At 36.5% G+C, this 120,642-nt stretch overlaps 3 protein-coding genes across 5 annotated transcripts; 1 reads left to right on the top strand and 2 right to left on the bottom strand.

The window, feature by feature from the left end:
* Positions 1-2,168: 2,168 nt before the first annotated feature.
* On the bottom strand, positions 2,169-67,465 carry LOC121412001 (acyl-CoA-binding domain-containing protein 5A-like). The gene is made up of 15 exons (XM_041604915.1): positions 67,303-67,465; positions 66,242-66,622; positions 62,585-62,718; positions 36,722-36,728; positions 31,675-31,679; positions 20,353-20,474; positions 12,682-12,754; positions 12,055-12,102; positions 10,740-10,926; positions 9,596-9,820; positions 8,426-8,565; positions 7,337-7,466; positions 6,255-6,407; positions 5,518-5,780; positions 2,169-4,606 (listed from the first exon to the last, which is right to left on the bottom strand). Exons 1-15 carry the CDS (start codon positions 67,463-67,465, stop codon positions 4,391-4,393), a joined length of 2,247 nt encoding a protein of 748 aa, XP_041460849.1. The 3' UTR covers positions 2,169-4,390.
* Positions 67,466-70,663: 3,198 nt separating this feature from the next.
* On the top strand, positions 70,664-84,001 carry LOC121410719 (macrophage mannose receptor 1-like). Its single transcript, XM_041602976.1, has 11 exons — positions 70,664-70,986; positions 76,025-76,201; positions 76,695-76,864; positions 78,395-78,491; positions 79,307-79,551; positions 79,994-80,162; positions 80,472-80,765; positions 81,602-81,772; positions 82,405-82,446; positions 83,020-83,106; positions 83,798-84,001. The coding sequence occupies exons 1-11, from the start codon at positions 70,935-70,937 to the stop codon at positions 83,968-83,970; spliced, it is 1,677 nt and encodes a 558-aa protein (XP_041458910.1). The 5' UTR covers positions 70,664-70,934; the 3' UTR covers positions 83,971-84,001.
* A 5,685-nt stretch (positions 84,002-89,686) lies between these two features.
* LOC121410718 (synaptojanin-1-like) lies at positions 89,687-105,912 on the bottom strand. 3 transcript variants are annotated; one of them, XM_041602972.1, is made up of 10 exons: positions 105,802-105,912; positions 102,858-103,100; positions 101,266-101,298; positions 100,473-100,643; positions 99,653-99,751; positions 95,975-96,132; positions 95,241-95,355; positions 93,976-93,990; positions 92,104-92,230; positions 89,687-91,141 (listed from the first exon to the last, which is right to left on the bottom strand). In XM_041602972.1, exons 1-10 carry the CDS (start codon positions 105,902-105,904, stop codon positions 90,448-90,450), a joined length of 1,758 nt encoding a protein of 585 aa, XP_041458906.1. In that variant the 5' UTR covers positions 105,905-105,912; the 3' UTR covers positions 89,687-90,447. The 3 variants fall into 3 exon arrangements, with proteins under 3 accessions (XP_041458906.1, XP_041458907.1, XP_041458908.1); XM_041602973.1 differs by lacking the exon at positions 105,802-105,912 and adding an exon at positions 103,892-104,024; XM_041602974.1 differs by lacking the exon at positions 99,653-99,751.
* Positions 105,913-120,642: the final 14,730 nt, after the last annotated feature.

The raw sequence follows: 120,642 nt of genomic DNA, 5'->3' as shown, positions 1-120,642 counted from the left end.
GGTACACTTATACTTGCAATATAAAAAAAAAATGCTGAATTTTTAAAGTATCCAAGTAAATTCGAAATGATCATCTTGATTCTTAATGTTTTCAATTTAACTATCAACAATGTACATACACACAATCAATTTACCTGCAGGGGATTATCCTTTGTTCATGGATGTGAGGGGGTGCATATTTTGATGCGTCTCCCCCCCCCCCCACATACAGAAGATAATCCTCTACTCTGACACCCCATGACTTGTTTGAATGTGCATGTACTGAATGGCTGAATGATTATTAGAATGGCAAACAGGTTCTAATACATTGTGTCCTTGCGACAGCACAGCTCAATCCCCTTTCAAATATTCTTTAGCAAATCATATCTGACACTTAATTCTCCTCCAAAAATTAAAAATCAAGAGTAAATGCTGCAAGAACCAACAATGTATCACCATTATAATGTATAGATACCAGTAGTTGAATAACGTGTTGATATTTAGTGCAAGGGGAAGAAAGACAAACCATAAAAAATATATCTAATAAGCAAATTTACTTTCATGATACACAAAAGGCATATAATAAAATTTGAATTCTTTTCAACATTTACATATTTGCATATATGTACAATTATAACATCATGTTAAAATAACAAATTCAATTTGTAATGATGCATGTAATAGCGATATGTATGAACAAATTGTATTTGTGACCATTGACAAAATACACACATTAATACATAATTCCATTTCCCCAAACACCAAATTACCTAACCTCAAATAACTTAACTTAAAATCAGAGTAACGTACTAGTAATTGAATCTGTTGTATAACAACAAATATTTAAGAACAAATAACATGTCAAAGGCATAGTGAGCTTTGATCAAGGGGATGAGGGAGAATATTTTATGCCATGAATTTCATAAACTGACATACAGTATGTTTAAAGGACAAGTCTACCCCAACAAAAACTTGATTTGAATAAAAAGAGAAAAATTCAACAAGCATAACACTGAAAATTTCATCAAAATCGGATGTAAAATAAGAAAGTTATGGCATTTTAAAGTTTCGCTTATTTTCAACAAAATAGTTATATGAACCAGCCAGTTACATCCAAATGAGAGAGTTGATGACATCACTCACTCACTATTTCTTTTGTATTTTATTATATGAAATATGAAATATTTTGTTATTTTCTCGTCATTGTCATGTGAAATGAAGTTTCATTCCTCCCTGAACACATGGAATTCTATTATTTTAACATTTTGTGCTTCAGGCAAGGAGGTCCTAATCGTCAAATTCGTAAAAATTGAAATATTGTATAATTCAAACAATAAAAAACAAAAGAAATAGTGAGTGACATCATCGACTCTCTCATTTGGATGTAACTGGCTCGTTCATATAACTATTTTGTTGAAAATAAGCGAAACTTTGAAATGTCATAACTTTCTTATTTTACATCCGATTTCGATGAAATTTTCAGCATTGTGCTTGTCTGATTTTTCTCTATTGATTCAAATCAACATTTTTCTGAGGTGGACTTGACCTATAAGTTCAACTAATTCTCTATCAAATCTATTAAAATCTCTTGAAGATAATGTAAATGTGATATTTGTGCAAATGTCAATTTGGAAAGTGGGGAATTCCATCAGATAATCAACCTTGTGCATTATACCATACATGTAGCTTTTCTTCAGGTTTACTTCAATTATTTAATCACTCCAGTCAACATCATTAGAGAGAAATGCACCTTTTCATATAAACTAAACAGCAGAGATAAATTGGAACAAGTCTTTTGGGATTGAACATGATTAGAGAATTTCAAAGGGGCCCATTTCGAATGATAAGTACAGTTATAGCCAATTTGACGAAGTATTCTACCGTGGTGACTGGGCTGCTCAGCTACCTTAATGTATTGAGGAGTTAATGGCAAAAAGAAGCTGCTGTATTGAGGAGCTGTTGTATTGAGGAGTTATCATAATTGCAAGTCTTTATGTAACAAGTCCTAGGTCTAGATTCATTCTGCATAGAATAGTATTGAACAGTATGAGGGAGGGGACTGATAATTTTTTTTTAATTCAGTGAATACCAATCTGACAAGACCCTTGGAAAAGTAAAAAATATCACAAAACTTGTTCACATTCATCTACATGTATACTCTAAATAGAAGATTTGGACAAGGATTTGCATTTAGATTGTCAAAATATATTGTTTTTTAGCAATAATATCTACATAGTGAGATTTGGCAAACTTTATAAGAGGAATGTATCATAAGATCCAAAATAAATAAATCCAGAACCTTATGTAATATAATAATGGTAAAATTCTAAAATTGATATACTTCACAAATTTAAAGTAATGGTAATTTAGCCGCACCCCCCCCCCCCAAATTATAAAAAGGATACAAGGTACCACAAAACATGTAATTCAAACAATAAAATGATAGGCAAATATGCACGCACAATTACCCCCCCCCCCTGAATTCATTCATAGGATATAAGGCATGAACTGAAGAGAGAAAAAAAAACATGTGAGACAAATAAATTCATGTAAATTCTATGATAGCAGAATTTTATTAATTCTGCTCTTATCATAATAGTACTGATGTGATTTAACTAGTGGCTCTGGCAGTCTCATCTGCATTACACAATTCAATAAAGCAGCCATGCTGACTTTGAAAACAGCTAAACTGAATAATTATTCACAAAAATCACCAATCCTATTCCACCCGAATTTGCCCCCTCCCCCCCCCAAAAAAAAAAAAAATGCAAGACTTTGAAGCATAGTTTTTGTAATTTTCAGAAAATTCGTACAAAACATTAAGGGGCCCCATGATTCCCCCCAATCCTTTTCGGGTTAAGGAATTGTAAGAACTGATGAAGCAACATACTATTTCAGTTATTAGCATAGGGACTCTGGTATTCATTGGGTAATTAATATGTTAGCAGTTTCATTAAAATTATTTACCTTGTGAGCTGGGAGATACACCAACATTTACAGATTTTTTAGGTGTTTTTTGAAAGTTTCAGAAGTAAAACTCAGAGGATGAGTGGTCAAATGATCTCCCCCCTCCCAGATTATTTGAACCTACAGTCAGAATTTCATACTTGCTTACAATTTCAGGTTAAATGACAAAAGACATTATGAACTATATTAAGTATTAAAATCAACTTTAAAAAAGACCTCAAATATTGCACAATTTTACACATGGTGGTGTAATTACTTGAAAGCATATTGTTATCTCAAATTAAATTGGCTAAATGAAAATATAAAAGAAAATTCAATTTCTTCATCATGCTTGATAAAAGACAAAATAAATTATCAAAATCAAGTCAATACTAACAGCATTTTCAGAAAATTGTTGGTTATTACAATTTCTTATAATTATTGCAGTTCTGAGAGTAATAAAAATATTAATGGTATAAGTATGTACAAACTTGATTTGTGAGTAAAAATCATATCGTCTGTTGAATGAATGCTAGGTCTTACTTTAGATGATCTAATTCATTGGCAGCTATAGAAGTGTTTACTAAACATATTTAAAGTGGGGTGGTTTCATAAAGCTGTTTGTAAAGATATGCATGACATTACAAACTACATTTACATGTTCTTGTGTGCTGAATTATATTCTCAATTATTTCTATGCAATCAGCTAATGTTCAAATATGGTACTTTGAGTACAAAGTTAATATTTTTCATAATTTGATAAGGATCATAAGACATTGATTCTAAAACCAGGAATACATAGGGTATCTCTTAGAACACGTTAAAGTCATTTGTAAGGTCATGTGTAAATCACAAACATCTTTATGTTATGAAGAAACCAATGTGTGATCTGTAACATGACACAAATAGACTCTACTTTAACCCTTAACATGCCTAAGTAGCATAATCATGTGACCTGATAAACAGCCAGCAGCCCTGGTGTCCTATCATTCATGATACACTTGACCAAACCCTTTTCTGGCCAGAATCAGCCACATCTAGCTTTGCAGCTCATCATGAGCACAATGATTTCATTACAACAGCACCTTTATTGTGTTAATTAATGAAAATATGTATTCAATTCACTGCAGGAACAGCAAGAATAAGAGGCAGACTTATGAATGAGCCACATTGCACCTCAAAGGTTATAACGCAATTCAAACTATGTGTACAATAAAATGATTGAATTCCAATGAGTTCATTCATCACAAGCCATGTGCCTTTCTATGGAATTTTTAGCTTCGCATCCATATAGCCCTAGTACCAGAAAATACCTTTCCAAAGTTTTCACATTTGACCCATGCAATTAAGCAGTATCAGGTGAGCAGGTGGCATGAATTGCAATCACATGATACAAATAAACCACAAATGTTGAAATCCCTCAGGCATGTTAAAAGTTAAAAGCGTAGTTGTTCCGTTGGACTCCTCATCGAGGTGGTGGACGAGCTCTCCGATGCCTTGCAAGGAACCTTAGGATCCATTGTACAATGAAAGGCCAGACTAGAAGGATGAAGACTGTTCTCATAGGAAGGGTAGGGAAAGGCCACCAGGAAGGTGTGGTTCGTTGGGGTGGAGTCCTGATGGGTGTACCATCCTTGGCTAGGAGATTCCCCTCTCTCATGTATGCTTGCTGAGTCTCAAGCTAAAGAGGTAAGACAAATCAATCAATTGTATTGCTGAAAAAATGATCATGTAGTGGAAACTCATTGAGAGATCATGAACCTCATCTTATAAAAGATGTGACTCAGAGCAATCTATGGAAAACCAGCTGTGCCATAATTTGTCATTTACATTGAAAAATCTTGCTCCTAGTGACAGGTCCATACATGGGTCATTTTGACATGTCAGAATGATCCATCTTCTTCACAAATGGACAGTGCATATACCTTGCATATGATTACATATTGTGTTACTGACTTCCTTTGTGGACCAACCATGATGTCACTGTCTTTCCATTTTTGAAATCACTTCAAATCAGTCAAAAGTTATTAAAACAAGTTATAATAATCCAAGATATGACATAAACCATATTGTCAACTAGAAATATACCTGTACATGTAATAAATATACATGGCAAGTTTTTTTTTAAGAGAGCTAATCAGTGAATTATGTTGGGGGGGGGGGTAGAGTATAGTTGAAGAGAGTTTTTGGATACATGTATAAAGTATGAGGAATCTATACCAGAGCTATAAAATATCATGGAATCACTGCTAGGTTGATAGTTTGTGCCACTTTAGAAAAGAGTTTTAGTCTGGTGAATATGAAACAGGACAACATTAAAAGACATATACAAAAAACCACACATAAGTGTTAAAAAGATACAACTCAAGTGTTGTTGTGAAAGAAAGATATCAAAAGAACCTGTGTCTGGAAAAGTCTAGACTCAGAAGCAAACCTAAAAAAAAAACATTATGGGCAATTCCCCCCCCCCCAAAAAAAAATGAATTAATGAGATATTAGACAATCATATCAAATTTCTAATGACGTAAGTCAAGGGTGAAGGTTGCCTTTATTGTAGATATCCACCATTTAGATTTATGTGTGTATACATACCTGATGCCTTGATATAGCAATGGTCTCCAGTGTGTTAAGTCTGACTAGAACACTATTCATATCCCTCTGTAGTCTCTCTAAAGATATTGTAATCTGCTCCACCATGCCATCTGGTAAGGGTGATCTAAGGGGGCTACTCTCACCCCCTGGTGTTCCCCTATCACCTCCCCCATCCCTCCTCTCTTTCCTTCTACTACTCCCATCAGGAGAGTCTTGTGATCCAGAGGGTCTGAAGCTATGGAAACTATCTGATGATTGGTAACCTGAAAACACAATGACAGGAGGGGGTCAGAGCTACATAAAATTGACTGCCTTCCAATTTTCTTTCATCTGATTTTTCTTCAATAACTGTAAAAACTCTATTGCTTTATTTATTTCTTTGTTTATCTAGTGAAGCAGAGAAAAGAAGAGTTGCAGTATAAACCAGAATGTAATTTATTATACATAGACAGAAAATAAAATCAACAATTTCATATATTCATTATGTTTTCTCCTAGAATTTCAAATTGAAATGTTTTGAAGAATTTTATATATATATATATATATATATATATACATGTATATATATATATATATATATATATATTATCATGAATCTTTATATATGCTTTTCACCCTATTGGATTATACAACCATATTCAGTAATTTTCTTTCTCATCACCATTATATTACTAATCCAGACTTTATATTCAAGCCATATTCTATGAATAAATCATACAATTATGCACCACTTTTACCTTTATGGGATTGATTTGTTGCAATGTCTTGAACTTGTTGACCATTTGACCCCTTGGTGACCTCTCCACCACCTCGCATGGAAGGTGTAGACACGGTAGGAGCTGAAGTAGAACTTGAAGTATACCTAGGCTGGATGATGGCATCAACATTGTCTGAAAAAGAAAAATACAAGTCAGACAGAGTGCATTACAAACGTAATAATAGAAACAAGGTTTAACATGATTTCAAATTAGGCAGCCTGCAGTAATATCAAGGCAAACACACAACTTCTCTTAACAAAGAAAAATCTGTGATCAAAAGCCTATCATAACCTTTCCTGTATCATATTTTGATCCTGGAACAAATCATGATTCAAGTGGGTAAACTACAACTCTTCTTGGTTCCAAAAGTGACACATTGAAAGTAAATATTTCAGTGACTGTATGGGTAATTGGTGCCCTCCAAAGTACCATGTTATTATGCCACACATCAGTAGTGAGAAATCCTATGATGAAATTTTCACTGGAAATGCACAATTTTGAGCAACAGCTTCAGCTTGAACTGTAAATGTTACTTGTTTGGTACAGACCCCATCTGAGTTTCTGTGCAAGAGCAGAGTTTATTATGGCTGGATATTACCAGATGAAGAGCTGGTGGATGTTTCATTCAACTGTTTGAAAGGTAATAGCGACTTTAAGAACGGCTGGTAAACCTTTCTTACACACTAAATAATCACCAATGATTAATGGTGAATATAATTTACCACAAGAAAGGAACACCAGTCACTCTTAACTTACAAACAGCTTTATGAAACCAGTCACTCTTAACTTACAAACAGCTTTATGAAACAGCCCCCGAGGGTTGGGAACATTGTTCACTGACATCTGTGTCTCTGAATTGAAAAAAAAAGCCCTTTAAAACCATGAATTCCTCTCACAAACCATTTATCTTTTCCTGGTCATACCTTTGTACGTTTGATTTTATGACCAATATACTTTCAATATTTTAAGGAAGTGAAGTCCTAAAAAGAACCATAAATGTTGAACTATGCGTACGAATAGTAATGGCTACAAGACTATGTGCCACAGAATAGAATTCTTACTATGGACTTCTGCCTTGGTAACTACTGCATGATCTCCATTAAATGGGGTTGATGTGAGTTGTTTTCTTTCTTCTTCTTCCTCAATAACAGATGGCAGAGATTCAGTCATTGGTGTGTGAGCTACACTTATCTGTATTGAAACAAAATGTTGTTATCAAATTTAAACATGATAAAAGAATAAAACCCTCTAAGACTAAATACACACAATATAACCATTTTTAGAAATTATCTCAATGAATGAATTACGGTTCCCATTTCCACAAATCATTGAGCAATCGATAGACAGAGAATGGAATCACTCTGCCACCTTTGCATGAGAATGGTCTTAGTAAATTATTATATGAATTGAAATATGAAACTTTCCTTGGAGAAAGTTGTCGTTTTGTTGCTTCTCATTATAACCCAATTCACTGAAAACACTAACTTCTCAACAACTAATAGTTGCATGAAAAAAAGCAGATTATCTTCTTCTCCGCCTCATATATCAACATTATGCATAAAACCAATAAGTCACAAAACTAGGTTATTTATTTTATTAGTCAAAATCATTTTGAGCTTCTAAATTCACAAAAATGAGTAAATCTACCCCTGCTACATGTCAAAATTTGAAACCATTCATGTATAATGATTTCTAACCCAAAACCAAGATACAAACATTCTGTAAAGACATTTTCCCCCAGACTGTTGGGAGTTTCAATGGATCTTGCTCAGTATGCAAAATCTCATGCTAAACATAAATCTTTGGATATTGTTTTCTCTTTAGTGTGAGAATCTCTCTATCTCTCTATTTTTTTTTACAATGAATGGAGATGTTTTATGGGTTCCAGTGTATCAAGTTTTCTATTTCATATAATAAAGAAAATCTTTAAATTCAGTTTGGTTGACGTATGAATGGTTGGCAACATGGCTGATGGTATGCTTTAGTGGACCTTTGGCTTAACCAGGAATTTGTTGCATAAAACTTACTATTTTGGTCAATATAACTTTGTGGTATAGGATGGACTACATTTACTACCAGAGTGACAAAGTTACCATAATATCAAGATTGAAGTAACAAGGACTAATGGAAGAGTTCTATGCTGTTCTTACCCTACTAATGATTGGTTCATCAACAGAATCACAGAACTCATCTCCATCAGATTCACTCTCACTGGTTGAGGGTAGGTGATCTGTGGATGCTTCAAGCTGACTCTTAGATACCAAGATAGGATGACTGAGCTCTGCAGAATCTAAAGAGTTCAATATATTGACTTAATAAAAGGTTATCAATTGATGGATGAAGAGAGGAGAGGAGCACTCAAATTATAACCTGACAGGGATGTGCCTCACTGAAGAGAGAAAAACAGGGTCTAGGGAACAACATTTTAATTCAAATGTTATTATTTCTAACCTCTTAGTTTATCTGTAATAATTGGCTTTAGTTAATTCCTACCTGAAATGCTGCATTATCAGTGCATATACCGCCACAGCACCCCCACTGCCACCTACTGTTGCAGGTGTTGCGGTGCTTTGGAGGGTCTCTGACTAGCTAGTAAGCTAGATCCCATGAATGACAGGCAGATGACCTGTGCAAAATACCACTGCCTCCTCACTCTCTTGGATATGATAAGGGAGGGGGGGTCTTCCTGAGCATGGCTGATGAGCAGCTTCTGAACAAAAATAAGCAGGGGTTTTGTTTTTGGAGTACAGCTGAGCAGCTTCTTTTTCAGAAACTGCTCAGCCAGGCCCTGAAAGACCCCCCCCCCCTTATCTAGAGAACTGAAATCAAGGTCTGAAAAAAGGGTTTGTCAAATTATACAAGAATTCCCCCCCCCCCCCCATCCCCCAACAAAGACACATGGACGGACCAAGTTAAACAGAATATAGGAATAACAAAATATCTAACATTACTAATTGATTTGACTGATTATGTGATAGAAAGTATGAATGGTGTTCATCTGCAGCTTCTAGTTGGCTGCAAGAGATCAGGATAGGATGAATCACTTCCCTAAAATCAGCATGCGAACAATAAAATTTCTATCTAACTGCACTCCACAAGTCTCTTTCCCATTTCAAACAAATTTACCTGTAAATTAATCATCTTCATAAACTAATAAAGTTTGCTACTTTGAAACATCATGCAGCAAACAATAACCTGCTAAATAAAGAAAATATCAACTGATCAAAGGACATCTTGTTCAACCTCTTCATAAAGTTTGCACCTGGTGGAACCATGCAACCATTATTAATGTCTAAATCAAAACAGGCTTTTATACTTACTCTCTCCTAAGTGTGAAGTTACAATTCTTTCATATCTGCTTTCCTCCTCATTGACCTTTCCCTCCTCCATATGACCATTGACCTTCGGATCGGTATCAGAGCTTTCAGGTGACCCTGACTTGTCCTTTGACCTCTCGTTAGGTTCAAGGTCACCTTCCAAGAAACCATTGGTGTAATCCGAGACATCACTCACATCTCCATTTTGAAGGCCTTTGGCTTGGTCACCTTTTTAATGAAAAAAAAATATGACCATGACTTACTATATACACAATGGGTACCAGAGCTCATCTTTTCCCTCTCTTTGTGTATGGGAGGGGTTTGGTTGTGATAAAATGTTAGCAGGCTCATGTTATCACTGATTTACAAGGTTAAATGTAGGCCAACATGTCATATTTTGACTTACATTCAACTAAAATAAATGTCAAAAATTGACTTTGAAATTTATGAAACAGCAACAAGAGGAACCAAACCAGGGGCTCACAAAATGATTAACTATTGTAACTTTGCCATTATGGCATCTGCCATATTAACAGGGCTCTTCAGCCAATCACAATCAAGCTTGCATGGCATAATGGCAAAATTTACTATAATTGCAGGTCTTTATGAAATGGGCCACAGATATCAAATAATTAAAGACAATTAAAAGATATTAAAATTCAAGATGAGGTGTCTTATCTTAAAATCTGCGATAGGCTTTACATCAAAACATCTCTAGTCTAAGCACAGTATATGTAACAGATTATATTTTTATTGCAGACACTGGGCAAACAATTGTGAACATTTTTAGTATCATTGTTAATTGGATCAGATAACACAAGGCATTCATTTAATTTGATGTATTCATATTCCGTTCATTGAATTTCACATTTTCTAAATCAATATCAGGTATATTTGTGATGTATATTTTTTATTGCTGCATGGAAGACCAAGCTTCATTAAATGGGCAATCCACAAGAATTGTTAATAGATCTATGGAAATAATTAACCAATTACTATTTAAATATTGGAAGATCACCAACAGTTAGAAATTAATGTAGGCCAAATAAAGGTAAAAAAAATCAAGAAAAGTCCTTACTAAACAAATATAGTTTCTATATCTTACAGACAAGTTTCAATGAATTCCAAAGCAGTGAGATTGCCTTACCACTCTTATCAACTTTAGTCTCTTTCATCTTGACCCCTCCATTAATATGACCATTGACCTTTGTGACCTGTGGAGAAGATGACACTGAGACCTCCTCCAATTCTTCCTCATGAACAAGTTCAAAGAACGGTCCCATGACCTTGAGAAAGGTCACCACATCTTCTGTCTGTGGCATGGTCTCTATTATCTAAGTAAATGAATCACAAAAAAATGTTTTATGTTTTAAGTCAATGTTATATCAATTATCCTTGTAAAAGCAGAAAAACAAATAAATTGGACAGAGAAAGTTGATTGTTTCCACATTCATATTGAATAACAATTTCAAAAAATTTATAATACACATACATGCATGTATCAAACCTCTTTTAATCGTTTAATTGCTTTTGTACAAGGAATACCAAACACTTTTAGATGCAAAAAAAAAGATTAATCATGCAATAACAAGATCCAACATATTAGATGCACACATTTTAAATTAGAAAATAACTTGGCTACATGCACACGGAATGTTCAGCAAGAAACAATCAAAGAAGGAATTCTATACAAGAGGAAAATTTCACATGTCACTAGTTTATGGTTAGAAAATCAGGAGCAAGCTTGAAAACCACAGATGGGCAATTCCATAAAATGATCAACCTTTTCATACGTCTGACCCCCAATTTTTCTCAAGTCTTACTTTACTTTATACACTGATCAAGTCATGGTCCTTCAAGAACATTGCAGACTGTCAAAAGAACCAGAAATCAGAGAAAGAAAATGTCATGAAGGTCCCCACATATAGGGGTTGGACATAGATATTTTGTGGAATTGCCCAGATGCTACCTCTACAAGCACTTACATGTAATCATAACTCATATCCCTTCTAGATGTAGATTTTTGTCAAAGCTCTAGAATTCTGTATCATCTCTAGTTTAATCATACACAGAAGTTCTTTTCATGGACAAAAATTTCGGAAGATTTAAGAAACTGTCTCAAATTACTTGGGATACATTAATTGTAAGAAATCAGTGCATGTTTCAAGTCATCCCCACAATGATCAGAAATCTAATTCTAAATTGCTGTGAATCAGATGCACTACACACAAAAAGCATGTATGAAGTTGCATACAAAGATTTGGCCCAAAAAATTTTAGGCGAGTTTTTTTTTTTTGGGGGGGGTCATAACAAAGTCAGGGCAATTTAAGAAACAATTCTTTGCAGTGGCCCTTTTCACTTTAATACTTTACCTAAATAACTCCCAAAAAAGATGACTAAGTTACCCCCCCCCCCCCCCGAAAAACAGTTCATATCACTATTTCAAAGAAAACTGGACTCACTTTGTACATGTGAGGAATATCCCGAGCTTTAGAATTATCCAAGATAGTCTAAAGTAAAAGCAGAAAACAAACATGCAATATCTAAAATAAGTCAAGATAAATGACATAATGCAAACTTCATAGCACAATTTGAATTAAAAATATCACTTTTTCTTCTAAAAAAAACCCTGTGACAAATGATATTTTCTTTTCACATCATTACTCTATAGGCCTTTTGATGCGATATGATTTTCAGGTTAATCGAGCTTTGACTGCATGTGCAGTACATATAGAATCATCAGTAATTTGAGATCCTTCCAGTAAGAATGTTAGCTCTAACCTCATTTTTCCAAATTTCCGAGTAATCATGTGTTATGAATGAATTTGAGCATTTTTGATAGGCACCCTACCCAATACACAGTGAATAATTTTCTATAAATACATAGCTTCTACACATGGATGCTTACAAGTGATGCTAGATTTCATACCATCAAAGCAAATACCCATATACAGACTCTACAGCTGAAAAGCAGTAAGATTACAAAAAAAAGATGAAAGGGGAAACACCTGTATATAAAACAAAATATTACAGACTAGAACAAAAGCAAAATGCCACAATATAATGATGAAAGTACAGTTGGCTCTTACCTGTAATAGTTCTTCAACATACAACCTCTTTGCCTCATCACTTCCCATTTCACCTAAAACAGACCATGCTTGCCTGAGAGATGAAAGAGAGAAAGAGAAAGAAAGATGACAGGGGTAATAAGGAGTCAGAGAGAAGAGGGAAGAAAGAAGAGAAAGAGAAAACAATATGAGTAAGAATGAGAGAGAGCAAAATTAAGAAAATGAACAAATTATAATGCAATTATCAACTTTCTTGTTCATTTTGTAACTTGATTATATTCTAAAATCAATTTCAATATTTTGCATACACCAAATACATGTACCTAGAATACCACATATTGTGTCCTGCATAGATATTTAAAGATTATATTTTTATGTACACTACATACACATTGTTTCCATAAGGGGGTGGGGAGTATCCCTCTGAACAAATATTCTTAGGTCATTCCATGTGCAAAAAGGGGGGAATGAGGGAAGAAGTGTTATAGAAAAAAGAGGAAGACAGTGAAAGAAAAGTATCCACCATCTCTCAAAAAACATATGTATGATTTGCCCCCTCCCCCATCAAATTAAATGAATTAATAATTGGACAATAACAAATAACACAAAAATAAACAATTAAACAATTAATAAAATAACTAGACAATCTTTTTATCTAAATTAAAACAATATTAATGAAAGGTTGATATTATGTTTTTATTCATGGCATTCTCTTTTTATAAAAGCACATTTGAACCATAAATACAAGAGCCAGGGTATAATCTGACATAGCTTAAACTTCTTTGTACTTTACCTCTTCTTCTACTCCAGGTAAATATTTGATGTTGAACACAAATATTAACAGAATACCAGCAGATATCTTAACCCGTTCGCGACGGCATAGTAGAATAGGTTCTAACACCCCAAACGAGATTAATCAGCCGGCCATGTCAAGTTCGAACAGCTCCATTGTTCCGTGCGTGCGAGCTGTATCGTTGATTACAAAAGCGTGTGTGCGATCCACGATGATGAATTGATCGATCGATAGTTTTCGCGCATGCGTAGTTCATTTCCTGTTTTGGCTGCACGGAGTTCAGAGCTCACCTGTCGCTCCAGTGCTATAATTATTCCGTACAGAGTGACTTCTTTGAGAATGTATTGTTGGTGATGTGGGTTTTGAAGTTCTTCTTGGACTTCTTCTTTTTCGATATTACTATATCATAATATTCTCATAATGTTACTATTATCATAATATTCTCCCTTCCTTTCTTCTTCCTTTTCTTCTTTTTCGATCTTCTTATTATCATCAAAATTATTATTCTCATTTCTTTTCTTCTCATATTCTTTTTTTTCGATATTCTTCTTATCTTATCATCCTCATTTCCTTTCTTCTTTTGTTCGATCTCTGTCTCATCTTTTTGTTCTTATACTTCCTATTTATAGATCCCCCCCCCCCCCTTCTCCCTTGATATAGTCTTGCTTTGTTTCCTCTTGCAAATGAAATCCTCCTTGTTTTTCTTCCTTTTTTATAATGCTCCCTTTTCATTTTCTCTTCCTCCTTCTTCTTCTTCACTGATAACTGTGTAATCCTACACCTCCATCTCCTAAGTTTTCTCTTTCTTTTTCCCTTCTATTTATTCTTGTTATGAATTTGCTTGTGCTTCTTTTTCGCCTTTTTTTCTTCGTCGTCTTATTTTCTCTTTATACCTATTCTCATTCTTTTACTCCCGTCGTCCTATTTTGCTTAATTTTGTTCTCTCTGTTTTTCTCTTCATGCAAAATGAAAAAAAATGAAGAATATGATATTTCCTTTTAAAAGTATGCCCCCCCAAAACATGAATCTTCAAAATATCGTTATATGCATACAAGTAATACTTTCTGAACAAGAAATCATAATCTTCTCGATTAAAATTTGCAAGGTGGTATACGACAATTATTATGAAGATTATTTATCATTTATCATCCAATTACTTAAGTTAGCCTACCCCATCCCCCATGATCACCATTATCTTCTCCCTTCATCTTTTTTTCTGTTTCGTCTGCTTTTTTATTTTATCTTTTTCTTTGTCTTATCATTATTATATTCATAATCTTAACCATTGTTGTTATTATTATCAATATTATTATTTTTTTATTATCCGATTGTTATATTTTCTTTTATTATTTGTTATTATCATTGTTAGTGTTGATAGTAATGTTTATAATTGCTGATGTGGTTTACGGTACACCATGTGGAGTGTTATAGAAGCAGTGGATAGAAGAAGAGAAGGAAGTGGATAGGCGAGAAAGTGGAGATTTGAGAATAGAGTATTCTTTCTTGAGAATAGTCCTGAAAAGGACTGTAAACCAGAAGGAATGTTGAGTGAGAACAGCTTGAGTAGTAGAGCTGATGAGGAGATGCTGGCTTGCGTCGGCGAGTAGAGATGATGAGTAGTAGAGAGACTAATGAGAGACTAATGAGTAGTAGAGAGACTAGAGTCTCTCTACTACTCATCATCTCTACTCGCCGACGCAAGCCAGCATCTCCTCATCAGCTCTACTACTCAAGCTGTTCTCACTCAACATTCCTTCTGGTTTACAGTCCTTTTCAGGACTATTCTCAAGAAAGAATACTCTATTCTCAAATCTCCACTTTCTCGCCTATCCACTTCCTTCTCTTCTATCCACTGCTTCTATAACACTCCACATGGTGTACCGTAAACCACATCAGCAATTGTACATGCCACCATGCAAACCTTCAAACAACATATGTTTATAATTGTTATCATTGATATTATGTAAACATTTGAATATTTTACATGTAAAGAATAAAAAAAATTAGTTTAATTCGATTGAAAAATATTATTGTTATTGTCATGAATGCCATCCCCTCTACTCTCTCTAATCCCCTTACCTCTAGTCAACCTCTACTTATATTCTCTCTCTCCTCTATTTTCCCTTTACTTTTTTCCCTTCTATTCAATCAGTAGCTTACGCAGGGGGAGAGGGTTCAATTTCATACGAGGCGCTTTTAATCGAAAAAAATGTACTACAACACTGCGCAGACAAGTGGGTTATGCTCTCTCTCTCTTCTTCATCTCCCGTTCCGTGCCCCCCGGCCCTCTCTCTACTTTTTTCCCTTCTGAGTATATTCTCGTCATCACAGAAATATGTCCAAACCCGGCCCTCCAAGCCAAACCCATACTAAAAAATAGAACCTACATTAGGATAGGTGCCCGGCATATTCGGCCCATAATCAATTTCAAATGATTTCTAGATTTTATACGTCGTCGAGAAATGTTCAACAAAAACCTCCAAATTATTTCCTTAATTCAAAATCCAACGGAGACGTTGCCATGTATTTGTGTAAAAAAATGAATATTATGTATCAAATGATTCTAGTAATTAAAATTGTATTAAAAACAAGACATTCTGCCTTTCTTTCATTATCCAAGAATATACAATAAGTCCCTGCAAACCGTTTTATTTATTGTGAACTTACTCAATTCTCAGTTTATTTCACTAGTTTAGAACGTGTGTGGTTATTTTCTTGACATTTATGTGCAAAGGATTTAATGATCAACAAATGATTAGTAATTCATGGAAAATGCAAGAAAAAATAACTTAAGTATATGTTGGTCAATTTAAAATGGAAAAAAATGAGTGTGACCAGAAAGACATTTTCGGTTTTGCTGGTATTCTAGTTGTCAGAGATCGGCGGTGAACCAAGGAATTCTTGGTGGAGGGGACTATAAATGCGCTACTTTTTCTTTACTTTTTTCTGACAAGCAAAGGGGGGGGGGAGAAATAGAGGTCAGCAATGAAATCGCAACCCAAGTTACACCATTACTATTTTATACCCTTTTTTTTATTCTAGTGCATATAAATTATATTCCATCACTTAACCCCCCCCCCCATTTGTTTCGCCACACTCACTGTCAAATTTTCGGACAATATATGATTTGATTAACATTTTAGGAACTTTCCGTTCGGAAATTATTATTTCCTGCGTTCAGTTTGTTTTAATATCCAATTTCGTCAAGATGAAAAAGGACTCTGAAAATAATAACCTTCATTGCCAAAGTATAATTCTAAAATGTCGTAAGTGTATATAATTTCTCACCCGTACATTCACCTTTACAGAATTTCGATGTATTAAAATAATTCTTATGTTTTATTTCTCCACTTCCTTTTTCCTTGTAGCCAACAATTCATAAGAGCTCCGATGAAAATACAAATATAACGAGTTAATTAGAGAACTGTAAGAGGAAGAGCGTGCTTCAAAAGAGATACATAGAAAGGCCATTCTCGCCTGCCTAAATATCATATTCCAGCTCATATTAAGTGATATATATTATCTCTAATTAATTAATTAATTGTCTTTATTAATCAATTCATGTACTGATTGCTTTATCTCATATTTATCTTTATCAAAGTTGAACGTCTGTTATATTCTATGGAGTACGGCCAAAAATGAAAAAAATAACTGAATGGACGTATATGGAATCACAATATGCTTTATGCCGTTTTTCTCGCACCCTTCTAACAAGCAATTAAAAAAAATTAAACGAGCCGCATGATGATAATGATTAATAATTCATATAATATCCACTAAACATTGTGATCAAGGCGCTCTACTTATTCATTACCCGGCTTACATCATTTGTTCCGTGAAAAGCATTATAGGCCTGTTTGCAGACATAAACATAAATATTTTATTTTAATATATTCTGCTTTTCATTCCCTCTATCTTCTAGAATAATATATCCATGGAATGCATATTTACTCCATGCTCTGGATTCCTATAGCATCAAATTTTTTTTATATGCAGGTCAAACCAAACCACGATAACATACTCAATCAGAATAAAATCAATTGGGAAACCTTAGATTTTTTTCGAAAATTCATATGAGATTACTGATATGGATAAAACATGCTTCATATACTTTGTACATCGTAAATAACACATATTAGTCTTCATTAGCATGATTATGCCTATGTCACGGCGTTTATCACTCTTTGGTGTTAAACCAAACTGACAAAGTGTGAATTCATCCGTACATCCTTCCCTTTCAAGTCACTCTTTTACATTGTTAGTAAGTGGCAACTTTATCGACCTTCGCTGGATGCCCTTTTGTGATTTTCAAAGGAAAGGGGCCATGCCTCCATCAATTACCACATCCGTATCGTTAGAACAAAATAGAGTGTACGTACGATCCGAGGTATTCTCAATAGCCAGCTGTATACACTTTTTGTTTAGGATTATAGAAATCGATATCAACTTAAAGTCGTGTACTCTCTTCTAGTTTGATCTAGCTTGATCAGTTCATGAAGTTGAATATTATGACAGCCATTTTCAAGAGGCAAAATAATGCACCTAAATGAAAGAAGAAAACAAAAATCGATGTGTTATAAACTGAAACCATGATTTTTCTTCTTCCTATATTTTATCAACGGCGCCATTTTTTTTAAAAAAAGAAGTGCACACCTAGTTAGCAGTAATGCATATAGCATTTTCATTTCTTTGAAAAGCAGGATAAAAAGAGCATTGTAGATTAAATGCCTTGCTCACGGCATAGGTGCCGCGGCCGGGATCGAACCCCGGACTTTTTGATACCTCACAAGCAATCTTATAAAGTATCGATCGTTTTCGATCTATCGTTGATCATATCAGCGCACGCACGCAGCTCTGCGTGCGTTTTTGGTTGCATTTTGCTGCTCCCATTGTTTTCCCTCACTTTTATTGATTACGGTATATACGTGGTTCTGCGAAACTGAAAATCGTTGAAATCAAGCTTCCATCGTGGCAATGCCCACTGTACGCCAATATTGGACTCTCTTCGAAGCATAACTCGTTTTATAATGCTTTATAAACTATAGAAACAAAAGGTAAAAACGTATGACTTTCTGGAATGTGTAGTTTAATTAATGGACATTGTAATTATAACACAGAAAAGGCAGAAACATAGTATGAAATTGTATTTTTAAAGCCTGCAAATGGATGCGAGTAATAGCCTTTGCGGAACCGACTATATACGGCTCCCGTACATGAATAAGTTTTAGGGAACCGTATATATCCGGCTCCCGTTGGCAACGGGTTAAGAATATCTTGTACTTTGTCCATTACAGTAATTCCAATTGGCGTTCATACTGTGTAAACATTTAGATTCTTGCCGAAATCAGCAAAACACCATTTTGTAGCCTTTGATTCTTAAATGTGAAATAATTTCGAAAAATTTATTTATTTATTTAATAACTTCTGCAAAACAAATCAATTCATAAAATAATTCCTGAGTGAGTACTTTATAAGATGAACAAAAATGCTGCTCTTCAAGTCACATGAGTCATTTTCAAAGTTTTTGAAGTCAATTCATTTTGGGGTACATGTTAAGATACTTTGATTATTTATCATTCACTGTTGCACCTATCCCAACAATAAATGTACTTTGGTTTTCCATGGATAAATGAACATACTTTAGGTAAATGTTCAGATGTAAGTCATACTGAATTCAAAATCACTAAATCAATTCATATTATAAAGAAAAAGGGATTTAAAACAGATGTTGTCAACTGCTGTAAAATTTCAAGTTTGTTTTCAATGCCGAGGTTGAGTGAGCTTATTCAATGTAGTTAATGACAAGAAATGCTAAAATTTACTCTTAAAATATCTCCTGTAATCTTTTAAAAGTAAAAACTCACTGGTCATTCATCTATGACTTGATGAAAAAGGGGTTTAAAACAGATGTTGTCAACTGCTGTAAAATTTCAAGTTTGTTTTCAATGCCGAGGTTGAGTGAGCTTATTCAATGTAGTTAATGACAAGAAATGCTAAAATTTACTCTTAAAATATCTCCTGTAATCTTTTAAAAGTAAAAACTCACTGGTCACTCATCTATGACTTGATGAATAGATTTTTGCGAAAAAATAATTCAGCCAAATTATTTTGCAAAGTCTTAATCATGTGTTGTGTTTACAGGGGTACTCCAGGCAGTAAATTTGAAGTATTATTCATACAGCAAAACACTAAAAAAATTATCAAAATTCAAAACTGAGTATTGAATTTCAAGGTTAGCAATGTTTTGTGAAAATAGTCTATTGCACACAATCATGAATACTCATTAGATAGGCTGATGATGCCATGACTCCACTTTCCTTTTTCTTATGTTATTACATGAAATCATATTCATTTCATATTTTTATACATTGTGTGTATGTCTCCTTTGTAACGAAATTATGTTATGCATTTAATCAGTTGTCACTCCAATTCTTTTTCATTCTTGGTGGAAAAAATTGATTACATGTACATGTAATTTCATATGATAAAATACAAAACAATAAGTGGGGATACGACATAATTTACTTGCTCATTGTATACTCTTTACTTTTAATTGGAAAAACTTTAACATTATCCTGGAGAATTCCCTTTCTATTCGTTGCTTTCTTATGCAATTTTGTATAATTGTATCTATGCATGTGATATATCTATGATTTATTACAAATGTTTATGTGAGCAAAACAATTTCCCATGTGGACAATAGATTGAAGTTGAATTGAATTAAATGAAGACATGCATATACATGTAACTCTTTTAACAAAATAATGTAAAGTTTTGAAAAGTCATAGATTTGTTATCCCTTGTCCAATATCAGTGTTCTGTTTGTCTGTTCAAATCATATCAATTTCAGCCAGGTCTACCCTATGTGGACTTGGTCAAGTCTTACACCATGTACTTACCACTTCTGTGTCTGTACAACGTTCCAAAATGCTGGCTTGGCCTGATGGCATGGACCCTCAGTAGCTTGTTTATAGAGTCCATAGAAACGTTTCATCAGCTCGTAAGAGGGCTGAAATGGACCTGATGGAAGAGAGAATGAATACACTTTGGCCCGAATTCACAAAGGTGGTTTCTAAAACCCATGGTTGAATCCATGGTTTATGCAGATTTCCTGTATAAATTACGCTTAATTTAGCGCGTACATAAAACATGTCCAATGCTGATGCGCGCTTTTGTCACAGTGAGCCAAACTGACGATTGTTACCATGGTTAGATACGCCATTTTATTCAGGAGTCCACTGTGTGAAAAGTGAACTTATTATTAAAACGATGGACTCATAAATAAAAAAATTTAAACACGTGGTAAAATAAGTATAAATTATTAAGGAAATCTGCATAAACCATGGATTCAACTGTGGGTTTTCAAAACCACCTTTGTGAATTCGGACCTTTGAGTTTAGCAACAGCTACATGCAGTCATATCTTTTGTCTTTCCGTTAATGCCCACAATCATTATATTGATTATTGTGGCATATGAACGCCAAGATAGACATGACCTGAATTTTGCCGGGACCGGCAGGTGCAATACACCGGGTGAACACCATACTCTTTGACGAATAGTGTATTGGTTTTGACGTGCATAGGTTGTGACACTCCTACACACGGGACCAACATTTGCATCCTATATATACATGTACGCAATAATAATAATCTTCGATTTACATAGCACATATATAGATCTGTCAATAATGACCCTCAAGTTGGATATCATAAATAAAAACTAACCCCACGATAGTTAGGCAAACACTAGCTTCATAAGGTGAGTCTTAAATTTGATGTGGAAGAGTTCTGGTGAATTGCAAGTCTCCATTTTTGATGGGAGTGAATTTCATAAACAAGGGCCTGTAACCGAAAAAAGATCGGTCATCCCAGAACCTCTTCACTCAAACTGGTTTACATTTCCTGAACTAGTCTATGGAAAGCCAGCAAAATCAACATATACAATGCATGTTTGTTCAAATCTTTTTTTAGATATGATGTATATTCATAAATTCATTGACTTCTTACCAATTTGGTGTGTTCTCTTTTGCTTACAGAGGAAATTTTGCAAAATTCCTGTTGAAAATATTATGACAATACTAGATTTCCATAGATACAATTGATTGGATCAATCATAACTCTTTGTAAGACACAGAGCCCTGGTCTACATGATCTCTTCCCCTCCAGGAGATATGATGGGTACACTGGTGTCTGGTTTGTTCTAGTTTTAAGGTCAAGTCCACCTCAGAAAAATGTTGATTTGAATCAATAGAGAAAAATCAGACAAACACAATGCTGAAGATTTCATCAAAATCGGATGTAAAATAAGAAAGTTATGACATTTCAAAGTTTCGCTTATTTTTAACAAAATAGTTATATGAACGAGCCAGTTACATCCAAATGAGAGAGTCGATGATGTCACTCACTCACTATTTCTTTTGTTTTTTATTGTTTGAAGTATACAATATTTCAATTTTTACGAATTTGATGATTAGGACCTCCTTGCCTGAAGCACAAAATGTTAAAATAATGGAATTCCATGTGTTTAGGGAGGAATGAAACTTCATTTCACATGACAATGACAAGAAAATCAAAATATTTCATATTTCATATAATAAAATACAAAAGAAATAGTGAGTGAGTGATGTCATCAACTCTCTCATTTGGATGTAACTGGCTCGTTCATATAACTGTTTTTGTGAAATAAAGCGAAACTTTAAAATGTCATAACTTCTAAGTTTACATCCGATTTTGATGAAATTTTTAGTGTTATGCTTGTTGAATTTTTCTCTTTTTATTCAAATCAAGTTTTTGTTGGGGTGGACTTGTCCTTTAAAGACAAAGGATAGACCTCTGTATTTAAGTCTTGAGGCAGCCAGTGTATTGCCTTGAGAACTGGATTGATATGATCCGACAGCTTTGACGTGAGGTAAATACCTTCCCAATCATCCAGCAGGGTCTTATAGGGCTGGGGGCTATCGGATTAGTTTCTCGAGACAGAAGTTGATTTTGAAGACAGCATCCATATCTTAATTTGACCATTGATTTTCTGCAATAAATGTTTTATAGAGTTTTACATTGTTTATCATGATTATTGCAAATTTTAAATTCTCCTGGGCCTGGCTTGGGCTTGGCAAAACGCGTACAATTTTTTTTTTAGAAATTCAAAAGCCATAGAGTAAAGTGACTGAGCTTGTCGTGATGTATGCATTATCTAAAGTGAATTTTACGGATTTTATGTTTAGGCCTAACTGTAACTTGTCAACCATAAAATCTTCTAGATCTAGACTCAAGGAATTTACCCTGTACAGACTAAAAACATCCTAACCTAGCCCAAACTGACCTTAGTTGGACCAAACAGAGCCTTGCAGCTTGCATGGGCAAACCCTTGATTATGGTCTAGACTATAGGTCTAACGTTAGTCGTCCTATAGTTGACAAGTGAAATCCGTCTGTTGAGTTTATCATTATTAATATTTTTTTTGCTTCTTGCCTATCTCCTACCAAAAAACAAGTCTAAGTGGATTCTACTAGTGCTAGATCTACTTAGATAAGTTAGATATCCAGTGTGGAACATTGACAAACAGATCAAGACTGTTCAAAGCTCTTTGTCTAGTTAGATCTAGTTCAAAGTTAGATGTAGACTTCACTTATTAATGATTGGATGTAGATCTAGATTGAGAAGTTTTGGGAAAATACTGAAAAGAAATGAAAACAAATAATGTTATCATTTCTTTTCAGCATTTTCCCAAAACCTATAAATCTAGATCTACATCCAATCAGCATCCAATCATTAATAATCTACATCTACCTTAGATCTTGAGCAGTATGAGATCTCAGTTTACGTGAATCAATTTTTTTCATACCCATTGGCATTGCTACCGGTTCTTTATTTATATATTTAAAAAAAAATCAATGAGTCAAGGCCTATGGGTTGCGCATAAATGATGGTCGACCGGGTTGGTCGTCGTGTTCCGCCTAGCACAACAAGTACCAGTGCTATACTAGGTTGAGAGCTAAGGCTAAGCAGACGACGTAACATACGTAGCTTAAGCAATAGAGTGATGATGGGTTTAGCGAAGAGCTCAGAGAAAACAAGGTGGTCATATTCAATCCCGAAATGCTTTGCGAGTGGTCACAAAATTGTCTCGGTGCAAATCACCTAATACAGCCGTCTGGTAAAATCGCTGATAACAACAATCACCAATTTGGTAATGATTTTAGCTTCTAAAACTTATATTTGTAAAGTTTTAAATATCAATGTATATTTTTAAATGTATGTACATTATATTCCCCAACATAAGTTTTAATGTTATTTTCTACATCGTTGTAGTCATATCCTTTCATATTGTTTTCGTGATCGCTACTAATTTGTTGATGTATTTGATCGGCGTTTGATTTCGTTGGCATGGATAATTACCGGTAAATGAGCGCGCAGCTCAGCTGCATGCGCGTATTGAGTTGACCTTCCTTAGAGCAACACGCTTGTGTGTTGCTGACCTCTACGTTCGTTGGTCATAACGCAAAGGCCATTGCAACAAGCTGATTTGAATAAATGGAGAAGATCAAATGAGCAATATATTAAATGATTCATAAAAATTAGATGTTTAGACTTTGCTCATTTTTAGATTTTCATAATTCAGTTTGTACTGAACATAGGCTGCTTAACCAAATGAGATTTGATGATGTCACATGCTAATTTTCCTCACTTGAACAACCTACATGCTAATTACCATCAAAATAAAATTATGAAAATGGCATCAAGTTCCCCTTTGTTCTTATGAATCAATCAGAAGAAATATGCAAATGACGTCATCAACATGAACATATTCCATCATCACTTTGCAAGGGTAACACTTGTACCTGGCCCTACTAACATGCCTTGAGGCATGAATTTGCTTTCTATGTCAGGTTCACCTTTTTGTTGTGAAATGGTTGATGAGAAACAGCCATCCTTATCAATCCATCCAAGTGAATGCTCAGTGTGCCTTCCAGCGCGCTGGGCAGCCAACAAAACATACAAAAAAAGTGAGAGAGATGAAGAAAAATTACATAATTCCTAGAAAGATGAAAGGTTTCATTCAGAGGAAATATATTAGGTAATATTCACATGTTGACTCAAAGAATGCTCATTAATTTTCAACGATGGAACTTTCATTTCCTGCTCCCAGTTGCAAAGGGGTGTGGGTATTCATTAAACTCCCACGCAAAGGCTTACATAACCATCTTAATTGGCAATAAGTTTATAAAACTGGAAGAAATTTGAAATGTTTGCTTCATTTGTTCTTAATTCTTCATGAGAGAAGGAACAAAAAATTCAACAAAGCCATTCAACTGCAGGAAAGGACACATGACAACTATTGCATGAATTCCATTTTCCAGATGTACATCTAATAGAATCAGGATGTATCTCTTATTTTATGTCTTATTCTTGTTTGGAAGAACACACTGTTGGCAATGTTTAACTCTCTGTGACTGTGAGCAGAAAGGATATGTGGTCAATGTGGAATGCACTGAGAGCAATCTTGAAGAAGTTCCAATAAACCTCCCTTGCAATGTCGGCCGGCTTGACTTAAGTAGAAACTTCATCACCACATTGAAAAGAGGGTCATTTCCCTGCCATGGAGAAATGGTTTCACTTCTTCTTTCCAACAACCACCTAAGCTACATTGAAAAAAATGTTTTCGATGATGTTCCAAGACTTGTATTTGTGGTGCTAGATTCCAATTTTCTTCAGATTATTCCATATCTTGGTTCACTGCCTCTCATTCATCAAATATCTGTCAACCGCAATTACTTTGCAGAATGGCAACACTGGACTGTTAGTCCTGGATCAGAAGTTCACATTCCAATACTTGAAATGGAATACAATAGACTCAACAAACTACCGCAAATTCAATTCATAACATCAGAGTTATCTCTTAAAGGAAATTATATCTCTGACTTATCAACAACAATGCTTTTATATCCTAAAGCTATATCATCCCTTGATATATCATTCAATAACATTGAATACCTGGACAAACTACAAACAATGATGAACCTCAAGACACTTTTCCTGGAATACAACCACGTACGAAGCATCGGTGAATTTGTCTTCACTAAGCTACCGTCTCTTGAAACAATCAACCTTCGAGGAAATGTCATCATGGATGCCTCTCCTCTCAGGAATATGCCTCATATCGAGTACATCTCATTACAAGAAAACAACTTGCATTTTGTAGCTAAGCCAGCATTCACCAACATTCCAAATATAAATACAATTGATTTAAGAGACAATGAAATTATTCATTTCATATACGATTCTTACTGCCTGACATCATTAAGTCTCCTTCTTAACCATAACAGCTTGCTAGCAATGGACATCTATCATGAAACAAATCATTCTAAAGTAAAATTTCTTAATGTATATAGTAATAAACTGGTAACTGTCCCCATCCTTCATTTTCCTCTGCTGAAATCACTTTATGCTGGATCTAATAGGATTACAAATTTACAATTTGATGCCAATGGTCATCAAAACTTAAGATATGTAAACCTGTGTGGGAATCAAATAAGAAACATTACAAACTTTACAAATTTGACTGGACTAAATTGGCTACTGCTCTGTAACAACTATTTGACATTGTGGGATGATAGATATCTAACAGGCTCATCTCAACTTGTTACTCTCAACCTCAGCAATAATAGGTTGTCCATCTTATCTAGCTTCACTGCTTTGCTAAGACTACAAAAACTAGATTTGTCTGGCAACATACTTCACACCATAGATAATTCAACCTTTGCCTCTACACCAATTCTTACTACTCTGAACCTTACCAAAAATGAAATTTCTGACCTTGCATTTCTTGCTTCTTTGTTTTCACTCTCTAAGCTCTATATTAGTCACAACAGACTAACTGCAATCAATCCACAAGACTTTTCAAATCTAAGAAATCTAAGGACTTTGGATTTATCATTTAATTTCATAGTAGAAATACATTTCACAATGCTGAACTTGCGCTCTCTTCAAAGTCTCCGCATCAGTCATAATCAAATGACCCGCTTTAACTTAGATTATCTACTTGAGCAAAGGGCACTTGTTTATATTGATGTTGAAGACAACATGATAACAGACATATTTTCTGCAGTGCCCAAACAAGTCCATATGAACATTAACAATAATGGCATTGGAATTTCAAATTCAAGCTTAATATCTGGAAGCAATATTTTGGCATGCAACAACAACTTGAAAGATTTCAAGCAGATTAACATTTCACCTGCATTAATGGGGCTTTACTTGAGCAGAAATCAGATTGCCTCAATACCCAATTTTACTTTCAATTCTGCATCTTCACTCCTTTATCTTGATTTAGATGATAACCACATAACTAATATTGCTCCTTTAGCCTTTGCTGGATTACAAAATATCCAAAGACTGAAACTAGAGAGAAATCATCTTGTATACCTTCCGTCTGGGGTATTTTCACATTTAGAAAAGCTCAAATTTCTCAGACTTGGGGAAAATCCTTTGAGATTAACTATGAATCAGGCATTTTCAGGAATACAGGGTCTCCAGGGTGTAGGTCTTTATGGCATACCATTTTCAAATATATCTATACAGATATTGCAAGATTTTAAAATGGTGGAATATTTAGACCTTCATGAAAATTTTGCCTTTCAAGGATTCTTCCTTAGTAACATGACTCCAACTCCCATTTTTGAATTTCCTAATCTCATAACAATCAATCTCTCCTCAAATGAACTTGGGATACATTGTCCAGTGCTGTCTATGAAAAATCTGGAAGCCCTTAACTTGTCCAATAATTCATTCACTTTAGTCCCAAAGCATTGCCTGCCACAAAATAGTAAGGCATACACGCTGTACTTTTCTAAGAATAAAATAACCAGTATCACTAGAGATTCATTTGACAAGCATCAACAGTTCTGGTTTCTGGATCTTGGGTACAACAGAATCGTTTTCTTTGAATTGGGTGCCTTACAACATCAGACATTCCTCACTGATATCAATCTTGAGGGTAACAAACTTGTCAACCTTGATCATGGGTCCCTAGTATTCTCTTTGAAAGCAGTAATGGTGAATTTACAAAATAACCCTTGGTCATGTGATTGCAACCTTGTCATAGCAGTTCATGAATTTCATCAAAAATCATACTTGTATAAACCAGTAGTATGTGAAAAACCTTCACTTAATGTCAATTCTAATTTGCTTGACTTGGTAGCTTCTGATACCTTTGCCTGTAAGCTGCAACTGTGCACTAGTCCCAATCAAACTTTGCTCTCATTTGTTGGTGAAACATTGATCGAGCTTCCTTGCCCAATTGTCACATCCAACTTAATTCATTGGTCAGTGACCTTTCATGGGCGGCAACCACGCTCTATTGAAGACACCTTTCAAGAAGGGGTATCTATTCTTCCCAATCATGCTCTTCTCATTACTGACATTACTAAAGATATGAATGGTCTTTACATCTGCTGGAGTGAGAATGAATTTGGGCTAACAAAATTTACTGTCAATATGCTTGTAGAGGAAAACAGAGGAAGAGAAGCAAGTTCGAACCTATCAGTAATGTTGGCCAGACAATGGAAAGACACATTACCATGTGGAAACAAAACTCTTGCTTTTAACACTTGTAACATCATTAGTACATGTACATCATATAATGTATTGTTTTCATTAATGTTGGCAATCCAGTCACTGAGTTTTTCACAAAGCATAATTTAATATGGCAGGGTGTAATTGACTTCATTAGTGCTACAAATTTGATATGATGCAAAGACATCTGTGAACATGTAACTGCCACAATGCAACTTCTTGTTTGTAGAGATTGTCTTGTTTAGATTATTGGGAGATACCCTTTCTCTAGCATCCACCATGTAAACCTTGATTCTTTTTTTTTACAAATGTAAAAATCTTAGAAAAAAAACAATTAGACTGGTTTTATTTTATCTTTGAAACTCTTCATTTAATTTTATTAAACAAATACTGGAATTAGGCATGTATGTTAAAAAGAGTTTTTTTCTAGATCGGTGTTCTAATAGGTCACTTGTTAATTATTGTACCCCAGGGCCGTTTCATAAAGCTGTTTGTAATGAGCGACTTTTAAGAACGACTGGTGATCCTTTCTTAAGTACTAAACCATCGCCAATACCTTCTACCACAAGAAAGGATCACCAGTTATTCTTAAACTCGCTCTAAACGTACGAACAGCTTTATGAAACGGCGCCCTGTACTTGTTTTAAATCATATCCTTCTTATGAATATTCATGAGTATTATAGATAAACGACTGGTCAATTCGTGATCATGTGACAAAGTATAATTTCAATAGGAAAAACATCACTGAAAATAGCTCTGTATAGTTTTCTTCCAGCTTCGTATATTTTTCGATATACGTTCAGGAGAACTGCGCATGCTCATCCTCGATACATATACATGTATGTTCTCTCAATGTTGAACTGCGCATGCTCCCTGACTTAACCGGATCATCGATCCAGATATCTCGTTCAAATTATTTACGGACAATCTGAAAAGTCAGTGTAGAATTGGGTCTAGATTATCATGCACAAAATATAATTGCATGACGACCTTTTATACAGGACACCTAAATTGATGGTAAATTAGCATAATAAGGTGAATCAAAGTCCAATACAAGAGTCTTAAAAATAAATTAGCCTGCATGCTTACAAAATTATCTTGAAACCGCTTTAATGCAACTGCAGCGATGCGTACCTCTCATTAACTGCAGTCGGGTATAAGCTGTGCGCAGCCTACCCATGGACTGACTAGCATTAGTTTGACAGGCCTATGACTAGTTTAATAGGACTATGTCCGATAAAGTAAGAATTGGTAAGTAAGAAGGACAAGGTCTACAAGTTAAAGAGGAATCCAGCCTTAGTCATAGAATGTGGTGTTGGAAAGGAGAACTAGGTCTACAGGTTAAAGGGGAATCCAGCCTTGGTCATAAAATGCGGTGTTGGAAAGGATAAAAATAAATAAAAGACAATGGTGAAAGTTGAAATAATTGGACAAGCGATAAGAAAGTCATGGCTGCTTTAAAATTGAGATCCCTAAGACTATGTAGATTTCAAATTGGCAACTTGGTAAGTAAATTATGACAAGGGGCAAGGACAACTTTCCCCATAGACCATGTACTTAATTATTATTTTTGGTTTTCTCCTCAGTACCCATTCCCCTGCGGGAGTAACTTGGGTAGTATATTGTTTGATATCCTCATGAAAGAAAAACATAATTTGAAGTAAAACTTTTGGAAAAAATTACATTTTAGCAATTTAATACATTAAAGTACATGAAAGAAAAGTCCTTGCCTTACCTCGCTATGACATCACATATGCGGCCAATTTGAAGTTTCCATAGGGGAGGTGATTACCAATATTTACGACTTTTTAAAATTCATATCTTTCTTAATGTTTGTCCGATACTGCTCAAACTTCCACCTATCAACATGTCTGATGTTTTTTTCTCTAAAAACAAGATTTAAATTAGGTTGGATTCTCCTTGAAACAAATGTATCAGGCATTTCATTTGAAAGCATGGTACATGTAGGAATTATTGATCCTCGGTTGGACTGGCAATGTAGCCTGATATATTTGTATATCTTTAGAGTTTGGACAGCAATGTCTAATAAACCCTCTCAGGCACTGAATTTAGAGTTTCTTTCAGAATCATACATTGATTGTCTGTCAATAATTGTATGTATTGAAAAAATAAATAACAAATATCCCTAGAATCACTTTATATTCTTTTAATATATGCCATCATGCATTTATGGACAACAAATCTATTTTAAACTCTTATGTCAATATGTGATAACTCTGCTCCTCTAAAAAGGATTAACAAGTGGAATGCCTCTGGCCGTCTCACCTGCATCACGCGGTTTAATATAGCAGCAGTGCTGACTTTGAATACTTCTCTAACTCGCATAAGATGTTCAGTGATACATGGTTACTCTTATGTCCACTTTTTATGAACTAGACCAATAAACTTACAGAGATATGATGGTTATTCAACAAAAAGCCCCAACATGGCCAAAGTTCATTGACCTTACATGACCTTTGACCTTGATCAAGTAACCTGAAACTCAAACAGGATGTTCAGTGATATTTGATTACTCCCATGTACAAGTTTCATGAATCAGATCCATAAACTTTCAAAGTTATGATGGTAATTCAACAGAAACACCCAATTCGGCCAAAGTTCATTGACCTTTGACCTTGGTCATGTGACCTGAAACGTGCACAGGATGTTCAATGATACTTGATTACTCTAATGTCCAAGTTTAATGAACTAGACCAATAAACTTTCAAAGTTATGATGGTAATTCAACAGATACCCCCGATTCGGCCAAAGTTCATTGACCCTAAATGACCTTTGACCTTAATCATGAGACCTGAAACTTGCACAAAATGTTCAGTGATGCTTGAATGCTATTATATCCAAGTGTCATGAATCAGATCCATAAACTTTCAAAGTTATGATGGGAATTCAACAGATATCTCCAATTTGGCCAAAGTTCATTGACCCTAAATGACCTTTGACCTTGGTCATGTGACGTGAAACTCATGCAGGATGTTCAGTGATACTTGAATAACCTTATGTCCAAGTTTCATGAACTAGGTCCATATATTTTCTAAGTTATGATGACATTTCAAAAACTTAACCTCAGGTTAAGATTTCGATGTTGATTCCTCCAACATGGTCTAAGTTCATTGACCCTAAATGACCGTTGACCTTGGTCATGTGACATGAAACTTTAATAGGATGTTCAGTAATACTTGATTAACCTTATGGCCAAGTTTCATTAACTAGGTCCATATACTTTCTAAGTTATGACGTCATTTCAAAAACTTAACCTCAGGTTAAGATTTGATGTTGACGCCACCGCCGCCGTTGGAAAAGCGGCGCCTATAGTCTCACTCTGCTTCGCAGGTGAGACAACAAGCAGTCTCTTATTCCATGGATTGCTGCTTACATTTTGAAAATGTATGTACACGTATATATGGGGGGGGGACGTTTCATTAAGCTTGTCGTACAAGAGCAAATTTAAGAATTACAGGTGACATTTTCTTAAGCGCTAAGTAACATTTAATCATTTACCACAAGAAAGGATCACCAGTCATTTTTAAACTCCAGGCTAAAAATAAATACAGTAAACTTCACAGTCAATCGCTGCAAATTTCATCAAAATCTGTTAACAAATAACAAAATTTTAAAGTTTAGCAGTATTTTGTGAAAGTTATGATATGCACATTATCATGAATATTCATTATGTGTGCTGATGATGTCACATCCCCACTTTACTTTATTAATTATACTTTAAATCATAAATAATTAATTTTTTCATATATGTGTGAATGACGTGTCAAGTAATATCTAATGCAATAAATCAGTTGCCAATCTGAACATTTTAGTTCTTGGAGGAAAAAATTGAATAAACATAATTTCATGCAATAAAATACAAAGTCTGCTCACTGAACTATCAATGAAGATATGCATAGAATTGTTTTACCAAAATAATGGAAATTCTTTAGGTTACTACTACTGAATTTGACACACTTATTTCCTTATATCTCAACCATTAGTGATTTCAATTTGACTGTTCAATTTTTTCAATTCAATTCTTTTATTTCATTTCCATTCAAAACATAATACAAAGTAATATAAAACAATACAAATCAAATACAATTTTACAGAAGGGCATTCTTACTTCGTAAAAAAAACCAGTATAATACAGAGCATAAATGAATATGGAAATGAGGGGGATCCACTAAAAAGCAAAGCTTGTGAAATTGTGGATCCCCCTTGGAAAAGAAGAAATTATAGTTGACTTACTATATGCGTACATGCATGTATTACAGGAAAGAAAAAGAGAAAAAGAAATCATATTGACGGAAACATAAAAACTGAACAAATGCAAAGCTTTTCACACAAAGAGGTCTTCGTTGTAAAGGATATGTTGCGCAAGACAGGAAAAAAAACAGAGAGAGGGGATGACAAGACGTAGAAGACAAGACAAAACAAGAGACAGGACAGTACAAGACAACTAGTTTTTAAAAAGGAGTATAACTAAGAATGGGAAAGGGCTGACCATGAACCAGCTTGATCTGGTGAAATAACAAAGGATATGACTGGACAATATAGATGAAAAAAGATAAAATAAAAGTGAAAAATGTAAGGATTATAATCAAGATAATGAAGTGTTAGTTCCGTTGCGAAGAATTATAGGAATTAAGCAGGATACGTTTGAGTTTACGTTTGAATGAATTCAAGGAGACACTGTCTTTAACATTATTAGCGAGTGAGTTCCAGAATTTAGGACCGTTGAATAGGAATGTATTTTTGGCCAATAAAGTTCTGTAAAGTGGGATGTGAAGTTCGTCAGAGTGTCTCGTGGGGTAGTTATGATAAAATTGATTTTTAGGGAACATGGCATCAAAAATATGGGGAAGTGCATTATTATTATAACTATACATGAAGTGCCCTAACTGTAGTAAATACAGGTCTTTGACTTTCAACAGTTTACTTTCTAGAAAAAGTGGGTCCGTAAACCCCGTAAACCCCCCCTCATGTAAACTGTAAACCCCTCCTCATGCTTACATCATAAGGACTTGAATGCAACCCCCCCCCCTCGAAATGTGCTACCATCCGGATTAATTTAGCTGAGAATTTACTGTATTATCTTACCATTAACATGTGTGAGAAATTTCAAGTTTTGCCATGTCCTCATTCTTGCCACTTCTCTCATACCGTCATTCATCCTTTATCCTTTTCCTTTGTATAGCCGAATGTATGTTTGGATGAATTCTAGATTTATGACCATTACTTTGTAAAACGTACCGGAATCTATCTGGCTTGTATAATTCATGATTAATCAATTCATTACTCAAATTTTGTAGTGTGCATTCAATACTCATACTCCTAATATTTTTTTTTTCAAAGTGCGCATTTCATTCACGTCTCTGTTATTTAAATGTCTAGATGCTTATGTTTGTTTATTTTTGCATGATCATGTTTATGTTCACATAAATATTGTATGTTATTGTCACCTTGTATCTTGTTCGTTAAGAACTGATAACCTGGGTCTTATGTTTATTGCCTTTGTTTATAGGATTTATATCATTGATCAATAAAGAGGTGATTTTTTTAAGTCCTTTTCTGGGAATGGGGGATTGGGGGTTGGGTGAGTAAGACAAAATTCTTGTGAATGTGCAATGTTTTGTTGAATTTTAGTGATAGGGGAGGGGGATAAGTGTGGTCAGACTACGCCTCATGAATATTTATGGAAAACCATAGAGCATAATATCCAACACTTCGGTCAGCTCAACTTGTGTGGCGTACAATGCCCTATTATGAGTTTGCTCTGTTCTGTTGACGGAGGTTAGAATCTCACCTCGAACAATGTTTTCAAAATAAGTTTTTGAAAATAAGAATTGAGGTAAGATTCAGAAAGAATACAAGTTCAAGATTTGTAGTCTAATTCAAAGCCTCAAAAACACATATCCCTTATCGTATGTTAATGAATCTCCCAAATTGACAGTCTTAACCATATTTTCTGGCCGAAATGATTAGTCTTAATTCAGGCCATTTACATTTTGTTTGAGCAGGGCAAGTAGGCCTACCCACTATACACTGTACCTCAGGTTTGGGTCCGTGTAGGCTCCACTACACTTCACTACCACTACACCTACCTGAACCTTCAGGTAGCAAAACTCGCTCTCACACTCCCGAATGACAAACTGTGTCGCTTCCTGTTATTAAACACAACACATGTCAAAAAAGACCTTATGGGCATTTTCACGGTAACTGATGTTACACAACACAAGTTTTAATACACACTTTCATTTGTTGTTTTAGAGATAATCATACACACAATGAAAAGTGTGTAAAATTGTGCGTGTATGCTTAATCTATCATTACTCAACTTACATGTACATTCCTTGCAGTCTCATCTTGTATCTGTCTCAAAATCAGTGATTTAAAGCCAGCTGCCAATTCCTCACACGTATCAATTCACTGCTGATTCCAAAACAATGCAAATTGTGCATATGCAGGGGTCGATGGTCAAGCTGCATGAATATTCCAGAGTATTTCTTTAAATCGAGATACGAAACGATCCTAATGTATAAATACTCATGAATATTCATAATCTTTAGCTGCGATCCCTGCGCGCATGCGCAATTTACATTTGCGATGTTTTGGATTCTGTAGTGAATGAGTGTGAGGAATTGGCATCTGGTTTTAAATCACCAATTTTGGGACTGATACAAAAAAGGGAAAGGGGTGAGACAACACGGAATGTCATGAATGTAAGTTGTGTTATGATACAAAATGAGGTTATTAATATACCATGGTGAAGTCCCTTTTTTGTGCTGTAAGCTTATAAACATCAAATAGGCCTCCGGGGTTAGTTCGAACAAAATTGAAGGGGCTAGTTGGAACATTCCAACTTACCCCAAACATAATTATTAATGAAAACATTGGATAGGAGAAAAAAATACCAAAGTATTTCACACTCTTTTGAACATGTATTCTTTTCTTGATATTTTTGTCATTTTTTTAAAGAATTCTTGTCTAAAAATAAAATCCATAGCATAGAAATGTCGGAAATGAAGTTGTATCCCATGTACATGATTTAGGGCTAGATCTTTTAGAGAGAAAGTAGAAATCTCGGGGGCGAAAGTTTCAGGTTTTGGCTGCCTACACGCACATGAATAGAATAGAAGCCCTGGCTTTGTATGAGAGTAAGTTACGTCAATAAATGATTTTTACTCTCTAGAAGCCTCCTGGCTACCCATGTACATGACTTTGGGCGAAAAACAAAAAAATAAAATTGGTGATTTAGGTCTAGATTCAAAACGGGCAACCATCTCCGCTACAGAGAGGCATAAAAAGGAAAACCAAGCGTTATGGGAGTGACCTACGTGGGTAGATGAATTTACACCCCAGACGCCTCCAGTCTAGAGTAGCCAGGCGGCTTCTAGAGAGTAAAAATCATTTACTAACTTAAGCTTACTCTCATACGAAGCCAGGTCTTCCTGGTCATTGACCCACACGACGGAAGCCAAAACCTGAAACTTTCACCCCCGAGATATCTACTTTCCTTCTAAAAGATCTAGCCCTAAATCATGTACATGACATAAAACTTCATGTCCGACATTTCTACACTCTAGAGTCAAAAGGGGCCTAAGCTTTCGATCCTAGCAGAATCTTCGTCGGAGGCAAAATGGTCATTTTGCCTCCGACGAAGATTCTGCTAGGATCGAAAGCTTAGGCCCCTTTTGACTCTAATTTACTCCATTGGCTCTCCTTTTTTTTTTTTTTAGATAAGCAGTTTTCAGCAGCTTCTTTTTGCCATTTCTACACTCTGTAACGTTGGCGAAGAACAATAGGAAGCAAGATGGCGGCGTAAACATCGAGCAAGTCTTTTCCGTCTTTTCACAATATTTTTCTCATTTTTTTTTGATGAATTCTTGTTAAAAAAATAACGAGAGTGTAGAAATGTCAGACATGAAGTTTTATGCCATGTACATGATTTAGGGCTAGATCTTTTAGAAGGAAAGTAGAAATCTCAGGGGTGAAAGTTTCAGGTTTTGGCTTCCGACGTGTGGGTCAATGACCAGGAAGACCTAGCTTCGTATGAGAGTAAGCTCACGTTAGTACCGTAAATGATTTTTACTCTCTAGAAGCCTCCTGGCTAGGCTAGAGTAACCTACGTAGGTAGTAGACCAAAAGCTTCGGTCTCTGTTATGTTGGTTGTTCAGCTGAACTCCGTTGGCTTCACTCACCAAATACAGAGACCGAAGTTCTAGCGCGATCTGTACAGGGGACTCAATGGCCATATGTTTATGTACTTAAGATCGGATAAAACGGGGAAGAGAATTTTCGCGACAGCCGAGGTATTAAAAAGTCACTGTTTTTTCCTTTTAACTTGATTTTTCTCCGGTTTTCAGCAATTAATGCCAAGAGGGAATATTAATTTGCATTTTGGATCCATTAATTTTAAAAATTTTTAGTCATTAAAGACAAAATTTGAAGAGCCCCGACGGGGGGATTTTAAATTGCAAGTCCCCTAATGGTGGCTGCACGATAGCGAGCCGTCTGTGTACGAGGTAGTGCTGTTGTCGATAGGCCTCATATCGACATTGATGTCGACATATGAAGGATTTTCAATGTTTCCGACATGTCGACATGCACGCACCCACATCGACATGCAAACATAAAATAAAAAGGGGTCTAGCCTAAAGTCACGAGTATAAAGCTTAGCTGAAAAGTTGGAAGCTTTTAACCACAGTAAGTGGCGCGATTAAAAGGTTTATTCAGCTATAAAGCGGCTCATTAAATGAAAAAAGAATACCTGCGAGCTGCACGGCAGCAGAAATACGTCAGTGCCTGAGTGTGGGCCGGCCTGCCCGATCGAGCTGCCCCTCGACGATCGCTCTAGATCTAGCTAGCGTATAGCGAGGGTAGCATAGTAGCATTCACCGTACCCATCCATATGTACCTATCGCTCACTCATGGTTTCAAATCGTCTCGTGTGTGAAGGATTCATATGCACCTGGTGCACGCGAATCTTTCACACCATTTTTACTAAAATAACTATGACTTTACATCATAGCTATGATTTCTACTTTTTCTATAACACTTACCGAACCATATGGATCGTTTGTTGAATTCTCTTTGCTGTTTTTTTTAATAAAATAAGAGCATTTTTCGTGATCTTCACGTAGATGCCTCTTGATCAGCGTTGATATCAACTTTTGCCTAAAGAGGGCGCGCGATATTATTCACCAAGCCGGTAGGCACTTAAGAACCAAGTTTGAAAGGATACTCGTAAAATTATGTCACTCTCGCCGATGAATATTCATTAGATCGTGGTCGTGCGTGTTCAATACACTCTGAGTGCATGCATGCAGAGAGTTTGTATTGAACACGCACGACCACGATCTAATGAATATTTATCGCGAGAGTGACATAATTTTACGAGTGTCCTTTCAAACTTGGTTCTTAAGTGCCTACCGTACCTTTGTACCTACCTTTGTTTACGGTGTTGCAAGCTAGCTGCATTCTAGGCGATCAGCATTATTTTCTTGCTCGTTCAATCCACTTTCATCATCATCTTGTCAAAAGATGGCGTACTTTACCAAGAAGTATATACATGAGATGCAACCTGTTGATTTTTGGTACAATTTCCTATTTATACGCACTGACGACTTGAATTGAGAATGTTCGATACGAAAAATTGCTTTTCGATTGTTGTTTGCGTACTTTCCACCGCAGTATTAAGGACGGATCGAACGGAGTATCCTGGTTGAGACTTGGAGGTAAGCGATAAAAACAGTTTTATAAATAATTTCCAATTCATTTTTTAAACAGTTTTAAACCATTAAAAAAGAAATCATTAGTGGAGAAATACTGAAACGTTTGGCGTTTTTCATTCCCTCACATTCGTGTGATGAATGAAAATGTCAAAGTCCACTATGAAACCACATGCGTTGTGCGAGGTTAGTATTACTAACCTCGCATGTTGTGTGAGTGCCTATCGCTATTCACCGTGCTTGATAATACGTTGCTCCTCAATGCATTACTTTTCACATAAACGTTTTTGTCAAAGTTGTGACCGCCGCAATTGAGCGCTTATTTCAAATCACAAAGTCACAGAAAACTTCCCTTCCTTCGTTTGGAGATCGTTACACGGATCGCTGCGGAAGTGATACTGAAATTATCTGTCGATTTTCATTATTTTTTACTGTCAATTTGAGGAGCTTGCGTTTGCAGCACATGTGTACCAGCGTATAATACGCAATGATGTAATTGGTGATTCTCAAATTGGCTCCGAGTGTTATTGCGCAATGCTTTTGGGACCGGATCGTGGTACAAAACTTGATTCTCCAGAAAAAGATGTGGATTAAATTGGTGATTTTGAAAGTGAATTCACTCTAGCTTAGTGAAAATATGTTTTCCCGAACTGAGCCTGTATTATATAGATCTAGATCTAGTGTGGGGATATCACTCGTGTCAAGGTGAATACGTTTGATTGAGAGTGCTATGTTCCACAATCGAATGATTTTTTTTTTGTTAGGGAGCCTAGGCTAAATTACGGTCCCTTTTTCATGTCGACATTGTCGATGTCAGGATTAATTTTTAAGCGACATGGATTTTTGTTCCCGACAACAGCAGAAGTACGAGGAGAAATAAAAAAAAAAATAAAATGTTAAAAAACTCCTCGAAACAGACGGCTGCCAGCTGTCTACGTAGGTAGATGAATTTACTCCCCAGTCCCAGACACTCTAGGCGACACCGCAATACTTACCCGTGTTAAGAAACTGGGACTCCACTCACGCGCATTTGGGCCGCCCTAGCTTAGAACTAAGCTTTCTTTCCGTAAAAAAAAATTATTCTAATGATTAAATAAATATTAATTAATACATGAATACTGTTAAATCGGTACTCACCGGTTCTCTTCTTGAATTTTCTGCCAATTTCCCACGCTGCTGGCTACAATTCCGCGTTAAATTTTGTCGCCATAGAGAGCTGTTCATGCAACTTTATTTATAAATGGAGCGCCCTTTACGAGAGTTGTTAATGCCGCGGAGAAATTGTTAGGCATTTTGGCCTGTGTTCAAGGCGTAGCTGTTCTATTTTTTTATAAAATTATGTGTGAGATCGAAATCTCAGCGAGTAAACACTCTTCCATATGGAAGAGTGTATACTCGCTGTGATATGATCCCGATAGGGAGGCACAACACCCCCACCCACATGGGCGCAAACCCCAGGGCCGGGGGACATGTCCCCTCACCCAAAATAGTAGGGGGCACATTATGAAGTGTCCCCCTACTATTTTTGGTCATTTCGTTCAAAATCGAAATGTATTTTGGAAGAGACGATCTTACTTTTGGCATGCCCACTTTTTTTTGCTTGTTTGCTTGTCAAATTTCTTTTGGTCAAGATGACCTTCTTTAGAGGGTGATAAACCTTCTTTTTTTGTTTGTTTTTTGCTTGTCAAATTTTCCAGCCCCTGGTCCCCCTACCTTTGGGGAGAGATTTCCGCCCTTGCAAGTAGACATACTCTTGATATTGTTTGCGAATCTGCACGGGCGTCGATCGAGGGCTGGGGATGAGGAAAAGCGGTGAGACTAGAAAAAAAATAGAACTTAGAAGGGAAAAGGCGACAGAAAAAAAGTGAACGAAAGAAAAATTAATGGAAAATAAAAGGGAAGAGAAAATAGGGAGAAATGTGATGGGTAAAATAAATTATGGGAAAAGAGGACAGAAAAAAAGTGAACGAAAGAAAAATTAATGGAAAATAAGAGGAGAAAATAGGGAGAAATGTGATGGGTAAACAAAATTATGGGGAAAAATTCTGGACGCACTATTCATGTTTTATCATGAAAAGGATAAGTTATTTATCCGCGAGCAGACACTTTTTGATATTGTGATCTGAAACTGGATAATGATTTAAATAGAGAACAATCTGCGTATCTGAATTAACGTGTGTTTTAGATTTCGACCTAGAATTTGGGTATTCTAAGTAACTTTCTTATCATGAAAATCAATAAAGAGAGCGCAAAGCGCGAGCTAAAAATATATGATATAACAAAGGGTGAATTTAAGCTCTGTAATGCAAACACTTTGTGGGAAAATTGTGAATTGTGATGGATCACAGTTAAAAAAGAGCTGATGCATTTTATTTTTATTACTTTGAGTTTTTACATAGGACCGGAACATGCTATGAGGGCATTATGTCATAATATGAAAATGATGACCATCTTCCTATTTCTCTCGCATGGGAGCGCGAAATGTGTTAATATTATGGCCTGAAAACTGGACATTTAAAGCACTTTGTAATTATGCATAAGAGGCATTATATATCTATCAATGCGAGCAGAAATCGCGAGTCGAATTTTTTGATAAACTGTCATCAAATTAGTTTGATTTAGAATTAATATTGGGATATACATAACCGACTAATCCAAATGCTATAGCGTGCGGCGCTAGCTGATACGTTTTAACAATCTGACCTGAATAGGGAACTTTTTGAGAACTTTATGGAATACAGGAAAATAATACGTACCTGAAAATTCAAATTTTGCGAGCGCGCAGCGCAAGCAGAAAATGATAATGTTCAGACGATAACACAGACATTTTTACAGAGCACTTTTTAAAAATCAATTTGTAAATGAAACAAAATAATGAAAGTTCAATTTCCCAGCTGAAATATGTTTTGTATAATGACTTCAAAGTTTGATTTTTCAAGCTCCATATTGAGCAAGATATGCAAATACCCTAAAAGACAATAAGGCGCGAAGCGCGAGCGAAAATTTTTTATCCTAACAAATAGATTTAAAAAAAAATTATTTTCAGAGTCTTCCCCTAATGTTATTTCATTTAATCATGTTCCTCCTCTTATGTTTGCCTTTCTTCTTTTTTCCTCTCTTTTCCCTTCCTTTTCTTTTTTCCTTTCTTTTTTTCTTTCTTTTTTTGCTCCGCCAATAGGGGGCCCGGGCCCCTCGGCCCCCCAGGATCCTCCTATGTTAGCGGTTGTAGGTATAAATCGCGCTCTAACGCTCTAAAACTGTGTTCTTTATCAAAAAGCTGTCTTTCATATTCATTTTGTTCGCAAAAGAATATAAAGTTAATTTCAATCATTGTATATAGTTATCCTGTTTATGATAAAAATACTTAGAAATTGGGTTGGGTTAGGTTAGGGTTATCAAATTATCAGGGCAGAAAATATATATTTTTTTCTCATTTTGCGCGTCGAGCTGGCACTATTTGATCTGTGAGATTATGTTTTTGATGACATTCATTGTATTCACAGCAATAATTATTAAACATTGCGCACGCGCCGTGCGCCGCATGAATTATGTAGATCAGGTGAATAACTTACCGCTACACACGAGCAGTTGCTCTATATATTCTATGTAATATAATATATAGAGCAACTGCCCATTTTTAATGGTCCATAATATACCCACTTTCTTCTTTTTTGGAACGAGTATGAATTTATCTACTGATATACTGAATGTACAATAAAAGTCATTATCATGTATTTCTTGGCATTTCATTTACTTTTTTTACCATAATTATTTCACACAGCTGCTCGCATAGGCCTACGCCGTCACAAATAACAAAACAAAATCTCACTTTTTTTCTTTTTTGGTGGGGGATGGATTTTCCATACGCATACGTACAATTTTTCAAATTATTTTTTTCTGCTATTTTCATAATAAACTTTAAATGATTTCGCCTTTGCACTATTATTTTTTTAAAGACAAAATTACATCATCATCATATCATCGTCACCAACTTCATTCTCATCTTTATCACCACTACCACCATCATTATTATCATCATCATCATCACCGCCACCATCACCACCACTATCATCTTCACCAAGATAATTTTCATCATCATTATCATCATTGCCATCATCATCTTTTTTTCTTATTTTTTCTCCTTCCTGCTTTTATTCCTTCCTATTTTCCTCTTTTTAGAGGGCACACCACCACGCCCCCTTACTGGATATCCGCCTCTAACGTTTGTTGTTGTATATAAGTTGGCGGATGCCTCATGAAATGAAATAATATAAAATAAGGAAAGGGAAACTAATTAGAAAAAGGACTGAGGAGAAGAAAAAAGAAAGCCAAACAAACAAGAAAAAACAATATCAAAATTTTGTTGTAAAGTCTTCTACGTCAGTTTAATAATTATGTTTTCAATGAAATGAGAACATAAAAAATGAAACAAGTAAGATGGGCTATACATCGTAGCAAAGAAATAGAGGGAAGCTCCGAGACAATAAAAAGGGTGAGAAAAAGAAAAGACTTTGAAATACTCACAACACGAGCATAATAAAAAAATATGGAATAAGCAAGGACAAGTAGCTGAGGGACACCCCCCCTCTCTCTCTAGTTATTTATGTATCAAACTCGCATACACAAGAATTTCTTACTAATCAAAATATTGCGAGCAAAAAGCACGAGCTGACATTTTTTTAAATATTCAAAACTGATAGACACATTTTAAACAATTCATGAATCATAATAATTATACAACTAGCTTACCAATCGAATCATTCGATTGCGACAAATGATCTGAGAATTAATGCTTTTAGGAATTCATTAAATTAAAGCAAAGTATCTTAACATTAAAATAATTAAGGCGGGCGCAAGGTATCAGCTAATACACCGATAATTTTTTTTTGGACATTTGAAGTATTTTCGGTAATCATGAAAAAGATTGATATTTCATGAAAGCTCAAATCCCGAAGAGCGGAATATTTTTATTAATTGACTTTTTAAAAAAATGTTCTAAGCCCCATTTAATATTTGATTATAAGTCGATGCATTAAAAGCTGAAAAAATAAAGTATTTTGTGTTCCTCTATCATAATTGTCTTTCTCTTTAACCCTGGTTCTTTTTTTTCTGGGGGAAGCATTTTGGTTAAAAAAAGAGAGAAAAAAGATAATTGCTGGTTTGTGGACGCCCGGTGTGGACGGTGGTAGGGACACCCCCCCCCCCCCCGTAGTTACGCCAATATGGGACCAAATGATCCTAAATGTCCGAGGCGAAACTTGTGCAATCAAACGTTATTTCTGAATAAATTAAAGCTTGCGCTGTTCAACTTCAATCTCTTTCATATAAATTTGCGATGAACGCTGCGTTATGAAATATATAATTATCAACATCTGGCGAAAAGAATAACCGACCGATCACCTGACGAGAACGCGTATACGTGATCTGCATATCAGGTCCGATCGCGAGTCAGAAGTGAAGGACAACTGCCAAGAAAATCAGGAAAAAGTCGTCAAAATGTAAGTTCCCCTTCATTTCTTTCAATTTTTTGTTACTTATTCTTGCATAAATATCTCATTAAAGCTCGAGGATAGTTTTGGTGAAGGATCATAAAATCCAGTTGTATGGGTCGTGGCTATTGAATAACAAGAACTGATCATAATGCAATATGAGAGTGGCAAAATTTCTACTTCAAAATGTCTAAATTTTAAATAAACTCAGAAAATGAAGTCATTATCCTCGGCTGAATTTCACCGACATCTTACTCAATCTACCTATTCGCAATGTTCAAAAAGGTCACTTTTCACAGCGCCCACTTTCGTCCATGACTGAGCATTTGTTTTTCACGTGACCGATATCTACTTTACTGGAAAACAAAATTCTTCCGCGCATCGTCTGCTATCGCTAGGCTACACGGAGTGCATGCAATGCTTTAGTATCCAAATTTCACCGCGAGTGAGCGCGGGAGCATGGCCGGAGAAACGCCGAGCAGCCACTGTCGTAAAGTCGGTTTGTATTGAGCCAGAGGAATTGGAGGGATATCTGTTGTAGATTTACCTTCGCTATGCTAATGCCATCACTCAGACTTACATATATATATATATGTATTTATATATATATAGTGTACTTTGATATCCATAAAATAGTATCGTTGAGGTCCCTGAGAATATTTTGTAGAGATTATAAGACGACTACAATTTCTGCAATGGTTGGTCGAACAACCAAAACACAGGACACCGGATGCGATGCACAAATCGCAGCATCGCCTGACGATGTGTACGGCGGGCCGGCCGCTGACATTCACATCACACTCATTCACGCGAACACTTCTGACCGCATGTAATACGTGCCGCTGAAATCTGCATTCTCTTTCTTATCACATGTGACACACAGCCGCCTCTCGACCAAATTACTTTTTCGAGACTCTGTAAGCAGCTCTGCCATCACACATTTTTCTTCAAAGAACAATTTACATGACCGGCATCGTCATGTGATTGTAATCTCAATAAAATTCAACAAATTTCTCCTTTCTATTGCCTTATGCTTATTGCTGACAGCTCCCCGGGCAGTTCCCCCCCCCCTAAATTTGAGGTGGGGGAGCCGGAGGGGACGGTGCTCCCTAAAATTTTTGTTGATAACCTTTTTTTGCTTGTCAATTTTCTTTCATGCGTCCCTCCTAAATTCACGTGGGCCCCCCTGAAACGTTTTGTGTCCCCCCTAAAATTTAGGTTGATGAACTTTTTTTTTGCTTGTCAAAAATTTTTGGTGATCCACTCCTAAAACTTAGGTTGACAACCATTTTTTTTTTTGGGGGGGGCTGTCAATTTTTTTACCTGTGCCCATCCCAAAATTTCAGCTGGACCTCCCCTAAATTGTTTGGCTTCCGCCGCCAAGGTGTATTTCCATCTAAATATGTAAAGCATTTTAAAGAAACAACATTTCAACTAATGTAAAGAAAAAATGCACATTTTCGAAATGGCAATTATTGGGTCCTTGATCCGTAAACAACAAGAGACATCCTTTTTTTTATCATTATCTTATAAAGTGCTTTGCAGATTTTCGCCTGTATCTTTTGCTGATAAATCTATATGATCTTGGCCCAGGGCCGGCGCTAAGACTCAAACGTAATATTTTCACCTGCAGCCTACCCCCCCCCCCCCCGACCAGCAAATCGATACTTTTCTTTTGGGAGGGGGGTGCAAAGTTCCAATGCATATCTAACTGTATCACAATCCTGATCGTAAAGAATTCCATTACGAAAATATGTAAAGGTCACGATGGAGAAATAGGCTTTATGTATTACATATATACATCTCTTCTATTTTAGCATCTGACGTGGCGTACCTAGGATTTTCCAAGGAGGGGGGGGGGGGGCAATTTGACAAGTAAAAAATAAAAAAAAACGTCTTCAACTAAAATTAAAGGATTTCGTACAGGAAGAAAATTTGACAAGGATATAAAATCCAAGTACAAGTGCGAGCTCTAAGCGCGAGCTTGTTTGTTTTTTTCAGACTGGGGTGGCGGAATTACTGGGAGAGTGGAGCACTTGCCACCCTTTCCACTGAAAAAAAACATATAATTTTTTCAAATTGAAATGTGCCTTACAAAATTAATGCCCCGTTTGAAGTAAAACAAAATACATTTTAGGCTAGAAAATGACAAATTCTGGGCTGGCGCTTCGCGCTCGCACCGATTTTTGTTCGTGCAAGAATCATCCTGTTCATGGTTACATTTCGTGATAATTATTGATATTCTGATGTGAAACTGGATAATTTAAGTGCAGGCTATCGCGCATGTTTAAGATTTAGACCTAGAATTTGAACATTTGAATACATTTGTTTAATGGAACATTATGGAATACAAGTATACAATATGAACTTGGCAAATCAAAGAATGTGACCACGCAGCGTTAGCTTAAAATGCTGATATGTATAGACCATAAAATTGATATTTTACAGAGCACTTAAATTTGTAAATGAAAAAAATGAAAGCTCGTTGTCCGAGCTAAAATATGTTTTGTATATTGACTTGCTCCATATCAGCCTATTGAGCAAGATATTAATCTATTCGAACAGGCAATTCTTGCGCCAAGCGCAAGTAAAACTTTTATATGGTAACATGAAAGATTTGCAAGTCTCCTCACATAATTACATTCACTCGTCTTCCTCCTCTTATTTTCCTCTTCTGTCTTTCTTCTTTTCCCTTTTTGTTTTTCTTTCTCCCTTTTTTTGCTCTGTCAATTTTTTTCAGGGGGGGGGGGCACGTGCCCCCAGGCCCCCTCCCCGTAGCTACACCACTTCGGGTCAGCGGTCACTTCGCCCCTGGATTCGCCAATGCCCAATTTTGAATTATCCTGCATGTCTTCATTACAGAACATTTTCAGTTTATTTAATCCCATTCAATATCAAATCTATCAATAATTGTCAATATACATGAACCTCTATGAAGGGGCTAGTTTTAGCGGCTTGTATTTCCGCTCAGAGTTTTAGAAAGATGCAAATTGGTCGCATCCCCTGCCATTATTTTGGACAGCGTAGGAGAACCCCTTTTCTTATCAATCATGGCAATGATTCTGGTGAATTAAGTTACCAAAGAACGATCGGTCAGAATAATTTATGTAATTATTCGTATAGGTTTTTTAGCTTATAGAATAGGAAGGAGAAAACAATATCATTTTGGATATTGAAACAAGGGGTAGATATAAGTTTTTTACAAAAGAGGGGATGCAGGTGGCAATTTTCGTAGATTTAGCTATATCGTGCGGGACTCTCTGGAGAAGCATGTATACTCAAGAAACTGGCCTTGGTAAAAAAAAAAACCCGGGAATAGATAAAAAAACAAATAAATAAATGAATGAATGAAAAAAATAAATGTAAGCCTATGTCTTCTATGAGCAACTGTAAAAATATACGGGGTGCGTCTCTGCCTGGATCCGCCAAAGATGATATGCCATGAGTGTCGATCGGTGGGGGGGGGATGGAGATGGGGAAATATACCCCAAAAGAATTCAGGTGGGGATGGCTTGTAAAATCGCACCCCCCCCCATTATATTGAGGGCATCGAAAAAACAGTATATCTCCAGAAAAAAAAATCGATCTTATAAAAATACATGAAATCAATAAAAAAATGTTAACACAGAAATACACAAAAGAAAGAAAAACAAAATTTGTTTTCCAATTCAGTTATACTTTTTTTCTGAAGTTGACAAGTCTGTTTTGAAATAGTTACACATTTATCTGTAATGATAAGTGAACTTGCCGATATCTTAGGGTAATTTCATGAGCCATGGATAAATGCAAATGTTTAGGCCCTCTCTCCATTCGATGGTGCAAAAGTAAAATTGTATTAACAACAAAAGCATTTTATATATGTTATCTGAATTCATAGGCGAATCTATAGGGGCGAGGGGAACGATTCCCCCGCTCCTATTTGCGGAGCAAAAGAAGAAAACGGGGAAAAGTTAAAGAGAGGAGAAAAGAAAAGGAAAATAAAAGAAGGAAGACGAGTGAATAGATAAGACGATGGGAAGACTTGGCAAAAAATCTTTCATGCCACTATTTTCGATCGCGCGAAGCGCTCGTATTGCTTGTTCGATGACCCATATCTTGCTTAATAGGATGATATAGAACTAAAAATATCAAGTACTGAAGTCAATATACAGAACATATCTCAGCTCGGACATCGAGCTTGAGCTTTCAATATTGCTATATAGTGCTTGAAATAGTGCTTAAATTACCCCTTGTTCAGACCGGAAGAAGAACAAATATTTTCAGCTCACGTTTCGCACTAATGATTGAGATCGGTTAAATATTAAAATTTTTCTGCCCGCGGTTCGCGCTGGCATTATATATGTAGGAAGAAACCAAATTGCCCAGATTTCATGACTTACAAAGCATGAATTGAGAGTTCTATTTTTAAGTCAGAATTTCATCTTTTTCCGCTGCGCGAAGCGCGCTCGCATTTATCGTTTAGCTTTATATCCTGTCCTTTTCATGATTACAACAAGTTGTTAGAATTCCATTGTGCCAAAACGTCAACAAATTTCAGATGTATACCTATCCTGTTCATGATGAAAAAAAAATCAAACGCTCAGTGCTCTTTCTCACTTCATAAAAGATGACGTATGGAATATATAGGCGAGTGTAAAGTCAGAGATCTTATCATTATGAGCTACGTTTCGTTGACAAACCAAAATTACACTTTTATGTCGGTAATTTATTTTGATTATTTTTTCCTCGCTCTTTGCTTGGTCCGTATAAGAGGTTTAGGAGTAGCGATTTTGTAAGTCGTGTAGTTGAACAAAGTAATATTCAAAAAGAAAGTGTTTTTATAATGACCTATATAGTAAAAAGTATTATTTTTACATTATTTAAAATTTTGTTGCAATTTATCGATTGCAACACAACTTTTTGCTATTCTCTCATGAAAGCAGTCAGATGGACAATTCTGATAATATATTTCTCCCTTTTATAATGAGAGGTTGAAATTGCTTTTTATTATGTGAATGGTTTGTAAAAAACAACAACGAATTTATACTGCAATGAAGTCTTGAAGTCATCCTTGTTGACAACGCGATCCAGTTATTCCCTTTCCTTCAGTTCTTTCTTTCTTTATATATTTATCTATTAATCTCTATTTTCTTTCATTGCATTCTTTCTTTCTATCTCAATTTCCCCTCGTGCAGTTGTGACTTGAATGGAGCGGTCTTCCCTGCTTTGTACAAGGCCCATTCCGTTTTTTTTTTTTCAATTTACTCGCTCGCGGATTCGCCGCGGCTGCATGTGCTGGTCTATTTTCAGTTGGTATAATGCCAATTCGTCTAATTATGAACTGGTCTACTGGGGTCTACCATCATCAGTTCGTCCACTCACTGTTTTGTCTAATAACCAGTCAGGTCAAATACCCATCTAAAGTCCATATACCCCCGTATTTAGTCTAATAATTGGACTAAAGTGTGAATTGGTAGAAATGAATAAAAATAAAATGGGTATTAGACCAACTGGTTATGAAATGAATGATAAAATGGGTATGATAGACCAAAATTGTTTATGACACGATTTGGTCACTGTGATAGACGAAGATGAAATGACGATCGAAGTGGATTTGGCAACACGAATTGGCACTTTACCGCTGTGCTTTACGGTGGGTACAAAAACAATGATTAAAAGAGGCGAGCGTGACCCCCCCCCCGAAAAAAGCCCCGCACAAATGAAATAAAAGAGGAAAACCCAAAACACGAGGCCTATATTCGGGTCGCTCTTTGTAGAAAATGTAAATTCCTAAACATCATCCCTCACATTTGGAGATCATGCATATAAAAGATAACACTTTTGCGAAATAAAAGTCGTGTCATTTTTCTATCGCCAGTTATGAAACATGTCTATGTCTAATAATTGCATATCGTCATACATGTACATCGAATCCCCGGGACCCACAGTGTTTTTACTCATATAGTTAGTAGCTTATGTTAATTCCAGGACGTATGTGAAAATCATCCATCAAAATATGGAAAATATACTAAACTCAAATGACACTATTATACAGAACTTTATCGAGTTACTTTCCATTTCCACATTTGAAGCTTGGTACTATATAACCTCGATTGAATTATTTCTGCAGAGGACACGTATACATGCATGTAGTGTAGGAACATAACCGTGCATATAATGCATACATAAACCCACATACATGTGTATATATATATGGACTTTCCAGTAGACCGACGCATAATGCAAGCATTGAACTCGCATGACCTCGTCTGGACGAGCAGTATATGACCTTATTACGTAAAGTTCATCTGCTCTCGAATCAACACAATTCCCATGCATAGTACACCCATAGAGCTGTTACACATAAAAACAACTTCATGTAGTTTATGATTTTAGACACAATCCACCCAGTGATGGTTTGTTTCTAATTGTTTTAGCGAGTAAACACTCCCGTAAAAACATATCCAAATATAAATTGCCCCCGTCTTTTGGCAATTGGAGATCAGTTATTCAAATACACTCATTGTAGCATATCGTGGTTCCACTTTTTTTAAATGGGATGATGAGGGTTTGTTTATCGTTGGGGTTTAGTCGTCGATTGGCAATGAATCTAACTTCCAAGGAATAGGAAATCAAGGTGCATTAGCTATAAGACTAAGTTCAGTGAGGTACGTATCGTTCAAGTATTTTCTTTTGTTCTTCTCTGCCGTTTGGTGTCACGTTATGCATCGGAATTATCATCGAATAAATAGTGCGTATACAGAACGGGCTTAGCAAACCTGAGTGACTATAGACTGGACAACTCCTCTTTTCAGCGGACTACATTTTGTTCCCGCGTACGTAGCTCAAGCGGTGGTGCGTGTATACTGCAGAGCGCTAGCGTATAGCTGGAGGCCGAGGCAGTGCATGCAAAATAATGCATGGATTTCGGTGATAGAGGGAGGCAGCTCGCAACCTGCTTGCGGGAGATCGCGCGTCAGCTCGATAATTCTGGGATACCCGACAGGGTTAAATTACAAGGGAAATTGCAAAATTAACTATGTAAAACACCATTTCATTTCATGTCATCCACATCATGACTGTTTTAGGGCATAAGCATTCATATCATATAGAAATTAATTAGAATGGTGACAAGCAGATTTTGAGGATTTACCAAAACTATCCACCCTCTTTAAAGCAAAATTTCAACAAAAGCCTCAAATTTAGCTAGTACTTTTGTTGAAATTACAATAAATTTAGATCCACATAAATCTCTAACCCAATTTTAGCACTGATGTCGCCTATGAGGTCCATACATGTAATGTTTGGACCTCATTGGTACTAGGAGTGGTCCCAGACGCCTCCAGGTTATTAGTAAAGTATGGGTAAATACAAGCTCCTGTGTGTTGCCTGTGCAGTGAGTCCAGGGGGGCGCTTCATGAAAGGACTAGTCGGATGTTTTATCCGACAAGTCCCATTTTATCTGACAGTTACTATAGTAACAGTGCCTCTCAGCCAATGAGAGTCATGGAAAGATGTCAGATCTGACAACTTGTCGGACAAAAATGTTGATGAAACGGTCTCGTGGGCGCCGGTTCGCGGTCCGGCGCTCCCCGGGAAAGGTAAATGCTAGTTTTGGTAACGATATCAAAATGAGTTCGTACAGAATCCAATGAAATGACCACCAAAGTGTCTGTTTGTATAAATAAAACGCATGTTCCAAAGAATTCTGGAAGAAATTGTGTAATTGCTGAGAAATCAGCAAATAAGCACAGGAATCGGGTAGGGCGTCGGGCCCGACGCCCTAAGCAATAATTATACATTGTCCCACGTGCGCTTATCTGTGTTGGGGATCTTCGGTGTGAACATTTTTCAGCGTAGATTTCAAGATTTCACAAAGTTTAGTTAATGTAACTGTACCAGATCTAGATCCTCGATGATATACTGACAATTAAGCCTTGTTTTACAGACTTTCTCATGAAATCAGTGTTTACTGCAACTACTGGAATTTCTCTTTAAGCAAAATGATAAATGTGGAGCCTCGTTTTTCACACGCCAATTCATCCAGTATATTTTAATAGCAAGAAACAGTAAATAAATCGATTTAATCCACATGATCACGCAAAATGTCAGCGGCAGAAAATCTTACCATTTTTTGGAAGCTTTTTGATGACAGATACTGCAGCATCGAATTTTTCTCCAACGGACGCCATTGTTGCTCGGGTGTCAACAAACAGAATTGCAATGGCAGCGGAGTGCCAGCGACGACAACCCCCAATCACGTAGCTCGGTACGCTTCCTGTGTAGTCCCATCCCTCCCTCGCACGATAAGGAAGAGGGGAGGGCCTAGGATAAGGAGCATGACGCGAAGTGGGAGGGGCCGCCGGGAGCACAGAAAAAGAGGATAACCTTTGGGACAAAACTGGGCGTGGACTCGAGTTGAAATACTGAAATCTTGTAAATTTGTCACTCCGATCCAAGCCGTTAATTATTTGGTAATACGCCATTCCATTTTAAATGTTTGGTGCACTCGAACTACGAAAATGATTGAGCTTTCATTGTTGATCTAAAAGCAGAAAGGATTAAAAGCACAAAAATAAACATGATCTGAGCCGGGGATCTGGGAAGAATGATCAATATTTATTAGTCAATAAATTGAAACTACCCATAGGCGGATCCAGGGGGCGAGGCCCCCCCCCCCATTGGCGGAGCAAAAAGAAAAAGAAGGGAAAAGAGGGGAGAAAAGAAGAAAGGCATACTTAAGAGGAGGAAGAAGAGTGAATAAAATAGGATGAGGGGAAGACTTGGAAAAAATATTTTTTTTCAAATCTTTCATCGATCTTTCTCTCGCGCTCGCCTATAATTGCCTGTTAGGTGATTTACATATCTTGCTCAATATGAAACTTAAAATATCAAATTTTGAAGTCAATACACAAAACGTATTTCAGCTGGGAAATTGAACTTTCATTATTTTGTTTGATTTACAAATTGATTTTTTAAAAGTGCTCTGTAAAAAATTCTTGTTTTATGGTCTGAATAATAACATTTTCTGCTTGCGCTGCGCGCTCGCAAAATTTGATTTGTCAGGTACCTATTATTTTCCTGTATTCCATAAAATTATCAAAATATCCCTATTCAGGTCAGATTGTCAAAATGTATCAGCTATAGCGCTGCATGCTCGTATTCTGATTAGTGAGTTATGTATATCTCAATATTGATTCTAAAACAAACTACTTAAAATCACCATCATCATTTGATGACAACTTTATTAACAATTTCGGCTCGCGATTTCCGCTCGAATTGATAGATAATAACTCATGCATCTTATGCATAATTACAAAAGTGCTTTAAATGTTCAGTTTTCAGGCCTTAATATTGACAGATTTCGCGCTCTCGTGCTTAGGAAGAGAAATAGGAAGATAGTCATCATTTTCATATGATGACATAATGTCCTTATTATAGAATGTCCCGGTCCTACGCAAAATTCAAAGTAATGATTATAAAAAAATACCAGCTCTTTTTTAACTGTGATCCATATCCACCTCACAATTTCCCCCACAAAGTGCTTGCAATACAGAGCTTAAATTGACCCTTTTTTAGATCGGAATATCATATATATTTACCTCGCGCTTTGCGCTCGCTTTATTGATTTTCATGATAAGAAAGGTATGTAGGATACCCAAATTCTAGGTCGAAATCTGAAACACACGTTTATTCAGATACGCAGCTTGCTCTCTATTCAAATCATTGCAGTTTCAGATCACATTATCAAATATTATCTTCTCGCGCTCTCGCGCTTTCCAATAACTTATCCTTTTCATGATTTGCAAAACATGAATAGAGTGTGCGGAATTGTTCCGCTCGCGCTTGCATCAATAATGTTTAGTTTATATACTTCTCATTTCCACGATTACAAAAGCGCTTAAAATTTCCATTATTCAGGTAGAAATGTCAAAATTTTTCAGCTCGAATGTTGAACGTCTTCATGGCTAAGTGCAAACAGTCCATAACAGGTACGTTTTCGATCAGTTCAAAACATATTTTAAAAATTTCTGCTCGCGCTCTGCGCTCGCATTGTTAATGTAAGGAAGATCCTCACTAATTCATTTCATGATTTACAAAACTTGAATAGAGTGTCTCGTTCAGTAGGTCTAAATCCCGAATTTTTTTTCTCACGCTTCGCGCTTGCATCAATCAGTGGCGTAGACAGGTCCTTAGACCTGGGGGGGATGATCCCTAGCTGGGTCATATATATATATATATATATATATATATTTAATTAACATATAAATATCAGGGGCGGATCCAGGATTTTGAAATAGGGGGTGCGCCAGCGGCGAGGGAGCGAAGCGACCGAGCGGGGGGAGGGTGTGGGAGGGGGGATACCCCCCTCCCACGGCAAGGACTTTTTCAAAAAATCATGTCCAAAAGTCGTATTTTGAGAGCACCTTTAGAAGAAAAATGCACACTTAAATCACTGTAACTTCATGACTAAAAGACACATACTGACTCATTTAGGAGCTGGTTTCCAGTCACACACCGTATAAGCGGTCATTCAAAACATACATTTGGCAAAGGCTCTTCACTTGCTTGCACGAAAGTATTTCTATTCTCCCCCCAACCCCCCCCCCCCCCCCCCCCCCGTCACATAAAATCTTCGCTCCTTACGCTGACATATAGCTGCCTATACACAGCAAACGCGGAGTGGGGTCGACTGGTGATTGAGAATATACAATTTTGCTCCTTGATAATTCGTTGGAATGATTGCTTCGGCGAAACTTAGTTGGGGGCAGGGGCGGATCCAGCCTTCGCCAATAGGGGGGCCCGGAATTTTTTTTCAGCCATATTTTCCCCGATCGGCCACTCGAATATGATATTTGCCGGGATTTTTGGTATCTTTAAAGGGGTAGTCATATTAGTCACTTCTTAGCTTTATTCTTATGAATAAACATAAATATATAATACCATAATCATTATTTATATAATGCGAGCGCGAAGCGCGAGCTATTTTTTTGGGGAATCTTATTTACTTTTTTCTAAAAGTTTTGAACATTCTGGGCAATCCTGAAAAAAGATGTGTATGCAAGTGAATAATTATTACGAACGTGAAGCGCGAGCAAAAATGAACTGATGGAAAAGGTACTGTTAAGGACTTGCTTGCAATTAGCCATGAAGACGTTACATATTTTTAAAAATCAAATAATGCGAGCGCGAAGCGCGAGCTGAAATTTTTTGACATTTTTACCTAAGGAATGGAAATTCTAAGCACTTTTTGTAACTTAACAGAATAGGTATCTAACTAAACGATTAGTGCGAGCGCGAAGCGTGAGCAAAAAATTTCGTGATTTAGACCTACTGAACGAGACACTCTATTCAAGTTTTGTAAATCATGAAAAGGATGAGGAAGTGGGGATCTTCCTTACATTAATAATGCGAGCGCAGAGCGCGAGCGGAAAATTTTTATATACGTTTTGAGCTGATCGAAAACGTATTTGTTATGGACTGCTTGAACTTAGCCATGAAGACGTTACATATTTCAACATTCAAATATTGCGAGCGCGAAGCGCGAGCTGAAATTTTTGACATTTCTACCTGAATAATGGAAATTTCAAGCACTTTTTGTAATCGTGGAAAGGATGAGACAAAAACTGAGCATTATTGATGCGAGCGCGAAGCGCGAGCGGAAAAATTCTGGACACTCTATTCATGTTTTGTAAATCATGAAAAGGTTAAGCTATTGGAAATTTTCATACATTAATAATGCGAGCACAAAGCGCGAGCAGACAATTTTTTATATTGTTATCTGAAACTGGATAATTATTTAAATGGAGAACAAGGTGCGTATCTGAATAAACGTGTGTTTGAGATATCGACCTAGAATTTGGGTATTCTAAATACCTTTTTTTACCATGAAAATTAATAAAGCGAGCGCAAAGCGCGAGCTAAAAATATATAATATTCAGATCTGAAAAGGGGTCACTTTAAGCTCTGTATTGCAAGCACTTTGTGGAAAAATTGTGAGGTGAAGAAGGATCACAGTTAAAACAGAGCTGATATTTTCAATTATTATTACTTTGAGTTTTGACATAGGACCGGGATGTTCTATAAGGACATTATGTCATCATAAGAAAATGATGACTATCTTCCCATTTCTCTTCCTAAGCATGAGAGCGCAAAATCTATTAATATTATGGCTTGAAAATTGGACATTTAAGCACTTTTGTAATTATGCATAAGATGCACGAGTTTAAAATCTATCAATGCGAGCGCAAATCGCGAGCAGAAATTTATGATTAATTGTCATCAAATGGTGATTTTAAGTAGTTTGTTTTAGAATTAATATTGAGATATACATAACTCACTAATCAAAATGCAAGCGTGCAGCGCTAGCTGATACGTTTTGACAATCTGACCTAAATAGGGATATTTTGAGAACTTCATGGAATACAGGAAAATAATAGGTACCTGACAAATCAAATTTTGCGAGCGCGCAGCGCAAGCAGAAATTGTTAATATTCAGACCATAAAACATAATTTTTTACACTTTTAAAAAATCAATTTGTGAATAAAACAAAATAATGAAAGTTCAATTTCCCAGCTGAAATATGTTTTGTATATTGACTTCAGAATTTGATATTTTAAGGTCCATATTGAGCAAGATATCACCTAAAAGGCAATGCGAGCGCAAAGCGCGAGCGAAAATTTTATATCCCGACATGAAAGATTAAAAAAAAAATAATTTCCAAGTCTTAATTCCCCTTATCTTATTTTATTCACTCATCTTCCTCCTCTTATGCTTGCCTTCCTTCTTTTCTCCTCTCTTTTCCTTTTTTCATTTTTCCTTCCTTTTCCCCTTTTTTTCTTTTTTTTGCTCCGCCAATAGGGGGGGGGGGCCGGGCCCCCCCTGGATCCGCCTATGGTTGGGGCGCCCTGGATAATATGCCTCTGAATCTACCAGAAAGTGTAAAAGTTAGTTTACATTAAATACAAATATGTCTGACCTATACATTTCAGTGAAAACGTACATGACCAAGGCAGAATGATAATGCTGCGCACGTGGCGCCCGATATAGGGCTTCATCTTTGAGTGAAGAATAATCTCGGGGATAGACATCATTCGCATCGTTGACACTTTCTCTCGCGATCTGTTACTTACAATTTACATGTATTTGCCATAAAGACGGACAAACGCATGTTACAAAAAACACAAAATTTCGGGAAAAAATGATATCCAATCCAACATCTTCACACTTGTCACTGCACTGCAACTCCCGATTACAAGTGGTGCAACTTTCCAACCAATCGACTTGCGCGCCCTGGAATTCCGGAATTTACATATTGCAATACAGTATGACAGAGGTGCATTTGTGCGAACACAAAGGCCATGAGCGTAAGTTAAAATATAGTTTTGACTGTATCTAGCCCTTGAAATTGACTACATTGTACCAATCCAGTAAATATAACCATCCAAAAAAAAAAAAAAATCCGGCGAAAATAGGGGGGGGGCGCGCGCCCGGGGCGCCCCCCTCTGGATCCGCCACTGAATATAAAGAATGAAGGAGATAACGTACTCGATAAAAACAAAATATCATGGGCCAAAGCAGACGAGTTAAAGATAACAAAATAACACGATCTGCCTCATGGATTATCTCGTGTGTCTTTTAATCACTTTGCTTTCAGCAATAAACAGGGCATCCAGTAATAAACAAACTTCCTTGCACATTTTTCATGGCAGTAATCTTTTGTTTGATTAATGACAATGAGTAAAGATGATCATAAGAGAAATGTCATTTGTCGGATGTCTAGTTATCATGTTGGTCATGACAGTCCTGCTAAACATGATCTAGAATAACTAGTATTCCTTATTTTACTAGTATAGTAGTATACTCTTTTAAAAGAAGCGATATTGTTAATGATCAAACGAATGAATCAACAACTAAAGGAATAAACAAATAAACAGCCAAATAACTAAAAAAATATCAATTACAATTATAGTAATACACTGTGAAAAAAAAGAGTAAATTTACGTTGGTCATTTTTTTGTTGGGTAATATATACGTTGGTTATTGTTTTGTTGGGCATTATGTGCCCAATACTTAGGCAAATTTTTACTCTGCCGCTGCCAAAATACAGATGTCCAATTGTTGGGCTAGTAATTGCCCTGCTGAGTGGTAAATGTTGCGAAACTTTACGATCACGAGTTGCGCTTGCAGCATGCTACACACGGTCGATAAGATATGGAGGAGCTTCTAGATGACTGGGGGCTGGGGAGCCTCGCTGAATCTTTCATAGATGAGTTGCTTAAACGTTTTTTTAATTTTTTTATTTTGGACTTTACGTTAAGCATAATTTGTAAGGAATTTGTCAGAATAGGCCTACATACATGACATATATCTGACGCTGTTTTGTTTTTGCTTCACTCACTTGAGATATGCACTTGCACTTGTATGCAGCGTTATTGTGCATGCAAAGCACTTTCGGATAAGGTCTCCGGATCGACATCAAAACCCCAGTCAAGTAATGACCATTTGTTGTGTAAAGCAAATGAAAAATGCCCAACAAATAGTATTATTGATTGCAGGGAGGGATCATAATAACTCAACAACTTAGTAAAATTATGCCATTTTTCTTGGTGATTATTAAAGGCCTTGCCCAGATGTTGGGTTAATAACTTTATTAAAAAGTTGGGCAAATTAATGTCCCCCAAAATGTAGTTCAAAATATTACCCAACAGTTGGGCACATTAATGCCCCAACAACGTTGGGTAAAATATTGCCCAGTAGTTGGTAGGGTTGACTATCGGCCCAACGTTGGGCAAAATATTGGGTAAAATATTGCCCAATTTTTTCACAGTGTAGGGGTAAAATAAAAAAAGCTCAACATTATATTTCTTATCCACGTGCAGATATGCGGACACTATTAATGATAAGCACACTCTGTTTAAAATTACCATGATTACAAAGGCTTGATTGAATTAAGTATGGAAATGAAATAAACCTCACCGGGTTGTCGGAAGTAAACTGTATAGATAGTAACTTGTTATAATTTCGATTCATTTCTTATTATGTACCTTGTTATGATGATTATGATAAAAACATAGGTAAGGAAATGTAACAGTTTATAACCTTCAAACCTAGAAGACTGCGCACGTACAGAAATCACTGGTATAAGTAATTCCAAAATACATTGCGCCTCGACTTACTTCTTCTTGAAACTGGAAGACGTTTATTTTCACCCAATATAGTTATGCAAAACAGTCCTTAACAGTAAAGGATTATAATGCCCAACATGAAGGAAAAAGAGGCATACTAATGCTTCATATGGCAGTATCAGGTAACACGCTCGAAAGGAACATACTTGCTAAATTCCTATTCTCTTGAACGATTCAATAATCAGTACATGTATAAGTACAAAAGTATGAACGCTTAAGTGCTTAATGACTAGGAAATGTACTTGGTGAAACTCTGAATAACGATCCTTAAATGTATATGACGACGACAGTTGTTATTACTTAAAACTTGCAAGTTGTAAATGCATATAAGATGATTGACTCTGAATAAAAGTCCAATTTTATCATGTTTGTAATTGCTGTACGTTATGATTATTACTGCCATTATTCACGGCTAACAAAACAACAAGAACAAGTGAATTGCGATTTGTCGTGGCTTTAATGAAAATAGAGATGAATGTGCATCTTTACCAATTCTGCTTTTTGTGTACAGTGTATGAATATCATCACATATACATATACCGATAATGTCTGTAACCAACCGATACCCTTGTTTAATAAGCTCCTCGGAGAGGGGTTAAACCCCCGGCTAGAAGGCCCCCCTCGTAAGTTCTTCAATGTTTAAAATTCATGGCTGTTTTCCCACTGGTTCCCTGCTAGCCGGACCGGAATCCCAGCACAGCTATTAATTATGAGCTATCGGTGGATTACAGATGACATAAATATAGCATATAGAGATATATGAATGCCCATGACTATAGACCAGCCTGCCCGCCTTTAAGATCAGGTCAGGCTAAGATTAAACTTTAAGCATGACACAATTATTTCAGTTTAACAGCGTTCTCAAACATTTGTATGTACAAATAGGTCCCCCTCACCTAGGTAACGAGTGGGGACCTGCAACTTACATAATAACATAACATAATTGATTAAAATCCACATGCCTGCCCTGGCATGGAAAGGAAAAAAGGAGGTACTTTAATAATGCGCCTCTTACTGAAATCATGCCCCCAGAACTTCAACTGCTTGTTTTTCAACAACACACAAGGCGTCAACACTCCTCCCAAAAACGAGTAAGGGCGAAAACCCGCCTGCCCACTGGCCAAAATAGGACAGGAGGATAAAATTCCCTTACGGCCCACTTATGCACGACGATCGTTGTTAGGATTGGTGTGCGACCAGGTCAAACACCCTCGAATTTGGATTCGTGTTACGCTCTTCTATCAGCCTAGGCTCTGCCTAGATTCTGAAATTAACCATGAAAAGTATACCATCACCCTCCAACTACTTCATACACCATTCATTATAGAGTATCATATAGATTCAACAAATACAACTTCCCTGGAAAATATAAATGCAAAAGTACTTGTACCCCCCCCCCCCCCCCCCTAATCACACTTTGCCAAGATCAACTACTGCTGGTATTCAAGCCAACTATAGGTATCCAATTTTCATCCCACTGAAAATATTGAGCCCCTTAAAGGAACTTTAATAAAGGAAATTGAATTCAGAAAGAAATTTGTTTCACCAAACGAAATTCACTAATATGGCCATACTCTGGCAAAGGGAAGCAAGGTACGAAAGTATCACTCGTTGTAAATGACCAATGCGTGTTCGTCATTAACATATACATCAATGCAATTAAACTAAATAATATTTTCTTCAATATCTTTCCCCAAAACGATCATTTCTTCACAATTTCTGCCTGAACGGGCAGCACACAACAGATATTTAAAAACCATAACTCAAATCTGACTGATGCGTGAGCTGCTTCCTATACCAAAGGTGGGCAGTATTAATAATAAATACACCATGACAAAATTACCATACAAATTCACATAAGTATACCAACATACTACGCCTAAAGACCTGAACATTCGGCTGAACTTGAAGAAGCCTAAAAATTGGGACAATACTTCCGTCTAATTCCTAAGGAGTCCGATGCAGACCCGAGAAATAACTTTATCTGAAATGAAGCCTATGCAATCTTATCAAACATTTCTTCATATATAATGCTCATGGTAGAGGAAAATAAAACATACATAGAAATTATGAATTCATAAACATTTCTTCTCAAATGACCTGAGAAAATTATAATTTCAATCCCCAGATTTTTTCTATAACCATCCATAACTTGGATTTTTATGACAACTCACATGAACGTTTGAGGCATAACCTGCTTCATAGTAATTTCGAATTGACTTCTTCCTTGCAAACAAAAACTAAATAAACAAAATAACATTAAGAATGCACAAGGACAATAAATACACAACCATATCCATAATATGCAAGAATCCCCCCACGATATATATGTCAACATCCCCCTTAATTATAACTAGAGGATGGTAATGGGGAGGAGGTGGGAATTTTGTAAGCACGCTTTACACATGCACCGTCATCTCTCTTCATTGAAAGCCAAAACGAAAATGAAGCATTCCCCGCACTTTTATCCGCGCATAGCTCAACCGCGGCAAATGTCTGGCATTGTGCCCAAATTCTTTGGCGCGGGCGCCAAAAAGCGCTGCCCCGCCCTTTACGGGTCGGGTCACGAGCCCTTTCTCGGGCAACCACGCCCCCTTTCAAAATCAAAACAAACTAAAATGTGTATTTTGCTAGCCCGCTAATAAATCATTTTAAATCGTCAAGCCGTCTTTAAAATCCATTATTCACGGCTAACAAAACAACAAGAACAAGTGAATTGCGATTTGTCGTGGCTTTAATGAAAATAGAGATGAATGTGCATCTTTACCAATTCTGCTTTTTGTGTACAGTGTATGAATATCATCACATATACATATACCGATAATGTCTGTAACCAACCGATACCCTTGTTTAATAAGCTCCTCGGAGAGGGGTTAAACCCCCGGCTAGAAGGCCCCCCTCGTAAGTTCTTCAATGTTTAAAATTCATGGCTGTTTTCCCACTGGTTCCCTGCTAGCCGGACCGGAATCCCAGCACAGCTATTAATTATGAGCTATCGGTGGATTACAGATGACATAAATATAGCATATAGAGATATATGAATGCCCATGACTATAGACCAGCCTGCCCGCCTTTAAGATCAGGTCAGGCTAAGATTAAACTTTAAGCATGACACAATTATTTCAGTTTAACAGCGTTCTCAAACATTTGTATGTACAAATAGGTCCCCCTCACCTAGGTAACGAGTGGGGACCTGCAACTTACATAATAACATAACATAATTGATTAAAATCCACATGCCTGCCCTGGCATGACCAGAAATACCCAATTATTCTTGGAAAATACGTGTTTCAGGTGGCCTAATTGCCAAATTACCGCCAAACGAGAATATATAATTTATTTATATATGATCGACCGCCAACAAACACGTCAAAATTTTACTCGTATCTACCAAGATATTCAATAAATCTTAGCAACCATTACAGGATCATTCTACTAGTATTCACCAACGTTATCATCCTTAGTGCTTTTACCAGGGGGGGGGGGGGGTACCAGGGAACATTGCTCATTCCTCCATTACAATGTATATCTAGGTTATCCATAACTGACCCCAACATGATTTAATGCATGCATACATTGAACGTAAATGCATGAGCAGCTAAATAACAACAAATGATACATTATGAAAGCATAGACACACTGGTGAAACCGGCTCCAGACCAGCCAAAACCCTTATTCATACTATCGGATCGGACGGTCTGGAGTCGGTCACGCCGGAGCGACTAAGGTAAAATGTATAAATACATACTCAACGAAGATATGAAAGACCAACTTTTAACTCACTGATAAATCTGTCCAACCCTTCATCGGCCAGATGTAGGCCATCAGTTCTGTACAGCGAAATGTCATTATGGGATATTGATGGATGCGGTATGGCTTTACCATGAAATCTTGCAGCTAAAGCCTTGGCGTACCTATTGGCCGCCCTTCTCTTTAAGTCCAATTTACCTTGATCTCCTGTACAGCCAGCGGGGTACCAAACCCTCTCCAAAATGTCCGACCACACTATTTGAAATTTGTCCTTATTGGCGTCAAAAAGTCTATACGTCAAACTAGCCAGCTTCTTCTTGGACAGTGCCTCAATGTCATTCGTTCCTACATGCAATACTACTACTGAAGGCTTTGGTTCACTCCGTCCCATCTTATCTAACCAATCGCTTACCCCTTCAATTCGTAGCCCCCTTTTCCCCAACCAGCGGACCGACGTTCCAAGTCCAAGGTCAGCCTCGCCGGTGTTCTTCGCCCTGCGATGTGCCCAAAACACTATCGAGTCCCCTATGATCCACACCACAGGTCCTGTAATAGAAAACAAGAAAAGAGGGCTGGGCAGAATTTTGAAGTATGAAAATTTCCCCCTGAAAGGTCTGCTACCCTTCACCACCCCTTCATCACGGGGTTTTCCCCTCCAAGATACAATGTATGTAATCACATTTTTGACCCCTCCCCTTAATCCTGAAAGCATTGATATTAAACACGTCATTATACCGTTGTAACATTCTCTCTAAAAAGCAGAATGCTCGTAATTGTGTGATATCATTAAACCCGCACTTACTCATTCAATATTAAGCCCAGAGTTATTTTGATGATACATGTATATTGATATCAACATGTACAGGGGGGGGGGGGGGGGGTCGTTATGATCAATCTGATGTTCCAAACACCTTCCAATCAATATAGTACTATCCCTTTCTTCCTTTTGTATAATGTAATAATGTATAATGTATAAACACATTCCAACCAATATATAATAATGTATAATGTATAATGTCTGAGCACATTCCAATCAATTTATAATAATGTATAATGTATAATGTAAAATGTATAAGGTATAATGTATAATGTAAAATGTATAAGGTATAATGTATAATGTATAACGTATAAACACATTCCCATCAATATAGTACCATCTCTTTCTTCATTTTGTATAAAGAATGTAATAAAGTATAATGTATAATGTATAATATATGATGCATAATGTATAATGTATAATGTATACTGTAACAAGGGCTCCTTTGTAAACAAGCCTCTTGGCACTGAACATACCACCCTGCTTCTGAATAGGGCTGAATAAAATAAAACAATACCATGTAAGCAGATATATTGAGAATTATACACCCAAATATCCAACAACCCATCGGCCACGGCTTTGATTAAAGCACATGTCCTCGTGTAAAGTAAACGCGTTGTGACATTATTGGAAGATAACTTACACCTGATTTTGGTCAAAATGTCAAATAACCTAAAATCATCATTTCATATATATTTTCGTTCTTTTTTTTTTTTTTTTTTATTTTTTTTTACTTAACCATGTCGAGTCTTATATATCTCCGATGTGCACTCGAAACCCAACGCCCCATGCGTTGGATTTCCTCATCCGAGCAACCGGCCATGGCAGCGGTCGTAGCCGCCCCAATACGAAAGGAATGCGATGAAAACATTGCCGCCGGAATATCCCCGTATGTCAAACATCGTTTTATCATGTTTCCAAATTCACGCCTAGTTAGCGGGAGAGCACCATATGAACAAAAGAAGGCTCCACCATTCTTTGGGCGGATTTCTAAATAACGAATAACCGCCATCACAGGGCAGCTAACTGTCCCCAACTCTGGTATCGAAATGGTGCACCCATTTCCCCGCTGGTCAGTCTTTGACTTCCTTAGGAATAATTCCACCCTGCGATGCGGTGCATCGCCAGTGACCCTAACATCTGTGTGCTGCAGAATAGACTCACATCTATGCCTGGACTCTACTGTCAACTCACTAACTCTCAACAAACCATAAAATGCCACTGAAAAAGCAGCAGAGTACATCAAAACATCGTAATGACTACCACAAACATGCCTCAAGTAGGCGAGCATTCTATTTAACACAGACAATGTGATTGGATGCCTAGCATCTCTTCTCAAAGTACTTCGCCTACACCCTTCAATTAACCTTGTAATCACAAAACTCTTGGTCACATCCTTTAGCCCAGATGAACTCATATAAAATGCCAACCCAGATATGTATGTTTGAATAGTAGACCCTGCATATCCCATAAAGGATAAATAAGAAATGAACTGCGCCACCCATTCTACATTAGGGGGTAGCTGGGGGTCGTATCCGTACACTTTACAAAATTTCACGTATGCCCCCAAGGCAATAGAGTAAGTTGTGTGTGTTCGAGCTGCCCTAGAAGCCATCAGCAGTCGACTTCTCTCGATAGCCAGCTCTTCCAAAGACGGACTGGAACCTCCACGCCCTCCCGGGCGGCCCCCGGTGCTAACGCATGGAACCTCGGCATCTGAAATCGAGATAGTGCATCAGCTATACCATTATCACATCCATGTACATGCCTAGCCCTCAACACTATATTATTGCTTAAACATATAATCACCACCTTCCTCACCAAAACCATAATATCAGGGCATAGCGCCGACTGCTTGTTAAGTACTGCCACCACGGCCTGATTATCACAATTAAACAATATATTCTTGTCCTTTAGCTCCATGCCCCAAATCTCCAAGCCTACCCAAATAGGGAATAGCTCTAAAAAAGCTATAGACCTCCTACCGGCCTGGAAATCAGCAGGCCACCTGGATTGAGCCCACCTGCCTCCAAAGAAAATTCCAAAACCAATGCCAGCCGCCGCATCAGTGAAAAACTGAATTTCCTCGCTTCCAAACCAGCCTGGAGCCCGGAAGAAAACTTGACCATTAAAATGTGCCAAGAACTCCAACCAAACCCGCAAGTCAGCCTTAGCCCCTCTCGTCAACCTAACCATGTGAAAAGGACGCTTAACGCTCTTAGTTAAGTCAATGAGCCGTCTCATGAATGCTCGCCCTGGAGCAATTGCCTTACATACAAAGTTTAGACTACCTACAATCGACTGAATGTCTCTTAGGGAAATTTTTTGTTTCTGTACCGCCCAATTTAATTTCCCTACTAATTTCTCAATTTTGTCCTCCGGTACCCGAACCTGCTGAGAAACGCTATCTATTACCAGCCCAAGATATGACAACTGTGTGGTCGGGCCTTCCGTTTTTTCTCGCGCTATGGGCACCCCAAATCGTTCGCAAATTGCTTCAAAACAATGCATTGCCCGCCTGCAATCCTCCGAGGCAGGGCCGCCTGCAAAAAAGAAATCATCCAAATAATGGACAATATTTTGCGACTTCCCAACTTTTCTCGCGCAAAACTCTAAAAAAGTACTAAAACATTCAAAAGTGGAACAAGAAACTGCGCAGCCCATCGGCAAACAACGATCAAAATAGTAACGACCATCTATATACATCCCAAGCAACTCAAAATCTTTTGGGTGAACAGGCAAGAGCCTGAAAGCTGACTTAATGTCAGTCTTTCCCATAAGGGCACCCCGCCCCAATTGCGTCACAATATCTACCGCCGAATCAAAGGACGAATATGTTACTGTACACTGCCCCTCCGGTATGCCATCATTAACTGAATTTCCCCTGGGTGCCGATAAATGTTGAATCATACGGAACTCCCCTGGGGCCTTTTTGGGCACCAACCCCACTGGTGAACACCTCATATTCTCGAAGGGAGGAACAACAAAAGGCCCAACTATCCTACCTAAGTCTATTTCATCCCTCAATTTCTTTTTCAACGTATCCATGTGTTCGAATGCTGATTTCAGGTTTTTAACAACCAATGGGACCCTGTCCCCTTCAAAATGTAATGAAAAACCAAACTTAAAACCATTATACAAGCACTGAGCATGCTCCTGATTAGGATAAGTAGCTAACATGGGCACCAAACGTGCTAACTTAACAGGGGTCGGAGCAATAGACGACACCGCACTAGCCGTAGACCTATTTACTGCCAGCGGGACTGGAACCGGCCCGCCCTTGGCTACACTGCTTAGCCCCATGACCTGTCGCCTGGCAGCGGGAACACTTGTGCTCATAGATGCAAGCTTTGCCTCGCATGCACTTGCCTCTATTAAAGGCAAAGCACACGCCTCGGCTGGGTGTGCCATTGGCTCCGGGTCCCTTTCCTCCGAAGGGAAAAGATTTTCTCGCGCCGTACTCCCCTCTGTAGAACTGATGGCGAGGGGCATGGGGTAAATTGTGGCGCTGCCGCGGACCATTAGAGGCCACCAGCATCAACCACAACTCGGCGTCGACGCTCGCCCAGGATCGCCCGGGTAAACGCGCCTGCTTGCTCCTAAACTGAGTGTCATAGTCACGCCAGCCATAACCTGCAAACGCACGGGCTGCATGCCTTATCAAATCCATATATTTCATGAGCTCCCTGCTCCTTTCAATGTGCTTCTCAGCGTAAATTGAGGCAAATACTAGAAACACCGAAGTCCACTGCTCTACCGACATGATTTTCTTAGCCTTTGATTGAGGTTGAAGTTGCAAACCAAGACCAGATCCCGATTGACACAAACTCAAAGTGGTGTCACCTACACTCAAGGCCCCAAACTCATCACGTGCATTATTATGCTTAAGGAGCACTCCCAAATCTATATATTCACTTGCCCAAATTTTTTCCTTCAGTGAGATAGCCACTTCCACACCTAGTGGGTCGCATGCGCTAATAAATGGTTCCGGTGCCCCCAACACGGCAGAAAGCCTAGGCGCCTGGGGCTCAGATCTCTCAACACCGACCTCCACTAGATCTAGGCCTAGATCTTCGGCTACCCCTGCCGACCGCGCCGGCACTGAAACTGCTGGCTGAGCCTGCCCGAGCTACCGGTATCCGACTCCTGAGCTACTATCTCATGCCAAGCAATAGATCTGCCCACGGGCGCCTGGCCTTCCCGCCCCACTAGATCTAGATCTAGCTCTGCCATTTTATCACCAACTTTAGACCTAGGCCTACCACTTTTTTCATCAACATCGACAACTTGAGACTGAGAGGGATTTAACTCACCGCTCCTTCCTGGCCCGTTGTTGCCGCCTCCCAGCCCCAGATCCACACTTGCGGGGGTTGACGTCGCCCGTGGACCTCTCGGCCGACCCGGCCTCCTCTTCGGTGTGTCATCTCCCTTCCTCGCACCTGCGGTCGTTATTTTCTTGGCCTTAACCTTTGGCATGATCAACTCGCGAAACTAGAGTTAGACTCGAAGCTCCGTCACTCAGCCCAAGTCCAATGAATCCTGGATGCAATCACCTCCAAAGTTCAATCAAGCGAACCGCCAAGAAAAAATTCAATCCTGAAGTTGCAAACTGAATCTTTTAGGTCCACCAATCGGCACAGCTAACTTAGTCTTAGTTCTACGGCAACAATTCCTGAGGCTGAAGTCTGAAGACAGTAAAAAACTGAAATCAGCGTCTGTATAATCCAATAAAAGTATGAATCCTTTGTGTAGATATCCGGTATAGGTAGCTAGACAAATGTCGAAATATCTGCCACCTAGGCCTAGTTGCCAGTGCCGAAAGAAAATTTTCAAAAAATTTTGTAAGCACGCTTTACACATGCACCGTCATCTCTCTTCATTGAAAGCCAAAACGAAAATGAAGCATTCCCCGCACTTTTATCCGCGCATAGCTCAACCGCGGCAAATGTCTGGCATTGTGCCCAAATTCTTTGGCGCGGGCGCCAAAAAGCGCTGCCCCGCCCTTTACGGGTCGGGTCACGAGCCCTTTCTCGGGCAACCACGCCCCCTTTCAAAATCAAAACAAACTAAAATGTGTATTTTGCTAGCCCGCTAATAAATCATTTTAAATCGTCAAGCCGTCTTTAAAATCCATTATTATTGATTGATTTTAACTAGCATTCATTGCTTTATTACTGTATAGTTTTGCTTCTTCCCCCACAGAAACCTGGGGGGATGATTGTACACACCATCCCCCCACCTAAAATTCTGGGGGGATGCATCCCCCCATCCCCCCGCTATCTACGCCCCTGGCATCAATAATTGTTTAGTTATATACCTATTCTGTTAAGTTACCAAATGTGCTTATAGAATTTCCTTTACTTAGGGGTAAAAATGTCAAACAATTTCAGCTCGCGCTTCGCGTTCGCATTATTTGATTTTTTAAAATATGTAACTTCTTCATGGCTAACTGCAAGCAAGTCTTTAACAGTACCTGTTCCACCACTTCATTTCTGCTCGCTCTTCTCGTTCGTAGTAATTTCACTTGCATACACAACTTTTTTCAGGATAACAAACATTGCCCAGAATGTTCAAAATTTTAGGAAAAAGTACATAAGATTTAAAAAAAATTGGCTCGCGCTTCGCGCTTGTATTATTTAAATAAGGATTATGATATCATATATTCATGTTTATTCATAAGAATAAAGCTAAGAAGTGATTTAGGACTACCCCTTCAAAGAAACCATAAATCCCGGCCAAAATAATATTCGAGCGGCCGATCGGGGAAAATATGGCTGAAAAAAAATCCGGGCTCCCCTATTAGCGAAGGCTGGATCCGTCCCTGCCACCCGTAACAGGTAATCTATGGCTGGAAATCCATACTAAATAATGCAGTTGTCATTGCTCCATATATAAACTCTTTCAAAACTCAGGCTTGATTAGTTTTGTCCTATCAACAATTCGAAATGATAAAAATTAAACATGACAAACAGTTATTATAAAATGGTGGGACTAGACTCCACAATGTACTAAAAAAATACTGAGTAGATTCAGATTCAGGTTATGTGAACCATGTATGCTGGACACTAGTTTACACCTGTCACAGATATACAAACTCCCGTTAAAACTCTGAAGAGGAATAAAAATTATTAAGAAAAAGGAATTTGAATAAAAGCCTCCATAAATCTAGAGCCGGTAAGTGAACGTATATAGCTATAGGAAGGGGCTGCGGAATGGTTTTGAAAGTGTTGGGCGGGGGGGGGGTGACCATGCAAAATATCATAATCAGATGGTCGTTTTTACGTTTTTGTACACGGTTTTGGAAAAAAAGTGCGGGGGATGACGCCCCCACAGCCCCACCCCCCCTTCCCGTTTCCGCGGCTCCTGATAGGTTCCACATAATAAGTGCATCCTGTAATGGTGACTGCCATGCAGTTATAACGTTTTTTTTTCTTTTTACTTTTCTCTATAATGGTGAGGGAGATCGGGAGGGGAGGTGGGGGCAAACGTGTTAGTAGCTCGATATATATGCTAGATTTATTAGTTTTATATTTCTATATCTTTAATAAAGAACTTGGTCGTAGGCCAATGAGATCTGATCTAACTAAGCCACAACAGAGTTTGGGTTAGTGGTGAGGACCGAGCATGGTGTATGTGGCAAATAAAGAAGAAAAAATGTGAGCGAGCAAAGCAAGAAAGGTAATTTACGGCTTTAAAAATATTGATATATTTTAATATTTTCCTTTCCTTTTCTTTATTCTCATTAACTCTTGACCATAGTCCTTCTGTGGGCCAGTGGATAGGGCCTATATTATCAGCGATATAGCCGGAGATCAACAACTTTAACAAAAGAATGTTATAAAATAGCGTTATTTCGTCATGTTCTGTCCCCCCCCCTCCCGAGTATCTGTTTTGTTTCTGTACAGTTTAGTTGTTTATTTGAGGGTTTTATACTTGGGTTACTTCAAAGTGTTTTTGTTTATTTTCCGCTTTGTCTTGATTTTTCTGAGCTAGAACCTTTATTTTAATTTGAATTGATAAGACCAGTTATTCACATGGTATAAGTTATGCAAGTAATAATAGCTTTAAGAATAATCGCAATCAACTTATGATGATGATGATGATAATGATTTTAATAATAACAATGATGATAATAATCGCAATCAACTTATGATGATGATGATGATAATAATAACAATAATATGATAATGATGATGATGATAATGATAACAATAATAATAATAGTAATGATTATAGTAATTTTTTCTTCTTTTCTTTCTTTTCTTTTTTTTCTTCTTAATGTCATTCTCTTTATTCTTCTTATCATTCTTTCTTCGTCTTCTTTAGTATTGAACGTCGACTAAAAATACGCCTGAGCTATGTCCGTAGAAACTTAATTGTTTCATCAATCTCATTGAATTATTACAAATTTGTTTGCTCCTTCCTCTATAATGTTGTGACGCCCATGATTAATTTTTATCATTGTTCAAGAAAAAATAGACTATTTTCAATAAGTATTCCTTGTACAAACTTACATTTATAGCTTTAATCATCTCACATTGGTCCCCATTGGTCCCACCGAGTTAAAGATTAATTCGTACTTTAGACTCTATATCAGTCTTCATCTTCAATAGTAGATAACACTGTCGAAATGCATAATCATTTTTGCGATAAACCTATATTTCGTGTACGGATTCCAGGCAACAATGATCTACCTACAAGAAATTGCAGTTAATATACTTCTTTTACACCATTTATCTGCCCTAAAACATTAAACAAACGAGAGACAAATATTGTCGAATATTGTCATCAGAGGCATATGTAACTCCGCGGTGATGGAGTAATTATTTGAGTTCAATTTGACGAAACTGATAACAACAAATACGTGGAGAATATACTGCATCAGTATTCCATTTTTTTTTCAATGTATATATTCTAAAATCGAATTCTATACGCTATTGGAAACATGTTCAGGTCTGTGTTATTGGTCGCATTTGTCGTCAGTTCAGCATACTCAGGTGAGTGATAAAAAACAATCATGTTATATTTCAAAATTCAAAGTATAGCAATATATTTAGCGTGTTGACCCTGGATCAGCAAGTGAATGGATGGATAGATTAATTGCTGAAAACCATTACTAGTATTTCATTTGTTATTCATGAATGCTTGGATCATGGGCAGTGTCGGGGGGGGGGGTGGGTGTGGGGACGGGAAGCCAAAAAAAAAATCACCTACGCTTCTCCATAGTTCTTTGTAGTCCCATTTCTTCTTTTTTCCATTTTCTGTCCATTTTTTTTTAGAATCGGAGGAGTTTTTAATCCAATAAGTTTCAGAAGCAATTTTGATTAATGCAAAACTCTAGAGGAAAACTTTATGTGAAAGAAAGAGATGAAGATAGTTAGCAATGGTAGGTGTGGTTTAAATCATTGTTCCCCAGAGCTATATCATGCGCTTTGGAAAAATTGGTGATGCCGAAAAAATGTCTGCCGGAAATCGAACCCGGGCCCCCAGTTTGGAAAGCCGGTGCCTGAACCACTAGACCAGAGAGACGTGTTGGTGGCTAGGGCACCAGATTTTCGACACCATACCATGGACAATTTCCTTTGTCGGGTGTAGGTGAGTTTTAAACAATGACAAGCCACCATTTTTTTCCAAAAGGCAGATAGCTCTGGGGAACCTGTATCAAGAGTCAGTGCAATTTACAAACTGTCTTCATCTTGTAAGAAAAACTGTTCAGATGACATATTCATCATATTGTTTCATCCAATACTAATTTATTGTAGTGTTCATAACTTTTTACATCTATCTTGGATTTTGATTTCATTTCTATTTTTTGTTATTTATTACTTTTGTATCTAGATTTGCATTCACATTCCCCCATTTTTTTCATTGTATTTTGTATTTGACATATTTAATGCATCTTTATTATTCAGTTTACTTCACAGGCAATTCAATGGATATTTCTATACAAACTGTTATTATAGGTCACAGCTTTTTTGTGAGCCAGGCAAGGTTGAGCTTTGTACAATTACCTATGCATATTCTTAATTGGCGAAGTCCCTACTAAATGCTTAGATTCATTATATTATGAATTAAAAGATTTACCTTTTTGCAATACTTCATCTTTGTCTTTTATGCATTGTAACATGAGAAGTCTTAAGAAGAATATTGATAAACTCCATTCATGTGTAACAAATATAAATACTAATTTCTCTGTTATAGGGATAAGCGAAACATGGTTGAAAGATAATGAAAATTTATTACGCAGTGTTCAACTTAAATGGTTATAATTCTGTGAACAAAGGAAGAAAGGATCGAACCGGTGGTGTTTTTTTTATTTTTTTAAAGATACATTGAATTATAAAATACGTACTGACCTAAATTTATTTGTTAACGAAGTTGAAACATTATTTATTGAACTGAAGTTTAATAGAAATATTAATGTGGGCATTATTTATAGACCACCATCTCAGTCAGTACCTTCTTTCAAACAATATATTGAACCAATGCTTTTCAAAATTGTTAATGAAAACAAATCCTGTTACATAATGGGAGACTTTAACATTGATAATTTTTTACACGATTCGGTACAGTCATCTGAACTTCTACAATTAATGAGTTCATATTCATTTACACCTGTAATTAATAAACCCACCAGAGTCAACATCGAAACTTCTACTTTGTCAGACAATATTTCTGTAAATGATTTTAATAATATCTCTTTGTCTGGTATTATAAAATACCCGATAAGAGATCACATGCCCCTATTAGTTATAATTTGTCTGATATTGATTCACCAGGGAAAAAGTCATATCACTCATCACCAAGGATTAGAGTTATTAATGAAGAAAATATTTTATCATTTCGTTCTTCATTGCAGGACATCCATTGGAATACCGTACTTGTTGATTCCTCTTACAATTTTGATGTAAACAATATGTATGATGCATTTATGTATGTATTCAGTAGATTGTATAATACACATTTTCCTAAGCTTGAATATAAAGAAAACAAAATAAAAAGGAACCCCTGGTATAATAAATCATTGAAAATGCTTTGTCGCAAAAAGAATTCCCTTTACCACAAGTTTATTAAAAATCCAACATCATACAGAGAAACTGTATATAAAAAGCAACGGAATATTGTAAATTCTGCTATTAGAAAAGATAAAAGAGATTATTATGAGAGAAAGTTTGGTTCCGTTAAAAACGATTTGAAGGGAACTTGGAAGGTAATTAATAATGTTTTGAAAAACAAAAAGAAGTCTGAATTTCCATCTCTGGTGGTTGATAATACATGTTTAACAGAACCTTGTGATATTTTGTTGCATTTTAATCAATATTTTGTTTCTATTGGAGATAGTATTCTTGATACGATACCTCCTTGTAACAAGAATCCATCAAACTTTTTAACTACTGTTTACCCACATTAATTTTTTTTTTGTACAGCCATATCTGAAGCTGATGTTATAAATGCTGTATTGGGATTAAAAGATGGCAAGAGCCCAGGGCATGATGAAATCGATAGCAGAGTTTTTAAAAAGTCAATTCATGTAATAGCTCCAGTACTGTTACATAATTATATTCAATATTTCTATTGAAACTGGATGGTTTCCAGAATCTTTGAAAATAGCCAAAGTCTTGCCTTTATTTAAAAGAGGATTAACACTTGTGTACAAACTATCGTCCAGTTTTACTTTTATCTATTTTTTCAAAGGTATTTGAAAAATTAGTTCATAGAAAATTAATGTCCTTCATAAACAAACAAAATATATTAAACAATAAACAATTTGGATTTCGGTCTGGACATTCTACATGCATGGCTCTTTTGAAATTTATTGAAAATCTCAATACAGCATTTGAAAACAAAATTATTGGGTTGGGTATATTTCTGGACTTGTCAAAAGCTTTTGACTCAATAAATCACCAAATTCTGTTATATAAACTTAATCATTATGGTATAAGAGGTACTTTTTTAGAATGGTTTAAGAGTTATTTGAGTAACAGACAACAGTTTGTATCCATCAATGATATAAATTCACCATTACTGCAAATAAACACAGGCGTGTCGCAAGGTTCAATCCTCGGCCCCTTGTTATTTTTATTATATATCAATGATGTCCAATATGGTAGTCACCAACTGTGCCCTATTATTTTTGCGGATGATACAAGTTTTTTTTTGTCAGGTAAAAGTATTGTCGATTTAAATTCTATCCTGAATGTAGAAATACCTAGGATCGAAGAGTGGTTTCTTGTAAATAAGTTGGTTATTAACTGTTCTAAGACAAATTATATGATATTCAAAATTTTTTTTAGAAACTTCTTGACAATCTTAGTGATATCTACTTGAACGATAAAAGCATATTACAAGTTTCTATAATTAATTTTCTTGGAATCACTCTAGATGAAAACCTGTCATGGTCTCCTCATGTAAATGTAATTTACATAAAATATCTTGTGCCATTGGTGTTATATTTAGATTAAGACATTTCATACCACGTCAAATTCTATTATACATTTATAATGCAACAATTTTACCACATTTATCTTACTGCACAATGACATAGGGTAGCTGTGCTCAAACACATTTAAATAGAGTCTTTGTCTTACAGAAGAGAGCATTACGAGCAATTACATAACTCCAACCCTAGAACACCATCTGGACCTCTGTTCTATAAGTTTAAAGTACTTAAGATTTTTTTTACATTTACGATTTACTAATAGCATCTTTTATGTATATGTTTGAGAACCAATTGCTTCCTCCCATATTTACAAAATATTTTAAATTGACTGCATATGTCCATTCATATTCAACAAGACAATCCAGTGATTTATATTTACCTTAATTTGTTAAATTATGAATCTTCTAGAAATTCTGTTAAATATGCTGGAGTTATTTTATGGAACAAAATACCTAAAGAAATAAAAAGATGCCCATCTCTTGCCTCCTTCAAAAACAGCTATAAAAATTCATTATTGATGCATATAATTAATCTGAAAGTTATAGTTATAAGTTATAATTGCCTCATTTACTCCCAAACACTTTACATTCTCCCTCTCTCTCTTCTACGATTATTATGATTTTATTATGGTCTCGGGAGCCCAGCCTTAGAAAGGCCTTTGGCCTATGCTGGCTCCCACATATTCTCATTTATTCTGTTGTTATTCTATTCTTGTATCCTTATCTGTATATACATGTAGTGTATTTTTGATTTGTATGTTGTATGTTTTTTAATGAGAATTAGGAATGGATAAATGAAAATGAAAAAATGAAATGAAATGAACCTTGATTTAAGCTAGGCCTACTATTGTTCTCTTCATCCATTTCTTTCAAAAATATTTGAATAAAAGAGTTGCAAAAGTTGTACATATATAATTTCTTGCATTTTTATAATTTCTTCCATACGTGTACTGTGTCTAAGCAAAAGCTTTGATCCAGCTGAGGCATATTAGGTTACAAACTCCTCCGATTATAAAAAAGGAAAGAAAATGAAAGAAGAAATGGGACTATAAAGAAGTGTGGGTGATGTTTTGGTTGGCTTCCCGTCCCAATGCACACCCCTCCCCCCAAAAAAATCTGACATTGCCCATGATCCAAGCATTCATGAATAACAAATGAAATAACAATAATAATAATAATAATAATAGCGGCATATTTACCCAGGGTAGCCACTTCAGTTCCGAAAACTGTTCTCCCAGCGGGCCCTGCTAATGGTTTCTAGCAATTAAGTCTTCCTCTACACTTTCGCATAAAACAAAATTGCTTCATGAACTTATTAGATTGCAAGCTCCCCTGATTATAAAACTATATACTGTATAATGTATCCATAGAATTTGATCATGTTGATTGACTGAAAAAAATGTAAGTAATCGAAGCACTTTTTTTTTCTACGAGAATGAGATAGTCATGTAGTCACAACATGAAGTGGAGTATAGGAATGAAGATCCCAAAATTTTGGTTGCCAATTTTCTTAAACCCCACTGGTTCACCCAACTAACCACGACCCCTCCCCCTTTTTTTTTTACTAATGCCTTTGCTCGAATTACTCGTTTTTAGCTGGTGACGATAAAGGTGGAGAAGGTGCATGTGCTTTACCCTGGATACAATTTGAAGACCAGTGTTACACCGAACCTGGTTATACATCTGGTACTTTTATGACTTGGAGCGATGCTAGAGAGGAATGCAACAGGATAGGTGGAGACTTAGCCATCATTCACTCCCAACATGCTCAGGGTAGGTTTATCTTATAATGGAGAAACTTATGCAGGGGTGGGGGAGTGATTGACCGAATATTACTGCAGGAATGAGATCGGGAGGGGGGGGGGTGAATGGACGGACTTGTGGGATTTTTTTAACGTTGATTTTTATCAGAAAGTTCACCTATTAAAAGTCTAGCAATAAAAAATTGTGCTTTTAGGCCAATCAAATTTTTAGAATATTCTCGTGTGGCTCATTTGAGGGGATTTATACAGCGAGGTAATAACAATTTTTTTTTCAAAGAATAACCTAAAATGTAGGGAACGTAATAGGCACTTTAACAACAACAGACTGCTGTATGCATAACTGTACATCATTAGGAATAAATTTTTCGGTTGGGTTGCAGGGGCCCTTCATACTAGAGTCCTATGTGAGAATATGTCTTTGTAGTGTAGATACCTTTTTTTGGTTCAACGTGACACGAATGCCAATAAATGTGCAGAAGAATAAATTTTTTCGTATACTCCAGCCTTTCTGACAGCAGTGATGGAATATGAACTACATGATGTTTGGATTGGTTTAGCAAACGACCAATCCACACCAAGGTTTACTTGGATCGATGGTTCCTCACCCAACTACACCAACTGGGGTCGAGAGCAACCGGACGGATATCCGGAGAGTACAGGACCAAATCCACCGGTATGCATTTAGATTATTCTCTGCATTCATTTGTTAAATAGATATTTGTAATCATGTCAAATTAATTTTTTGATGCGGTGGAATTGTCCTTTATACTTATGAGTTTAAAATCGATATGTATAGATGGGTTTGGTAATTTTACAATTCACTTACCGTCTTATTTTTATTCTTATTCACTGCATCACAAGAGTATGGTTATAGTAAATCATTAATAATTCTATTATTTGTATTGGAATTTTAATGACTTTAACCGTATGGTTATGTGAACCTTTGATCATAGAACAATCAGTATAGTTTAAATACACACTTGCGTAAAGTTTATACTCTTATGATTCATTACTCATTAGTACCAATCTAGCCTCTCAGATTTATTTGTTATGCTCACCACACCTCACCTCACCTCTTACCGATGAGTGGGTGTTATATTACGACAAACATCGAATGTTTTAGCTTCATTACGCTTATTTTAATAAGAACACATTTCGTTCCTTTTCTAAAGTGTCATTTTGTTATAGATATTGACCCATTTTATTGTACTCTTAAATGAGTGCACATAGTTTTAAACAACTTACTATACGCTCGCTCGCAATGTTAGATATAGTTATATTTAAATGCATTGCGATACTTAAACATTTTGATAGGCATCGACATCATGCAATCCTCCAAACACTGAAAATTTGCTCGCTTGATTCGCTCGTTCGTATACCAATGAGCGCAGGTTATCAAAATCAACTGTTTAATCACAACGCAGTTGTTTTGGGTGTTTTTTTGTTATTTTAGCTCAATACATATAATTGTTATCATCCTCTACTGCTCCACTCGACTGCTTAGATCAGATTTAAGCCACTGCAGTTATGAATTCATAAAATGCTGTTTTCTTAGAAAAGTGAGAACGATTTTGTCTTATACACATTATTACACATAATTTCATGTATGTTTCTAATAAAAAACATGTAAAAACCATCAATGATTATTTGAAAGATGGAAAATATGGAAATCACATTAAATGACATAGGGCGCCTATTGGGCAACCGCTCGCCTCTAAAGTCACAAAAACAAACTCGAGAATTTTTCGTCAATGTCGTTCATGCTTAGATCTTATTATTCAAAGCAACTTGAATTCAGCTTGCGTTGTTGTAACCGGTCTTCTCAGCAAACTATAAATTAATAAAGATGTTCTTAATACAAACGAAAAAATATACGAATCGTCAAAGATTTATTTGATTTAGTGATGGATTGACAGGGATATCTTATGAATAGATTATAACGAATCATTATGACTGTTTCCATTCAGTTTGATTTGGTTAAATTTATATAGTTAACTTCAAGTTAGTGAATTTCACATTTAGCCTCGCTTTTTGTTACATTATCCTTACGATTTGACCCCACATAATGGCAGAACTGTTATTTTATCATTTCAATTCATTCGTTATATTCTTTTAATAATCGGTATAAGTTCTTGTTACTATTGATTACTTTTAACAGAATTATAAAAGCGAAACCATCATCCATATTATAATTCATTTTTAGGCATGTGTTGTTATGATGTCGATCAAAACAGAAGCTGGGAGGTGGAATGACCAAGATTGTGATCGACAGTTACCTTATTACTGTCAGAAACCAGTAGGTAAGTAATAACCCATGGGGAGATGGGAATTCAAGAAGTCAACCACGATGTGCTGTTAAAATCAAGATTATTTTACTGGACATGCTGAATGTAAAACTTCAATAGAGGGATGGGTCTTTCTTTTATCCCCTCTTTTTATTAGTCTATATTCGAGGGAGAGAAGAAAGAAAAAATACTTTGAAAAGAGATTTGTTCGTGTAAATGCGCCAAACCTTGTATCTTTATAAAAAAAAATTGTGAGCAATCTTGCCCTCCATCAAATACTCTAATGTTGCCCCTTGGCTGTGGGACGATTGAACACAAAGTCTAAAAGGGTACAAATGCTTGTTTAAGTTCAGTCTAAGTTTTAGACTTAGACACGTGTGCCGATATTCTGAAGTTCAGCTTTACTTAATTTATGCCATTTAACTCTGTTTTAACATTATGGGAAGTCAAAATTCCAAAATTACGTTTAACTTATTCCTTTCCTATCATTACCTGGCTCTTTCCTTATTTTTTTTTGGATGAAAAAAAAACTATTTTAGTAATCGTTCCCAATCAGTTATGAATGATTTGAGTGTCGAATGAGCCGACTTATTGAAATATTATTGTATACTGTTAGGGATACCCGTAACGATTGGCTGTCCATACATTAGTTAAACCACGACTTTTAACCAGAATTTGATTATATCCTGAGTTCAGAATACGGAATAGTTTAAAAGAACAAATTTAATTACGGACTAGGTTACTATGATAAGAAGAGTGGTTAGGGGCGTGCCCTTCAGATGAAAGCATAGTCGTTTTTTAACTGCCCCTTTTCCTATTTATTTTCGCAGATCCGAGCTTGACACCCCCTCCACCGGGAGGTATTTCACTTTGTAGACAGGATTATATTTCCTACTTCCAGGGGTGTTTTAAATATGTATCCGATAATCTGAATTATGATGAGGCTGAGACCGCTTGCGCCAAAGACATGACACATCTGGCAACAATCGGTGACGCATACGATGAGGCTTTTATCGAGACGCTCATGTACGAAAACGGACACAACTCGGCATGGATAGGACTGCGCAAGCAACAGGTATAGGCTATCAGGGGGCGGATCCAGGATTTGAGTTTTTTTAAGGGGGAGCCCAGAAAATGATTGATCAACTCTTTTCGCATTTACAGAAAAGCTAAAATTTAACATTTTATAAAAGGCAATTACGACATTTATATGAGACATGTATTTATATGAGACACGTCATACGTTTTAATTATGGTTATAGTTATCATGCGAAAATAGTATGACGATGAACAAAATAATGAAGAAAAACAATTGAATTTCGTTCAAGAGTGTATAGGAATGAAAGAATAATGGGAAACGAGAAAGAGAATGAATGGGGGGGGGGGGTGCTGGGCCAACGCTATATCGGGGAGTTTGACTTCATCTTTTATCTGGATTTTAATTCTTTATTAGGGCGGTGATCAGGAATTGATCCGTACGATATTATACATTTTAGTTTTGTATCCACGTATTATAGGATTCTGTCTACGAATGGAATGATGGTTGGCCCGTATACTACACTGCGTGGGGTGCAGGGGAACCCTCTGGGGGAGAGGGGGAAGGGTGTGTCGAAGCAACCGTTCTAGGACATTGGGATGATACCATGTGCACCAAGGGACAACCTTTCATCTGCAAATATACAGATAGTGAGTAAAACTTACTTTGCTTCTGCAGGGAATTTAGCAATGCCGCATTATTAGGAAGTTGTATGTTGTCATTCAATGATTCTACCATTATTTTCATTTCTATCAGCATTGTTGTTAATTATTATACAAGCAATATCAATATTTTCTTTTGTTATAATAATGTGGTGCCAATATGTAGTAGTTCTAGAAGGAGGAGGAGGCATGTTAATGATGTCGTAATTATCTTTTTAAATATTGTCATCACTAGATTGTAACTGCAGTATTTTTCGTTCCTTGATAAATATTTGCATAATTTGCTTCATTCAATAGCCTCAATACCAGTACCAGGGCCCACCTCAGATGGTTACTGTGAACAAGACTGGATAGAATACGGTTCCCATTGCTATCTTTTCATGACGAACATCGACAAAGTGCCGCGTACATGGTCAGAAGCTAACCAAGACTGCGTGGCAAACAACGCAACACTCTTAACGGTGCACAGTGAAGATGAAAATTACTTTATTCTTAGGCAGTTGCAGTTGAGAAGCGCAGACGATGATACGACGAAGACACATGTCGAGGCAGCTGGTGACTTGTGGCTGGGTGTCTTGAGGAACGATGAAGGCCAGTTATTATTTTTTTAATTCCAAATGTTGAAGTGATAAAGTTTCGATTTGTGAAAAAAGCACATTAATCCTCAGGTAAACTGCTGGCGTCAAACACACAAGACATGTTATTGAATGAAAGTTGAACATAATAATGTTTCTAACATCGCAGTGATATATGGAATTATCATTTACATTAATGTGGGCAATAGCGCAATGGAATACTTGAACTCATAAAAAACTCCTTTTAGTTTTTTCATACTTTGTGTCTCCTTGTGTAAATAGAAATGATACTTTTGACACATTGTTTCAAGACGTTTGCGACAGCTTTATTTGCAGCGCCAAAAAATGAACACTCTGTTGTTAAAATGTAAAAAATCTTGTCATTAAAAAGAAAAGAACCATGTAATTTTAACAATAACAATGCGCCCTGGCAAAGGTTTCTGTTCAATTTGCTGTTGTAAGAGCATGTGTAAGATAGTCATCGCTGTTTTGTTCATGCGCGTAACAATATTTTTGGCAAATTAAAGCTCGTCACAGAAGTTACGTCGCAAATCTAGGACGAGAAGTTGAGTCTGAATGGTAGTATATAATAATAGTGTAAACAATAATTATCGGGGGAGCGTTTCATCAACATTTCTGTCCGACAAGTTTTGAGATCTGACACCTTTCCCTGATTTTGATTGGCTGCTAATCAATGTTATTATGGTAACTAATGGATAAACGTGACTTGTCAGATAAAAGTCTGACAATTTCTTCTAAAAAAGTATGAAACGCATACAGGGTCATGCACATAGTATCATACTCGAACTTACGACGAGCTAGTTCCTAATTGTGATGTACTGTCTTTTTTAGGAGGTTTCGAGTATTTAGATTATGAACCAGTGGATTATGTGAACTGGGGAACAGGAGAACCACATAACGGAGAAAACACATACTGTGTCGTCATGCAGACGGACATCGTAGGACATTGGGCTACTTCACAATGCGATATCCTCATTAAATACGGATGCAAAAAAGCAAAACGTTCGTATTGAATCCTCTTCCTCTATTCTACTAATAGCTGCTAATTATGTTCATGATGGAAGTAATTATTAATGATGAGGGAAATAAGATAATGATGAATATACTTATTTCGAGTAATATTACAACCATATATAAACATAATTCTTTTGTGAAATATTTTATGAAGGAGACATTAATAACGGAGAATAAGTGCAATAAGCCATAAGTTTACATCTGATTACAAAAGGACAACTGACATTTTAGTTTAATGATTAGAACAGCAACATTTCAGCATAACTGGTATGTTACCAACATCACCATTATCACTGTAAGTATAATGCCTGTAGTAAGTGCATGGGTAGCAGTTGGATCATAAAAGTAGTATAGTGGTATAGTAGTAGTAGCAGCAGTAGTAGCGGTAGTGTATAGCAGCCAGCCTGGTACCATCAGCAGTAGAAGAAGGAAGTATTATTAGCAGTAATAGTTGTATAGTTGTGGAAAAAGTATAATTGGTGGTAGGGAGTAGTAGTAATATGATTATTCATAGGTTAAGCCCTATATACCAGAAAATTCTAAAGTTTGATGACATTTAAAACAATTATTTCATTTTTCAAATTAAGGTTATGCTTGACTCTTCTTTTTTTTAATCTTAGTTCCTGTTACACCATCGCCTCCTACGTCACAACCTCAGAGTGGTGAGTATGCATAAACTGGAATTAATCATGCAATTTAAAGATGCTGCATTGCAATAAAACGCTTCAGAACGTTAAGAATAAATATCAATAGCTATGACAGTCTTATATGGAATTAGAAAGTGAATGTTGCTTGTGAGATGTTGGGAATAGCAGAGCGCTTGCATTATATATGCGAAACAAGACAGCAAGGGCATGGCATTTTTTCTTTTTTTATATCGCTCTTTCAAGAGAAACCTCAGCTCGAAAATGTAGCTGATAAAATCTACCTCTCCCCTGAAAGCACATAATAAAAAAAAGAGTCTAAAAACTGCGAAACATACTGTATACATTTTGCATACTTCCTTCCAAGTTGATGTGAGAGAATTGCAGAATATATCAATCAGTATCTAAACTATAAATGGTTTATGTGAATATTCGTTACAAAATGATAAGCAACGGAAACAGGTTAACCAAGAGATACATAAATAAAAAAATGTACATCAACAACTTCATCACATTTGGACTTAAATTATGATGTAGTTTGAAATCACAAATTCAAGTTATTTCACTAATGTATTTTTTCCTGATGTGCAGGAGGATCTACAGTTTCTAGTCAACCAATACTAAGCACATTAACAACATTATCTACATATACAACCAATGGACCGTCAGATCCTTCAGGTAATATACATTACCATGATTATATCTGTTATAACGTCTCATTTGATAGTATTCATAAATTACCATGATTTTAATAAGTGTAGGATGATTTATTTTCCAATTGCATTTCAATTTCTTCATTTCCATTTCTATAGAAATTGTAATTTTCATTTTTTGAATCAAATTTTCGGTTTTATTCATTAATCTCGATTGCAAACTGAATATCAGTCTCCTTCCAGTCACTCCCAGTTTCAATCTCAATCTCATTTTCACCTTTTTTTGAATTTTCAATTTAATCCATATTTAATTTTAAGTTTTACAATTTACAATTTTACTTGCATGCGAATCTAATTTTCTGTTTGAGTCTCAGCCTCAGTCTAAACTTTGATTTCAATCTCCATTTCAAAATGAATCTGTCTCTTTCTCAATATCACTGTCTCATCCTAAATCTAAATTTGATTTTCACCCTCTAACCCGGTCTCATTTTTTTTGTTCACAATATGAATCGAACATGCAATTTACATTTGATTTCAATGCTAAATTTCAATTGGAAATTTACTCCATACTTGTAATCAATTTTTTTTAATTATCCTTTTATCATAATTAAAATTCATTTATGATGTCAGTTTAATGTAAATCTTTATGATATGAAATTATAATCACTTCATTGCGAGTTTAAGTTAATTCTGCATTCTTACATTACTCTATTTAGTCGGACTATCGCCTGGTGCAATAGCTGGTATCGCAATTGGGACCATTGCAGTTGCTGGACTCCTAGCCACTGTTACAGTCTATCTCATCGTTAACAAAAAGAAGTCAGTGCCACATTCACAATTCAACGATGAAATCGATATCTCTAGTTCCAAAGATGCTTCAAGGCCGTGATTTACAACAGAATTCTAATTCAGTATGAGACCAATGCGAAGGAAAACATTCATATTTTACGGGCTTATATTATATTCAAGCAAGTGCCTTTGAGTAGATGAAATTTTATGAAACATGATTAGAGATGTCATGAAAAATTGAAAGCTATTACCCTATCATAGGAATATGTACTTAGCTTTAATGTTTAACACCGGAATGCTGAGAAAGCAAGAATTGCTGTAAGGCCTATACAACTTACTCCATTAGAGAAATTTTCATATTGTATTTACTTTGTCATGGGATGTATAGTTCTACTGGCATTTAATGATGGTTACCATGGGATTTATCACTGGGTGGGACACTTTCTGCAATAGTGATGCAACGGGGCCCGGGCCGGGTGATCATGAGAACTAAATATTGGTCCGAACCTTAAAAATGTGTTTTGGCGATTGTCTTCCAAGCTGTGGGTTAATTTCACCCCCGATCAATTCTGGCCAGGTAACGTTTTAATATTTGATGCATGTATACGATTACACATTTATTAAGGCATATGACCTTTAATCAATTATATCAAATGTAAAATCTTGACAAATGACTGCCACTATATTCCCAAGAATTGACACTTTAGAAGTTCACTTTTTTAATGGACAATGAAACATCGTTTTCAACGATGATGAAAAACTTTTTGTCATATTGTTTTTGCGGGTGCAGATGTTTATAAGAATCAAACATCTGTAAAATTTACTATTCATATTTTAAGAGGTCATCTTTTTATTAACCATTTTCACAGCTATTGTGTCGCTAATTAGTAATATCAAGCCGCATGCCATGCCTCTTTCATCACAAGTCTGTGCTGTACATGTTGATTAAATAAAGTATAGATTCTAACTTGATATGCATTTCTGATATGCATGATATTTTGTTCTTTTTCATTCTATGCCTTCCGGAAGAATAACATTGTGCTTTGTTTTAACGAACAGTTGTCCACATCTGTTGATTTGTGTGAAATATAGGTTTATGTGAAGACGACGTCGAGAAACGTTTCTCCATTTTCAACAGTGATCTTATATCACTCGTATAACTCTGCATCCCTCTACACACATACATACACACCCACCCCTACAAACACACCCTTACCCACCCACACTGTTACACCCCGGCAAGCCCAGCCTATACATACATAGCCCAACCTACACGTGTTTCTTGTTTCGGGGTGGGCAATTGATGAAAAATTTAGTTATATCAGGGAGTTGTCCCTGGTTACATGTACCGTGACTGATATATAGACTTGCAAATGAAAACTAAATAGAGTGTAAGGTAGTCTTATTAAAAAGAAATGACATTGTGTACTTATAATTTAATTCATCAATAAAATGTCTACACTTGTAAATTAAAAAAAAAATACATCATGGGCCTAACTTTTTTCCACATAATTATTCTTCGGCTTTCGTTCCATCTATCAGACGAAAGCTATAATATTTTTTATATACTGTTACGCTTGAATGAGCGATTCAAGCAGAAAGATTTGTCAACGGTTATAACGTCACTCACTTTAAACAAGTGGAATGCCTCTGGCCGTCTCACCTGCATCACGCAGTTCAACATAGCAGCAGTGCTGACTTTGAAAACTACTATACATGTAACTCGCACAAGATGTTCAGTGATACTTGGTTACTCTTATTTCCACGTTTTATGAACTAGACCAATACACTTACAGAGATAGGATGGTAATTCAACAAATACCCCCAATGTGGTCAAAGTTCATTGACCTCACATGACCTTCGACCTTGATCATGTGACCTGAATCTTGCACAGGATATTCAGTGATACTTGATTACTCTTAAATTTCAAAAGTCAGATCAATAAACTTGCAAAGTTATGATGGTAATTCAACAGATACCCCCAGTATGGCCAAAGTTCATTGACCTTTGACCTTGGTCATGTGACCTAAAATGCGGACAGGATGTTCAGTGATACTAGATTACTATTACGTCCAAGTTTCATGAATCAGATCCATAAACTTTCAAAGTTATGATGGTAATTCAACAGATACCCCCAATTCGGCCAAAGTTCATTGACCTTTGACCTTGGTCATGTGACCTGAAATGCGCACAGGATGTTCAGTGATACTTGATTACTATTACTTCCAAGTTTCATGAATCAGATCCATAAACTTCCAAAGTTATGATGGTAATTCAACAGATACCCCCAATTTGGCCAAAGTTCATTGACCCTAAATGACCTTTGACCTTGGTCATGTGACGTGAAACTCATGCAGGATGTTCAGTGATACTTGATTAAACTTATGTCCAAGTTTCATGAACTAGGTCCATATATTTTCTAAGTTATGATGACATTTCAAAAACTTAACCTCAGGTTAAGATTTCGATGTTGATTCCTCCAACGTGGTCTAAGTTCATTGACCCTAAATGACCTTTGACCTTGGTCATGTGACATGAAACTCTAAAAGGATGTTCAGTAATACTTGATTAACCTTATGGCCAAGTTACATTAACTAGGTCCATATACTTTCAAAGTTATGATGTCAATTCAAAAACTTAACCTCAGGTTAAGATTTGATGTTGACGCCGCCGCCGCCGTCGGAAAAGCGGCTCAATTTGCTTCGCAGGTGAGACAAAAACCTGTATCAACCTATAAATGTGGAAAAGATTCAGGATATGATATACAATTTCATAGGGTTTCTTTAATGGTAAACTTTTTGATACGCACTGTAAAATTCCTAAATTGACATATTCTGGTACAAATTACGCTGTCACAGCTCAATCTGTATTTTCGTAAATTCTTTCTGTTGAGAGTATATACATATATATATATATATAGTGCACTCTAAAAAATGAAGTGCTAATTCAGTTCTTAAAGAGCGTGTATAGTGACTGCACTTCGGAGTGCTGATTTGTCTAGTTCAAATTTGAACGAGAAAAATCAGCACTCCGAAGTGCAGTCACTATACACGCTCTTTAAGAGCTGAATTAGCACTTCATTTTTTAGAGTGTGTGATGATAAGTTTACATTTACCAATCGCTGTTGAGTATATATGTATATATATATTAATTCTATCCTTGAATAGAGTGCTCGATGTCCTTCACAGGAAGAGCTTTGAATAATAAACACAAGTTCACAAGGTTGACTGGAGGTTCATCAAATTTTATTTGCAACTCTGAGTTTCACGAAACCTTACGTGAGGTGCGAACTTCGGGCACCTCACGTAAGGTTGCGTGAAACTCAGAGTTGCAAATAAAATTTGATGAACCTTCAGTCAACCTGGTAAACTTGTGTTTATTATATATATATATATATATCTTGTCATCCACAACAAAGCAAAAGATGAGGAGGATGAGGAGGGGTTAACTGTATGTACATGAATAAAGAGTTAAAATGCCATCATTCATCACACGTGTACTCCGGGCTGATAATAACTAAACCTAGATTAATAAGGTAAAATTCACTGAGCAACGGTGAAAATTTCATCAAAATCTGAAAACGACGATGACAATTATTGAATTTTAGAATTTCGCAATATTTGGTGAAAACAGTTATTATGCACACCGTCTTAATTATTCATTAGGTTGGTGATGTTCCCACTTTCCTTTTTCTTGCATGAAATCATAATTATTTCATGTTTTTCTACATGTGTATGTGACAGTATCTCAATTGCATCAATGAATATCTGTTGCATTAAACCAGCTGCCAATCTGCCTTTTTCATTCTTGATGGACGAAATTTGAATACATAATACCATGACAAAAATAATAGGGATACGACATCATCAGCTTACTCATTCCGTATTCGGGAAGACATGCGTAGAACATTTTCAACAAATAATGCAAAGGTTAAAATATCATTACTTCTTATCCCTTGTCCGGTCTAATTTCATTGTTTTATTTGTCTTTTTTTTTCTCTGTGATATATTTTTCAGCCTGGAGTACGCCTTTGAGCAAACTTGTGTATGTGGATTAATTAGAGTGTGGGCGGAGGATTTGCCTCATCTCATTAGGTATTTCATTGGGTATGCTTTCCTCTCTTGCTCCTTTATGACCATGAAAAAAATATGTACCTAATGAGAAAAATACTATACGCTTACAAATGAAATTACAATTCTTAAATCTTACATACGCGGGTGGTGAAAATAACGATCTGGGCCCATTTCATAAAGAGTTACAATTACTGTTGTAACTTTGCTATTATGGCAACGAGCGGATCCAGGATTTTGAAATAGGGAGGGCGCCAGCGGCGAGGGAGCGAAGCGACCGAGCGGGGGGAGGATGTGGGAGGGGGGATACCCCCTCCCACGGCAAGGACTTTTTCAAAAAATCATGTCCAAAAGTCGTATTTTTAGAGCACCTTTAGAAGAAAAATGCACACTTAAATCACTGTAACTTCATGAATAAAAGACACATACTGACTCATTTAGGAGCTGGTTTCCAGTCACACACCGTATAAGCGGTCATTCAAAACATACATTTGGCAAAGGCTCTTCACTTGCTTGCATCGTGTGATTGAAACGTCAAATTTAAATGATACGAAACTGAGACTTGTAATCGATAAGTTCCGAATAATCCATTCTGTTTATTGTCATTTGTGTATTTACATTGTGTGTTTCAAACGAGAATTGTTTAGTCGTATGGCAACATGCATAAAATTTGGTTCTTTTTTCCCCAAAATGCACAGTAAATTGTTACAAACTACAGAAAAAAAAACACATCATCTTCTGGTAATCAACCTTTTCCCTCGTATTATTTTCAAATTATCTTCAATAATCCAGTCATTCTGCACAACCTCAAAGTAATATAATGCTTCTTAAGGGGATTCTCGTCACAATTTCTACTTTTTAACAATACACAATGTGTCCTCGAGATGTTTTTCCCCAGCACGAAAGTATTTTTATTCTCCCCCCAACCCCCCCCCCCACCGTCACATAAAATCTTCGCTCCTTACGCTCATGACATATAGCTGCCTATACACAGCAAACGCGGAGTGGGGTCGACTGGTGATTGAGAATATACAATTTTGCTCCTTGATAATTCGTTGGAATGATTGCTTCGGCGAAACTTAGTTGGGGCGCCCTGGATAATATGCATCTGAATCTACCAGAAAGTGTAAAATTTAGTTTACATTAAATACAAATATGTCTGACCTATACATTTCAGTGAAAACGTACATGACCAAGGCAGAATGATAATGCTGCGCACGTGGCGCCCGATATAGGGCTTCATCTTTGAGTGAAGAATAATCTCGGGGATAGACATTATCATTCGCATCGTTGACACTTTCTCTCGCGATCTGTTACTTACAATTTACATGTATTTGCCATAAAGACGGACAAACGCATGTTACAAAAAACACAAAATTTCGGGAAAAAATGATATCCAATCCAACATCTTCACACTGGTCACTGCACTGCAACTCCCGATTACAAGTGGTGCAACTTTCCAACCAATCGACTTGCGCGCCCTGGAATTCCGGAATTTACATATTGCAATACAGTATGACAGAGGTGCATTTGTGCGAACACAAAGGCCATGAGCGTAAGTTAAAATATAGTTTTGACTAGATCTAGCCCTTGAAATTGACTACATTGTACCAATCCAGTAAATATAACCATCAAAAAAAAAAAAAAAAATCCGGCGAAAATAGGGGGGGGGGGGGCGCGCGCCCGGAGCGCCCCCCTCTGGATCCGCCACTGATGGCAACGACCATGGCAACCTTGATTCTGAGTGGCTGCTACCATGGTAGTTGCCATAATGGCAAAGTTACAACAGTTGAAGTCCTTTATGAAACGGGTCCCAGATTGTGATAAAATCATGTCACTCTGCACACATGGTCAATCCAACATTGTAAATATTTTAGCGGTGGTACCAAAGCTAAATAACTGCCTATCCTTAAAGTGAAATTTACGATGAGACATTAATGACAGTCTTGGTTACAGATTCGGGAGGGGGAGTTGGGGTGAGTGGATGCCCAACATTTCACGACTAAAGAGAGCAAGAGAGAGAGAGAGAACGAATAAAAAGAAAAGGTTGAAATATAACATTTTTTTACTATTCTGTCAAAAGCTTTTTAAAAACTAATTTTTTGTATAAAGACAGCTAAACATTTTTGCTTGCTTGCTTCGCTTGCTCGCAGCTTACTTTGACCCCCTTAAAAATGTTTGACTTATCATGCCACTGACTGTTGACATTGATCAAACCAATGCCGTTACCAAAGCAAAAGAACATCAATATTTCACTATTTTTATGTTGTTATACATTTTAATATAATTATGAGACTTAAAATAACATTTATTAGCATCAGAATGTAACAATTATTTTGAATGACTTGTGTATAAACTTTTGTTTAAAATTCTAAATGTGGCATTATCTATGAAAATATTTGAAAGACTGTTCAAGGTCATTCCATTTGGTAATGGGAGTAATTGGAGGGCATTCAAATAGAAATGACTATGAATACATTATCTGCCTATCCGAGATAACCCTGATTTCACACTTTCTTGGAGGTTTTCTTCTGAGGCGAGCCACCTTTTGGGGGAGGACGGATCTGAACGCCTGGCTTCGCTTGTCCTTTGCCCGGTGATTTGTTAGCTGGCTTTGGAGGGGACTTACCGGCGGGCTTATTAGGAGATTTTGACGTTGATTTTCCTGCAGATGGTTTCGGGGGTACTTTTCCTGAAAGCTTTGTAGGTACACTACCTGGGGATTTAGGTGGTATTTTACCAGGGGCTTTAGGTGGTGAAGAACCTACTTTCTTTGGTAAAGACTTAGATGGTGCTTTATCCGCAGGTTTTTGTGGCGCTTTGTCCATGGATTTTGGAGGCCCTTTTTTCGTAGGGCTAGATGTACCTTTTCCAAGAGATTGCGGTGGTCCTTTCCCGGGAGGTTTGACCTGAGGGACAACGGGTTTCGCCGCAGCACCAGGTTTTGCAGTACCTGGTTTCGCAGTACTTGGTTTCGCGGTACCAGGTTTCGCAGTACCTGGTTTTGCAGCATGAGGCTTTGCCGCACCGGGTGGTCCAACTGGCATTTTCTTTGCCGGACTCGTAGTACTCTTTTTGACTGGTGACGAAGCTCCAGACTTTGGTTTTCCATGTTTCCTGTCCCCATCACCGAGTAACGGTTTAGCTGCTTCTTTGTCAAGATTTCTATCCTTGTCCAAGTCATCCTCTTCACCGAAGCAGCTGTAGTGAGTAATTTAGTATAAAGAAAACGTTTTGTATTACGTTCTTAAAAGGAAAGGCAATATTGCAGGGTATTTTGCAGGATCTATACTTGTCATTTGACCCCATAAGTTTCAAGGATCGGAGATCACGGGATGAGTCCCCATTAGAGGTAACGTACCCGTGAGTCATAGTATACATTTTGTGTGTGGGGTTGTTATGTTATGATTTATATTGTAAAACGAATAATGCTTCATCATACAAAGACCGATTAATATAAATCGAAAGATTATCTGGAGGAGCGCCATCTAAGCTCAAATCTAGCCAGGGACCTTTTTTGACTTAAAATAAAGAAACTTGCATTATGAATACTGCCGACATAATTCATTCTCAAGCTTAACCGCAGATAACGAAAGACAACGATTTATATGGCTCCATGTCAGCTTTTAGTGTATATTAATCTGGCGTGTCAGAATGAATGTTAGTGATGAACGACATCCCATTAGATCTGAGTTAAATCTACTGGATTGTCCTATCTTTCCTGAAAGATATGAGGGAAGGGTCGAAACAGGCACAGGAATGATAAGGGAAGAAAATGATAACATTCTTTATACTTGTTTTAATGAAGTTACAGATAGTACCACAAACACTAATGAGTCAAGCCCCGATGTAAAATTAGAATGCCCCATCCTCTCCCATTTATAACAAAGACCTAGGTCTTGTCTTTCTAAGAGTTATGATCGCCCCGATCAAATATAGAATTTCATTAATGTCATAGTATTTCATATAAGCTCTGTACACATCGTTCTTTTTTTGGGGGGGGGGGTGGGGGTGGAAGCACACTGATATCACGACAGTGATGAGTGCCAGATCATTGTTTAGAAAACAGAACATTTTGAACGGATGAAGACTTCCAAATGTAGGCGTCGCCGGTTTTCGATCTTGGTGCCCTGGATCTCCCCTTACGAGATTAAAATGCTTACCAGCAGACGCAGATACAGCATCCAATGAGAAAAACGACAAGGACTCCTCCGATACTACCCGCTATCAAGACAAACGACGAACCCTTTGCCTTCTCTTTCGCCATCGCCATCAAGCGTTTGGTCATAGCTGCCAAAGAATGCAAGATTCACGGAAGGTAATATGCAAATAAATTACATTGCTCCTAATTCAAACTAGATCGAGAGTGGAAAAAAAGAATACAAAGCTGGGGAAACGAAAGAAAAATATCAAAGGTCGTAAATCGGGATTATTATTCAACATACCTTTGTCAACAAATGAAATTGTCAGTCATACAAAGTCATTGTTGTGGTAAATGAATTGTTTTCATTCACATACAAGTGCTAAAGACTTATAGCGCTTGTTATGTGTTTAGAAATCCTTTGATTTGAGATCAATGAAAAATGATGTACAAGCTTTGCGGTAGTTATTATTTCGTTTTTCTGATTTTCTTATCTGGTCATCTGCAACGAATTTCAAAATCGACCAATTTCAATTCGGACTTGAGTAACAATCTTAATAAATTTTCCTTTTCATTTAATGTGTGACTGACAGTGCAGGTCATGTTGTGCAGGATTCTCTTCCCTTTTCCCCTCAGATACAGAGACCCAGAGTAAAACATGCGTACAAATCAAATTAACATGTCAGTGCACGTGTCAGGTGGGCCAAATTCTAAATGAGCGTCTTGACTACACTCGTCAATCAAAGTGAAAGTAATGAAGGAAAACCTACTTGACCCATGGTGCATTTCTGGCCAGTTTCCTGATTTCTCCCCCGATTTGACCAAAATAATGGTTGTTAGACGAAATGTTGATGGACGGAATGGCATTAGACTAAATGAAAGTTGACCATGTGGTGAGTGGAGTTGGCAGTAGACCAACACTATGTACATTGTTTATTGTCAAACGGAAACGGTGTTTTCACGATGTTGTGTGTTCCTTCTTTGCCTGAGAGTAAACATGTTCACATCTAACCAAGATAATAATATCAAACAAAAAGGTGTAAAAAGGGAGAGTTGCATAAGATTATACTTCATACTGTATTTGCCATGTAGTACGCAATGGACGGTGATGGAAGGAGGGGTAAATCCACATGTAATTTCGATATTTTGTTCTGCTTTTGTACAGAAGCTTGTGGTAGATGGTTGTCTCGTGACAAGGATTTTCAAGAAATCTTCGCATGTAATACACCCAACCTTGGAGTCAATACCTCACCCACCGGCAATCCGTTCTTACAATACTTAGTATTTGTAAGCTAATAATATTTGGATTGCCCGGGGTGCGGAACGAACCGGATATTGGATTTAGACTCGAAAGGAATGGCATGAAACGTCTGTTGTAGTGTGTGAAGTGTGTTTTGGGATCAGAGCTTTGAAGAAGAAAAAAAATGACAGTAAAAAGGTCAGAGGAAATTTCCTTGGTGAAATCTCTCCTATTACTGAAAAGTACAGTTACAGGGGAAAAAGAGAGAGGTATATTGATAAAGTAGAGTAGGGAGAAGAAGAAGGATGGGAAGAGATTGTCGGAGAGAGAGGAAGAGACAATGAGATGGGGTCGATCAAATTGAAGACGCTATCGACGACGAAGAAGAGAAGATGACGATGAATGGAAGGGATGATAGTTTGAACATCTCTTCTTAATTTTTCAAGCCAGTCTCGAGCAAAAATTAATCTTCTTTATTTCTTTTACCCATTTTGTAAAGGATCTGATAACGAATGATACAATTAAATTTAAAAGGGTGAACTTAATATCCATGTTTCCAAGATAGATTGAAATGAGAAACGTACAGGACTTTCACTTCACGTATTTATTGAGCAAAGCGCCCACTTTTCCCTTTTACTGTTTAGGACTACTTACCTCTTTTAGGCAAAACTAGAAAGAGATTGGAAAAAGAAAGTGATAAATATTATAAGAATCTTGCACAGGAATCGGTGTTCAATATTATTTCACTCCTTTTTTCTCATGCATCTGTAATGATTCATACGCTAAGTTATTAGTTATCTTGATTATGAATGAGATTGTGTTCAATTACCAATGTCTTCATTTTCAATGACATATATGAAATACATTAAATAATTCATAAGCAATTTTTAAATCTAAAGTAGATTGAGCATTATTCAAAATTTTAAGCAGAAACGACTAAAGAACAGATAGACCGATACATACGGCTTATGGACAGATATAATGAATTTAGAGGGGGAATATCAAAGAGCGAAAGCGATAATGAAATAATGGCTACACTGTATAATACATGTATGAGATGTTTAAGACGAAATGAATTATCACAACGTTCTACGTTTGTGATGAACGCTTAGAGTAACACTCATAACAAATGAAAACCCACAGGTTACTTCACTAATTCTTCGACATTTTGTATGAGTACATAGGCATATAATGTCATAGGTCTATTTGAATATAATTTATCATCAGGAAGGAAAATGTCTAAGGTTCGATTCCTTTTCGTTTGTGATCATTGTTTAAAGGTCAAGTCCACCTCAGAAAAATGTTTATTTGAATCAATAGAGAAAAATCAGACAAGCACAATGCTGAAAATTTCATCAAAATCGGATGTAAAATAAGAATCTTATGACATTTCAAAGTTTCGCTTATTTTCAACAAAATAGTTATATGAACGAGCCAGTTACATCCAAATGAGAGAGTCGATGATGTCACTCACTCACTATTTCTTTTGTTTTTTATTGTTTGAATTATACAATATTTAAATTTTTACGAATTTGACGATAAGGACCTCCATGCCTGAAGCACAAAATGTTAAAATAACAAAATTCCTCGTGTTCAGGGAGGAACGAAACTTCATTTCACATGACAATGATGAGAAAATGAAAATATTTCATATAATAAAATACAAAAGAAATAGTGAGTGAGTGATGTCATCAACTCTCTCATTTGGATGTAACTGGCTCGTTCATATAACTATTTTGTTGAAAATAAGCGAAACTTTAAAATGCCATAACCTCTTATTTTACATCCGATTTTGATGAAATTTTCAGTCTAATGCTTGTTGAATTTTTCTCTTTTCATTCAAATCAAGTTTCTGTTGGGGTGGACTGGTCCTTTAATTAATTAAGCAATGATTAAATTGGATGCAAGAGATAAATTACCTTCAACCTGTGCGATGTTAGTGACCCACTGTCTCTGTGACTTGTAATGTATCACAACACACCTATATACACCTGCATACCTCTCATCAATGTTCTTAAAATGTTCCACGTTAACCTGCGAAAAAATCATAAATATAATAGCACATCCTTCCGTTCAACCATGGTTTTGGGGAAAAAATACATATTTGGAAAATATGAAGATAAATGAATAGCGACGTGATAATTTACTTTATCTGTACGGTAACCAAAACTATTATAGTATTATTTACAGAAAAATCTTATTACTCGTATATTGGTTTGCCAGTACCAGCGATGAAAATCTTTAATGCAAAATAATTTTCAACTGGGAATGGTATTGTAATAACTGATTTATCCCTTCCCATCCTACAGCTCTTATATTAAAGTCGGTTCAAATTTTGGATGGAAAGGGGGAAAATGCATTGGAGCAGAATGTTAGTGTAAGAAGTGGTTACAAAAGTAGCTATGAATCAATGTTTTTGTATAATGTCCGATTTTTCATCAATAAAACTCAATGGGCGCGGGACGGAGATCATCTTACATCATATAAACAGTGTAACAAAATAGAAAATGAAAATGATGACCGATCGATAAAAAATAGACGATATGAATGAATATAGGACAAATTGATGAATGAATGAATGAATGAGTAAAAAAATGAATGAATAAATTAATTAATTTACTAGTAATCAATCAATCAATCAATAATTTCTCACCTCTTCCGGTTCAACATCTTCATAACTTTTAATAAGTTTATCTCCTTTATACCATTGTGTTGTAAAGCCATCAAACAGTAGTCCTAACTGTTCCCCATTACATGGTATTTCCAAGCCTTCAGCCTCATAACCCTGTATATCAGGAGCCTCAGGTGGTACTGTACATGAAATGAAACAAACTATTTATTTATTATCATAATTATAAGACAATTTCATACAGAGGTGAAACGGCGCACTGTTTCTCAACCATATAGTATCTTTAAATGGGAATGAAACCTTTGGAAACAGAAAAATCAAAGAAACACATGAATAACAACATGAAAGGAGCCAAAAATAAATTAATGAATAAATAAAATGGATTAGTACACACTACACAGTGAAGTAATGAATTAAAATATGCATAAGTAAATCAATGAATGCATGCATACATGTAAATAATGGAACAAACAAGAAATTATCTTTTCATTGATTTCAATTCATAAGTTAATTTGTTTAATTGATTTTGCTTATTCATCAATCCAGTATTTAGCCGTTTATTAAAAATAATTTATTAATTAAATGACTTCTCACTTTATATTCATTTGAATTTAAATAGATTATAATTTCTTCATTGTGTTATTTTTTTTGCATTGCTTAGATATCAAGTTCAGTATAAAATCAATCTAATTCATAATTATCCAGAAGCAACCGTTACACCCTTCCTTTTATAACATTGCATTGCGTAGATTTACAATAAATATCAACTACATAATTTATCATAAGGGTACCAGAAATTACAAATGCCAGGAAGCTCATATATTGCTTTAAAAATGTATGTGTACATATATCCAAACCTACAAATTTAATGACTATGAATTTGGGACTCAATTTTATGTGGTACACTGTGTATCAAATTGTTTGATTAAAAAGTTAGTGAAATCGAAAGTGAAATAGACGAAGTTTAAAAAAAGGACGAGTTAGATTATAGGAAACCATTCCTGAATACCATTTTCAGAACATTTCAAAGAAAAAAAAAAGAATATTACAGCAATTAGATATTCTTTCTGCTTGCAACCAATGCTTATGAAGGCGTGAAAGCATATTAATTTGGTATCGCATAAACAGATAATATTGAATCATGTCGATACAGTTACAAGGTGTTGCCACTTTTCTTAATTGTCTTCCTGCAAGCACGTCCCATCAATATCCTTCTTCTTGGGACTGCCGCGTGAATTCAATGCCGTAAAAGCTTATGTTAAAGGGCATGTTTATTTGAAGAATATTTAGAACAAATCTTGACCTTTCCCTTCAGCTTAAAAATAGCATTCATGTGTTATTATGCTCGCACAGTCACGAAGTATATTTTGGAAGAGAAAGCAGGGTTGTGCAATAAAAAAAAATCTGGATCTGGATCTGGAGAGCATACATTTTCTAAAATTCAAGCTCGGACCCTATTTCTTTGAACGCGCGAACAGCAGGCAATAGGTCAATGCACTGTATTTCTATTTGTCTATTTCTTTAAGAGCTTATCATGATATTGTGTAATTTTTGTATGATATTGAATCGGGTCGAGATATTTGAAAAAAAATATGGAAACTGAAAAAAAAACATCCGCATCCGGAAAATCATAAACTAAGATAATGATCGAACTCAGATTTTCATGGAAATTTTTTAGATCATCATTAAAACAACACATGCATACCGAAAAAAAATCTCATCATCCTTCTTATGATATTAATTATTATGGTTTTTATTTTTTTCGTTGCCATAAAAGGATTCTTGCGACAGATCAGAGACGGGGGGGTGTCAGTGAAAAGCCTACAGAGTTGCATCCCGTTCAATATATTATTGATCATTTATCAGCTGTGCCAAGCATGTGATATCATTTATCCACAATTGGTAACCATAGGTAACAACATTGAACGGATCAATAATGTATTTGGAAGGAGTGACGAGGGCGATTAACACACATTCTATGTCATGATTGTCAGGATGTCATTTCAGTTTTCGTCGGTTTTGGGATGGTTTATTTCCCATTATATTCCCCAAAACTTCTTTTTTTTGTCATACAGGTATTAGTTGCCCCTTTCATACTATTTTATTTCTCTGTATGTTGCACATGTCTCATGCACTTTACACATATTCCCCTCCCATTACTCGTGAATATTCTTGAGTATTTTCGTTTGCTTCATTTCATTGGTTTTCTTTTCCATCTGTCTATTTCTCTATATTCTCTCTTATTATCGCTCTTCCTTGCCTTCTTCCACTCACCCTTTTATTCCCTCTTCTAACGCTAACTTGATGTGAGACCTACCTGTTTCTAAATATAATCAATTTTTTGTCTTTCTTTCTTATTCTATAACAAATCTGCAATCAATATGCAATGCATTTAATCAGGAATATACGAATATTGTGAGAATATCAAGCTAATATGCCTTTTCCCTTTCTTCCTCACAATAATCATTACATTTTGTCTCATTATAATGTATCTTGCTGAGATCTTTATTGTTTTCTTACATTCTAAATGTTCAATCTAAATGCCCCCAGCAGTTTCGAGTAAGACTGTTCTGAATTCAATCTCTTCTAACATGACCTTCCCACTTCTTCTTTACAATATTTTAACCCTACTTACAATGATCACTTAATTCTTCTTTTAGAAACCTTTCGTTTTAATCAGGTAATGATTTTCCCAAGTAGCTTCGAGTAAAATTGGGTGTTTTCTCCCAACCTTGCGATAGCATTTACTGTTCGCCTATTAAATTCTGTATACTTCAATATCGATTTTAGCGCTCTTCGGCTGATTGGATTTTTTGGGACTTCAGACATCTTCAAATACTGTCCATCACTCTACTTGCACTGTCTAATGGGGTAAATAAATATGGTTTTTACCTCAACTTTCATTCACTACCTTATAATGATATGTTTTTATGGAGAGTGTGTATATATCCCCCGCACTTGCAGAGTTTGTCAGTATGACAGCGAATAAAGAGTAATGACAGGAGATTTTATACATCGTCAAACCCACAATCATAAAAAAATATTGATGCAACTCATGCGATGGGGTAAAATATTTAATTTCAAATACTTTGTGGGTAGACATTGCTTTGAACAAATTCGACCTTTCCAAAGATGTACATGTATATCTCTGAAAGTTGGTAAATTTGTAGAAAATGTCTTGGGATACAGCACGATAAATTAAGTGTGATAAATCCCAATCAAAATTTAGCATTTTTTTCCATTTCACTGCCTGTGTAAACGCAGGGGGGGGGGCTGCATTCTAGGGATAATGGGGGTTGGATCTTCAGTTGACTATTATAGAAAGAAGGGTTTAGTCACACGACCCAGGGCACTCCATCCAATACTTTTTTTCGTATTATTCCTTCTTTTTTTTTAACCCATTCCTTTTTTAATAATCTTTTTGATCCCCACATGTTCACCCCTGAATAGCTTGATTATTTCCATTGAAATTCATTTTTTAAAAATATATATCTTAATTGGTGAGAAGCAGTAAAAATGCTATACCTAGAATAGCAACTGGCCCTTATTATTTTTGTAGGGGACGTTTGAAAGACGCTGGGTGAACCGTCATGCCCCTCTTTAGAGAAAAAAAAATAGATAAACATAAACTTTGTCTAAGATTTTTTTTTTAAGGAATATTTGATACATCTTAAATTTCTTTTGTCACACGTGGACACCCACCTGCTAGACTGAACACAGCTAATACTACGTCGCTTACACCTCCAGCTTCGGCTTGGCATGTGTAAACTCCATTGTCACCGGAATTCACTGCTTCAAAGACTGCAGTGACAATCAAAGATCAAAGACATTTGTGAATTAATAAGGATAAGTTATATGTTGAAGTGATGAGGACACCCCCGACATGGAAAAGACAGAACTAAGATAAAAATAAGTCATTTATCTAAAAAAAAATCATATTTTAATTATCAGATCCTACACTGCTGTGTAAATGCATCGTTTGTGATACATTTTTTCAACATCCTATGAAACTAACCGAACCCGGGCTTACGATTTCCAGAAATATCGACTGATCAACTACGCTGTAGAATGAGGGAAGATGGTTGAGGTCTGCCTGTAACTTGACAGAGCCTTCTATGTCTCTGGAACAAAGCTGTAGAATAGCCTTCCCAAATTTATCAGCAGAGCAGAGACCCAATCAACTTTCGAGTCTTACCTGAAAACCTTTCTGCTCCCCATTCCAACATCATCGTATGAATAAGGTTACTGTAGTATAACTACAACAGTATTTGATCTGCATGATTCTAAGCATTGTTTGAAGACTTTGAAACTTGTGAGACATTTCGCATATTTTCGCAAGCGCCATATCTGCGCCCATCGGAGGCGGATACAAGCGTGATCCAATAACCCATCATCCTCATCATATAACTTCTTCACGTGGTCTTCTATTTTCTTCTCGCAAGGTTGTGCGATTATTCTCAAGCATGTTTGTGTAATACCTCGCTGGTTTGCCCATACCAAACAAATTCTTACACTTTCTTACCCAGCCTGCCAGTGTCTAACTGTATCCTTGCTCCATCTATTGCTAATCGTTGTCCGTTCCTTCTCCATTCTATACGAGCGTCTGAATAGTTCTGATGAACTAGTCTGATAGCTTCAGTACAGTCCATTAAAGCTTCCTCACCAGGTTCTCGGACAAGATTAACATGGCTTCCTGATTATGAAACACACAAGAGGCAAGATTAAAGAGCAATGATTGTTCGCTTTCAATAGCGAATCGCAGGCTGCGATGAAATGAATATGTCACGACTGTGCATTGTTTGAGACGACGGTTTCAGTATTCTATGATAGTCCCTTACGTTTATTATTATTCTTTTAATAATAATTTGTGTTTTATGAATACTACTTTTTTACTGACAAACGTGTACTTGATTCATTGGTCTCTATACCCTTATAGACGTTTGGGGTAAACAATTTGAGATGTATATAAAATGAAATTATAGATAAATCAAAGTCAAATTATAAATCAACTGAGTTTCCTACATTTAATCGATGTCACGGACAACCATACTAAAAACTTTTACTGGTCGAAAGTGATGAAAACACCCCTAAATCATTGGGTTTATTCATAGATCAAATACCCAGCCAAAATATCCAAATTCGACGTGTAACATTGAGAGATGCACTTAATTTCAACAACTGATTGACAATTTTTTTAATATAAAACTTACAGTTTTGCTTTCTTTTTGGTATTTTAAATTTTATCTTTCAAACGAGAATCTACATAAGAGATAAACTGTGTTACTAGTAACAAAAGACCTTGCATGTCAACTTACCATCTAACAATGTCCTCAACCCACTTTCAAGTTCTATGAACAAAGAAATTGAAATCAGACAATTATTGAAAAAAAAAGAAATTTTAATCATTTTTCAATTATAAAGTTATTCAAATTTGGTTCTTTATTCCTTTGTTTTTTACTCACTGGATATCGGTTTTATCATCATTCACTTCTCTATATACACGTGTTATGAATTGTTTTTCTTTTCTTTCTTTTTATTCTTCTTTTTTTCAGAACTGCTTCTTTAATGTCGCCAAGGTCGACAGGTATTGTTATCCAATTGCTATTTATCTTTTCTTTTTAATATATTCTTCCACGTCATCCTCATCTTCTTCTCCTTCTATTTCTTCTCCTCATCCTTCTTCTCCTTCTTTTTTTCTTCTCCTTCTTTTTTTCCTTCTTCTTCTATTCCTTCCCCACATTTTTACTTGTTCTTTTTCCCCTCCTTCTCTCAGAATCCTTCAATATTCTTCGTATCCCCCTTCTCTTTGCAATTCCTCTCTTGCATTTCCTCTTCTTCCCTCCTATGTCTTCACCTTCTTCTCGATGTATCTCCTTTCCCTCCTCCTCCTCCTCCACCCTCCTCCACCATCCGACACTCCCATACCGACCTTCTCCTTTTCGCTCAATCCCTTTTATCCTAAAAGCAAATCCAGTCGGACTTGATATCCGTTACAACTTCTCGCAAACGGCTGATATGAAGTCCGCTTATTCGGCTTCGATTTCACCCCATGCACTCAGAGTATAATATAGCTGTCAAAAAAATATCGCTTTCTTATTCTGTGCATATCATATTACAATATCTTTCTAAACTTTAAACCTGAGACAAAATCTACAAATGCTAAGAGACTGCAGTGAAAGTGTTCTTGACAATCACCTGTCAGAACACTATCCTTGTCTCCGATGAGAGATATGTCAATTTCTTATATGATTTGAAAAGAATGCGTTTGAGGCAGTTGATACTGTTTATTCTGCATTTTACCCACGGTATTTCTTTTTTTTTTTTTTTTTTTTTGGGGGGGGCAAGTAAAGGTTGATTGTCATGCTGAATGATGATACAAAACCTGAGTACTGGGGACCGTTTCATAGAGATGTTTGTAACCGGGGGGGGGGGTACTTAGATTTGGTTTGGACGTAGGTGTGCGGCTGAAGGTTCAAATCCAATGCCCATATTTACGAGGGCCATGTTTAGGGATTTTCCAGCATAAAGCCCTACCACATGTTGAGGGATTTCATTGAAAAAAAAAACAACCCATTCCAGCGGCACGTCCCAGTATGCCTTATTTCGTGAGTCCCTCCCCCCGGGTTTGTAAACCTAAGAGTGACTTTTTCTTTTGGTAAATTATATTCAACAGTAGATGTACAATGGTGATTATAGTGCGTAGGAAAGGTTCACCAGTCGTTCTTAAAGTCGCTATCAATTTACGAACATCTTTATGAAAGACATACCAGGACTGTAATTCAGGCCCCCATGATCATACCAATTACCCCCCCCAAAAAAAAAATATATATATATATAAAATAACATGCACACACACCCTCCCTTACAGACACACCCTAACGCACAACTCACCATATCAAATACGTACCAGGGGGAAGGGTAGCATCTGGACAGGCCTCAGTGTTACAAGGAAGTTCGAAATTCTCAAAGTTCCCCTCACACGGATTGCCTCCGTTTCTAGGTGGGATACAGGTACGATTACTGTAGCCGGTTCCTCCTCCGCAGTTCTTAGAGCAATGCAGTACCGGCGCCCACGGCTGCCATTGTCCATCTACAGGACACGGAACATTGATGGTACACGGCATCGTGTCATTCGCTCTTCCTTTACAATCTGAATGAAAAGAAAGAAAAACAATATTAAGTGGATGCGTCATTCCTTTCGCCTCCTCTTTCACTTAGCATCATTGCCATCGACATCATCCCCATCACTGCCACTATCACCATCTACAGTTGCTTAGCTGTAAAGCGCATTTATTTCTTATTAGAAAAAAAATGGCTGAATACTGACAGGTCCACTTAAATGTCTAAGATGTATAAAGGCATGAACCTAATCATGTTGAACGCTTTCAAAAAGTGCTATCAGGATAGCCTACATTTGCAAAGCCAATGCAATGACGGATATAGTACCTATATATCCTGCACCCCCCCCCCCTCTTTAGAGGATCGCTGTAATGTCTGCTATTGCAGCGGTTACATTTCGTAATTCCGAAGGTTCTTTATTCCGAAGGCTCATAATTCCGAAACACGTAAATTGCCTAAACCTCGATGTTCGATCCGAAAACGTAAAAGGGTTCGTTAATCCGAACTTTTGTGGCGTTATTCCGAAGGTTCGATAATCCGAAAACGAAATAAGGTTCGATGTTCTCAAGGTTCATTTATCCGAAAACGGAATAAGGTTATTTAATCATTTAGTTTTCGGACTAACGAACCTTCGGAATTACGAACCTTCAGAAATACGAACCTTCGGAATAACAAACCTTTGGGATATCCGAACCTTCGAAATAACGAAGCTTCGGAATTACGAATGTATGCGATTTCAGCGGGGTTTTTTTTAGGTTCCTCGGTATTTTGGAAAAGGTCTATCGGGTTTCCTGTTCTCTTTTCGGCCATAATACGACGTACTTATTGCTATCAGTCCATTAATCGCCATCGCATCTTCGAATACATTTCGCTCGCTTTCTAATGTCAACCTGCCACAAGGAATAACGCTCCATTTTAAAACCTTTCTCTGTGCACGTCAGAAGACAAATCGGTATAAGGATGGTTGTCCAGGTATTGATATCCTCTGACTAGCTAAGTTAGACAGATGCGGGTCATTTGCGAAACTTCTCGTTTTCTTTCCTTGTACTAAAATCTGAGGGTTTTTTAAGGCTCAACTTCCTTCTAGAAGGGATAATTCACTTAATCGGATCGGTGATGAAAATTCTTCATAATTCAATTTGCGTATCGTCATGTGGCAGAGGTAGTATCTGTAGACCTTTGATCACATGGTAGGGAGTTCGAATCTCAACACGTCACAAGTAGGGCCTACACTGTAAAAACTGTGGTGTAAAAACTGACACCAATTGGTGTTAATAGAGGACCACACCCTGAGGTGTTAAAATTACACCCTAGAGATTGAACATAATAACATAGAGTGTAAATGTAAAAACCAAAGGTGTTGTAATAACACCTATGGGTATAAAACTAACACCACCAATTTAACGCCAGTATAAAATAACTGGTGTTGTCCTCTATGTACATCGGTTAACACCACAGTTTTTTTCTGCGTACCCTTTGACAAGAGGCCATTCTCCACACTACACCCAAGTAAAAAAACAGGGGACTCGGTTAGATTTTCTGTTTTGAAAGATCGTTATAGTTATCATGAAAACGGTAATCGCCAGCGCTTAGAAACGTTTGTATTAAGTATAATATTGTCTTGGTTGACAAGCATGCAGCTGGTCAATATTTCTGGGAAATGCTAATGCCGATGACAGTCTACTATCGATTTGTTCTTATTGACGTTTGATGTACACTGCACTTAGTCTGATACCTATACATAGTCAGATAATTTCCATTTTGTCTGCTTATTGTCATTACTTTGCTATCTGAAAATTTGATTCATAAATTAGTTAATCTAACCACATAGACCAAATAGTGTTAGACCAAGTGGCTATTATACGAAATTGTATTGCATCACTGGAAATTAGATAAATGATGAATGGACCAAACCGGCAATTATACCAAATTGGTGCTTGATGAACAGGTTTGCAGTCGAAATAGGATTGTAATCATGTGTGATGAGACCAAATGGAAAATACACGAGGCAGGTGTAAATCAATAGGCAATTTGCCCTTAATAAATGTATGTTTTTTCCCCATTATTTTAAAACATTAAGTTCATATCTAATGCTGATTTGTATTAATGACACGGATTCCCCTCATCCTCTCTCTCTATGGCCCTCCTTGGGTTAATTTGCAAGTTTTGCAGGATTCGACACTTGCACTGACTACAGTCGAGTCAGTAACAATCTTTTTTTAAAGCGGACCAAAGACTGTTGTAACTACGATATAGCCTAACACAATAAAGGAACGAGGAAAAGCGAAATGTGAATCTTGACAAAAATGATACCAATTTGGGGTAAATAATTAATTTCATTTTCTGGCCCTAGAGTTTGGAACGTGTTTTAAGAAACATCCCCGTAGGAGAACATTTATCAAAATGTTAAAAAGAATGCTGGGAACGATTTTTCAAGAGAGTGGAACAGAACAGTCGTGCGACTGTCTACGATTTGGGATTAAGTTGATTTTCATTCCAGTCAGTGTAAGCATTGTAATGATATTGCAGATGATAACATATTGATTAAGAACGATTTTGTGTCAAAATGCTAATTTTTTATATACGATTTATTAGCGATTTCAGATCGTAAAATGTCAGGTATGACTAAGTAAGTGATTAAGTTATAATAAAACAATAGATAAATAGAAATGAAAACACTGATAAAGTTATAGAAAATACTACATGGTTCTCACTATGCCTTTCCCACTCACCTTTCCCTAATCCAGCTTGTGGAGGATTGTTGCATTTTCTTTCTCTGATCCTGACTCCACGTTCGCAGGTCACACTGCAACCCTCGGTCCAGAAGCTCCACATTGACCACCTCCCATCAACTGTAGTTAGAGATCGGGGAGGGAGGGAGGGAGGGAGAAGGGGGGCGAGAAGGAGGAAGTGGAGATGGGGAGAGATTTAGAGAGGGGGAGGGAGGGAGATGAAGAGAGAATAATGATATACTGTTTGTAAACTACTAAAATCTACCATTTTTGTTTACACAATTGTTAAGCCTATAGGGGAGAGTTACGAGGGGGAAAACGAATATGGCAAATATAGGCTCTATTAATTACCATCGTAGAAGGGATGAATAAGATACAAACGTAAGCACGTTAAATCGAGTAAATATTGTATAATAATCTGATTTAAGCTGTAATAAGCTTTTTATTTTCACTTCAGGTCATCAGGCACAGGGGCCGTGATGTTCTTGACCTCTACTAATGAAGAACAAGAGTTAGAGGCTGAACGTAGATCCTTCATGAATCTTTAGTGCAGCAATTTTATCGATTTACATGGTCATTTCTTTATTCAGATTAAGGGTAATCGATTGATATTCCACTGAGGGTCAAACTTATAATGATTTAATAGAAAAGACAGACAATATCCAGCTGCAAATCTGACACTTGTCCGTGAACTCTTGTCATAAACGAAAAGCCAAATTTAATTCTCACTTACTTTGAATAATAGAATCAATCTTGGAACTGCTAACAATTTTTTTTACAAAGCATATATAATGCGAACTGATAAAAAAAAACAGTCAGCTTGTTTACAGGAAAGTTTCATGAAGAAGTGTATAAAACAATGCATCTATAGCCAGACATATATATCAGGTACACACTTGGGTAAAATTTTATTATCTTAATTTTTCTTCTGAAAACACGCACAAAAAATTCCACAAAGAGGCAAGGGCACTGCCGATTTTGATTCGCTCCCGAGTGCCACAACAACCACTACAAATCCCAAACTGTAAATATATAGTTGGAAATAAATACAGGGTGTATATTATTGCGGGAGCAAAGGTTGAAAGTCCGATGAGATGGCATTGGCGGCGGAGCAGAGAATTATCTTTTGTGTTTGGGGGACGGCCATTGTTGCGTCCCCCCAAACACAAAAGATAATCCTCTGCTCCGCCGCCTATGTGAGAGGGTATGGACCTGTACGTTCTTACCTGGTGGACAAAGTTGATGTCTGGTCTGGTCTAGACACCGTTTGGTCTCTTTAGCTTCCCCTTCACATGGTTTCCCTATACCGACACAATCTCTTGATCTTTCCCTCCATGGCTGATCACAGGTCTTTGTACATTGACTCCAATGTAACCATTCACCCCATTCTGGTTTTAAAAAAAGGTAATAAAAATCGACGAATGGCTTGAACGGTCAACTCAATGAACTAAAATCATATCTACAATTTTCAAGAAAATTGCAAAAAGTCAGAAGGGTCAACACGTATCCAAGGTAACAACTGCGTTAATCTAAAGTAAGCATAATTAATACTCAAGTTGATCCCCAAGTATTTTGATTGAATTTGAAATATTTTTTTAACTATGATAATGGCGATATTTTGGTCTCACATCGAAAAGCATTTTGCTATTATGTCAGCATCCAATAATCTGATGTTATTGGTTCATATAACTGTATCATGTATGTACTTAAGTGAGATTTGGTAATAAATTACATTCAACCATTTCAACACCCTTCACAACAATCCCAATTGCCATCACCAACACCACCATCATCATCGTTATCATCGTCATTATCATCATCAACAACACTACCACCACTACCATCACCACCATCACCATCATCAACAACATCCTCATCGTCGACGTCGTCGTCATCATTATCATCACGATTAACAACACCACAACCACCACCACCACCGTCATCAACATCACCAAGATCACCAACAGCACCACTACCAATTCATTCATCATCATCATCATCGTCGTCGTCATCATCATGACGATCAACAATACCATAACCACCACCACCAACATCATCACCATCATCATCATCGTCATTGTCATCATCATTATCATTATCACCAAGATCATAAACAACACCACCACCATTACTACCAATTCCATCATCGTCATCATCATCATCGTCGTCGTTATCACTATCATCACGATCAAAAACACCACAACAACCACCACCACCAACAACATCATCACCATCATCATCATCACAAAGATCACCAACAGCACCACCACCACCGATTCCATCATCATCGTCATCATCATCTTTTAAAAAATCAATCTTACGTTTGATGCATGACTTCTCACAGGGCGATTCTTCGGTGGACTCCCCTGGACAAGAGTATCCCTTGAGTGGTAAGGGGTTATCGCACTTTCTGTTACGTCCAGCCTTTACTCCATCCTTACATTCTTGAGTGCATGCCCACGGGGACCATTCACTCCATCCACCATATTTATCTGTTGGGGAGAATTACATACAGGGGAGAATTACTGTATATTCGGGGGCCAAGTGCAGGATTTTCATCTTATTTCATTTGTTATTTAATCACGGTAAACTCTACATCATTCAACACTATACTCCGTGAGTCAAATCATCACACTAACATGACTAATCGATTGACAAACAATACAAATCAAAGCATAAAGGATATCAAAGAATTAGAGAGAAACTTTAACATCACAAGGTATGATTATATAAAATACTAAGCCAAAAAGGAACAAATACAGAATATCAAAAACTATACCAAGAAAAAATAACACAGAAAATTATGAAAGTCAAAAGAATTCGAAAACAAAGAAAGGTCACATTGGTAAGTTACGTGGATTTGTTATCAACTCGAACGCAAGTGTCAAAATAAGCTCTTCAGATTAGTTAAAACAATTTACGTTAATTGTAGGAGTTGAATTTGATTGTTTTATTTTGATTTTGCACAGGGCTCATGTTTTTATCATTTCATCTTAAATAAAACAATCCTGAGTGTTACGTGGAATTATAAATTGTTTTCCTTTTCATTTAGCACCCATCCTCCTTAGAGTAATATAATTGTATTAAGCATATTTGGTTTATTTGGCATTAATCTTTTAGAACATCCCTCATTTGGTACTTAAAGGATCCTATCGTTAACATTACACAGGTCTTTTTATATAATGTGGATTGGGATTAAGAGTATTTACTCCATACACGATTAACTATTGATTAAGAAACAATAAAAAAGTTTATTCACATTTCAATTTGAATTCAAACGAATCTTCAGTTCTCCCCGAGTTCCTTCCATGCACAGTTTTAGTCAACAGAAGTCAAGTTAATTTGAGTTGCAAACTGTGATTAATCAACAAAATGAATGCTAACAACCTGGCATACTTTCAAACTCGTAAACTGGATAATTAACATCTAAATTATATATAACACATGGCAGAGGTAAGATGGCAGAGGTAAGATAGACCAATTATGGTTATTATTTGTGCTTGTCTACATAATAACCCTGCTCCTTAATCATTAATGGATAAATCCTCGATATATAGTGCGTCTAAAAAAAAATCTCAAAAACTGAAAGAAGCTAGAAGGCTGATATACCTGCCCAGACCAGCATAGTCTCTCAGGAGGGGAAAAGGGGAACAGACGGGAGGGGGCTTAGTGTTCTGTTGACCCTTATCACACCGACCTCACCCACTTAAGTTCTATTTCCTCCCTTTTAGTTCTCCATACTCTATGAAGACACTGCTGAGATCCTCAAAACAAAGTTAAAATGCTACAATAACATTGCAATTCATGTTCATTCATGCATTAAATGTCAGTTTGATAATTCATGAAATTTGCTCAAACAACCGAAACTGATTACGATTGATCATAATTATAAGCGTATCAGAACACCCTCAACTTTGCCAATTAATTGCCTCTAAAAAACTGAGAGAATGTTCCTGCCCAGCCTTATTTTCATACCCTTTATTTCAGTGAGCATGCAGTGCTCACTCTTGCATGAATAGTTTTCCAACTTTTTCTGGTGTTATTTGAAAGTTGACTTTATTGGCTTTCCATCTTAAATTAAGGTTTTTCCTAAACCATTTCAAAAGTGTATAGATTTTGAGACGCACTGTACAATCATAATTCTTGATCCACGTGTAAAAATACCAATACCATCTAAGAATTAGACTTTTACATGTTGACAAATGACAAACCCTTTTAAATTGCCTAACAGAGCCGTTATTATGTCCCCTTGGACACGTTTGATCCCTTACGAAATTCATTTCAAGTCACAAAGAAGTAAAATAAATATGAAGTAATTATATTCAACTGGTGGCTAGGAATAAAACCATCCCTGAAAATGACGACCGCTGGAATGACACGTTATAATAAATAGTTATATCATAGGCGAATATAACAGTGAAACGGAAACACGACCTATTATATCACTGACAGAATAAAGTGCCTCCCACTTTAGAACTGAGAATAGATTGCCTTGATCTTCTTGCTATTTTTGTACGAGCAACTCGACAAGAGATGCGACTGTCGATTAACGACGTATATGACGTCATATCCCATCTGTTCGTACCTGCAGCCATTGTTTTTACGTATATGGCGGGGGAGCAGCTACCGACCGCTGACCTGGGCTTGCAATTGAACGGGGCAATAAAATACTCTCTTTAAATGTGAGAGAAAAGGACGGGAGAGAAAAACAGATACGCATCATTCTTTTCATTATTATTTCAAAATGAACAGAGATGAAAGAAGATGTATCATAATATTAGAGCAAATGATAGAGAGGAAAAGAAAGAGAGACGGAGAGGGGGGGGGGCGTTGTCGGGGTGGATGTACTGCCGATAAAACAGATATAGATAAATAGACAGCGAGACGGAGGGAATAACAAAAAAGTTCGACGGTCAAAGGCAGAAAGAGAGAGAGAGGGGGGGGGGGGGGTCGGGGGTGGATATACTGCAGATTAACAGATGTAGATAAATAGAGAGCGAGACTGAGCAATAACAAAAAAGTTCGACGGTCAAAGGCAGAGAGAGAGAGAAGACGGGGTGGGGGAGACAGACAGGGGCGAGCTGTAAGCGTATTGTTGCCCAATATTTTGAAATTCAAAAGTATATTTGCTTATCATTGTTTATGATTCACCAATTTTTACGCTATATTCTGACTGGAAGTGCATGCCAGTTCCCGGGAAGATAATTTCATATCTACTCTTGATCACATGCAAATTTTAAATGAGTGAAATTCATCGATGAAACAGATCGTCATCGTCAAATACTGATAATGAGTCGTTTTATTATTCGATATGATGGGAACATTATATGAGACACAATGTTAACACTATATGAATATCTCATATGAATGGGAGATTGCAGATTATGAATGCTATCGTATAACTGATTCTATTTTCGAGATTTAACACAGAAAGCCGTAATACCGTAATATTTTGATTCAAGAATGAAATATGTAGAAACGGAAAAACAGAAAAAAACGAAACACTTTTTCCGTTTCACTGTTTTTACATATTCTAATTTTTAGTTTTCCTTAAAAAAAAAAAAATTGAATCGAAACTCTCGTTTCCTTTTCATGTTTTGCGTTCAGAAAATAGAAAATTGAATTTGAATCTCGTTTCCTTTGTGTACTGTTTCGTCTTCACGAAACATAAAATTGAGCGCGCCTTCACGTTTCCTTTTTCCCGTTTCGAAATCAGTAAAACAAATAATCTAATAGTACCTTGATTTGCATTGTAAAACGAACTGTTGCGACTGAATATCCATCTATCGTGTGATTATACGATAGGTGGTATCATCTACAGGAGAATCAATGTCAATTTCTGCCTTCTATAATTCCAAGTGTAGGTATAGGACATGGTGTAGACCCAGTTTAAAAGCTGAACAAAATCAGAGAAGTTTAACTTTACAAACCTGTTTGATAAACCAATTTCTTTAACGTATATGAAATTATGATTAATTAACAACGTGATGTCTCGATCACGTTGCAGTGGGCTAAGGTAAAGAGTAATTATTACAGCCTTTCTCCTCATTACATGTGTTTCAGGGGGTAAGATAAACCTTCGATTATTATGACGGAGAGGTGGTGGTGGGGGACAACTGCATAGACAATCGACAGCTAATGAATCACGTGTCTTACATCGTTTGTTCATCTAGTTTAGTGGAGATGTTTCCAGGTCAACAGTTTTGTTTTCTGTTATTTTATGAAAAGACAAAGATGCTGAGCTACATAACACTGTTCTCGCAATATGAGCAAAATGTTATTGAAGTGAATGATAAGAAAATGGTGAATCATATTGAGAATATTGAAAAAAATTAGAAGAAGAAGATTATGGAGGAGACTGAGGAGGAGGAGGAGAAGAAGATGAAGATAATGGAGAAGAAGATGAAGAAGTAGGAGACTGAAGAGGAGGAGAACGAGAAGAACAAGAAGAACAAGAAGAAGAAGGAGAAGGAGGAAAATGAGGAGAAGAAGATGATAAAGGTGGAGGATAACAAGAAGAGAAGAAATCGGAAGGAAATGTAAATAGTATAGGAGATGAAGATATATGACACAAGCAGTGTTAAAACGAAATTCGTAACCTATTCTAATCAGGAATCAAACGGGCAGACTTTACACATGCTAGGGCCCACGGGGGAGAGGCTGGACGCTGAAGCCGCCCATTTTTTTTGTAAAGTCTTGTCATACTTTCTATGGGGATCCTCGAAATGGCAAACGTGCTTCAATATGGCTGATTTTGTGTACAACTCTCCATTTGTTTTAGAAACGAATTTTCAGATTTTCCCCTTTATTTTACATATTTCACATTATCTCCTCCTGACCTTGACATATGTGGTGTGAATTTTATTTTCCCATAACATGATATGTTGTGCTCAGGAGGCGGCAAGATGCAGTTTGAAAGATAATGAAGAAAAGCTGAAAATTTGTGTACAAAACAAATGGAGAGTTGTCCATAAAATCAGCCATTTTGAAGCACGTTTGCCAATTTGAGGATCCCCATAGAAAGTAGAACAAGACTTTTCAAACGTCTATAACTTGCTTATCTCATAACCGATTTTGATGAAACTTGTTTTAAATTGTGCCTCTCATTTTACTCTTTCCAATAAGATTGTTTCTCTTCTTTGGTTTTAGTTTCCTTCAAACGTGTTTCAAAATGTCCATCTGGGGAGCGTTTCAGTAATATTTTCATCCTTCAAGTTGTCAGATCTGACACTTCTTTCCATGATTTTGATTGGCTGAGAGGCACTGTTCCTATGGTAACTGTCGGATAACATGGGACTTGTCGGATAAAATATCCGACAAGTCCTTTCATGAAATGCCCCCCAGATTATGATTGTCACACTTTCAAAATCGTTCCTTGGTCCATTCGTCCGGTTTGAAAACTCTAGTTCGTAAAATAACATGTTTTAATGGCGGTAGAACTGACAACTTTTAACGAAAAAGTCGATCTCAGTCATCGATCTCGATCAGCATCCAAGCTAAACCTAGGCGAAAGCCAACTCTTTAACACAAGTGTTGACGGTGATAGCCATTGACATGATTGATGAAAACCTTCGTGAAATGGGCCAAGTGGGCCTAATAGTTCCTGTTTCGTAAAACTGAAATCAAGAGTAGCTCAACCAGGAAGGTGCAGATTTCGCCTGTAAAGCCACCTACCACCGTCCCATGTCACGTGCCTGTTTCACTTAAAAAAAACACATACGAGGTTATTTACATTAAAGATATCATTGTAAATACGTCTGGACATCGGCTTCTAAGTTTAATAACGCAGATCAAACCATCGAAAAAAAATATAAACAATGCGATACACAGAGATCGCTATGTTAAGAACGTATTATGGTCGAATTTGTGAGTTTGTAGAATAGCCCTTGAAATTATTGTGACAGGGCGTACGCCCTTGATGTGACCTCAATGCAATTCATGCAAATTTGTCTTTCTATTTAAATGATCAACACTGGATGTCTTCCGCTCCGCTTTGTGAAGTGACATCTAATCGAATACAGGAAAGCAATTAAAGTCAATAGCTCATTTTATGGCGGGGCACGTCCATGACTCTAATTTTCGGTTGACATTATAACGTCTAGGAGTATGTCACGTATCTTTATGCACACTTTGTTACCCCTTTTCAGAGCATTTCAAACACCGAGATTAATCCTAATATACCCAAGGTATTTTAGTGCGATATGTTCAACTCGAAAGCAGATTTCGCCTCAACGTTTCCTGACTTTTTTTGTTTAATTCTTGCAAAAATTGGAATTGAATTTGGAAGGGCATAAAAAACTAATGCAATATTACGTAAGTATACTTAAGATGATCAGATAAAAAAATTCTCTAACAACGTGATTTCATTTTAAAATCCAATTCAGATTATATTTATAAGCTAAAATTAAGGTATTTTCATTTTTATTTCCAGTGCTTAAAATCAATTATTTTAATGTTGATTTTAATTTAAAAAAAAAGGCTCACCGTCTACTCCCTTCCGGAAAAAAAAATAAAAGAACAAAATGTAAAACACAAATACAGTGTCTGAAACAAAATACATACATATATGACATAATTTTGATATTTTACTTTTTCGCATATTAGATTTGCCAAATGCCAACTAGGCCACATTTTCATGACCCAAACTTATACTTTTGATGTCTGGCTTCTATGGATTAGGCCATGGGCGGAAATCCTAGGGGGGACAGGTGGACGCGTCCCCCCTACCATTTTGGAAAGGGGGACATAATATCAAATGTCCCCCTACTATTTGTGGTCTTTTATTATGGAAAATATACATAATTCAGAATCGAAATTATACACATGTATCCTCGAATTAGACTGATAGCTTTAATTTGATAAGAACTTGGATATATGGAAAGAAAAGGCACAACGGCCCGACTATTCTCAAACTCGCATCTAGCCCTATACCAGCCAAAGAGTGATGGCATTGATGACATCGATGGCCATTGTAAATTTCATAACTAATAAAAATTACGACTTAAGAAAATCGCCTCTGGATACTTATAAGTAAATTAAGTGCATAGATGGTAGACGAGAATTTTCCATACCCCGTAAAATCATATCTTTGTTAAACCAATTCATTTCCCCTTTATTCAAAATTTACTTGGAATATAAGAGTATTTTCATTGTTCGCGTACTCAGTAAAAAGAATAATTTTCATGACTTATGATTAATCCTTCGCAGTGAATTTCAACTATGTTTAATCCCCCAAAATTTGTTTTGAATAAAAAATATCAAAAGACTTTTATATTCCATTTTTACACTAAATTCCTGCCGAGGGAGGGATCATCAAAGGTAACTCAAAGGGGCGAAGCGGCGGCCCAACTCCTATTGGCAGCTCAAAAAAGGAAGGTCAGGAGAAAAATAAGAAGTAAGATAGGACGAGGAAGAAAATTAAATGATGGAAGATGAGGAGAATAATTGGGAAAAAAACTTTCTGGTCAAACACTGAAGTATAAAAATATAAAAAAAATCGCTGGCGCTTTGCATTGATACACAGCCATCTCTTAATTTTAAAACGTGCTTAATTTTTTTGTCACTTTTTAGATCGAAATAATAAAATCAAATCATTTATTAAAGAAGATATCCAGCTTTTTCATGATTTTGTAGGTTTAAATCTTTAAAAATAATAAGCTCGCGCTTTGCGCTCGCATTGCTTATTGAGATAAACTGCGTGTTCTTTGTTTCAAAGTACTTGAAAGATCCAGTTTTGAGATCTGAATATAAAACAAATCACTTCGCGCTTTGCGCTCGCATCAGTAATATGGTTGAGTCAGATACTATCCTCTTTATTGCTATAAGGTAAAAAGAAGATGACATTTTTGGTCGGAAAATACAAAATTCAGGATAAGCTTCGCGCTGACATTAATTACAATTTAGTTAGATTGCTACCCTTTCCTTGATTTAAATTTTTTTAGGCCGGAAATAACATATCTTCAGCACACACTTCGTGCTATAGAATCTAATATTGTTTAGTAAAATTCCTACCCTCTTCATGATTTGAAAAAGTGTTACGATTGTCCATTTTGGGGTTGGAAAATGCAAACTTTTAGCTCGCGCTTCGCGCCCGCATTAATTGTTTAGATACCTATCCTGTTCATTTTTTTAAAGTACTAAAAATGTCTAGTATTTAGGTTGGAAAATCAAAAACTCTCAGCTCGCGCTTCACGCTCGAATTAATTGATTAGATTCTTATCCTGCTCATATTTTTTTTAAGGTAATAGAATAAGGTAATAGAATAAGTTTGCATTTTGGGGGTTGGAAAAATACAAACTTTCAGCTCGCGCTTCGTGCCCGCATTAATTGTTTTAGATTCCTATCCTGTTCATATTCTTCTTAATGTGCTATGAATGTCCAGTGTTTAGGTTGGAATATCAAAAATTCTCAGCTCGCAATCGTATCTATTACTAAGTTAAATTCCTATCCTGTTCATAATTTGAAAAAGTGTTACGAGTGTCTAGTTTTCAGGTTGGAAAATTAACTAAAACTTTCAGCTCTCGCTTCGCGCTCGCATTAATGGTTTAGGTAAGTTCAAATCTAGTTCATGATCACAAAAATGTTCAGAATGTTCAATTTCCAGGTCACAGTATCAACATATTTGGGCTCGCGCTTCGCGCTCGCATTATTGTTGTTGAGGCCTTTCATCTTTAGTTAGGAATACCTCCCCACTTCGAAATATGTATATATGTGTGTGTGTGTTGTTGAGTTAGTAATTCTGTGAAAAATAAAAACGGAAAAGTCAATTATGTCCCCCCTACTTTCAAGGAGAGATTTCCGCAGATGGATTAGGCTATGAGCAACATGCTACCATTTTTCAGCGCGAACGTGCGGTCGACGGCTGAAACAGCCCTTTAAGTTTGTGGAATGCATTCCCCAGAGGCTGTTGAAAAACGATTTTTACAATAAATTGTTCCACTTATTTGTACGTTTGTGATTAACTTTACGAAAAGTTTCATGAATCATCCCGGCTTATGTCGAAAGGGTGGGTGCTGTCGCGTTAGGGTGCGTCAACGCGAACGCGAAGATTCGTCCAAAGCCCCCCAGTTTAGCCGAAAGGGTGCGTCGGGAGCGCCACGTCGCGTCGCGTTCACTGGAACGCGCCCTTTCGTCCAAAGCCCCCCCCCCCCCGGTTTGGACGAAAGGGTGTGTTTAATAATAATGAATAAATAAATAAAATAAAAATACAAATATTTATAAGAAAGCTGAATATAAGGTATTTTGCCAATTTGCACGTAAAATAGTGGATTTTCAATCATTTAAAGCATTGACAATTTGAGGAAAAGAAAGAAAAGTTCAACTAATAATAATAATGATAATAATAATTATTATGATAATAAAATCAGATACCCACCCTTGCAATAAGCCACTTGGCGCCAATTTTTCACTCCAAATTCATTTCCATAAATTCACTCTTTGGGGTGAAAATTATTATTATTACCATTATTATTATTATCATTATTATTATTAGTTGAACTTTTCTTTCTTTTCCTCAAATTGTCAATGCTTTAAATTATTGAAAATCCACTATTTTACGTGCAAATTGGCAAAATACCTTATATTCAGCTTTCTCATAAATATTTGTATTTTTATTTATTTATTCATTCATTATTATTAAACACACCCTTTCGTCCAAACCGGGGGGCTTTGGACGAAAGGGCGCGTTCCAGTGAACGCGACGCGACGTGGCGCTCCCGACGCACCCTTTCGGCTAAACCGGGGGGCTTTGGACGAATCTTCGCGTTCGCGTTGACGCACCCTAACGCGACAGCACCCACCCTTTCGAAATAAGCCAATCATCCCTGTCTTTGTGATACTTTTGACGATCAGTCAATTAAAAATTCATAGATTTGAACTTCTACGAGATTCGTATTTCAAATACACCTTAATGGAGCTTTCCTTCATGCTATGACTTGATATTAGTTATTTCATATCTTAAAATGTCATCAAGTATAAAGAAATTAACATATTACGATGATCTGCTCGTAAAATATTCATGAACTTGAAATTATTTTGAACGATGAGATTAGTATTCCAAGTCCCATCTACATCCAGCTTTCCATCATGACAATGAACTGATTCTATAAAATATAAAGCTTTTACTGCGGTGAATGAGGGAACTTGTTGAAATCATGCAAACGAGAAACTGGATGACTGATGAAGGTATATACTTACCCGCTCTTGTATTTGCTAAAAAAAAAAAGATGTAGGGTGTAAAAAAAAGAAAGAAGTGTTATTACTATCAAGATAAATAATTTATTCTACACTGAGAAAATTGTAGGTCATAATTACGTCTTTATGAATAATCCTGCATGACCGGATCTACCACAGGAATGCTTATGGTCTGATTCGATTTTACTCAGTGATGAGCCCCCAGACAGGCGTCTTTCATGGTTTTAAAATGTTTTTCTGGTATCATCACATTTTAAAACTGGCTTTAAAAATCGCTCAAGGCAACTTACGAGGGCATCTTGCGAAGCATTCTTCCTCTTCTGAGTCACTTCCTTCTGGACAGTTCTCTGGAGCTACCCGCATACGACTGTCCAGGGATACTGTGTCTCCTGCCTTGGTACAGAACCGAATCCGAACATTGGTCCCCTCCCCACAAAGACCACTCTTATAGGTACAGGTCCAGGGCTCCCACGAAGACCAGGTCCCGACGAAGCTCCCTATGAAGATTTTAAATTGAGATTATATGTACCTCTTGCTTAAGAGATCGGAAGATTATTTATTCATGGCTTTTCGATCATTGCAATTTAAATAACAGTGTTTTGTTAAACAAAGTATAAACACAGAATTTAAAATGACACGTGGGCAGATCGGGATTCACAACAGAGTCGGACTCTGTCAGAGACATTGTAATGGATAAGAAGATGATATTTCAGATGAGATGAAACAGAAAGAAAAATGTGAATGAGAATGTGGGAACCGGGTGGGAAAGTGAGCGAATATATTCATCTACAGAATAATGATATTCGAAAAAAAAGGCAATGCAATTACCCAGACTCCCATATACACCCATACTTATAGTGAAATACGAAAAATTATTTCAATGTTAAAAAACCCCTTCTTTATTCAGTTAGGATAAAGAGTATGAATTTTCTCATGCTTATGATGTTCGTTTACCTCCATGTATATATACATATATCAAGCATGCCCGTTCGGTGATTTTGATATGAAATATTCATAACTGTTATAGCCATGTTCAATGATTTGACAGGCACGAAGAGCACGTGCCATGGGATGTCGACCAGCCACGTGTAAATGGGCGTAGAACGTCATCATTCTAACAACGACTCGGTATCCATCTTATCGTCGATGACATCATTACGTCAATTGTCCCTTATCATTTTCCTAATCATTGTCAGTATGTGGTGAAATGCTGACAAGTTTATCATATATCACAGGATTTCCGACGATATCGTATTTTTTATCGACTTGTATTCTATTATCAACTGTTAGATGACACAAGGTATGAACATAATTGTGACTGATATTGATATTAATTCAGGAACGTTTGAAAATTGTCAGGAATCATTCTAGATTTGCATAAAAACCACTGTGACCATCATAATAGATTATTCATTCCCTTCTCTTAAGATGTATGTCTACATAGTGTCAGTGATTTCCTGTTGTAATTTTGGGGATGAGGATGGTCAAACCTGCATGCAAATAGAGCTAAAATAGTACAAAATTTATATTGTGCAATTTTGATTTATATTTTTTTTCACCGATGAAACAAGAAAATGCAATTCCAGTAAGTGTTCCATCTGTACCCCTTCCCTAGACTAGTTATGTGTAGTCTGAATCCGTTGTCTTCTCTCTCCTCTCTCTGGCTTCTCTTTCACATCTCTCTCGTTCTTTTTCTCTCTATTTCACGATATTCCTGGTATTTGATAATCTTTCTCACCTTTTCAGTTTATAATCTCCTTCTATAGCCTTCAAGCATTCTTTCATCGGTTTTTCAATGTTCTATTCAAGTAGTTTGTATCATGGTTGCGTATGTATTTATTCATCAGTGATTAATCAAGGATATCGATAAATGGGGGTGCCCCTGCCTTTATCCTCCACTCTCCATTGATGTTCATGGATATTACTTTTGTGAATTGTGGGCCAATTTGTTTTCATCATATTGATATCGCGTTTATATTCTATAAGACGGCAGATTTTTATTGTTTTATGTCATGAAATACATTAATACACTTAATTCAATTTAATTTTATTCTATTCTGATTCAGAATTGACTGACCTGTACCATCGCACTTTTCATCATAGCACTTCTTTTCTTCCGAGTAGGAGTCATCCAGCTTTCCCTCACACACAGCAAAGGGTTGAATAAGATGTTGATCATTGGCAGAACGGAAACACACCCTGACACGTCTATGAATACCCTTTGAACTAGAGCAGTGACGTTCACACTCTGACCACTGCGACCAGTCTCCCCAGTAGACTATACAGTTACACACATAGGGATAAGACGGATATAGAATACGGTCAGTTGATGTATCCTAGTCAATATAGGTCCCATTTTAATAACGACAAAAAGCCCCCCCCCAAAAAAAATAATAATAATAGTAATAATAATAAAAAAATAAATAAAAAATAATAAAAAATAAATAAAAATAAATAGAAAATGATAAAAAATAAATAAATGAATTTTGAAAAAATGAATAAATAACAAAAATATTAAGATAAAGATTTTAAATGAATAAGAGAAATGAATAAGAAAATAAGAAAATGAATAAATTAATAACTAATAAATGACATATGAATACAAAAAATAGAAAGATGAAGTAAAAAAAAAATAAAGAAACGAATTTA

This window comes from Lytechinus variegatus, chromosome 3 (assembly GCF_018143015.1).
Source record: "Lytechinus variegatus isolate NC3 chromosome 3, Lvar_3.0, whole genome shotgun sequence".
NCBI classification, from domain to species: Eukaryota; Metazoa; Echinodermata; class Echinoidea; order Temnopleuroida; family Toxopneustidae; genus Lytechinus; species Lytechinus variegatus.
Note: the sequence above shows the minus strand (reverse complement) of the source record. Positions and strands in the feature narration are given on the sequence as shown.

Bases quoted from the DNA above. Each gene is read 5' to 3' on its own strand.
- LOC121412001 (XM_041604915.1), bottom strand. From the start codon at position 67,465: ATGCCAAAGGTTAAGGCCAAGAAAATAACGACCGCAGGTGCGAGGAAG. The intron at 12,755-20,352 runs GTAAGTACATGG...TTCATCTCTCAG, and splicing joins GTTGTACAGACACAGAAGTG to GCAAGCATGGTCTGTTTTAG. The intron at 10,927-12,054 runs GTGAGTCCAGTT...TCATTTACTTAG, and splicing joins ATATTCCTCACATGTACAAA to ATAATAGAGACCATGCCACA.
- LOC121410719 (XM_041602976.1), top strand. From the start codon at position 70,935: ATGTTCAGGTCTGTGTTATTGGTCGCATTTGTCGTCAGTTCAGCATAC. The intron at 70,987-76,024 runs GTGAGTGATAAA...ACTCGTTTTTAG, and splicing joins CGTCAGTTCAGCATACTCAG to CTGGTGACGATAAAGGTGGA. The intron at 79,552-79,993 runs GTATAGGCTATC...CACGTATTATAG, and splicing joins TAGGACTGCGCAAGCAACAG to GATTCTGTCTACGAATGGAA.
- LOC121410718 (XM_041602972.1), bottom strand. From the start codon at position 105,904: ATGTGGAGCTTCTGGACCGAGGGTTGCAGTGTGACCTGCGAACGTGGA. The intron at 95,356-95,974 runs GTGAGAAATTAT...ATTTTTTCGCAG, and splicing joins AAGATGTTGAACCGGAAGAG to GTTAACGTGGAACATTTTAA. The intron at 91,142-92,103 runs GTAAGCATTTTA...TACTCACTACAG, and splicing joins TGCTGTATCTGCGTCTGCTG to CTGCTTCGGTGAAGAGGATG.